Source organism: Fringilla coelebs (genome assembly GCF_963513975.1).
Source record: "Fringilla coelebs genome assembly, chromosome: 10".
Taxonomy (NCBI): domain Eukaryota; kingdom Metazoa; phylum Chordata; class Aves; order Passeriformes; family Fringillidae; genus Fringilla; species Fringilla coelebs.
The window spans coordinates 19,512,152-19,656,330 of NC_140036.1; the positions used below are offsets into that span (position 1 = coordinate 19,512,152).

At 41.1% G+C, this 144,179-nt stretch overlaps 1 protein-coding gene across 7 annotated transcripts; it reads left to right on the forward strand.

Annotated features, from left to right (window-relative positions):
* The first annotated feature begins 3,511 nt into the window (after positions 1-3,511).
* Positions 3,512-111,661, forward strand: TBL1XR1 (TBL1X/Y related 1). 7 transcript variants are annotated; one of them, XM_084212617.1, is made up of 17 exons: positions 3,512-3,855; positions 50,495-50,559; positions 73,195-73,262; positions 89,383-89,485; positions 91,688-91,833; positions 93,308-93,527; positions 95,507-95,639; positions 96,590-96,731; positions 97,005-97,068; positions 97,170-97,267; positions 99,008-99,068; positions 100,216-100,337; positions 100,801-100,875; positions 103,281-103,408; positions 103,592-103,757; positions 104,626-104,727; positions 106,417-111,661. In XM_084212617.1, the coding sequence occupies exons 4-17, from the start codon at positions 89,428-89,430 to the stop codon at positions 106,441-106,443; spliced, it is 1,542 nt and encodes a 513-aa protein (XP_084068743.1). In that variant the 5' UTR covers positions 3,512-3,855; positions 50,495-50,559; positions 73,195-73,262; positions 89,383-89,427; the 3' UTR covers positions 106,444-111,661. The 7 variants fall into 7 exon arrangements, with proteins under 7 accessions (XP_084068743.1, XP_084068747.1, XP_084068746.1 ...); XM_084212620.1 differs by lacking the exon at positions 3,512-3,855 and adding an exon at positions 4,798-4,885; XM_084212618.1 differs by lacking the exon at positions 3,512-3,855 and adding an exon at positions 12,749-12,904.
* Positions 111,662-144,179: the final 32,518 nt, after the last annotated feature.

Sequence of the window (144,179 nt, forward strand, 5' to 3'; positions counted from 1 at the left end):
AAAGTGTTTGCCTGCTGCTGTCCAGGCTCCTCCCTGCCCTCCGTGCTGAGTCACTGCCCTTCCTCGCCAGGAGCCTGCGCCCTCCTGGTGCTGAGTTTGTGCAGGATGGGGTCACACACCCGGGCTGGGGGAGCCCCTGCATCGACAAGAGCTAAAAATGAACAAAGAGCCTTCCTGGTTCGCTGCTATTTATTTACGCGCTGCCGTGCGTGGCGAGCTCCGCTCTGGCACCTGGGTTGTGTGTGGACTGGGTTTGAACTTTTCTGGAGCCAGCCATCTGCTTCCTGCTGATGTGCTGGTGCCTCGCTGTGCCTTCAGTCTCGCTCCAATCTGCACAAGATTTATGGATAGATATTATATAGATTTAACACAATAGCATGGGTTTTATTATTTGCTGGAAAATGTTAATAAACCCCGAGTATTACAGATGCATTTTAATCCCTGAAGTGATTTTTGAGTAGAATGCATGAATTATTAATTGTTGTTATTGTTATTATTGCAGTGCATACCTACCTCACAGGGCATTGTGAGGATTAATTAATTCTTGTAAAGATGTAAAAGGCCGTATAGGTGTCAAGGGTTATGACTAAAGTGCTTTGAAAATGGAAACCACTCTGCAAGTGCCAAGTATTATTATTTATGGAGTCCAGGCAGTGTGCTTGGTGCTGTGCAAACACTGGGCCAGTTATTGCAAATATTTGCTTATATGTGCTTGGTAGGCCGAGCACTCCCTGTTACAAGTCATTCCAACTATTTTAAGGATGTGTCTTAAAAATATGGGCATGAGAAGACTTTCCAGTCATTGGGATGATGGAGCCACTGGCAGCTGTCACTGAAGAACTTCAGAAGCGCGCTTTTATTCAAACACAGAGATGAACCAAGACCTCAGATCTGCCCCAGTTATACATCTGAAAGTTAGGGTTTTGTCCAATCTTTCTTGCTACTTTGGGAAGGGAAGTGTAACAAGAGTTATTGTTTAGAAGTGGCTCTCCCAGAAGGCAAAGCCAACTCCCTGAGCTCAGCTCGCTCCCCGAACGATCTGCTGTAAACCACAACCTGCTCAACTGCCCCGTGTTACCCAACATCCGTTCTTGGAAACCTCTGAAAGCGAGAGCCTCCTTCCCATACGCTCTGGAAGTGTCCCCTGTAGCTCTGAATCCAGCTGCACATTTGGACAAGAGAACTGCAAAGGCCAAAGCCCATCACGGAGAGTGAGAGGCCTTTGTGCAGTCCTGTGGGGTGTTCGCCTTCGTGAAAAAAGGGAAACCAGAACAAAACAGATGGGGCACGACTATTAAAGCACAAATCCACCAGAATTCACTTTGCAGATCCTGCAGAGCAGAGCTTCTCGGGAAATCGCCCAGTTGAGCACGTCATTGTGTGAAAAAAGAGAGCCTGGCACCCCAGAGCCGCGACGGAACATTTGGAGAACACCAGACCACGGGAACCTTCAGCCAGATGACTTCAGCTCAGCGCGTTGTCGCTGCTCGGCAGATGAATGGGAAGACAGTGTTTGTAGCTCCTGAGGGCCAAACAACGCACACTCCAGGGATTCTCCCTCCCCCATTCCTCACACAAGCTTTCTGAACGTCACACCTCTCATTCCCACTCCATGGACTTCTCACATGTCCTTCTTTAGGCCCCTGCTGTCCCCCAGAAGAGTTCCCTTTCCTCTTGCCTTAGGCTATGTGCATATTCCCATTCCCCTTCCTCCACACAGTGTTACTGCTTATCTTCTTTCACCTGGGAAATAAATCAGAATATCAAGAGGTCAAACTCCATTAGAAGCACGGACAGATCTAAGATTATAATGAGTGAACGTGTATATATATATATAAAAGTGCCTTGCCACTTTTTCTTCCCCTCTTAAATTTCTTGACTTTCAGTAAACTTTGGAGCTGGACTGGATATAGTGTTCAAAATTATTGCCTCTTTACATACCCAAAGCAGACAGCCTACACACCATTAGTGAGAAGAGAAAGTTGCCCACTTGGGCCACCAAAATCATTACACAAATAAATGTGGACACCAAGTGATTTACAATTACAAATATGCTTCCTGGCTCTTCTAGAGAGATTTAGGTTTCCTTACATAACTCCGGTTTATATTTAAATATATTTCTTCATAAAGGAAGAAAAAATGCATGGGTTTGACCCTGAAGAAAATGAGTACCATGAGAGGATCCTACACCCAGAGATCTACCCAAGGCTTTGTGAAGCTGATGGACCTCATCTGCTTGTGTGATGATGCTCAGGTAGGCAAAATCTGCCTATGGTATATCCCAGGTGTTAGACTGAAGGTAAAATCCAGAACTGCTGCATAATTCTCTGGCAATGCTCTATCCACAAAAAAAAAAAAAAAAAAAAAAAAAAAAAGGCAAAAAAAAAAAAAAGGCACTCCATTCATGACCATCTCTTTATCCACTGCCAGCTGCAGTGAAATCGAGTTCTGAAATTGAGTGTGGTGATGTGGATGCCCTATTTGAGCAGCACCAGAGCTGGGCTGGGATGTGTGGAGAGCCTTGGAATGAGCTGGGATAACCTCGGATGTTGCCATCGCATCCGTGCAGGGTTTGTGGTCATTGGGACTCTGCACGGGTGCCAATGTCCGGACATGAGAGTGCTGGACTATCGCCCAAGAGCGTGAAAGGCTCTTGCAAAACCATTTTAAGATGGAAAGGGCTGCCTGGTGACGAATGTGGTTTTGATTAACAAAGCTCACTTTCAAAAACAAACAATGCGGCCCTATAGATGACAAACAGCATTTCAATTGTAAAAATGAGCAGCACCCAGGTAGGACATTGCATTAGCGCCGCGGAGGATAATTTTCATTAAATAAAACGAGAGGACAGAGGCGGCAGCGGGGTGCCCACACGGGGCTGGATCCCGGTGCCAGGTGCCATCGCCAACCGCGACGGGCTGCGAGGAGAGAGGCGAAACCACCATGTTACATCCTGCATTTACATAAGCTCTGTTGGCAGCGCAGTTTAATGTCTTTCCTAGAAAAGCTCCGCGGCCTGGGGCCTGCCGTGCCCGGGCGGCCTCCCCTCCGCTCCCCTCCCTTTGCCCGCGGCCGCCTCCCCTCCCCTCCCCTCCCGCACTGCCGGGCGCGGCGGGGAAGGCGTCAGGGAGCGGGTCCCCCTCCCGACCCCCGCGCTGGGCTTGTGCGGCCGGGCCGGGCCGCTCCTCCTCGCCTGGCCTCGCCTCCCGGCTCCGCTGCTTCCCTTCCTCCTTCCTTCCCTCCCTTCCTTCCCTTCCCTTCCCTCCGCCGGCGCCCATTTCGGCGCGGCCGGGCACCCGGAGTGTCTGCGGGCCGCCGGCTGCTCCGCGCCGCTTGGCTCCTTCCCCCAGTAACAGCTCCCACATTCCGCCCCGATCCCTCCTCAATCTCAATCACACACACACATATTACTTTTTTTTTTTTTTCTTCCCCTCCTTCCTCGGGACTTAATCTCCAGTCCCCCCCCCCCCACCCGCCCTCCCCACCCTCCCCTCCCCCGGCCCCTGGCTCGGATATAATTGAATATCACAGCGCTACGCGCTGGGTATTTTTTTTCCTTCCTCCTCCTGTGTGTGTGTGGTGGTTTTGTTGGTTTTTTTTTTTCCTTGTGTTTTTTTTTTTCCTCCTCCTCCTCTCGGTGTGGACACCTTAAAAATACATATATATATATATGTGTGTATATACATATATATATAATCGATAGCTATACGCGTGTACACACACACACTCACACAGGCAGGGATGTGCGCGTGTATACACGCGGCGGTATAAAACACACGGGAGGAGGAGAGACAATCCAGGGTGAATTCCTCGTGCCTCCATTCCCTGGGAAAGGGGGGAGCAGCCGCTCGCAAGGTAAGAACCGGGGGGCTCCGAGCCCCGGGGGCGGGCAGGGGCCGGGGATGGGGGTGGGGGGCGGCCGCCCTGTTTGTGTCGGTGGAGGCGGGAGGGGGATGGGACCACAACGCCTCTGTGACCCCCCGTTTTTATTAATATGTGTGCATATATATATATATATATATATACACATACACAGAAATACACACATATATATATATACACACACATATTTATCCCCTCCCCCACCCCTCGCCGCTGGCTTCCCCTCCCCCACCCGCCTTCATTTTTTTAATTAAAAAAAAAAAACAGAAAAGATTTAATGGAGTGGGGGATGGGGGGGACCTCGGCAGCGAATGGCACACTGGAGCCATGGCGAGAAGGCCTATTTTTAGCCCGATTTGTGTGGAAGAGCGGCTTCCCCTCCCCCCCTTCCCGCATATTTACTTGGGGGGGGAGGGGAAGGGGGGCAGGGCCGGGTCGGGATGGGGGAGGGGAGGCCTTTCCCCTCCCCCACTCGCGGAGTTCTCCTCCATCCCGGCTCCCCGTCCCTGGGAAGGGGATACACCCCCACCCGGGGCCATTACCGATGTTCCCCCCCAGAGCCAAGTTATTGATCGGTTCGCCGGCGAAGTTCGGGTGGAACATGCAATGCCCCGCGGTGGCGGGGAGCGGGCCCGGTTCGGGGCATAAAATAAGCTTTTATGTCCCCATTTCCCAGCGTCTCTCCTTCCCAGGGCTTATCCCTGTCCGAAACCCTGGTGTAAATTGCGTGTTGCATCAATTAGAGGGGCTCGCACGGTTGATGCGGTGTGTACTGTTTTCTTGGTGGAGGGTTTACGTCCTGGAATATGTGTCTTGTTATTGTTGTACACTCGGAAGGGTTAAAATTTATCGTGTTGTTCCAGGTGAATTTAATCTTTCATCACCGAATTTCCTTTTAAGGCAGCTTGACAGAATAAAAGTCTCTCCCTCGCTTGTCTTTATCCCCAGAACAGCAAAACTTTGTCTGTGCTTTATGGCAGGGGCTGGTTGCTGCAGATGACACGTGAGTCTGGAGGAAAGTTTGGTTTGTAGGTCGCTGTGTAGGAAAGTGAAGTTTGCTGGTGAAGTTTTTACTACTCTCCAGTGTGCTCGACTTCCTCGTTTTCCTGTCTGTGTAAATCAAATTCCTAACTGATTTATGGGGGAGGGGATCACAAAACATATTCCTTCCTTATTGTTAAGGCATGGGAGGCATGATCAGGAGAAACAGGTCTTTGTTGCATAAAAAAAAGAGTTTCGTGGGCTTGTCTGACTCGCTTTGCTGTCCTTCCACGCTAAAAGAAATGTCTGAGCACGTTGTGTGCTTTAAAAAGGTTCTTTGCTGTTGATGGTCTCTGCCCTTTGGGTGTTGTGAGTTGTGCTCCTTGAGCAGCAAGGGCACCATATGCAAAGTTGGTATTTGGGGTTTGGCTGTACCTGGGCTTTGGGGCAGTTTTGTGCCCTCTTCTTGCTCTGAGTAACCTAAAGGCTTGTCCACGTGAGGCTCACGTTGGGTTTGGGGCCTTCCTCTGGACATGTGTGTTAGTGGGTTTTTCAGAATATATTCCAAATCAGGACTGGACTGCAAGCTCCTGTATGTGTCCTTAAATTTAAGTGAGTAGGTGTGTGTTTGTGGATGAGCTGTGAAGGGGTTTTGACCTTATCCATTGAAAAAAATGGGCTGCTGATGGTGCTTAGGGCACTGGTGGTGCCCTGTAATTGATCAAAACAAACTTTCTGTGGTTTTCTCTACTGTTTTTTTCCCCGCTTTGTTTTTGTTTAAGGTCTAATGGAATGGCAACATTTGTACTATTTACCTAAGGTCACCTGAGCCAGTATGCTGTCGCTATCCTAAGTTTTCTTGGGGGAAGTTGGATTTTTCGCCATGAGAACTGCGTTTTCTGGTACTCTGTCTTGGGAGCGTGGTGGCCTGCCTCCCAAACTGTTATTGGGAACACCTGGAGAACACTTAGCTCTCATTCCTTGAGGAAAGGAGAAGGAAACGTAATTTAAATGTATGAAACGAGTTGGGGTTTGGCTTTTGGGCTTTATAATTTATTTTTAAGACTTTTTAAGAGTGTATAGTTTTTGTTTGTTTGAACGTGCGCAGCCGTAACGCGTGTTTGTAACATAAAGAATACAATAATTACAGAAGATTCTGTTGCTTAAGCTTTTTCCCCCCCCTTCAAACAGGTAGTTAAGATTTTTTTTTCTTGTTTCTTTTTTAATATGAATTCTTCTTTCAGTTTTACTCTATGTATGGTAATTATTGATGTTTGTGTAATGCTTTGAAGTTGTAAGGCAGGGTATAAGCGCTAAGTACCCAACAGCAATACTTCATAGTCATTTTCCCATCATGAAAGAGTTTAGAGTTTTGATGCTAAAAAGTGCTACAGCCCTAAGCATAAAAGAGACTCTGGATGGATTAGGGGACATGGCCAAAATTGCTGATAATGTTGTTTTCAGATAATAGTTTTAAGTTAGGAAGAACAGATCTGAATAATGTAAAGCAAACTGAGTTATTTTACCTAACTTCATTTTGGTCTGGAATTTAATAGAACATGGACTTCACATTTGAGTCAGAACGTGTTTGCTGTTACCAAGTTTTGTTGTGGCAGTAAAGACCCACATCCTACAAGGATGTAATCGTGCAGAAGTCAGGAAGTCCTGTAAAACACACAGCTTTGTGAACATCAGTGGTCTCGTTCAGCTGAATGAGCTCTGCAGCTGTCTGTGAAGTTGCTCCCAGAAGCTGGGTGTGTTTTGTATTAGTAGTGGGCAGTAGGATGTGAATCTTTCATTACACTGATGCTGTTTTGGTACAACAGCACTGTAAAGTGTTTTGGGGAGGCTGAGGTAGTGGCGGGTGTGACATCTTTTCATCACTAATTCATTGCTCTGCTTGTTGGGAGTCCCAAGTGACAGTCACCCCTCCAGTTTTTGCTTGCTTTGCCTGTCTTTTCTGCCCCCCTGGTCCCACAGCTGCTGAGGATTGTGGTGCCTGTGTGAATTCTGACACCTTGCTGGCGAGGACACTGCTGGCAGGCGGAGGAGAGACAGACACGAGTCTCCTGCCAGCTCTTCCCCTCCCCAGCTGGGATGAGGTGGTGGTGGTAAAGTGGTCTGGTCTGTGCTTTGGAGAGGAGAGCAAGGACAGGGTGTGCTGCAGGTCAGTGTTGTGATTCTGAGATGTATTGTACCCAAGTGTGACTCATTGATAATCTAACTCACATTGTTCATATTGAGTGGTGTGATGCTGGTCTGTGTGCTGACCATCCTCACTGGGTGTGTGGTTTGCACATGCCTGCACACAGAGTTCAGGGTGTAATAATGACTGTATTTAGTGCCCTAAACATCAGCTCATGCAAGTAGCTGCAGGTTGGGGAGAAGTGAAAGTGTGTGTGTGTGCACACTCTGTAATTATGCATGTTTGGCTCCTGCAAAAAGTAACTGCTCTGAGAATATACTCATTGCATGCTCATTTTTAAATACAAATTTAAGTGTTTGTGTTAGGTGAAGGAGTGTCAGGAGCTTCCCATTAGGAGCTATGATTGACAGCTCTTCTCTCTTTTTGAGTTGCATTGCTGCATTAATGTAGTAGCTTCAAATTAACAGGTGATGAAGAAACTATTTCTGTTTCTGCTATTGATTTAGCTACCCCTGTCCCAAATGTGCTCAGTTTTTAAAGTTCTGAAGTATGAAGTTAGATGGTCTTAATTTCTATAAAGTCACTTAATGACGAGTGACTTTACTAGAAAAAGGTTCAAGTGATCCTGACCAGAGTGGATGGAGACGGCTTTATTCATTTCATAATTGGTTTCTTCTGAGATAAAGTGTGACAATGAAATGAGGAATAAGGAATATCTTTTGATATGAAATTGTAGGGGACTATATTGGCTTTCCTTTAATTTTGCAAAATTGAATTAGCTAACTGGAGGTAAGAAGCAGTGAAAATGAGGCAGCATAGCTGTCACTCTGGGAGAGTTGATAACTTGAGTGAAAAGGTTTGGAAGTCTGGTCTGGAAATTGCTGATTTGTATGAAAACTGGCAAACTTCTTAGGGTTCTGTCCTGTGATATCTAATCCAAGATGAGAAGGCCCTTCCCTCTCATAATGTAAACAAGGCTGAGCTTGCTTATACAAAATGCCCTAGAGTTATAGTGGCCTTGTTTGAGCTCAGGTTAAATGTGTCTTTGGTTCGGAAGAATCTACAGAGCCATCACTCAGTTTACACTCTGAAACCTTTGTCTTTAATGCCTGACCACTTACCTTTCTGTGACATCCTTTGGACTTAACTTTTTATATTGATAAGGAGCATTAAAAATAATTCTGCCTTGATAAGAAATAAGTGGTCATTCCAGGCTGGAAGTTGTGTAATTGTAGGGAAAATTCAGATGTTGGTTGGGTGTGTAGGATTTTGCTGTCTTGGCTAGCCTAGCCAAGGAGTAAAATTGCTGATGTTGCAGCTCACACCTGCTCGCTTGCTTCTTGGATGGGCTGATTGCAGGGAAGATTTTTGAGTGTATTTCCTTACCTGTAGAAATAGTAATCAGAAAGTCTGGTGAATTGGTGTCACTTTCTAAAGAACTTACTGAAAGAAGCTCCAAAGTGACAAGGGGGAGCATTATGGAATTGTCTTGGCCAATATATATAATTGTGTGTGGCCAAACTGAGTGCTAAGTGGAGATACTGAGATCCTCTGGAATATGTTAGCTGCAATGCCAGAAGCAACATCCCTAGGTATGCTGTTGGCCTAACACACCATTTTTTGAGGATGAGTAATGCAGGCAGATTGGGTGTCAGCCTGGCTGTGTGGTTCAGTGCCTGCCCATGGCCCTTGCTGGTCCTCTCTGTATCCTGCTTGCCTCCAGGAGCTGGAGGTGTGGTGGCAGTGGGCATCTGGTCCCTGAATTTGTGCTGCAGTTGTGCTTGGTGCAAGCTTGACTTCACTAAAGAAGAGTATAAGCTGGCATCTGCATCTCTAAAGTAAGATATTAATAGTCTTATTTTCAAAGATGCTGAGTCCCCGCAGTTGCATGTGAAGTTGGCAGTCTCTGTGTGTGCTTAGCATTTCTAAAAATCAACTCTTGTGTGTGGTTTGCAGCCTTTTGCAAACTCCCGTGAGGGTGTAGTTTCTGTTCCTGGGAGCAGTATTAGTAAAAGGCTATGTTGTGTGCTCTGACTTGTGTTTATTGTTGTAATTCTGAAGTCTCCATGTTGCAGAGGAGCAATCTTGCTTACTAGTAATGTCTAGCAGTAAAAAATCAGAATCATCCAGAGAAAACAGTTGTGTGGGATTTTTTGTTTTATGATCTGAGTCTCTGTTCAATCTCTGTTCAGTGTCAGTGTGTTACAGACACTCTCTACAACCGTGTGCCATATGCAGACTCGCTGGGTGTCATTTCGGATCACTGGAGGTGCATTGCTGGAAGTTTGAGCTGGTGGGGTGTGAGTAGCAGACCTTCCCTTCCTCTTCAGTGGGGCAATAGTTTTGCCAGCCTGGCAGGGCAGGCGAGCAGCTGTCCCTGCAGTAATGCTGCTGCTCCTTTTAACCCGTTGTGGGTTTGGGGAATGATTCAGTCGCTTCTCTGGCTGCACGCAGAGATCCCTCTCACCCCACTGACGTCAGGCTGATGGTAGATTTTTAGGAATTGGGACTGCGAAAGTAGAAACTTTGCTCTGTGCACAGCGACGTGCCTGTTGGTGGCAACCAGAGAGCTGCAGAAAAGATCTCTCTGCTGCCTGTTCCTGGAGCATTTTTCCAAGGTTATGAGTTAAGGGTCAAATATTTACTCTTTGTGAAAATGTAGTGCTAAATACTGTACCCAGTACCAAAACCACAGAAATTGTCAAGGGCTAGAGTCCTAAATAGAACCCATCCTGAAAGTTGCATCCATTTGATATTAACAATGTTAAAAGTTCAGGTTCTTCACATGGGTGACCTATTGCCTGCAAACTGAGTGGGGAATTATGGATGGCAAGCACATGTGAGGCAGGTTTGAGTCCCCTGATGGCTCCCTAAAAGTACCAGGCAAAGAGGAGACAGTTTGATTTCCTGCAATAAGTTGCCCAGGCTGGCCAAGAAGTGGAATAACAAGTTTCATAGCTCTTTAGTGGTTTTTGGACAGACTGATTCATGCTCGAGTGTCAGCATGACTTCTGAAAATACTATTTTGCTTTGTAAAAATAGTATTAAAAAGATGTCGTTATTTTTCATTTATTATTGATATTGGTCTAACTTACAGTCCTCTTGGACAAATGAGTGTTTTTACCATTAATTTCAGCAGTTGGGAGAGAAGCTTACCTTAAAATACCGATTGATCTTAAGAGAGATGAGTGAGTCTGACCCTCCCCCCTGCTTCCTGGTCTCTCTGGCTCACAGTAAGCATGAGAACTTTTCCTCTTTTAGGTTATGTCTAAATTTGTGGGGAAAAAATAGTTTTGATATTGCATAGACCTATGGGGGAAATAACAAGAGATCTGGGTCAAAAAAGTAGGACGTGCAAGATTTAGAAGCTGTTGAAGTGTATTTATTTGTCCTATATTAGGTTAAAGGAAGTATTGGTGCTCTCAGTTTGGCAACGTGTCCTTCAGTCTGCGGTGTGCTGTAAAGGGAAGACAACTGCTAAACAATGAATCACCACTAATTTCTGTATGGATGTTCACATTCTTCTCTAGTGCAGAAATTTCTGCTTGTGTATCAACACAAACACACTTTCCTAAATACATGGAGATAAATTTTAATTGGGAAGGGCTTTGTAAAAATGTGGATTTTTTGCCGTGATGATGTTTGTGATTCTCTAATGTATCAGGTTTTATACTTTTTAATGTACTTTTAAAGCAAATTTAGCACTAATGGGGATGGAGGAAAATGAGGAACGGTGTGGTCAAACCACCTATTAATGCTGACATCAAATAAATTGTGCTAGAAGCATATCTTGTGTAGCAATGGATTAGCTGTTTCCCATTGCTAGTGCAACAAATCTGGGGTTTATAGAAGTGGGGTCTGCACTTGCTGAACAATATGAATATTTTCTTGATGCTGACATGGTACCTGATTTTCCACTTTTATTTTGAAGGCACAACTAAATTTCACAATCTGGTATGTTGTTTAGACTGTAAGTGTCTACCACTGTGGGCATGAAAAAAGTCAGCAATATGAAACTTCAATATGTTGAGTTGTGACAAGACTTGAACACAAATACAATGAAACAACCTACTAAGCAGTTTTGGTGAGCTTGATCTGATAGCAGGAACGGATGTCTAAATGAAGCTGATTAATAGAAACCAACTTATTTTTCTTTTTTTTTTTTTTTTTAACAGCTTTTGCCTTTATAGTAAATATTTGTCACAGTGTTTGAGTTGTAAGAAAAATGCTTTGTATTTCTGTGAATGTCTTCCAGGGCAGATTGTGAATGGCCTTTGATTACGTTAGAAATATCAATGTTATCTTGCTGTTGGCAAAATCCACGTTAGTTGGTTTTTCTGCTGTCTGCATGTGCAAGGTTATTTTTTACTTATCCTAGTTCATCAAGGCCCTTTGTAAGATTGTTTTTTACAGTACATATAATAGGCATTAAATACACTAGCAATTAAGTTTTAAGAGTCTCTTCTATTAAAATAAAACAAAAAGCCCTTTACACCACTGGGTCATCCCGTTGAGGTGCCTGGGCACCACAGCCCTCCTATGTGTATTATTTTCTGGTAAGAAGGGCATTGCTTTTGTCTTAAAAAATGAACCCTCTCTTTGTGTGGTTCTGTGGGCTGGTTGTGAAAGCACCAAATTCAGTTTTCCCATCAGTCTGCTGTTGTCCCAGTGCCCGCAACACAGCTGAGGTCCCACCTTAGAGAGATACTCACTGCTTGCGTGCACTGGGGACTTCTGGAGATCCTGTGCCTATCGACAGAAATGGTGGGAAGAATTAAAAAAAAAATACACGAAAGATAAAGGGATGGAAACTTTCAGAGGTAGCCAGGGAAAACAGTGTGGATGTGTTTTGACTCGCTCTTTGACGCCACGGGTGACTTCATACGCGAGGCTCGGAGGGTATGTGAAATGCAGCGTCAGACTCCAGCTAGGAGAACGTCCCTTACGTAGGCTGAGGTCTGGCTGTTGTGCCAGCAGCAAGGCTTGTGTGTGTTGGACACTGCTGCAGAGCTCCAGAAAGCTCCATTGATGGTGTTAGAATATGTGAAATTTCATTATGTGCTTAATGTGCCTCCCACTTACCCAGCTGTGGTCTGGGCCTGTAACCCTGTAACTACCTGCTTGTGGAATGGAGTTTTTTCAAGGTGAATTGAAAGAAATGCTCAGGTTTTAAAAACACATTCAGAGATCAGGTTAGTCAGATTTCATTTGTGTTAATGTTCCTGTAAGTGGTGAAAGTTTGGAACTGCAATGTACTTCCGTGTGCCTGTTGCTGCCTAGTTGTACTTGTTAATCTGATGCTGCTGGGCCTACTGCTGTTCTGTGTAATTAAAATAACCCCCCAAGCCTCCCCCTGTGTGATAGAAAGACAAGTGGTGCAAGATTGTGCTGCTTTTTTCTTTCTGAATTAACCCTTTCCAAGTGTCAGGGTGGCTCTGCCTTCTCCACTTGGCTCTGCTCCTCATCCGTGCTCTAGTGGGAAAGTGGCAAATAAGTGTAATGAACTGTCATTTTGCTCCATTTTATTCTTCCCCCTTCCTAAAGCTTTATTCAATTTTTCTAATCATTCCCTACCTGTTTTTTTGTTTTCCTGGGCTTTCTCTGTCCTTTTTGTTATTTTGGACTTTTTCTTTTGCATTCTCCCCATCTGTTCTCTTGTCAGTCCTTTAAATCAAATTGGTGCCGTTTTGTTTCTGTTCTCTGGGTCTTCTCTGCTTTCTTCCTCTTTCTCAAAATGTTAAATTTATATGCAGGACTCAGTCCTAGGTAGCCCTCTTGAACTGGAGGGGTTGAATGGGTTTGGATGATGTAGCCTGAATCAGTGGTGGAGCAAAACCTGCTGGGCTGCTGGGGAAGTTTCATTTTCCTGTGTGTGCCCCTGGCAGCGAGCAGGAGGTGAGCGAGGGGCCTGCCTGCGGGCACACGGGTGGTTGGGATGGGCACACAGGGCAGGAAATGCAGAGGACAAATTTTGGCAGTGCTCTTATATGATAAAAATAATCTTGGCTCTAGGCATGTAGCATTGATCCAACTCTTGATGAAGTCAGAGGGAGGCTTTGGAGTTGGAGACACGAAAAGCTGAGGAAGTTGGAGTGAAAACCTCGGCGCAAGGTGGGGTTGGCTTTGGGCTTTTCAAAATAAGGGGTTTTATGCAAGAAGTTTTTATTGACATTGTGACTTAAAATTAGTGAAAACAAAGTCAGTCATCGTGAAATCAGTGGCAGCCTTATCTTATTGTTTTTATTGTGGGTAGTGTTGACAAGTCACATGCCCCATTGTTCTGGGTGAACAAACAGGGCTTTGAGGCTGCGAGCTGGGACGTGCGCACAGGCGCCTTTGTCCTATGTGGAGCTGTGACTTCGGAGCCGAGCCGTTTGTCTTTAAAAGAGTTCACATCCAGAAACTGCATGATAAAACACTCTCTTGCTTGATATCTAAACACCATTTTTGTTTCATGTCTTGTTGTCCAAAACATAAGAAAATAAACACAGGTGACTTAATAGGTCGTAAACTCTCTCCTACCTCATTTCCCAGCACAACCTATGGATAGCAGGCTGGTGTTCTGGCTCCAGAGTGGACGTGCTTGGGACTGAGAGAATGGAGAATGTGCTTTTGAGAAAGTCTGTGAAAGATATTTCCTTGAAAGTCTTCCAGGTGTAAGTCCTTTACCATAAGGCTGGTGACACTGGAGGCAGTAATAGTGAACCTCATCTGTACTGAAGTCACAGTTTTGTGGGTCACCTCTAAACTACTCATGCTGTTTATAAATCCCTGTAATCAGGATATGTGTAGTGTAACTAAGATGGATGCAGTAAAGACTGGCTGCAGGAGCAGACTTGGCATGTGTAGGCTGTGGATGTAGTCATCCAGCCGTATCTGGGGGAGAATTCCATTGAAATTGCTGTGAGTTTTGCTTAAGGAAGAGCAGAAAGATTAGTCTTCCCTGCCCACAATGATTTTTATTATGTTATTGTTTTTAGTACATCTTAACAAAGCCTGTGTAGCTCATTGTCTGGTCCAGTATTTTTGCTTTGTAGAATAAATGTGGTTGTGGTTTGGGGTTTTTTTTTTGCCTTTTTTTTTTTTTTTTTTTTTTTTTAAATCAGCATATAGTCTTGTTTTTTCCTCTTTGGAAGTGGTGCTTGCAGTGTGTTTTATACCTCTGCAGAACTGTTCACCAAAATGATCTTAAATTGTCAGAGCTCCACAGTAGGTATTACTATGTTGCTTTCATCTGTAATGGCAGGAAGGTGGTAGAAACTTTCAAGCTGGTAGAAATTCTCATAGCAATCTTGACTGTGTGTCGACAGTGTCAGCCGTGTGTCCATCTGCTCTCTGGTATTAGAAAACTTCCCCAGTTTGGGTGGCTTGCAGGCCGTCTGTAAAATACTGCTTTAATTTCGATGCAGGATGAATGGCAAACTTTTGGCACCCTAATGTGGGTGTAATACAGCAATGGAATATATTCTGTGGGTTACTGCTCAAGGTTTTCAGACTTTTTTTTTTTTTTGAGCCTGACTGCAGTTTGTTTACACAGTCCCTTCATAGGAACTGCTTGATAGAGGGAATTATGGAATTGTTTTCTGGTTATAAATTCTCTCCTTATATTTCCACAGGCCTGTCTAGCTCTGTGGTAGATCCCCAGAGACACACCTCCACTCCCCACACCCACAATTTTGCTTTTCTGAGTTGACCTAATATACGAGTATGTGACAGATAACTGTATTTACTTTATTTTTTGTTTACATCACTGAAGATTTTCTGTCCACATAATGATTAGGACAGAAAGCTGGTGTCAGGATTATCTGTTATTTCTGCCACTGTGTGACCTTCACAAATGGATTAACAAATTTACCCATGCACCAGTGATTTAATACTTAACAGGAGCTTTTTCAGACCAGTTCAGTGCCCCGAGATCTTCTGCTGAAAGGCTGTGTAGGTAACAGTGCAAAGTGGCTTTTGTTTAATTTTTCAGTCTCTGCTTACTTGGAGTTTTCAGTTTAAGCAAGTACTCCATTTTAATGTATGGGTTTTGTCTGTGTCTTTTAATTTTCTGTTGGACAGAATGTGGTCCTTCACATTGGAACTATTTCTACTAGTGCCAGGACATGTTGAAATTAGGCTACTTGGTTCTTACATTTAGGCATGTTGCTGTCCTTAGTAATGTGGAAATGCATCCTTATATGAAGTTTTAAGATGCCTGTGCTTTTTCTGGACTCTGGCAGAGTTTTGGGAGTGAGGAAAGGCAGAACTTTCTTGGAGCCATTTCAGGAATGGGTTTTGGAGAGCAGCTACACAAGCAGCCACTTATCCCAACACTGGGGGTGGGAAAGGAGGTGATGGAACCCCTTGAGCTGACCTTGTTCTTGATGGAGCAGAGGCACAAAAGAGTCTCTATCCTGTAATGTGGTATATCTGCCATGCTGAAGCAGATTTATGGGTCCTAAAAACATCGTCTCTGGAAGGATGTGTTAAATGCAACAGCTGTTTTGGTGGGGAGAGGGGATTAAAGTCCAGGTAGTTTTGCTGCACCAGTTTACAACCTGGCTCCACAAACATTGGTGTTGCTACTGTGGAGGCTGTGGCTGAGCCACTGGAGTGAGCTGGTTAGGTAAGGGTGGGCCATGAACTCCTTATCTCAACCGTGCTATCAGGCAGAATCTCCTCAGAGTGCAGTGGGCCAGCTGATAGCTCAGCCAGTCTGTACACACAGGCTTGTACTGACTGCTGGGGTTCACCCATACATAAAATACACATAAATCTTTGTCATGTGCATCTAATTTCATTTGGGTGAGTCTTCCTTTATAGCTTCCCAAATGATTCTTGTTTATAAGTTTAACTATAAACTAATTTACAAGCTTTTATGAAATTTTTTTATGCCCTTTATTGGGAGCCAGTGGTGTTTTCTTGGTCTGAGGAAATTGATTTCTGGTCAATGTTTTCCTTGTTGGTATAGGTGTCTCCTAAAGCACATCTTGGTCCTGGCTGTCACAGCTGTGCTTGTGACACTGATGAGCAGAAATTCACTGTTAAATTATCTTTTTTTCATATGTTGTTTGGACATTTTTAATCTGCTGAAAAAATGAAATTTTAGGGAGTGTTGTAATTCTGGGGAGTCTCTTCACTTTGGGAGTAGTACCTAAAGTTGTATACATTTGGGTTTTGCTATTATAAATTGTACTTCTGTATGGTGACTTTTCTTATTTTCACCATACTCTACCTTGAGAAGTATTTGTGGTTAATTTGAAAAGAAAGTCCTGCTAGCACTTAAATAAATACCTTGAACTTTGCAAAGATGTTATTTACACACATTGGCAGCATGGGTTGAAGTTAAAAGTGGGAATTTACAGTACGCTCACATTTTTTTTGGAATGACTCCAGGAAGAAAGTGTCTCATTCCTGTTTAGAGTAATATATATCTATATATCAGCTGATATAGCTGTTGGTGTAGTCAAGCCCTAATTGTTTAAAAAAATATCACTTAAGTGTGATTCTTTGGTATATTTAGAAGAGCTGAGTGAAGCCCTTTCTTGGTTGAACCATTTTCTTGTGATCTCAGGCAGTTTGCATGTTCTTCCTAAGAAATATATTATCGCTCCATTGAAGTCAATTCAGGTTCTCTGGAAGTAATCCAACCTTCAGGAAAGAAAAATATTAGTGTGCATGATGAGGGAAAGGGTTTCCCTTTATTTCGGAATTTGCTTGTCATGTGTAGCAAATAAGCCATTTTCAGACACATTAAGGCTCTGTGAAACTAATTTTCAGCGCTGACAGTTTTCTAGTCCTAGGTTAAGCAGAAAGATTTAAATGTAATGTTTCCAATTTTTTTTTGTTTTGTTTAAATAGGAAGGGATATGTATATTTGCTCAGTTATAATTTGAGTGCCCCAGGATAACAGAAAAATGAACCATTTGAAATGCTGAGGATGACGGGGGGTTTTTTGCCAGTCGTTTGTTTTAGCGTCTGAAATGTGTTGTTGCCAGTTTAAATGTTGGACTTTATGGAAGTAGCCTTTGCTTGCAAGCCTTAAATATTTGCAATGTGTTGTTTATTTGGTTTATGAAGTTTTGTGCCATTTGAAGGCTGGTTTTTGTTTTAGCAATGGGTTTTGGCAGAGCACATTCTAGCATATGTAGTCAGTCATAAACAAACTAGAGACCACTAACGCTTTCATCCTGTGGCTGTATCAAAGCATGTAAGGTTGAATTAAAACTGTCTGTCTGACTGTGCTTCTTGGACCTGTGCTCCACTGAGACCTTCAGGATGCTCACGATAAAATTCAAAATTCTTCAGGATGCTCACGATAAAATTCTGTGCCTTCTGTCATTAAAGCAGTGACTTTCTTTTGGTTTTAGTGACTTTAATTTTTTAATCAAGGAGGGGTCTTCAGGTTTCCAGGCATGGTTTGTGGCTGGAGACAAGTGCTGCACAAGCAGAGCTGTGTGAGTCGGGCATGGGTTTTTCAGAGCGCGTGGAGCCCCAGCGGTTTCTGCAGGATTTGATGTGCTTCCCGGGGGAGGGCAGGGATTTGGCAGAAGCCTGCCCTTCGGTAGCTGTGTGCTCTCGGAGGTTACGCAAGCGGGGTCATTGAACCGGATTGTGGAGTCTGCAGAGGGCTGCACAAGGGCGGAGGTGAGGTGCAGTGGAGAGGAGCCCCAGGATCGAGGGCCGGAGTGCCCGGGCCAGGCTGTCACCCCAAGGCAGGACACGGCGAGGACACTCAGACACTCTGGACAGGGTGGACAGGAGAAGAGCCTGGAGCCCTCCCCTCAACAGAGGGGTTGAGCAGGCTGTGCTGGAGCACAGCCCTTCTCCAGGAGGCTGCCACCCTCCCTGGCACCTGCCCTTCCTTCTCTCCTCAGGTTCAGCCTCCAACCCCATGGCATTCTTCCTACACCTGCTCAAAGCGCTTCTTCAGTGTTGCTTCTGAACCAAATGCTGTCTTTGCCTCCTTGTCATTGCAATCATAGAGCTACAGTTTAGAAATTATTATATTTTTTAATATTTGCACATATTTCAGTCTATTTTCTTAAATATTTTATTTAGACTTTTAACACCTCAATGACTCAAAGCCTCATCTGGTTTTGTTTGGAGCTATTTCTTCCTCAGGCAGAAATCAGACCTAAAATGTTTTTTTTTCTAAAGTTTGTAAAGAAAAAGCTCTCTGGTAGCATTTCTGAGTTGTTGAGATTAGCTCTGAATTTCCAGATAATGTAATTTTCTTTTTTAAAAGAGGTCCCCTCCCCCCTCCCCGGCAAGCCCTAAAGTATTCTTTGTGTGAATGTACTATATGATCTCTAATTATATGATCACATACCATTCCACAAATAGTGCAATACAATAGCATAGAATTATTTCTAGGATCTGGTAGAGGTCTATTCACTAGACTACCTTAAACCCTGAGCTTGCAAGTTGTTTTGTGTAAATTGACTCCTTCGCCTCCCAGAAGCCCTGTTTACTGTAGCTCTGCCTTAAGCCCGGGTTCAAAGCTTGTTATGGAATCGGGGTTTGGGATGTCAGCCTTGAAAGTTGCCATTTAACTGCTCTCATACAGCACATGCATATTAAGTAGGATAGCAGAATAACAGTGAAATTGCTCACCTAGGTCTGCAGATGAATTACCATAATTAACTGCTTCTTCCCATGAATTGCACCTAACGAAGGCTGTGCTGTTGGCTGAAAATAAATTGCATAATGCATTGCTGTTGACTAAATTATTTACATACCTCAGAGAGGAGATGGTATAAAAAGGCTGTAGAACAAATGCCGGACTATTATGAAAAAGAGATGGGGGAAGGGAATCACAGCTAGAATGTGGTGTAGCCTGCCTTCTCCTGGGTCACCCAGGAGCTCTGTGTCCTGTTTGCAACACAGTGTGTGCCTCCATGGTTACATATTTATCACATTGCATTGCATAATGTATGTGTGGAGAAAGCAGAGTTAGATCTGTGCACACAGCCTTGGGCCTGCTCTTAAAAAGTGTGGCTGTATAGTTAGAAATTGCTAAAAATTACTATTTTTTTAACTCCCCCAGTGTAACTGGTCCCAAAATATCCGAAGTCAAAAGCAGAATGTGGCTTAAAAAAATCAATTATAAACCAAACTGAACATTTTTAAAAATGCTTGCTGTTCTGTGTTTACTTCTGAAGTGTCCTTTGTGTGCCTGTTGTGAGGTGGTTGAGGATTAAGCTGTATCCGTTATGTGTTTTTTCTTAACTTCTTATTTAGCCAAGAACTGTTTTAAAAGAGCTGTATTTGGATCTGATATCCTTTTGTTGTCTTGTAGAATGCTGTGCAGCCCTATTTATTACAACTTACTAAAAAAGATGGCTCTACTGCATAGAAATTACTTACACTAATTTTCCAGAGGAGTCAGACAATAAATACATGTGTGAGCTGCTCTATGCACACACAGTGGTAACACCAAAATAACTGCGGCAACTGAACATGGGCTCCATCAGAGGTGGTGTTCTGTGTTACAGTTTTCCAAAATAAGGCTTGTCACAGCTTGTGTTTTCCATAGGCAAAAACCAATCCGGAATTGTAGATCTTGATTCCTAATTTTCGGGGGGTTTGCTTTGGTCTGCGGCTTTGTTTTGGGCCTAATCTTGACAAAACTTGGAAATGCTTATTTTTTTTTGCATAGGGTTGTCCACCTCCATCACAGAGGTGGTGGCTCAGGATGGACGAAGGAAGCTGCGAGTGGGGTCATGGCCCTCAGAGAAACTCAGTTGTTTATGTGATCACTTCTCCTTATGGTCCCAGTGGAAATGTGGCTGCAGTGGGGAAAAGCTTTGTAAAAACAACTCCGCTGAGGAAATTGGATCACAAATAATTTTTATAAGCAGGCCAAAACATTGCGTGATAAGGTTTGTATTGAGTGGGCTCCCTTTTCTTGCCAAATTAGCTGGAATAGGTCAGCTTTTGTGATAATAGAAATGAGAAAAAACTAGTCAGTTGTTTTTTGTTGTTGGCTTTTTTTTTTTTTACCTATTAAAAATTTTTCTTGAAAAGCTTTATTTCCTGTTTGAGAACATGTGCTTGAAGTTTGGCAAAGATATGATCTCTGTGTCGGCAGAGGATATTTTTGGCTTGGTTTTGTTTTGGATTTGTTATGTTGGTTTGGGGTTTTTTTTATTGTTGGTAGGGCTATTGTGTAAAACATAAATCTGACATAGGCAGCCTTAGTTTTTGCATTTCTAATAGACTGTTCAGGCTGGTGAACCACTTACTGTGGAGAGGGTGTGTTGCAGTATTAAAAAGCGATAAATGACAAAACCCCATTAATTGGTACACAGGCAAAAGTGTAAAAATAGCAGACCAGGCTTGGAAATAAGATACATAAATGCTACCTAACATTCATGACATTCCTAACAAATTATGACAAAACATTTTTAGCAAACACTTTTCTCCAAAATTTCAGAATGCTTTCAAACACTTCACACACGGTTCCTGCACTTTACACTTCCTAGTGATGAGTGATTAACACTGCTGCAAATACATCCTGTCCAAAAAAATGCCACAGAGGGAAATTTGTATTGTGTGGGTAGGTTTTGAGTTTTTTTAATATTGTATTTCCTATTTATATGTTTAGAGAATGATCCAAATTTAATTTATGGAAAAAAAATGGGAGATTTCTATAGATTTCCATAGGCAGGTTTTGAGATTTGCAGTGAACAGGAAGGAAATCTGCTACAGTCTTCTAGACACAGTGAATCTTGAAATTGCTGCTGAAAGATGGAGCCTTTTCTGCTGTTCTGTTGTTGTTAGTTGCTGAACTTCTGAGCTGTTATGTAGGGGAGAGGGATGATCAGAAAGGACACCAAAAACCTTAGAAACACCCTGCCAGAACCTGAAATCTGAACTGGGGTCTTGTAAAGTCATATTTCCTTTTAGAGGACTGAAAGAGAAGACCAGGTCCATAAGAGTGTAGAAGAAGGGGAGAAGTAGCATTAATTCTGTTTCTTGCTCTTCCCTTTGGAACACAGATTCCATGAATGCCTGAATTCAGTGCCCTGCTTTAATGTGGTGGGAACTTCACCAGCTTCCTTGTTCTGTCTGTTAACAATCAACTGATTTAGGGTCACGAGTGCTTTACAGGACACGGCCACCTGACGTGGGATGGGGACCTATCAGTGTTCTGGGGTTTGAGTGTGTCTTAGTGTGTGCAGGTAGAACTTCAGTGAAAAAATTGTACAGTCGGGAAGGGATAGAGAGAGAGGAAAGTGTGCATGGAATTACTGATTTTACGTTGTCTGGGAGGAGAAATGGTAATTTCAGAATGTGGCATAACTGTTTCCAAATTTGTTTGGCTTTTTGGTGGGTTGGATGAAGATTTTTGTGTGTTACAGAAAAATCTTAAGAGAAAGGTCACAAAGGGAATAAATGAAAGAATTTTGTGCAAAGCTCTGGGGCAGTGAGAGCATATTATGAAGCATGAGTAGAGGGGGCAAGATTTTACATTCGGTGTATAATTATAGGTATGGAACAATTGTAAATTTGCAGGTGAGAAAAATACTGTACTTTGCATCAGGCTTTCCAAGTCCCAGTTGAGCAAGGATGGTATTTGTCTTGGCTAACATCTGTTCCTTTCTGGAATAAGTGGCTTTAAAGGAAGGCATGAAACTTTAATATGATTTCTGGTTAGCTCAATCTGTCTCTTTCTCTGTATTTTCAAAACATACTTTATTTTATTAGATTGAAGAATACAGGTTACCTATACAAGCTGCTGGCTCCTTACATAAATAATCATATGATAAATGCAATTAGATTGGAGTCCAGCAATATTGAAACCATTTCCATAGGAAGCTGGCTGCCTGCCCAGACATCTGACGTCATCTAGGAACCACGCTCTTGGTCTTGGACAAATGTCTTTGGCACAGCCCTGTGAAAGTCACTGTGGTTGGGATTTGGGTGGAAATAAGCTCTGAAAGGCTGAGTGTTTATGCCTGATGCCTTCCCAGGCATCTCCCTCCCCTTAGACACCCTCCTGCACACCTCTGAGGAGCCCTGCTCTCCACAGGCGCAGGGAGGAGAGTGCCAATCCTTAACCATTAAGAATTCTTTCATGTATAGTAACAAGTTTCCACTCAGCCTTCCAAACCCCTGTTATGTGCTGGAATAATGTGGGAGAAGGACTTCGTTGTGGCCAACGTAATTCTTGGTAAACAGAGAGGAGGAATGATGTCTCATTAAAAAATGTAGTGTGGCAATAGGAAAGTCATGTTTATTACCAGTTCTAGAGTTGTATAAATAGAGATGTGAGACATCTGCTGAGCGTTGCTGTAGTAGAAGCACTGAAATCACGTTTTTTCAAGTTAATAAATCTCAGAGCTAAGAAGAAGAGTAGTGGAGTGAGGGCTTGGAGCAAGGCAAATGAAATGAGCAGGGGCAGTGGAATGATGGGAGACTTTTTCAAATGTATTTTCCCTAGGAGGTAACTGTATAACGATGTTCAGTGTTTTAGGATTTGTATCTCCTTGTGCTTAAAAGCAGGACAGACTAGACAGACCTAGGAAAAGCCTTGCATCAGGCCATTAATTACACTTTTATTTAGGTGGTGAGTGTGCATTGGGCTGGTGGAAGTCAGAGCTGCTTCTGCAGAGCAAGTGTCATCCCAGCAGTGGGGAGCTCCCTCTGTTGTTGGGACAGTTTTAGGGGGATTCTGAAATTCTAGAAGGTTTTTTTCTCCTTCTCACCTGCAGGATTTGGCCTTGAAAGATCACTAATGCTTATGATAAAGTGGGACTTGGGGTTTTCCTGGTGGCCTTCTTTTGTTCAATAGGTTATTTTTTTATTTAAAAACAGGTGAATGTGTCTCAATAAAAGTCTAAAAAAATGAAAAAAAACCCAACACTCTTTCTCTGCACTGGAGTTCTAAGCTGCTAAGGAGCAGAATCATAGTTTAGATTTAAATCCAAAAGTAAATGAGTAATTTATTGCCTGTTGAACATGAGCAAACAAAATCCCAGTATACTGAAGAATGTTTTGAATCTATTTCCACAGGAGATATAGACAAGAATCTCTCATAATTGGTCACCTGTGGCCTAAACCAGGCAATTGTGTCTGCTGTGTGACAGTTGTGTATTCTTGCAGTATCTCTGGCTTTACCTGCTAGAGCAAGAATAAAATAGAAGGTGCAAGTGCCACAAAATGTAGTTCCACAAATATATGCCAGTATTTCTCTTTATTACAACAAAGTTGGTTGAAATAAGGAGAAACTTAGAAATTGTATCAGGTATATTTCAGACTGGTTTAATGGAATTCTTATGTTTCATTTTGTTGTTTGGTTTTGGGGTTTTTTAATACTCTAAGGTAGACTGCTGGATGTTTTTCTGCTGTATTTATGTACTGAAATTTGCGAGTTATTCAGTTGGCCACCTTCTGTCTCTCATCTCATGAATATGTATTCAGGTTTTTTTGTTTGTTTGTTTAACAAAAAACCCTGTAAAATAGTGCTGTGCTGTTTTCCACTCAAACCCGTCCTTATTGCCTGAGTGAAATTGGTTTTGATGGTAGTAATGTTGCCTGTCCCCTCTCTCCAATGTTGGTTTTTCCTCAATAAAAACCCATTCTTCATCCAGTTCCAGGTTTGCAACCTGTTCCCCAAACCCATTCAACTTTATCCAAGTCTGATGCCAAACCAGATTCTCTATGGTGGGGTACATCCACCAATTGCTACATTCTGACCCTAGTGTTAATATGATGATTTTCTCTAAGGTTATTGTTAGAAATTTTACGGCAAAAATCAGCTGTGAACAGCTCAGGAGGACCAGGGCAAGATGTTTTTTTTTAAAACCCTGAATCATTCCAGCTTGAACTTTTTTTTTTTTTTAATACATTTGTACAAGGTGTGTTTTGAGGTGGAAAAATTGTAAGATTCTGACTATTGTCCAAACAGACCTGAGAACTGTCTGACTGCAGGCTGGATGTCTGCTCTCATGTTCTGTGGACATTTGTGTGTGTAAATGAAATGGTTGCTTTCTGTTTAATTTGAATAGTGAAAATTACTGTAGTAATTCCAGTATTATTTAGTGAACCAGTATGATTGCTGGAATGGGGTGGCATGGGAAGATTGAGGGACTTCATTATTTATGGGGCAATTTTTATTTTGTCGTTCATTATATTGGCTTGAAATTAATTCACTGTGAGCTTCCTGTAAAATTGCTTTTTGTGAAATAGTATTTATTTTACCTTTTAATAAAACACCCTGACTCCTATGAAAGGCATGAAAATAATTGAAATAAATTATATGCAAATAATTATTTAAATAGTGCGGAAATATAATGTGTGGTGCAATTAAAATTCCTGGACTCCCATCAGTCTTCCTAAGTGAAGTCCTCATAATGGTGTTTTTCAGAGGCAGTTTTGCCATGTGAAATTCAGCAGCAGCTTGGCTCAACCGAGCAACCCTTTGTGTTAAAAACATGACCAGGATTATCTTTCTAGGGATGCCACGGTGAGGATTTTAGGAACACCTAGACAGAGCTGTTCTCATTGCTGCCTGGATTTAAGGCCTCAGAGGGTTTAAATCTCTAACCCTGCTGGGGTCAGAAGAGCAAACTCTTACTGGGATTTTGATACACACAGGAGTAAGGAAAGCTCCTTAGGACCCTGGTTGTAGGGAAGAAATTAAGCTTTAACCAGATCTATCCCTTTGTTGGGTGTCTCCCCGTGTAGTTTCCTCACATTGCTGTGTTTTCTGAAGCTCAAAATAATGCCTTGTTCTCAAGCGATATTAATCATCTTGCATGCATTGAAGTGTGGATCTGACTGTGACGCAGAACAATTTAAAATCAGCCTTCATGACTTATGAAAATAAATGGCTCCCAGAGGAGAAAGGACTTCTGTTTTCATTTATTGCTCATGATGGTGAGCTGCGCCTCGGTTTGAGACGTCCCATCTTGCGCTGGCTTCCTCCGTGTCCCTGTTCATGCTGACAATGCCATTGGCTTTGATCCCAGCCTTTACTGGGAGAAAATCCTGTCATGGTTTGGGTAGCTTGTGGGCAGATCTGATAAGAGAGGGCTTCTGATGTTTCCTCAGCAGGTCAGGCAGGGATTGACAGAAACACCCCTGGAGTGTGCTTTAAGCATGGGGAAGGGAAGGTAACACTGAAGGGAAGGCAGCTCATGGGAAGAATGAATTGGCTTTGGGAGCAGCCCTGGATCAAGGAGCTACTGAAGTAAGGGGTGTGAAGATTAATCATTTGGGGGTTGTTGCCAGAGGGTATGTGAAACATTTTGCTATCATTAAGATAACTTGAATTTGTGTGGTTTCTAACTGGTACCTTATCTTTACACCACAATTGAAGGAAGTTACTTTTTGTCCTTTTGGATTGCATTGGGTGTGTCAGTTTCAGGGGTTTTTCGCCAGTTTCAGAGGGTTTTTTTTTTTACTTGGAATGAGTGGTCAAGGTTGGTTACTTAAGTAACAGGTTTCAAAGTGGGAAGGGAAAGTGAAATTTTCAGCACTGTGTTTGCTCGCAGTGAACTCAGTTGAGCAGAACGTTTAATGGTTTCATTGAAAACTGTTGAGAGCTACGGGAATACTTGCCTAAATTAATTCACTGCATTAATTTCTAGAAGACACTGGGTAGTGTGGGTATACAAACTACACCGTAGTTCCACCTTTGGGCATGGGCTAGTGGATTTTTTTTTTTTAAAGCATGATCTTCCCCATCAGAGGCAGCATGTATGATAGTTGCCCATTTGTCAGAATTTTACATAATCTAAGACAGAGTTGCTTTTGTAGACAAGTCTATTTTTGAAGTATGTTCTGGGAACAGTAAGTTGGGGTGGCAATTTTTATTTATGTTTTGGATGCTTTCTCATTGTCCTCATCCTTGTCGGGCTGGACAAAATGGTTACATTTTAAGGCAAAAAGTGTAATCTAGTTTGGGAGCTGATGCATTGCATTATTCAACAGCAGCCTCCACCCAGTTAAATGTAGTATTGACAGTTGCAGTACCACGCTTCAAAGTACTGAAGATTAAAATATGTGTGTGTATTTGCGGGAGAGCATTTCTGGTGCTTTTTATTTGATACATGTAGTCATCATAGCCCATTTGTCATTTATCTGCCTAGTGTCAGACATGTCACACCTGTGATCCTTCAGAGAACCTGTGATCAGTTGTACTTTACTGCAAAGGCAAGAGATTTTTGGCAAGCTTCCCTTAAAAAGTGGGAAACATGCTTGGACATTGGTGCAGGTTTGGTGCCTGCAGTGTAATTTTGTGTTATCCTATATAGCTGCCATGGAAGTTTGGCTTCCTGTTCATTAGATTATTTCTTTATTTTATTATTTCACTTCTGAAACTTGCTTTTTTATAACACTAGTGAAAGCAAAAATCTCAGGAGGCTGTGCTGAATGGCTGCAGTTATTTGAGAAAAAATCAGAATGAAATTTACCTTCTTTTCTCAGCAAGCAAGAACACAAGAATTAGTGCTGATTAAGACCTCCTATGTCATCATCTTGTTAATTATAATTTTTAGTTATGGCTTAGGGGGAGGGGATGTGTTAGTTTACCCAATGAATTAAGAAAAGAGTAGCAAGTGGGGAGAGACTGAATTTTTGAGCTGTTCAGTCTAGCAAAGTCATGTGTTTGTGTGGAGGGGAATGAATTAGTTCTCCTTGCTTGTAACATCTGGTTCATCTTGTGCAGCAGAGTGTGGCTGGACTTGGGGCAGGTGTTGGATTTGTGGTTGGATGTGTTCTTGATCTGTGATGACTTTCTGTTGTGTTTCATTGAGCTGTGTGTTCCTGGAAATGATAAGCTCTGTGTGGCAGTGGGAGATTCTGGTATTTTTTCATTGTCTTGAGCAACATCTGTACTCAACTACGGTTTCAGAGGGCAGGTATCTGAAATCCCCAGATCTCTACACAGTTCATGCTTCCAGCAGCAATTGCTTTGTAGGTGGCCAAATGGAAAATGAGAATCCTGTTTGCATTCTCTCTCCTGTTTTCAGTCTGATGGGGAGATTTAGATACTTTAGTTACCTAAACGACATAAAAACCCAAGCGATACTGGCCTTAGGCCAGAGCTCCATCTTTGTGCTAATGGGTGAGTGTGCTTTTTGCAACTGTGCTTATTACCAGGAAATCAGCAAGGGCGCAACTGATGCCCTGCCTTTGGAGGAGCAGCAGTGTTTGATCAAACCGGGTGTGTGCCAGATCACAGCTGCTCTTTTAGGGCTTTTTTGTGCAAATCCAATCTGGCAACATAATTTTGTACCAGCTCATCCTTTTGCCTTGCATGGTGGTTTGATGTGGTGTTTCGTGTTCAGCCCTTGACCTGGTTTAGCCAAAGTCCTTGGTGTGTTTGCAGAGGGAATGGGTAAAGGTTCACATCTGTAACAAAACCCCGAAACCTTGCAATAGAAGCAACAGTATTTGCCATTGTAAGAGTTTCAAATTATTGCAGTGCAGAGTGTGAGGGGAAATGGTCTCTGGTAGTCAGTCTCTGGAATAATATTTCTCCAGTATCCTTCTCTAGCTGTTCAGTCTTCAGACACTAAAGGAAAAAGCATGTTGAAGTTTAACCTGGCAGTTCTACTATGGTGGACCAATCTGCTGCTGTGAATTTGATGTGTTGTTCACAAGTGTGCAGGAGGAGGTGTATTTTACAGTCACAGCCATGTGCACTAGGGACAGTTCCTTCGTGTTCTAAGCTTGCTGGTAATCTGTGGTTCCAAGCTCCTGTGGATTTATCTGCTCTCCTCTAGAACCACAGCAGCTGAAACAATTTCCAGAAACTTGAGGATAAGTACAAGGGAGTTTGTTTCTTTGCTAATCAAACTCCATGATGGTTTCTGGATGTGAACTTCTAACATAGGAGTGTGCAGTTAAGGTAATTTTAAAGAAATGAAAGTTATTTTATGTGAGTGGCAGACTCTCACATCTCCATCTGATTTCCTCATTGGTTCCCCTGTTGGCAGTTCACAATCTGTCCTTCAGGCTTGCACTTAATGGGCGAGTGTTGCTGCGTTTTCTGCTCCTAACTACCACAGGTGCTTATTTGCTCCTCTCTGGCCTGTGGCACTTTCAGGTATGCCTCTGGAGTGAGGAAATGAGGAGTCATTAAACCAGAGGAAACTCAAAAATACCTTCCTTCAGGCAGCTTATTTCAATGTTGTTTAGTGCTATTTTTTTTTCTAAATAGCAGAACAAAGCCACAACAGTACAAATGTTTTATAGGCCTTTTCCTCACTGCTGTGACTTGTTTCTTTTTTCTTAATTCTTCCCCCACCCATGTCATGAAATTTTTGTGCTGTTACCTTACCATAGCTACATCTTTAGCAAAGATGCAAATAGTAACCTGAGTAATACCTTATGCCAGGGATGGCAGCAAGGCTTCTGCTGGAGCGGTGGATGAAGTTCTCACTCCAGGGTTTAGCTGTGGGATAGATTGGTGATACATTGACCTCTCCTCCACGTTTTGGCACTAAATCCAAGCTGGGCTTTCCCCCATGGGCCGGGGTGTTCAGTTGCTCTCGCAGGATGTGATGGGAGCAGTGGTGTTATCCCATGGCAGCTGCCAGGCTGAGCTCAAACCTGGCTGGGAAGCAAACTGTGGCCAGGTGAAAAGCAGGCAGAGCCAGGGGCCCTGTGCTTGGTGGGCAGCTGCATTCCCATATGGTGTTGGACCATGGAGGTGAGGAGCAATCGCTTCTAAGGGGGAACCCCACTGCTTGGGGCTGCCAGGGACACGAAGGTGGCACCCCTCAGGATAAAAAGCAGGGAGTTATCAGGGATTTGGGGTGGCAGGATTTGAGAACAAAGGAGGTGGCAGCAAAGGCTGCGAGGAAGAATGGCTGGAAAGTGTCAAGGCAGTAGACAGAGGTGGCAGAGGGTGAGTAGCTGGCAGAGGAGAAGCTTGTTTCAAAGTGACTGGGACCATTTGGTTTATGTTAACACATTCTACTTCACAGTTTGGGAGGAGTGCAAATAAACTAGGTCAGCTCATGCAAGCCTTGTTAAGAGAAACATGAAAAAATGGCTAAGTGTAGTGAGAGAAACTATGGGAAACGTCAAAGATAAAATTGTTTGAATGATTTTATAATTTTAAAAATGATTATTTTTATTGGATGTGCAGTGTTAACTTAGTGAGGCAGCATGGATTTTATTTTCCCTGCTGCTGTAGTTAATGATTATCTTGCTTCTTTTGGAGACTGAAAAATAACAGTGGTCTAGTGTGGCTGGGGCTCTGGAAATATCTGTGACTCAGTAGGCAGCAGTTCTGTAAACAGATGTGAGACAAGGATATAAAATTATTAAACCATAAAGCAGTGAAACCATAGAACCTTTCAGTGTGTTTACCAAAGTTCTTATAGGTTCATACTCAAAGGAAATAAAACCACTGGTAGAGAATCTCATTAATTTATGTCTCAGTCAGCTTCAAATCTGTACCAAAAATGCATTTCCTGACTTAAAAATATGAATTTATTAGGACACTACTGCTGTGCTGTGAGTATCATGTGGAAGTTGCTCATCTAGTAAATTAATGGAGGCATGTGCATTGAACCTCCTTACACAGCCATTCCCTTTTGCTACCCAAAGCAGGAACTGATGACTTTTTTCCTGCTGTTGCAGAATAAGGAATTGGACCAGAGGCAGATTAGGCTCTAACAGCAGTTGTGTTAGAGCTGCTGCCAAAGTGCACAGGAGCCAGGTCTGCAGCTTCCCTGCAGGTTTCTGGTTCGTCACAGCCACCTCGTCATCCTCAGTGAAGTTCAGCCCTTGAGAGAAAATCCAATTCATTTCTCACAGCAGTGAGACGAGGCATGGAGGTGGAATAACGCAGGGTGGGGGAGGATCTGACAGTCCTCAGTGTTCCTCGCTGTCTGTCCCCTCCTGCTGCCATCCTCTGGGTGACATGGAGCACCTCTCTTTTCCTGGCAGCAGAAGTTGGTAGTGCTGACAGCTCTCTGTGTACACTGGACTCAGCATCTAATGTTCTTGAGGCAGAACAATTCCAGAAGCCTGTCCTGCTGATGAGAAAAAAACCCAAAGTGATTTCTTTTCAAGTCTTTTCTAGAAACTTAGCGAGGTGTCTGCTTGGGTTACAAGGTGGGTCATCCCCACAGTCAGAACTGGCAGTGGAGGAGTTTCATTAAGCAGTTGAGAGTCTCCAGTTTGAGTGGCAGGAGCCCATTAACAGCTGAGGGAGAGGATGGGAGAGATTTGTAAATTGGGGAGCACTGTGGTGAAGGTAATTAGGGAGTGATTGCTGTTCCCCTAATGCAAAGACTAAAGGCATCAAATGAAACTAAAAAGTGATATCCAAAATAAACACAGGTATTTTTTTTTCCTAGAATATTCCTGCAGACTTTTTTGCCTCAGGACATGGTAATGCTAAAAGTTGATGTAAATTCAGAAAGCCATTATATATTCATGGAAGAAAAATTGACCTGGAGCTATTGAACACTCAGTTTTTGAGCTGACATGGAAAGGGAGACTTTTGAAAAGGGATTGAAAGGAGACTTGTGAATTTAGGAACAGCCTTCATAATGAGCACTGTGTGAGAAAGCATGCTGATGCTCATCAGAAAACACATCAAGTGCATCATTAGCCATTTGGAGGGAGCTGGAGTTGCTCTCTGGTACCAAATCAGTGATAAGCAAAGTGCAAAGGTCCTTCCTTGGCTAATAAAAGAGAAGCCTGGTAAGTGTGTTATGTTTGAGGCATTAGAAGGTGAAGCTGGTGCAGGACTACAAAGAGACATGGCAAGACAAAAGGCAGTCACCTTTTCAGAAGGATTTTAAGTGGCTCTGAGTGGGGTGAGACTGCCTTTGTCAGGGGCAGCAGAAGCTCAAGTGTGAGATGACAAAAAACTTCAGTTGAGTGGATGGATGGATGGAATAAGCCATGTTTTACTGGTGCTAAGCAGAAAGAATTGCTGAACTTAGATATAACCTAGTTAAATCTATAGTCTCTGTAAAGACAGAGGCATGTACAGCAGCAAAAAATGTGGGTTTTTAATGAGTGGCATTGTACATCTTGTGTATGTACTTGAGCATTTTGAAGATGTAGAGTCACAGTCTCTAAGGCTTTGGAAACACTTTCAAAATAAGAATACCTTTGGTTTTTATTGCCATTTGCTTAAAGTATAAGGAGCCCTGGATTGTACACTGGTGCTTCAAGAAGTAAAACAATCTTGCTTTTCTTCGTGGTTATTTAAAGAGTAAATGCTCTGATTGTGCAGGCTTAGTTAAGAGGATTCTTTGAAGAGCAGTGGAAATGGAATGGTGGTTTATGTCAGCCTTTCAGCTAATATGCCAGCTATATGCTTTAATTAATCTTTTTTTTTTTCTTCCAAAGTGATCATTACATGATATTGTGGTTACTCTAATGCAAAGACTAAAGGCATTAACTGAAAATAGAAGGTGATGTCCAAAATAAACACAAGTATTTTTTTCATAGAATATTTCTGGAATCTGCCAAGTATTGTCTAGATACATGTCATAAAGTCTTTCTTTTTTAACCTTGATTTGTGAATGTTTATGATATTTTTCTCATATTTTTATGTTAGGAGATTCAATTTCATTGTAGGAAGAAGTTCTGTAGTAAGCAGATACTTAGCTAAAGGGAAGAATTTTGCAGGTACTTCAAAATTCTAGGAGCACTGTAAGCATCACCCTGCCAAATTAAATTTTAACCTCAGGATGTGGTTTAAACCTTAATTTTAAAGAGAATTCCTTTTAACAACTCTGATTTTTTTTATTCTACATAAAGGTTTGATTAGAAACCTTGTGCTCACACCATTAGGATATGCCACCATAAAATTAAAATATGTCCCGTGTGTGGTGAATGTTACATATTTGAATATTGGCAAGGTGGGACGGGATGAAGGTAGGGCTGCTGTTCAAGCCTGGGAAGACAGTCATGTTAAAATTTCTTGCCTTTTTTTTCCCCCTTAGATGTTCACAGTTAAATCTCCAGCTTTCTGTGCAGCTGCTGTTCTTTTTCCTGGCAGAAGATAATTGGGGGTAGCATTGGTTACAGTGTGGGTGCACGTGTTTAGCTCCCCTGGTGTTTAGGGGAAATGAAGCTGGGCTCTTTATGTCCCCCACTATGCTTTGCTTTTCAGGTTTCAAAAATGTGCTTCTATATAAAATATTTAAGAGTGTTTGTGCCTATATACATATATATATATAATACAGTGTTTATATGAACATGCTTCTTGGATAGAGTTGCCTTGATTTAGGTTAGAAATAGCAATTATGTGCTAACAAATTGCCTATTACATATGCCCAGTATACAATTTTTCCAGTAAATTTGTAACAGTTTGCTCAGTTCCAAGCCCGTGTGAGTGTGCATTGCCTTTCCAACCTATTCTGGTTTTTGCATGTGGAAATAAATTAATTTGGTTTTGCATGTTAAGTACTGTATTAATGCAAACTCAAATAGTCACATATATTTATGGGACTTTGCAATTGCTTGACTTTTAAGATGCTTGATAACGAATTGGAATTAAATACAAACTCAAGGAGCTCCTTTGGCAAATAAGCATAGATGCTCATTGCACTCATCATGTGGCAGTTTTTCATTCACACAGTATTTATTTTAGCAGCATGAACTGTAGAATGTGCCCCTTAAAGTGCCAATTGTGGCTTAATTATAGACGCAGAAATCACAATTTTAAGTTGCTTTGCTGAAGGCTGTGCACTGTTTCTCTCTGAAGACAAAGTGCACATTTTGGGAACAAAAAATCCACAACCAGCAGTACCTGCTGGACATGGATGTGCTGCAATTGTTTTTTCTACCAGGATTTATTTTGTAAAAGAACTGCTGAAACCTAATAACTGCTGTTATTAAGGTTTCAAAGTCAAATATCCCAACAGCAGTGAATAGACAGAATAAAACATTGTAGGACCCAAGATGTCCAAGAGCACACAACACCACTGGCTGGTGCTTGGCCATGACCCACAGGTTCTTCTCAGCTGTGGGTCCAGCCTGGGTTGATGGAAGGGTTTTTCCCTCCCTGGAGCCACTCCCTGCATTGGTCCTTGCAGAATTCTCTCTGGATGCTTTCAGGCAGGTTTCAGTAGCTGCTGGTTGCCCCCAGACTGGTGTTACCTGCAAGCTTGATAAGAGTGCATTCCTGGGCTTTCTCTAAGTCACTGGTGGAGTCACTGGATAGGTCAGGTCCCAGGAGAGGTGGCTGCAGTATCCCAGGTGTTACTGGCCTCCTGGTCACCACAAAATGGTTTGTGTTGGAAGGGACATTAAAGACCATCTCGTTCTGACTCAAACTCTGCCTGGAACAATTCCAGGGATGGGGCACCCATATCTTCTCTGGGAAACATGTTCCAGAGTCCCCTCACAGTAAACAATTTCTTTCTCATATCCAATCTAAACCTGCCCTTAAAGCCATTCCCCCCTTTTCCTGTCACTATGTGCCCTTGTACAAAGTCCCTCTCTGTTTTTTGCTTTTGGAGGTCCCCTTTAGGTACTGGAAGGTGCTCTATGGTCTCTGTGAAGCTTTTTCTTCTCCAGCTCCCTCAGCATGGCTTCATAGCAGAGGTGCTCCAGTCTTCTAAACAACTTTGTGGCTTCCTCTCAGTTGCTGAAGGACCCATTAATTGCTGTGTTTGGAGACCAGCTGTGTTTCCACCCATCTGATGGTCATTCATCCCTCTGGCCACATCCCAGACAGGTATAAATCACATCCCAGGTATAAATTGGGGTAAAGCCCTCTGCTGCTCTCCCTTTTTATTTGAGGATGGTAGAAAACCTGCCTTTCTGTAGCCATGGAGGACCCCTCAGTGTCCACGAGCTTTCTGACACGACAGTGGTGGCCTTGCTGTGACCTTGCTTCTCTGCACCCTTGGACACAGCCCATCTGGTCCCATGGGCCAAGATCAAATAATCCCTGAGAGGAACCTCAGCCTTATCTCCCATCTCCTGCCACTAAATCATCCACCTCCTTCAGCAACAGCCCCACTTTTTCCTTGCTTAGCCTTTTACTATTATTTGCAGCATTAAACGTCAAACTATTTTCTAAGCATTTCCATGAAACGTTGATTTGAAAAGTTATGGTTTATCAGTGAAATGTAATGCAGCGTGTGTTACACCCCAATTATATGTGCATTAAGCGTTCCCATAAGAAGTCTAAACTGAATTTTGCAAATTTTTATTTAATTATAGACTTACATTTCAGGATGTATTAGGCCACCCACTGAGTGTGAGGGCGTTCTAGATTGCTTCCAAAGAGCTACCGGTTGCTTTGGGAAAACTTAGTTCTTGTCAACCTGATGAAGTTTATGGGAAATCTTCCTGCAAAAATGACAGCAGCTCTCCTCTGACTTCTCTGTCATACCCAATAATTTAATTTTAAAAACATAAAATCCAGTATTTGAAATAACTTCTTGTTAGTGACAAGTATAAATATTTTTCACTTTTATTCAATATTTGAAACAAGTGCCGTGACTGTTTGTGTATGAATGTGTGCATTTGTACACTGCATAGAAAAATACTCAGCGTTTATGTGTGCTTCATTCATTTTACTGTTATGAAAAAACCCCTTGTATGTCTAGCCAGAACAGAATTTTACTGTAAACCTAATGCAGTGTGCTCATTTGTATGGGTCGCTGCAACTGAAATTTTTCAAATGCATAATGTGGTGGTCATGATAATGTGTTTACAGAGTGTAAAATTTGAGCTTGAATTATGATTACTGAAATAATTGATCGTCAGCATTTGTGCTTTGCATAAGAAGAGTTCAGGAAAGCTGAATATTAAATAAACAGCATGTTGGATGAGCAGCATTTCTCTTTCAAGTCATCAAATGAACAAAAACTAAAAGAAGAGCATATATTCTTATTGCCAATTACTGTCCAAGGAGGATAATGATACAATCTTTATGACCTGCTAGAACTGTATTCTTAAAATAAATTTCCCATTACATTCCTCTCAGTGTTAAAATACAGTTTTTCTACCAGCAGATAAGTTGTGCCAAAAATAAAACCAGAAAGGTCTCTCATACATAGTTTCTGGTTATTAAATAATATGCACTCTCCCTATCCATTCCCAGCAGGATCTTCTGGTTTCTCCAAAGGCTTAAGGAGCTCCTGCAGGAACTCAAGGAGCTGGTAGATGCAGGGGGTGAATGAGCAAAATTAAACTTCTCTCCTTAGAACTTCTCATTTGTTTTCATCATCTTGCAAATGAGTAGAAATGTATAGAATTTCTGTTTGTTAGAAAACAATATTTACACTGTCTCTGATACCTACAGAAGAACATTCAGGCATGAAAAAGGACCTTCCTTTTGTGGGAATTGTAAGTTCTGTAAGAAAATTATTAGAGAAATCATTAGGCTTTAGAGGTACATAATTAATATGTGGGAGTCAAATGCATTGTGCATTCAGTGTGTTTATCAGCCCATATTCTGGGAGTGCAATCTCTGAGAATCCCGAACATCTGAGAATCCCTGAAGTGCTCTGTAGTGTGTGTGGGCCAAGGGTGAGGGATGGAGAAACATCTCTGATCCGAGCAGAAAAGCACAGAGAGCCTCCTGCTTTGTGTGGATGGGGAGTGTTTGCTGCTCTGAGGGAATAAATAACAGCAATAACAGCAATGACGCTGTCTCAGGGCCGAGGCCATGGCCAGAGCAGGCAGGGAAATCTTTGAGGAGATGGTGCTGTAGTGTCTCCGAGGTGCTCACTCCCCCAGGCCCGTGTTTTCCTGGAGCTCTGTGCTCTGGCAGTGTGGGAGCAGTGCAGAGCCAACAGGTTGCAGGGGTTTGGATGCAGTGGAAAAGAGGGGAATGTGTCTGGCATGGCGTAGGCAAGAGGAATACAGGAATATATCCCCCCCACCTTTCTGGGGTTTGTTCCCTTTGGCAGTCTCTGCCATCCCTAGTACATCTCTGTTTGTATGCTAAAATGATCAAATCAGTAATGATCGCTTTCTTGGGGTTTTTATGCTTTTTCTTGTTTCTTTTCTGCTAGGAGTCCTTCAGGGCTTCTGAAGATCTCATTTCTATTCTTGTGATAGCAGGTGCCTTTGATAATCTGTTTTTCTCCAGTCTTGATTATTCTTTTTCTGTGTTGTTTGTTTCTTCCTTTTGGCAATTACATCCTCAATTTTGGATTATTTTAGATTTCTATTGCTAAAATCAAAACATAGTCACTAACCGTCTTTCTGCATTTGCTGATTTATTTTTTTGGGCAGCGAGGCCCCTGCTCCTTTGGCATCCTAGCTGTCTGCATATGGTAATTTATATTGTCTCTTAGCTGCAAGATATTTTTTCTTCAGCAAATTATTCGTGTTTGTTTGCAGTTGATCATTTTTGTTTAATAGCATTTTCTATTCCATGGCACAGCAGTGTCCTGGGAGAAAAGGATTTTCTCCTGGTGCTCTAATGAGTTGTTTTCTTAGCTCTCCCAAATGGTGTCCCATTCTTAGAAACAGTCCAGCAAGTGTCCTTGTGGTGTGGATGTACAGCAGGGCTTGGCAGATTCCTTCTGCCTTGTTTGGGAATTTCTCAGGCACTGAAGTGGATCAAAGTGAATCAGGCAGGATGCTGATGGAGCCAGGGTGACAATTAAATGCCAGCCCAGGCTCCCAGACCCTTGAGTGCCCTCCCTGCTTGGGGACTCCAGCCTGAGCTCAGCTCCTGAGCAATGACTCGGCAGAACACCAACCCCCGATGGCTCCAAACCAGCAGTGATCTGAAATCAGAGTTTTGGTGCTATGATCAAAAGAATTTTTTGTACTTTCCATGAGTAAAATCCCTCCAAAACTAGCAAAAGAGTTGTGTCTGCTGATCAAAGGGTCCTTTGGCATCCCCAGCCAGTGAGATTCAGTGCAAAGGGAATTTTCAGAAAGCTCATTAAAAATTAACAATATTGTGGGGGAGAAAACCCAGCGATAAATCCTTAGAGATCATGTTACTTTAATAGAAGTTTTTACTTGAAATGAGAAATACCTGAATGCCCACTAGAAAACAAGTTCTGTAATAAATTTTTTTGCACCACATTCCCTATTTGAGGATATGGGAAGTTTATAAATTCTGGATTTATAACCTGTTTTCTTTCTTCTATGGAGATCTCTTTGATTTATCTCAGTGTTTGCTACTGTACAATTTACCATATTAAAAAAAAAATCAAATTATGGATTTCTGCACCTTAGATTCTTATGGGTTGTATTGATCTTTCAGGGCCTTTCATGTTTTTGAAGTGTGTAAGACAGTGAAATCTAAAATCAGAAGGTGTTTCTGAGGTTTATTCTTTTATAATGTATGTATTTTATGTTATTGATTCCTTATTTGCTACTGTACAAATGGGAACATCTTTATTATTCTTCTGACATGGCTTGTAGTTAAAATCAGCCCTCTTGGTCCAGTCTTTGGTGTTTCTCACTGATGTTCCAGAAGGGGTACAGAGGAGGCACTGTAAAGAAACTTCTGGATGAGATGTACAAGTTAATTATCAATGAGCTGAGATTTTATGATACCCACAGCGAACTTGTGGGGAATGCTCCCCTGCAGAAGCAAGAGCAAGTGTGGCACTGCTGGAGTGAATTACAGAAGTGAAGTGTAAAAAAAGCTTAGTTTTGAATGCATACTGAATACAAAAATAATTGCAGGCACAGTTAATATAGGTGACTTCCTGTGGCAACTGCCCTCTTACTCTTTCTTTCTCAGTGTAATTACCTGAAGATTACTGTAGTCTGGATACAACTTTGTGGTTTATTTCAATATATTGGCTGGGCTTTGAATTCAGTGGTGAAGCTAAGCTTAAAAAACCAAAAACCATCCCACCCAGGACTGAATGATTAAATTTCCTTTATTTGTTTGTTTGGTGCTCACTGTTCTACCTCCAAAGGAGCACCAAGCACCTCAGGATGTGGGTTGGGTCCTGCAAGGGTTTTCCTTGGTTCTATTTTCACTTACTTCCATCCAGAGACAAAGGGACTACCCAGTGCTGCCCTGTTCTAAGTCTTTTTATTCTGAAAGTAGTGAACATCAAGGTTGATTATAGATGTTGTTTTAAGGAGGTCTTTTAGTCTTTAATTTACACCTTTGACTATTTAATACCAGAAGAAATGTCTGCTAAGCCCAGGGTGGATCGAAGGGAAAGCAATTTAATCAACAGGTAGAAGCCCTTGTTTGAAGTAATTGATTGTAATTTTGCTTTGGATTTAAAGAAATCAAACTTTGTCGAGAAAATAACTGTGCTGCAATCTATTAAAATGTTTGATTTGCTACTAAGATTGAATTGTTGTAGTAGAAGTGGTATTTATTTTGCTAATCAGGCTGATTTACTGCTTTGCTCTGCTTTTGTTAAAGCACATAACCTTTATTTATACAAATTATTTGAGGTTTTATGACTTTTTGGGAAGCTGCATGTTGATGAATAGCGTGTTTCTAATTTATTGGGTCAAACTGCATTTAGCAGAAGGCGTGTATCTAATGCACAAAATCTTCACTTGGTTTACTGTTGCAGTGTACTGGATAAAAGAGGGAGAGTTCTGCATTTCAAATTAGGGAAAAGTGCTTTTTTGACAGTAGTGAAATGAACTGATTCTCTTGTTCAGTATTTTGGCATTAGTGGGGGTTTGTAGTCTCATAACTGACAGATAAATTTCTTATCCTTGTGTGTCTGGAGCATATGCAAAGCACTGAAGCCGCTTGAATGCAAAATAGTTGTGGTATTAAAAATAATTTCTGTGCCACTGTAAAAACTGGCCACTTAACACTTTTAGTTCGTGAACACTCTGCCTGTGATTTCCAGCAGTTCCACTGATTGCTTAGTTGTCTTCAAACTGTAAATATTGCTTGATTATTTCATTTATCTGATATTTTTTGTAGTGGCTTCAATCAGGTTGTGGTACAGGTTGCCAAAATTTTAAATTGGATTTGAAAGTAAGATCTAAACTCAGTTTTGACATGATATTTCTATATTATCTGTATCCGCAGTGGGTTCTGTTGTCAAAACACTGAAGAATTTCAGTTAAAGAATTGCAAAAGGATTTTTTACTCATCTTTTTTTAAAAATATAAATTCTTTGCAAATATGAAAAGAACTGCCTGTTTTTGAATGGAATAAACAGAAATGCTTCTGTAGCATTCTCTCTTCTGCTTCCCTGGTGCTGTGAGGCAGCAGCACAGGGCAGGAGACACAGCCCTGCTCTGGGGAGCCAGTGGAGACACTGCCCTCCAGTTCTCTTTAGGCACCACCATTCGGGTGGGTTTTGTTCTAGCTGGTTAAAATAGTAAGCAGCAGGGTTTAAAATTTACTGTGTGGTATCTGTAGGGGTTTCTATTTTAATCTTCCTTAATTCTAAACATATTTAATAATAATGTCATGGAAGTGTCTATCTTTACCAGAATTTTTAAGTTCACCCTACCTCAGTTCTGGCTTTTTGGGTCTCTCTGGCCATGAGCAGCTAAGCTGCTCATCTTGGGCAGTGCCCACAGCTTTTCTTTGCAAGAGATTTGGTTAATTTAAAAGAGAAAAATAAAAGCCTCAGGAGGATTTGGGTGGAGTGCCTGAGATAGGACTGCTGAAATGACCTCAGCAGGTCAAGTCTGGTGGTGACTAAGGGCGAGCAGGGGTGTCTTTCTGGTTTGTTAGTCAAGAGAAACGCAGATGTTGGCTTTAATGCTTTTGCAAGTACACCTCTCGTCTTAAAATGTGTCGCATGAGAGATGTGACATGTTTGTACATGGAGAGTTACATGTGAAATCAGATTGCCCCTGCAGCATGAAGTCCTACCAGAAAGGAGAAGCTGCTGCAGTGTTCCATTGCACCACGTTGCTGGAATCCAGAGTTATTTCCTTATCTTACTCTCTATGGCTCTGCAGCTTGTGCTGGGACAGAGGAATTCCATGCAGTGATGGGAGGCTTTGTAGATCACTTCCATACATGTGTTACTGACACTTCACACTGGTGCTGCTTCTCTGGCATGAATTATTTGCACTTCCCTGTGGCTGCCTCCCTTCATCCACACTCAGCTTTGCCCTTTGAGCCCATGGATGGATCTCTGGCTCGTCCATGCAGCCACTCTTCAAAATTTGTTAAGAATGTTTGGCAAGCGTTGTTTTGAGGACTGGCAATTGTTCAAGTCCGTTAAGAATTTTTCAGTAAAGTCGTTACACAATGAAGTTATAAAAATTAACTCTTCGTATGCAGGCTAAAGTAAATGCGTGTAGTTTGATTTCTACTGCTTTAGGGGAAGATATTAGGAACAGAAAGATGAAACTAGTAAAGTTTTCTGAATCACTGAATTAACCAATTAGCTAAAAATGCCCCAAGGAAATTGTCTTAACTTGACCAAAGAATAAATAGCGCTAATTTCTCTAAAACTGAGCTTGTTTTTGTTTTTGTGGGAAAGAGAGCGCCAGCGTGTAGGTGGCGAGCACACCCGGCTTGTGACAAGGAGGGTCAGCGAGACTTCTCTGAAAAGTTGTCAAAATCAGTCCAGTAGTAGTATTCCTGGGAGAATATGGCAAGTGGATTTATTTCTGGGTAAAGTTGGTGTAAAAAAAGAAGGGGATATGTTAAATAGGTCAGAAGTGCTAGTGTTTGAGATGCTTTTATAATTCCAAGGTTTTGCTTGTTCCTTAGGCAGTGATGAGAAAGATAAGACACAAGAAAAAGTCTGATAAATGATTGCAGCTGTACTGTGTCATACAACAAAAAATATATGTATTGAACCTCGTTTTTATCTGATACAGTAAACAGTCTCTTCTGAAGTGCAGCAGCTTGTAAACCTGGGTTTTTATTACTTCTTGGTGCATCATTATTGGGCTGCCAAGTCCTGTGCATTTATTATTCTGTGCTGTATAGGGCCTGTGTATTTATTAGTGCTAAATACCTCATATTGTTCCATTTCAGCATTCTGCCACTGACTTGGAAAAAGTATGGTATAAAAGTATCCTCAAAAAAACAGGGAAGAAAAGCCCTTGACTAGGTGTGACTGAAATAATATCTACAGTGTTCTGTTTGGAGATGAACCAGACCCCAATATTTGGTGCTTGACACTGAGGGGAAATACTTCTGCTAGGTGGAGTATTTTTGACAAGTGTGTTCAATACTCCTCCTCTGAGAATTTGTCACTTGCTTCCTTGGTTAACTGGTGTATGTTAGCATGATCACAAAAGAAAGCAGCAAAATTTACAGGCCTTCTGTCCATCAGTAAAAACAACTAAATATCTTTAGGTTCCAATGGAAAATAGAGGCATAGCTTGCTTTTTGTTTTTTGTTTTTTTTTTTTGTTTTTTTTTTTTTGTTTTGTTTGTTTTTTGTTTTTTGTTTTTGTTTTTTGTGGGGTTTTTTGGGGTTTTTTTGTGGTTTTTTTTGGGTTTTTTTTTAATGGTTCATAAACATTCATCACTTTTTTTAAAAATGAAAACTGGGCTGGTCTGTGGCTGCTTTAGTGAATCTGTATCAGAGCAGCAAAAACCACATCAGGAGCAAATCTTTTCAGTGATGGTACCTACCTGGCATATTTGAATATTAACATGTGGGTAAATTTTCCATTTTTAACAAGGCAAAAGATTAAGGAAGTTTTATTTCCCAAAGACCAAGAAGGTATTGTTTGTTACTTTCTCTGACCAGTCTAGTAGATCACATTGATAAATGTGAGTTGACTTAAAAAATGGAAGAAAAGTCCCAAACCCACCGGTTTCATGCAGCCCTGACAGCAGTTACAGAGAATGAGAATTCTGTAGGTGACTGCAGAGGCAGAGTTCTGTAAATGAAATTCCCAAATGGTGAAATCCTATCCCCAGCCTATTCCAGTTTGAACGAGATTTGCAGGATGCACAGCTCAGCCAGTTTCAGATTCCTGGTGTGAAACAATCAAGATAAGAATCAAAAAGTAAAGAGAGGGAAAAGCCCTGTTAGATCAAACACTAAACACTAATCTTTCTCCTTAGGCAGAATTACTCCTTCCAAAGTCCTTACTGCTCTTGTTTAAAATAACAGAAGCCCCATGGCACCCAGAGTTTCTCTTAACTTGTCTTCAGCTGCATGATTTTGTTTATGGGGAAGTTTTTCCTGGCTATTTAAAATGTATTTTTAGCTACCCAATCATTACCAGACAAACCTAAGTCTTCTCTTGCCCTTAACATTTGCTCCTGTGAAATTGCTGCTTTTTTCTCCTGTCACTGATGTTACGTAGCTGTACTTGAGACTGATCCCTTAACTAACATCAGCGTTCTTTTTTCTGCTTTTTAAATTGTTTGTAAAGTGGTGTAATAGGTTATCTAATCCCACTTTCACTTGTTTGTAGGATAAACACCTGCTGTGTGTTGCTCTGTATGTGTATCACGTAAGTTCAAAGGGATATAAATTGAGCTGTACAGCTGCAATGACCGTAGGAAATCCAACAGAAAATATTTCCAGTGAAACAAAAATATTGACTTCACTCACTTTGGCAACAAAATAAGTTTGCTTAGGGTTTTTTTACACTCATTTTTAATAGGGAAAAACCTTTTCCTACAAGCAGGAAAACCAACATAATTGAAATGTTAACAAAACAGTATTTTTAGGAGATTTTTTTTTTTTTTTTAAATTTCAGGATATATCACCTAGGTCTGTCCTGGAGGTACATGGTTTATTAGTTCAAGTGTATACATACGGCTAAACCCTCTTTACTGCTTAGGAGAGGCTTGAATAAGGGCACTGTTAGGTTGTTACCAATTAATCATGGCCTAGTTGATGATCTTTGTAAAACCTCTCTGCTGTGGTTTTGTTTCCTGAAGTCTCAGTTCTTTTGAATACGTTGTCTTTGATGAATCAAATGCATGTTTTCCTTGGTCATGCTTAAGTCCTGTTGTTAAGAAAAAAAAAACAACAAAGAACAAGTGGCATGATTATATTAGTTTAATATGCTGCTGTTGATTAATGACTTTAGTCCATTTATTTAATAGATGCTGTTCTCCTTGACCATAGTGCTAAAGTAAATATTTTGCTATGTTTCTCTGTACTGTAAGCTCCTTATTCTCTGGAGCAGGTTTTGATGTCTCTTACTCCATGTACAAGTCTAATATTGATGCAACTATTTTGCTATTCAGTTAGTGTGACAGACAAACAGCTCTGGTATCCAAATGGTTTGAAAAGACAACAGAAGAACAGATACCTATTTTACACAGTTAGTGTCGGTGCTGTTTGTGGTACAGCTCGTACCAAGTACATCATTCCAGGCTTTTTGTGCTGGGCTCCCTTTCTCTGCCCAAGGCACCAGGCATCCTTTGGAAACATGTATTTTGATGATGGAGCTATAAGGCAGTGCTGCTCCTGCATTTCTCCCTTTTCAGGGCTGTGCTCCCTCTTCCTGTCTTGAGCCAGTTCTGTCCTCCTCTGACCCTGCAGTGGGACGCTTCAAGAGCTGAGTGGAAGAAAACTTCATTTTGTTTTGAGAGGAAAGGAAGTGTTGAGAACACCCAGCTGGGAGAGGGTAGATGAGGGCAAACTGAGGTCTCCCCATGCAATAGCAGTGAGATCTTGGCTAGGATGGGACTTGAGCTTAAAACTAAACCAAAGCCTTCAGGTGAGCCACACCTCTGAGCTCTTAGGGACTAGAGACAACTCCTTTGGGAATGAGTGAGCTGTCCCTCTGCCTTCTGTGACTTAGCCCCTGCTGCAGGGAAGGCTTCCCTTCTCAGGGGCAGGAAAGCTTACCATGCTAATGAGAAGCACAGGCTTTTCTCCTATTCCCTGCTCTGCAATTTGTCACAGCTCAGTAGCTGCTGTGTAAGAATAAGTTGTCCTTTTAGCAGGGATGGCTGGATAAGCAGTGCATGAACAAGGGCAGCCTTCTCCAGGTAGGTGTTAACTCTTTGTGAATCAGAGCCCTCATGGGAGGTTGCAGAATAGAGAAGTGATGGAGACATGGAAAGAGCGGAGGCCAAAGGTTGTAGGAAAGATGGTGTTGTCTACTGGTGGCATGGTGCAAAGATCTGGAAAAAGGAAAAAATAATCTTTGCGTTGCTTGGTCTTGGGCAACGTCTGCTACTTAGTCACAGGGTTTACCTGTACAGGAGGAACTTCATCTCTAGGTTATTTGTAGGAAAATATGACCCAGACACATTAGTAGTTTGGAAAGGTGGTACAACTGCCTGAGTACATTGTGCTTCAGGTGTCACTCAGTTTTGAAAGTTCCTGGGGAAATGAGAGGGCACCGAAGCAGAAGTGCAGCAGTTTTTGTTGACCAGTATTTTTGAAAAATAAAATGAAAATAAAGAAGTTATTCCTTGATGCATTTAATTGATGATTTCAGGGTATTCAGTGTTACCTTTTTTTGGCAGTTTGAGAGGCTTATGTTTTTCTCTGGCTTTGCACAAAATAATCACAGTAATAATAATTTTAGGAAGAATCTGGAACACATTATTATAAACGCCTTATTTCAGTGGAGCTGTATCCCAGGAACACCTGGAGTGTATGAGCCCTAGGGCCACCGCAAAATTTGCTTTTGGCCTCTGGTGCGATTTAAAGTTTTCAGAAAAATGTTTTCATACCTGTGGATTTTTAAGTGCTTTTGAGTTTTAAAAGTAACTGATAATTTTGAGGGCTGTTTTAAGGGAATTCTTGGATCCTAACTCTTCAGCCTCTATGCTACTCCAGTAACACACCCAATATCACGAGCAAGGTAGATTTTAAAGAACATTTTGGAATACCTTTGTTTTTAACCCTGTCCCTTTGCTGCAAGGGCAGGTAGCCTGGGAATTATTCCTGCAGTGGGCAGAGAGAAGGCAACCAGCCTTCCTCCTGTCCTCAGACAGGGAGAGTCACTGCAGCAGCCCTGGGTGTGCACAGCGTTCAGGGTCAGCGGCCGCAGCGGGGACAGCTCGAGCCGGTTGACGTCAGGCTGTCTGCAAACACCTCTGGCAGCAGAAACCAAGCCCCTCTGCATTGTCTGGATGTCCTCAGCAGCTCCTTAGCTTGGCTTGGCAAAACATGGACATCTGAGCTGGTACTTCGAAAGAATGCCCTCCTTGGGTGCCCCAAGGAGCTAACGGTGGTAGTGGTACCAACAGTGAGGGAAACCCAGCCTGGGCTCCCATGGTGGTTACACTCACTGAGGTTGAAAATAATAATGATGTTGTCAAGTCCTTTTGTTATTTTGGGGGATTTCCTTACGTAAACATTTGGAGTCTAGTTCCAAATGTGATGTCTGCATAAAGCATGTGTCCCACCTCACCGTGACATGGCATATATGAGACAGAATTTTAATTAATTCAGTAAATTAAGCTTGCCATAATCTAGATAAGCTCTTCTGTGTGGCTACTGTGAATCCCAAAGCAGAAGAATATATTGTTCTGAAGACACAGTATCTGTCTAAAAACACAGATGAGGTAGGCACTGTTAGCAGAAGGTGATTTTTCCAGGAAAGCAGTTTGAGCTTTGTTCCATACCATCCTGCATTGGGGATCCATTTAAAGTCCTTCTAACCTTGCAACTATCAGTTCCCTGCAAGCACATTTCCATGTTGACAAAAGCAGCTGTGGCCTTCCTTCAGCTCTGAAGGCTCATCTGAGTTAACTGGGTCTGAGTTCTGAGTGCAGAATGGAAGGGTTCTCACTCACCAGTGCAGCTGAGTTCATTTAGTGAGCTGCAGAAGGCTGAATCAGTATATGGGAAATGTCTGTTTTTACTCTGAGGAAAGGGAATGGGAAAAAAATTTCCGATTTTTAAAACTGTTTTGTTTCATGTTTTTGGGCTTTTTTGTGTCTCGGTTCAGTATTTTAGGGATATATTTGAAATCTGTAATAACAGAGTGGCCCTAAATGTTACTCATATTTTTATTCTTTTTTTTTTTTGAAAGAAGGAAAAATGTTTTTCTCTTTCCTATTTGAAGTGAGTCTGCTGAGAGCACCCAGTTTGACATGTTGTTTTAGCTGATTATTATTCCAGTGATGAATTTAAATTTAAAACTCAGTTCTGGACTAAAAACACAGAAAAACTATTTGTCAGTATGCTGCTGTTTTGATCAATATGTCAGTAGTCATCATGCCCACTATTTTTGGAAAAAAAAACTCCACAAATTGGAAACCACCTTGAATTTTCACAGGTGGGCCCCTGTCCTGCAGGTAGCAGGTGGGATTTTGTGAGTGCTCTAAGGTCCTCTGGCATAAGAGTGCTTTGGATAATAACTCTTTATACTCTTTCCCAGTCTAGACTGGGTTTAACTTCATTCTCTAGGACCTTCTAACTTCCAGTGTATGTGAATTTGATTACTTGCTAATGAATTTCATTTAAATGCTTGCAAGTGAAATGGTGCTGCAGTGCTGCTTGCCTTCCTATACCAGCTGATGGGTATTGACAGGATTACTGGGGTGCATTATGGGTTTTTAATGGAGCTGGCTGAGTTGGTTTCTTCTCCAGCAACTGAGCTTCCTTCCCTTTCAGTGGGCTATGAGCTATTTTCTGTGATTGCCTGACTGTTACAGAAATTGGTGGTTAAATTTCTGCAGTATTCTTTTGCTCCTGACTTGTCCTGTGTTTCTCATTGCACAGTGAATCCTGTTTCTGTGAGTTTGCAATGTGGGTTTCTGTATCTGGATGAATTTTTCTCCAGACCAGTGCTGTCTGCTTGCCCAGTTCTTATTCTTCATCCCCTCAGATACCCTATGTTTTAGCAGTTGATTCACATATGTCCATGGACATACAGGTGCTTGTTCTATCTAAGACTATTCCTGTAGTGTGACAAGTTGTGCAGATTTAATGTGATATGAATGTACAAGTTGAGCATTTCTTCTTTGAATCATCTGGAAGGTCAGCTTACATCAGGTTTTTCTGTCTTTCTGATGGAATAAATGTAGAAGAACAAAGATCAGGAAATAAAAATTTCTCAATTGACAGAGAAGAGCTGTTTCAGGTAGAGTTTAGGAATTTGTGTGGATATGTCTCTGGGAAGGTGTTACATACTTTCAGTGCTTTCCCTGATGAGGATTCCTGTAAAACATCCTTGATGCCCTGCTCCCAGAGTGAAGTACAGGAGCAGTCTGTGCATGATTTTGTCACTAGGAACCCTATTGCTACCTACCACTTCCAAGTAATGGCACTTCTTAACGACATCTTGTGTGTGGTGCTGATTTCCCCCCACACACACACTTGTGTGTATTTGTTTCTCCTGAATTTTCTGAGTTGGTATTTGTCTCAGTTTAGCCTCTCTGTCAGATCTGAAAAGCAGATGTTGTTGTAGACGTGCTGAATTGCTTAAAAAAAAATTATTGCCATACATCACTGTGGAACTGTGATTAAAAGAAATAACTTTGGTTTTCTCTGTTTATGTTCCAAGCGCAGCAGTGGTAGAATCACCATTAGCTTTGTATGTGCCTATTAACCAAATGAAAGGAAGGATTCAATGGAGTGATTAGTTTTCAATTTAGGCTTTTAAAGTTATTGTCTCATGGTTTTTGCAGCCTAGTTACTGAGGGGAATATCCAGGATTTAGTTATTTTTAATTCTGTTTTGATTGGGACACTTTTTCCAGATACTGAATTCAGATAAAAGCAGGATACTCAAGGATAATTTAGAAGAAAAGATACCGCGTCCTTAGAAGGCTTCTGTGATTCGGAAAGCACAACATCTAATGGCTAGATTTGTTGTTAGAACTCAAATAGCACTAAAATCTCAGAAAGTAGTTTAAACAGTGTGATCCTAAGAGGATTAGAAAGAAGCACAAGTTCACATGGAGAACAGGAGCATTTCAAAGCTCACGCAAAAACCACTGGTTTAGCCATAACACATACCCAGGGTAATGTCTGGGAAGGAGAAAGTAGCACCAATAGCAGCATTTCTGGAAGGAAATGGTTAAACATTTCTGCAAGTAGCTCTTCAAGAGCTCCTTGCTTTGAACTGATTGTGTTTGGAAGCAGGTCAGGACTAACATCAGTGCACATCTGGTCTGTGTGTTTGTAAGCAGACCTGTCACTGTGTTGGTGCCAGGGATGTTTTTATCTGTGGTTTCCTTCGTACCACACGATTATTGCTTGGTTGATAGCAGCAGCCCAGTCTGTGCAGGCAGCCTGGATGGGTATTTGCTGCTTTGATGAAGGTGGTTTGACTGCTGGTTTTAGCCCTGCAGCTGAGAACTGCCTGATTCATGCAGGCTGGGTTTAAGGCCTGGGGCATGGCTGGTCTCTGTACACCACAGGATGCTCTTCACAGGGAGATGATGTTGGGTGTTGTACCCAAATCTCCAAGGGACACGGGCATCAGTTATGTCATTTTGTGCAGAAAAAACTGCTGTGGGCAAGGCTGGTAAGCACTGGCTCTGAGCACACATCGTGTTCATCAAAATAATCTTTCTTTTCAAGTTGAGTTGAGCAGTTCTCAATTGATGTTGAACATGTTAGTCACCAGGCCGTGGTGAGCTGTTACCAGCCCCTCCAAGATGAAGGATATAAACTCACAAGCTGCGGTGCATTCTCCAGTGTGCCTTATAAACTTAAAAACAATCCACCAGATGCCCTTTAAGTGTCATGTAGAATAACTGTACTGCATCTGGGCACCTGTTTAAATCACCGTAACGTGTTGGAATATAAAGGTGAGAGATGGTCTGAAATCAATAAATTATAACTGTCACCTGCATTGTTTCAAGGTACATGCCAAAATCCAATAAGATAAATTTGGAAAAGAAAAAAGCTGCTGATGAGGCGTTTGTCCTCAGCAATTGATTCTGAAGAAGGACATTGCAGAGTTTTCTAAATGTTTACACGTCGCTTCAAGCGCCCTTATTTAAAACTGGAGCCTACAACCAATTAACATTGAAGGAGGAATGAAGTGAAGTCAGTGAACCCTTTCTTTTCTAATTCTCTGCTCTCTTGAGTCTTTGCTTCCAGCTTCTTTCCGTGTCACTGCCCTGTTTAGATGTAAAGCAAAGGACAAGAAGCCTCTTCCACGGATCAGGCAGAAAGGTTTCCCTCTCTGGCTTCGATGATAAGTACTGCACTCGAGATTGCACAAGGGCAAAGAGGTGTTGGAAGGAGACAGTTTGGGCAGTGTGTACTGAAGAAAGCCTTTTTTCCTTGAAGAAAATGGTTTATGTCTGTGCAATCATGCCTTTATTTATGTTTGCAGTGTTCCTTCCCAAATGGAATAACCCAAACCAAGTGTCACGCTCAGAAGCAGGGTCCTCCTCTGCCTTTTTCTGCACACAGCTTTTATCATGATTTAGATTGTTCTCAAAAGAATCTTGGTTGGTTGCTGTTTTGTTCTGCTTTAAGGAAAACTCTTGTTATAAGCAGATAATGTTTTTATGGGGTCTTCAGAGCAGGTGTTAAAGCTTTCTCTTCTCACCTGGTCAGCAGCTCTGGCTGTGGAAAAAAAAAGCTTTCTGAGCAGCCTTGCATAGGATATTGTACCTCTTGAGGAGTGGAGTTTCACTCAGCCTATTTACATATTTTCTGCAGCACAAGTACAACTAAGCAAGGAAATAAGAGCATGTTTGCAAATTCTTTCAATTCCCAGCATTCCTGCATTCCTCAGCATCCTCTGCAATGCCTCTTGTTTGCACTGTGAAGGTGATGTTACTGCCTGCCTTGTAGGATCTTCTAAGAATAAAATAAGCTCAAATGGTGCAACTCTTTTTTTTTTTTTTTTTTTTTTTTTTTTTTTTTTTTTTTTTTGGGTGGGGGTCGGGGCTGGATCCAAAAATGGCTCCATAATGAATGATTTCCTGGTGGTTGAACTTGAAAATTGCACGTGAGAACCTTGTGTTAATCATGAGTCCCACAAACTATAGTTACTCTTTACTCATAGTAAAAGTTTTTTGACCACAGGTTGCAGATGCTTGGTAAAGAATTTAATCTAAAAATAGTCTGGTAATACTTCATTAGTCACCCATGTCCATCTGTCACCCTTCCTGCTCTTTGAGTGGGTGATTAGATTATGTCCTAAAGAAAAGTCGTCTGGCAAGTATTTGTGTGGAGGGCAACCACTCAGGAATATTAGTGTGGATAAAAATCGTTTGTCACTGCTGAATAAAAATGAATGTTGTAGTGGATGGAGTTACCTCATATTTGGATGTCAAAAGCTGTGTGCTTACACTTAGCTATTTTATTGTAGGGTGCGTAAAATTACTATTGACGTGTAAAAAAACTTACTAAAATGTAGGAGAGTGTGGATTTGTTTGGATTATGTTTTTGTTTGGGTTTTAAAGGTGGAAATGAGTTCTCTTGAATTTTGCACTAGGAAGATTTTTGTTATTTACATGTTGTCAAGCGTTGCTAGCAATTAGTGTGAGCTAGTGGTTTTTTTTTTTAATTACTGAGGTCACTGCTGGAGTTGGTAACTTCTTGGGCTCATGGGCACACCTGTGTACATAAATTGAGTTATTTAGTGCAAGTTGTGTCAAGAAAACAGATTTTTCTTTTACTGCTTCACAGTGGATGTCATACCATTTTGGGAGTCATACCATTGGAATGTTGATTTTTGTTTGGGGCTTTTCAAATTGTTTAGATGTCAATAGCTGTGGTTTCAAGATAATAAATATTAACATTTCCTATTTTGTCTCCTTATTTCCCTGTCAGCATCACCCTTCTGTGGCAAGAGGCACCCGAAAGGAAAACTTCTGCATATCAATGCACTGCCAATGGTAAGTACCTTTTTAACTGACTAAAGGTGGCAGGTGGCATGGTTTCTCTCTGCACACATGCCATTAGCAGGCTTACACTGCAAATAGTGTTTTTAGAATAACTACTTTTTAGTATTCAAGTGGATTATTTTATTTTTTTAAGGAACATCTAGACCATTATGCTGTTTGACAGAAATATTACAACTGCACCTGGTTTTATCCTGTGGAAAGTAGGGCAGCATGTTAATTTTGAAGTGAGAAGTGTGACTTGACAGTAACATAGCTCATCCTGTTGGTAACTGGTGTTGCTTCCTCTTTTGGCCAAGAGCCTGTTTGGGGTGAGCTCTAGCCAAGCTGGATGTTCTGTTGCCCCCACTTGGGTGCTCTCTGCAGTTTGTTTCAATACTAACAGCTTTTGCCAGAAAAAACCAAAGCCAGCTCTGCATTGGCAGGTGTATTTTACTTCAGCCCCTTTGCTAGTGTAGGACCAGTGAAGTTGAAATCTTTGTTTCTGTAGAAAGGGGCAATCTTATTCCATCTCTGAACATTAGTGTTACACACTGCTGCAAATTCATGTTTTCAGGCTATCCTTATGGTTTGCTGGTGCTTCCTGATAGCTGTGCAGATGGAAAGCAGAGCTGAGGCCTGAAGGGAAGGACTGGAACTTACTGCTTCAGCTTTGATCAAACAACCTCTTTTTTAGCAGTTTTGGTATCTTATCACAGTTGAGGTGTACAAGAGTGGTACCTTCAGCATTAGCCTTAAGAATTAAATGCATAACGTGCCAGGTGAATTCTATATTTAAAGCATCTCTCTCTTCTTGTGCTCAGTGCAGAAGTTAAAGGGGTAATGTTTTGAACCACTTGCTTTGAAAACTCAATTTTGCATCTGAGAGCTGAGCTGATTTCTGTTGGTTTGCATGTGGAAATGGATCTAAAGAATATGTAAATCAATTACTGCCTCACTTATTTATACCTTTGCAACTCCACTGTATTTGCCCTGTGAGGAAAATGACGCTCAAAGTGAGTTTGCTTGGATGTAATTCCTTCACTTTGAGGTGGTGAGCAATTCTGTTAACTCCCAAAGACATGATGGAGTGAAATGTAATATATTTGTCACAAAGTAAAGCAAATATACCTCTGAAATCAGAAGATCTGCACCAAGGTTGTATGTTGTTTAATAGTCTGGTTTTTAGGCTCAGAGTTTATATGAGTAGAGTTTATATTAATTTGAGATGAACTTCAGGTGGTGGGAATGGATTTGTTGAGTGAGAAAGAATAGTGTTTACCTGGTCACTCAGACTGGTATTTTAATTTTTAGGTCCTGAAATGAGCAGTGGTCTCAGCCTTTTCTATTATTGTTAAATCTTCATTGTTGTTGTTGACCTTTTTCCAGCAAAAAGCTGCTCTATTTTCTTTTTATTTTGTAGTGGTTGAGTGTTATTTTAGTTATGATTTAAGATACTGATCTGTATTACTGCCTCTCTTAAAAACATGACTCATTTCATATTAACCTAGTCCTTATACTTCATAAAATTTTAAAATACTGTGAGACTGTACTTGAAATGTTACTGCATTTTGTCCTAATTTTCCCCCTACAAATTATATTAGAAATTCAGAATTGCACGGTCTCAAGGGCATGGTAGTTGTTACAGTGATCATAAAACATGCTCAACTGTTACTTGCAGTGAAGTGAAGTACTCCCCACTCTTGTCTTTGAGGGCTGTTTTTGTGCTCTAAGTTGTTATACTTTATTATTCAAGAGATTTCTAAGCCATTACTCACCTCTGATTAACTTTGAGATAGTTTAAATGTAGATTTAAGAGACAAGCTAGACACATTTTTTACCATCCCCAAAGTAATTGGAACTAAACCTGTACAGTAAAAAAAACTTCTAGAGGTTTTTATAATGTTTTTCTCTTTGCTGTGTGTAAACAAAATATGGGCCAGAGGTCACTGAAGAAAGCAGGTTTTGTACTTCCCCCAGGAAGGCCTTGCTTTAACCATGGTTGCCCATGTTCAACAGATATATTTGAATAAGAAATTAATTTCTGATTCTCTGGAGAAATGGTTGTAGCATTTTTGGTCATGGTTAAATCCTGATTGTCAGTTCCATTTCTTAGTAGTAAAAACACCCAAAATAACAATTTACACATACTCCATCCTCTTCTTTTGTTTTCTTAGATTTTCAATTTTCAAGGTAATTTAAAGAAGCTTATTTTTTGTATAATATTATGTTATGATATTTATGCATATGTTATGTCTATGTTAACTGACAAACAAAATAGGGTAAAATACTAGTTACTCTTCAAAAATTATTGTAGCTGTTGGCAACTCTTTAGAAAATTAAATATTGATATTATGATATAGCATGGCTGTGTTCAGTGGGTGTGAGTTCTCCTTCCCATTCTTCCAGCCAAATTTAGTGTTCCTCACAATGTCAAAGGAAAGATGCAAAGGCTAAATGAAAAAGGCCTGGTAATTGCAGGAAAGTGAGTGTCTAATGCTACTTTTCTAGGATTCTGAAGGTTCATTTAGAGGCTGATAACTTGTACTTAATCTGTGGTCACAAGAATTAATGAATATGTCGGAAATAAAAATTTGATGTCTTGGATCTTTGGTCTAAGCAAAAGATGACATCAGGATTTCAACAAGGGCTTTAGCAAATACATTTTCTTATTATGTGATGGAACTTGTAGCTTACCCAAGAAAGATTTTCCATTGTGTCTTGCCTTTTTGTGAGTTTTGGAAGCTAACCAGTTTGCCTTTCTGCTTTTGCAAGTCATTGAAGCATGTTTGTGTGTGTTCACATGAATAATGTGGGAATATAGGAGGGTGCTTATCTGTGCATGTATTTATGCACACATATAGGTGTATATCTAAATTTAGAAATACAGAATGGACTGTGTAAAACCCAGGAGCTTACAGAAAGGTGTGAGCTACCAGTTTGTGACTGTCCTATGACAGCTTGCTGTCATAGGGCTTGGAAGGACTCAAGCTGGGCCATGTGCTGTCCTTCTTAGAGGCATCCTGGAAAACACTGTGTCCAGGTTCTGAGCCTTTACATGGATGGTTTGACAAAGATCAGCACCCTGATCAGTTAAAAAGGTCTAATGCAGAAGAGAATAGAGAATGTTGTTGTTTGTTACTAGCTGGCACAGGTAAAGTCTGAGGATAGGCAGTGAACACAAAATTACCTAGTCCCCAGGCAAGCAGTCATCAACATCTAAGACATGTCCTCACAGTCTTGGGGGGAATACCAAGTAGGTGATTTAAATCCATTGTTTTCAGTGCTGCCTGTTTCTAGGTGAACACATTATACTGTGTTTCGAGGGTGTAGCACACCTATTGTGTGTTATGTCAACTGTTCCTACTCCTGAGAGGTGGGATAGAGCAGCTCTGCAGGCACTGGGTCTCTTGGGCCAGCAAATCCATGGGTGCAACATTTCAGTGTAATTACCTACAGGGGATTTAGCTCACAAACAGCAGGAGGGCTTGGAGGAGCTGGGGAGAATGAGTGAGTCACTCCAAAGTGAAAGGACTGTCTGCAACATTTTCCCCAAGACTGCAGCAAGTTGTTTTTAATTTGAATGTCTTTGTGGTGCCTTCAGGTAGTCCTGTGTCCTTCACACTCCTTAGAAGACAGGTAAATGAATAAATGGATTTAACTATTAGCCCATGCTTCCCCAGCAGCTAAACCCATCCAAATACTGCTCTGCCAGGCCACTGTGTTGAAATGCTTCCATGCAAAGGAAGACAACCAAGGGAGGAAATATGAGCTGGAGAGTTGGGTTTGATGTGGAAGCCTTGTCTCTGCTGGCACCTGCCAAGGACAGCTGGAGGTCTGTGCCTCTAGCTCCAAGGTTTTTGCACTGGAATTGCAAAACTGGCTTTGTTTCAAGAGGAGCTGAATGGTATCTCTCAGCTAGAGGTGTATAAAATGAGTATCTGCAGATGAGCAGCTCTTTGTAAGGCGGTGCAGCTGAAGGTTGGTTGTCATACTGAGAGCAGGGACCCCTGCTTTACAGAGTTTATGAAACTTGACAGGACTAAAGATGTTGCCCTCAAGCATCTAGAATAATTGATTCAAAATAAATAACCCTGCAAGACTTAAGGCCCTTATTGTATGAAATACAAATGCATGTGCCTACATGTAACTTTTAGTGTAGGAGTAGTTCTTTTGCAATATAAATAAAGAGTTCTTGCATGCATAAAGCTAACCAAGCTTGAAAGCACATTGAACAGTAGGGCCTAAAAGTGCTTGTGAAATTTATTGTTGGTTGTACAATTTATGGAGTGCAGCCTTAAAAGGAAAAAAAAAAAACTTCTAGCAGGTTCTGAAATAGTCTCAAATAATTGACAACATGAAATTTTGGACTGTTTTGCTCCTTCTGAAATCAGTGGATGCTATTATGAATGAAGGAAGGAGAAGTGCAATGTATTTTGTGTGATGGTTGGTTGTGGCTAAACAGTTATGTTCCAAAATGTTCATACATCAGTTCTATTCATTGTTAGCTAATCTGATGGTTTATGTGTGGAAGAGGAAATGCTACTAATAATGTGATATGAAAGAAAAGTTCCATCATGTGGTAGGATGCAAACTGTGGTAAGCATTAAAAATTGTACATACACTATTCTGAATAATTTTTGGAAGGGCTTTTGAATTTTCTGTTTCTTTATAGAGAGCAAGTTAAACACACTAGCAAGATCCCTTTCTGACTGAGAGGGAAAACACCCCTTTTCTCCCATTTCTGCCATTAAAGTTCACCACTGAATGAATCAACTGAAACGGAAATGAACGTCCTTTAAAAAAATGGAAGTGTTGGCTCTGTTTTGAAGTAGCATTTGTCAGAGAACTTTCTCTGCTGTTTCTCTAAGCATTTTACAGTTCAAAAATAAGCTTTGACTAAGAATTCTCGGCAAAATCATAAATATGTAATTATCTAAGCAGCTCGGATATTTAGCCCCTGGCAGGTGCCCAGTGCAGTGCAAGAGCAAAGGGAACTGGGCCAGTATCTCGAGCTAGAGGAACATCTTCTAAAACAGGGTGAGGGCCATTACTATTCCTTATCTACTGCCATTTCTAGGTTTTAAATCTTAACTATATCTGAAAAGAGGCCATTTCTGCTGCTATGTGTTGTCTTCTCTTACAGCTGGCTTAGTCTGGTTTTTTCATTGTTGTCTTCCTCTGCTTTACCTCCCCTGCCTTAGGTTTTTTCTGTCTTCACTGCTTTAAACTGGTGTTGGTTCAATAGATAATAGTAGTGCAGTTAGCATTAGATTATATCTTACTTGTTCAGCATGCCATCTGCTTTAGAGGAGAGGGAGATTTTGTGTTTGTGCTCTGGGTTCACTGCCATATGCCCATGGTGAAGTTGTATAACCTGGAATTACCCTTTTCCTGCTCTATTATATGAAAGAATTAGAAATATAGTGTAAAGTCTTCTCAACATTGGCAAAGTTTGTTGCACAGTTAAAAAATTAAACTGGTTTTTGAGTGTACATGAAGAAATGTGACAGAGAAAACCCCAGGACAGGCTCTTTTGTGTCCCAGCACGTGAGTGCTGCCATCTGCAGAAGAGCAAAGCTGATTTCACAGGAGACCATGTCAATGTGTCACTTGTATCATCAGACCTTGATCCTGGTTTCTTTCTTGTTGATGTTAGTTCAAGTTAACAAAAGTAAAAGCTGCCCTTAGTTGCAGCAGAGCTGATGCTGGGAGATAGTGAATATTGCTGCAGAACAATAGGAAGTCTGCAGGCTGTTTGGAATGACACTGCTGATGCTGACTTTTATTTACTCAGGAGAAACGGAGACCTGCTGGCCTTCAAAAACCAGGGCCCTGTGTGGCCATCAGCATGGATGGCATGGCTAGAAGCCTGTATTTGCTTTCCAAGACTTTAGTTCACCCAGTGATGAGAAGCAAAAATTGTAGTCAGTGTGTTAGTGCACCCATATTTGTAAATAAAGGTCGTGTGTGGCGTTCTTATTGTAATTTAGTGAACAATTATTAGAAACTATTCAAGACAAGGGATTTGAATCCCATACTGAGCGTATGTACGTAGGATTGGCATCCATGAATTTAATATTCACACAAATGGAGGGTATTGATGTCAAATGTGAGCCATAATTAGAATCTTTGACCTCATTAATGATATTCATGAAATCTTCCCCTTTCACTTAATTTCTTTGGGCTGTAGATGGACCATATTTTATTGCAATCTACATGTGTTTTAAAAATGTTTTATCCTGTGTTCAGGTGTTTAACAACTGTTTAAAAAAAAAGCTAAGTCCAGTGGCATAAGTTAAATTCAAGTCCATCGTAACAATGTGAAAAGGAGAGGATTTGAATAAAGTAATAAACTGGGCATGTGTGTGACTTGGGAATGGTTCTGTGCAGGGCAAGGAGTTGGACTCCATGACTGATGAGAATGCAGAATAAAGTCACTGGTGGTTAAAATGAACAGAGGGCAGATCAACCATCAGAGCAGAGTCTTTTTCCATGAATAAAAGAAACAATTTTAAAACTATCAGGTACATAACACACAAATTAAGGGGAAAATAGATGGTCAAAGGTTAAAGAGGGAATGAAAACACAAGTTTTATGGTCACAAGATCAAATGAGGCATTAGTTAATTTTCCTTTTTTTGGTGCAGTTCAGCAGAAGTTCAAGTAATTCAACCGAGTGATTGAACTGGAACAGGAAAGAGTGCCAGAAAAACTGGTTGCTAATAACATAAACAGAAAAAATAATCAAACAAAGTTACAATTTGATGTCAGCATTTCACATTAAAATGAATTTGAAAAGGCTGGAATTCCATCCTAGTTCATGGAGCCTTATTTACATAGAAAACAAATTTGTAACAAATATTCTTTTAACAGCTGATAAATTATTCTCCGAATAAGCCATCAGAATAGATTTAACCAAGAAGTGGCTGAGGCTCAGATGGTGTTTTCTGGAGACTGACCATCTGGGAAATTGGAGGTAACCTGAGTAGTAAGTAAGGGTATCTGAACTGTGAGGAGGTGACTTAATTACGTAAATAGCAAATGGAAACCACATTAGGGATGCTGGGGTTTTGCTCTAAATAGAAGATAAAATACAACTTAATATTTCCCACCATTGATACCCCAAGGTGATGTGCTGCTCTTTAGGCAGGATCGTTGCTGCCTTTTCTTGTACACATTTCATACTACTTATGATAAGCAAGTAACTGCTACGTGTTTGAATTTGTGACTGGAAATGTAGCTTAGAATAGATTGTTGGCATACCTTTCCACTGGCCTAATTCCTGGCTTCTTTTATGTTTAACTTTTTCTAAAAACAAAATCCTTTTTTTGCTGAACCGTTCAGTTTTGGTTATTAGGATTTTTCCTCTGCTGCTGCAGTTTATGAGGTTCCTGTTTTAAAGTCCTCCCCAGTTGTTGAGCAGACTCTTGCACGTCCCAGTTCTGGACTCAGACTGGGAGCTGTTGTAAATAGGCTGTTGTGGAGCAAAGTTGCTTCCATTGACCCATCCAGTTTTGTTTTAACATCCCTTTTGCTGAAGCTGACAGAAATTTCTCAGCAGATTGGCCTCCTCATTGCCCTCAGGAGCAACTGTTGCCATTTTGTTTTGGTTTTTTTTTTGGTTTGGTGGCTTGTGGTTTTTTCTTCACAGTGTCTCCATGGTGGTCCGTGTATTTCAGTTGAATTTCCTTTTCATCACAACGCAAACTACATAAATTACTGATTTTTTTTTTTTTTCGTACAAAAAGCCAGTGTCAAAGCAGTCGCAGGGTTTACCCTGTTGAGATTGACTTGCACTTGGACTGTCTCTGTTAAAGCTTCCCATTTTCATCAGGCTGCTTTTCAGTCTGTCCACAGCAGGATGTGGATTGTGGCATATTTGGAAGAGGAAGGAATGTTACATGAGATCCTCTGAAATATCTTAGTCCTGATGTCCCAGTGTCTGGAGTTCATGGGGGTTGGGATGTGGGGCAGAAAGTGTAGCCTGAGAGAAAACAGTGTAATGATCAGAAACATTATACTTCAGCAGATTCAGAAGCACATAAGCAAGTCCTGGACTCATTTTTTGTCTGATTTGGAAGACAATTTAATCCATTTCATAAATCTTTAAATTTATGCTTTGAAGAAGGAGTGTTATGTGCGCAAATTCTAAAATCATTCTGAAAAGAACTCGTGGCATCTATACATAGCAAACCTCTGGGGAAAAAATAGTCATTTTTACGGTTCCTGAGGTTCTGTTGTTACCCCAAGATAGATGTGGGACATTTTCCAAGCGCAGGAATGGAGAAACATCAGGAAAGGCGAATCTTGAGTAGAGTGTTACTAGAAGTGCCAAGTTACAGCTGTGATGGGTGACATCAACTGAAAAAGATGTCAGCTATGCACGACTCATAAGTTAGGAACCTCTGGGCTTGCTTTTGAAGAAAAAAGCATTGCAGCTTAAGTGAAGTCAATTGTTCCACATATTTTTGTGACTCGTAACTCATCTGGTGAAAAATCAAGAGTGATTTGTAGGTTTGGAGTGCTCTGAGTAGGGAAAGGAGCTTGGGCATCCCAGGAGGAGGTCTGGGTCACAGAGTAACACATTTCCTTATTCTCTAGCCCTGGCAGCATGGCATTTGTGGATTTGCAGTGCTATATCCACAGGAAAATTAATTCATGCCAGAGAACTCATTTATTTAAAATAAATCCAGCTTTGCCTCACGCATCTCTCTGGCTGCACCCATGAAAATTGCCAAGAGGTCAACTGAAAAATTGCCTGGAGGTCAGGTGAAAAAGGACCTGTTTGGGAAGTGGGTGAATTCACAGCCCTCCCTTGGACAGTTTATGGGAGCTGAGTAGCACTTAGGACAATTGGGAAGATGATGATGTGACTCAATTCCACAAGCAGCTGACTGCACACTGTGTCAGGGTTGAGAAATGCCAGCGCAGCCTTGCCATGTGCCTGTTTTTGGGGGTTTGAAGAGCAGTTTTGTGGCTACCTCAGCTTTAAATTCAGTGTGATACACAGCGCCTCTGCCAGCACATACTGAAATCCTGTAAGAGTGCTATAATTAGGAAGCTTAGTTGAAGAATTGGGTGAGGGAAACACTTGCATTCCTTAAGCACAGAGGATTTGTCAAAAAGCAAAGTGTTCCCTGACTTGCTATGTATTCCTAGGAGGATTTCATGACAGACATCTTGCGTTAAATGAAAAGGAATATACTGAAAAGGGGCAGGGGGACAATTGTTTCTGTTGTAATGTGTGGATGCCATAAAATCCTCCAAAATGCAACATTTTGAAGTAGGGGTTTTGCTTCTTTTTACTTCTCTCATTTCATCTTAGTACAGGAGGATTGGAAGATCTGTAAAGCATGGTCTTCACTGTAGGAAATGCATCTATTTATCTTTGAGTCAAATCTAAGCGAACTGTATGGATTGTTTCAGTAACACCTAGGAAAAGAACAATTTGTTTTGGAAACCTTAAACCTACTAAATGTTTGCTGAGTGAAGAAAGAATCATAGCCAGGCAGAAGTGCCTGTGTAACATTTTGCCTCATAATGGCTGCAAATTTCTAGAGCTTCAGAATGCTGTTTAATAAGGCAATCCCTAACTCAGCCCAACAGCCAGAGCCAAGAACAGAAAAAAGTGCCTTTTCCTGTGATGCTTTTACCTTCCCTCTCTCAGCCTGTTCCTGCAAATCACTTCCCTGCTGGCTCAGCTCTGGTGTTTCTGCTGGGCTCGCTGGGGCTGAGCAAGGACCTGTCTGTAGGAGTCTGATTAGGAATATGGTTAGAAAACAAGAGAATCCCATTCCCTCACTGCTAGCTCTATATAGTTGGTTTTTTCCAGACACAGTTAGACTTGTTACATAGCTCTTTATCTAGCTCTTTTTCTAAAATAAACCAAGGGCTAGCATTTAATCTTCATTCTTGCTAAAAATACTTCATTCCACTGGCCAGAGAAGTTACTGAATTTAGATAAATATGACAATATTCAACATTGTATTTATCTTAAGGCAGTAGTAACTGGCACTTTCAGGAATTTCTAGAAAAGCTGTGTTACATCTCAGCACTTCGATTATCATTGAAAACTTCAGTGTATTTTGTCTCCCACAGAAGAGGAATTTTTTTTTTAATGGGTATGCTAGAAAGACAGAGCTGGCAGCAGCAGTGGTACTGGCTCTCTGGAGGACCTTGGTCATAAGAGAGAGTAGCAGATGGTCTAATATATGTTAAAACAAAACAACAAAAGTCCTGGACAGGAGACTTTGTTGTTGACCTTTGGTGTTGTTTATTGACCTTGTCTGGGGAGATTATGATCTCTTCAGCACAGGAACGAAGTCCTACCTGTTTTTGCAACCTTAGCATAATGGGGGCCCCATCTTAAAAAGAGATCTTTTGGATGATGTGGTTATCCAAATAAATGGGGGCAGTAATAATGTTCATTATGTCTGGTTTGAGTGTTGTGAACATTCCTTGAGCAAAGAGAGACGTACATGAAGTAGAACAGCAACATTTTAAGTGAAATGAGTGGAGTCCCTTGCATCATGTGTTGCTTTTTAATTGCCTGTGTGTTTTGTAGATGTTTTTGTACCACTCCATTTTGTCCAAGTGTCTATAAAACCACATCAGAGATTTTACAAGGGTTCTATCAGTGCATTTTGTGATTTATGCTCAGTAGTAAAGATGATGACTGCCAGAGGTTTTTTGGTTTTATATAATCCTGGATTTGCAGCCTTGTAATTCACTTGCTGTCTGTTTTAGAGTGCAGAACAGTGATAAAAACTTTGCACATAGACTTGTTTGACTTTTCCTTCTCTACAAGTCATGGAATCACAGCTGAGGGGGTGGCCACCCCTCCTCTGCACGGTACCTGTTCCTTTTCCTCCCAGGCACTGAATTCTGGTGCCCTTTTGTTTTATTTTGTTTTTTTTTCTCAAATTTCAGAATTACAAGTGGAATTGAGGGACAGAGTAAATAGAGATGAATTTGGTTACATATGGCTGTGCTGTGAAAAATGCAGCTAGTTTGTGTCTAGAAAATGGGTCAGGTTTTAATTGCATTGTCAAGGTTAGTTAATGCTTAAACAGTTTGCTTCTTAATATAAAAGGGAACAATGGATCTGCTATTAACTTTTCAAAGCATTTCTAAAATGATAGTGTATATATGTATAAACTTAAAGTATGACAGGCCTAGAAAGCCCTACAAACCTTAACTGCTTAGACATGCTCTTAGTTTTCTTCATGAGCTATTTTTGTTTTTCAATACTGTATCTTGTGGCATATCTACAGTGAGCCTCTTCTCATACCAGTGTTGCTATGCTGAACAGACAGACCAGTTTGCATGACCTGAGGCAGAAAATAAGATTTTTAGTATATTTTGAGTAGTTTTTCTAGCAGATTAAGGAGCTGAAGTTCAAGTCCATGATCAGTTGACAGTGCTGGCTCATCCTTGTGCCTCTGCCTGCCTTCCATACCCTGTACCCCACGTGTTATCCAGAGGTTGTGTTCAGGAATAACCCTGGCTGCTTTTCCTGCCATGGTGCACAGGGTCATTGGATTTTGCTCTTTTCTCAGCTGCAATTCAGGTGCAGAGCACGATGGCAAAGGATTTATTGTTCCTGTGGTTATATAACGGGATAGTCAGTGACAATAATTTCAATTAATTCGGTTAAATTCAGCGGAAAGGCAGCTTCTGTGGCATCTTGGAGGGAGAATCCTCTTACCAGGAGATCCACCTTAGGCTGACTGAGGAATCTGTGGTTTGTCTGGTGGAAATTCATTCCCTCAGCAGTGTCACAGAACCTGTGAGCTATATAATAGCATGAAAATGTACTATTTACAAAAGGATGTTACTCTGTCAGCAAAAGGGCTAAAGTGTCCATTGTTTGCTTGCTTGACTTTCTTTTTTCTTTTTTCCCCCCCTGTGATTAAAAGAAAATTTTGGTGTGGATTTTTTGAGTGATCTGTATGAGGCAGGACTTACTAGAAAACCACTTGTCTTCATCTCCACAGCATGCCTAAACATCTAAATTCTATCCCTATTTCTAGTAAAGATTAAATGAAACCATAAAAAATGATGACACATGTCCTTCCCTCTGTAAAGCCAGTTTTGCCTAGGGTAAATCTACCAAAAAAAAAAAAAAACCCAAAAACCAAAAACCAGAAAATAATGTTTTCCTATTGCTGATAGCATTTACAAGTTTTAATATGACTGTTGCAAGTAAAATGATTTGGAATAGGAGAAAAACCAGAAGATATGAAGTAGGTCTTGACTTGGTGCTGGTTTTATATAAAGCAGGGCTGGTGTGAGGGCAGTTCTGGTGTTACAGCTGCAGAGGCAAAACTGCTTATTGATTGCTGGGCTCCAGTTTTTATTCATAACTCTAAGACACATGGATTCCTACAGCTGCTGCTGGAGTGAAATTTGCTGATAATAGAGACTTAGTTGGTCAAGCCCACTCTAATCCTGAACATTTTTAAATTATCTCCTTAAGGTTTAAATATTTTTAGTATCTATAAAGAAAAAACCTATCGGGATGAATGAAACCACATTCATGTCTTCTTTCTTAGCTTCTTTTTGAGTACCTTGCAGCTTTTTTGCTTACAGTGTGGCAGTTACTAGAAAACATAAAATATATAATGGATATAAAAATAGCCCACATGATGAAAGTGGCTTTGGATCCAAGCTAGCTTTGTATTTATTTCTTACAGATTTTGTTTCCTTTTCCTGATTTTTTTTCTTCTAATTTTTAACAGTTACAGTGTAAGAGTGAATTTTAGGATAAAAAATAAAAATTATGAAATTGAAAACCACAGACAATCCTGTTTCCAGACAGCAAATGATGATCTTAATAACTTATCTTAATAACAGGATTCTCTTCACTCTCCTTGGAGTTCAAGGTGAATTGGCAACGTGCAATATTAGTTACAGCTCCAATTGATTTCTTTGTACAAGTACTTTGGTATGCATAAATACAGGAGAAATTAAACAGCTGGCAGAGGCCTCCTGGTTTTGTGTAAATCGTAAGGCTAGGAGGAGGAATTTTTAATTTTTTTTTTTTCAAGATGCAAAGAGTTAGCTATAGAAGAAAGTTCTGTAAATGGCATTATTAGGAGTGTGCTCCTGCAAGCTAATAGGAAGTGATGTGATTTTATACCAAGAAAAGAGCTGAGCAGCAGTGACTTCTGTGTTTGTCTTCAAGTCTGTGTTTCCAACATTTCTGAGTATTCCAAAGTATTCTGCTGTACAACTGTAAAAATGGATTATTATCCACTGAGGCATGAATACAGGTCCTCTCTTGTTGATGGGATGGGGTTCCTTAGTCTTAAGTTTGAGAGCTGTTTCTATGTAATTGTCTCCATTTCTGCTTTCTCTCTGTGGCAGGCGTACCTGAAACAATGAGTCCTGCTTCTCTCTCAGCAGAAGGCTTGAGGCAATTCAGTGTGTGTTAGCAGGGTTTCTCCTGCCAGCTTTCCATCTCCACTGAGCATCCTCTGCAGGATGCTCTTTTTTCTGCTCTTCTGCAGATAGTGTTAGGCATCTGGAGAGATAAAGGGAGGAGAACTGTTTGCAGGGGAAATCACAAAACCTAAACTTAGAAGAAAACTCAGTGAAATAGGTGATATTTTTTTGAAATGTAACTCTCCTCTTCCAAAGTCCCTAATTCAGTCAAGTTTTGCCAGAGGAGTTTTTCCACTTTGTTGGTGACTCTTCCATTTAAATCCAGTCTAAAGATGGAGCAGTATGTTGTATTGCACCTCACAGTGCACTGCAGGTGGGACCAGCAATCAAAGCTGGTCTTTCTCTGGGAAATAACAAAATCAGATCCAGGAATTTCTTATGACCATCTCCTGGACACTCACTCCTCCTAGCATCACTGTGTACAGTGTCCCACTCAGCTTCACTCCAGCGTGTTATTTAACTCTGCTTCTTTTTATTTTCTTTTGCATACAGTTCCAGATGGAAAAATGTTTGCCCCAGCTTATGTGATGTAATAAAGGCTATTAAAATCCAACATGGCTTTTGTACATATAGTTGCCTGTAATGAAAGTGAGGTATTAATTTGGGAAGGCACACAAAAAGGGTATTGTAATTGAGCAGTGGCTGACATGTCGCTCAAAACTCAAAGTAGGTTGTACTATAAATATAGTCTCTTGTTTTGCAATTGACATTTTGCTAGTGGGTGGCTAATTTGAAAGGAAATAGACCAGTGATCTAATATTAATAACTAATTAATAGTTATGTGGATATTTTAAGTCTATTTTTCTGCTTATTTATAGGCATCTATTATTCATCTGTGCTGTGTATCCTTTGCATGTATGTTTAATTCTGAAACTTTTGCTTCAGTAACATTCAGCCTTTGCAATCAAAAGCTTGATAGCAAAGTTAGTATGTTCTTCAAACCCACTTTTTGAGCATGGCAATTTCAAAGTAAGAACACTTCAACCACTGAGGGAAGTCTCCCTCTTGAAGCAAGGCCTCAGAGGAAAGCCAGGGATGCATTGTCTACATCTCACCTGTGTTTGTGAGTCCTAATCAGCATCACTTCTGTACATATCCTCTGTTTAAAGTAGAATACAGAGCAGTTTTTTGGCTTTCACTGAAAGTATGTAGCTCATAGACAAAATGAAGAGGAATGAAATAAGAAGGAGCATCTCACAGGCAGCTTGATCCTTTGGGATCAGAATAAAACATGCATTCAAGTGCTCATTGCTTCTCACAGCATGTGTGTTACTATACCAAAGAGACGTGATGTTTTTGTTTGCTCTGATGGGACAAACTTCAACATAGGGTTTTGTCTCTTCTACCTGTTCCCCCTGTGTCCTGCCTTCTCTCTCACACTCACATTCATCTGTAAATTAATAAGCATATGTGATACTTGTTCTTTTAATGAATTCTTAATTGAATTGATAATAAGACAGGAAGACTATGTGAGAGATTCATTGTACTTCGTATATGCCTGATATTTTTAGATCTGTTTTGTCACATAGCCACACATTTGTAAGTGTATTCCACCAAACTCCATAGAGCAGTGCTGTGATATCTGGGCCTTGACTGTTAGCTGTGGAATTTGTGTGTGTTGTCTTTGCCTCTCATCCCTCTTGTGTGAACAACTTTGCTGTGAGTGCTCAATTCACAGGGAGCAAAAATTGTTTCTCTCTATCTCTAGAGTTTGCATTGCTCATTTAGCTGCTGTCCTAGGAAGTTTAAGCTGTGTCCTAGAAAGTGTTTCCTGTTGTTGGATTAAAACCCTGCTGCAGTTACCTGTGGGACTCACCTGTTGGTGGAAGCACCCACACTCCCTTCAACCACACACTGCAGCTGCTGCATTCAGGTTTTCCCAGCATTTGTTGCAGGTGTGAAGAAAAGCCCATATTAGCAGCAGGTGTGTGACAACAAGATACAGCATTCTGCCTTTTAATACCCTGCCCTGCAGAGGCTGGGTGGGGGTTGCAGCTGTTTGCTTGTTGCAGGGCATGGCATTGATGATACAGGAAACACAGCTTTTAGCTTCTGTGCCTTTCCAAAGGTACTGAGCTGTTTTGTATTTGGTCTCCCCAAAGCTGTGTCTCTATGTTCCAGCATAGTTCAGTGTCATTGCTGTGAATCAAACAGCTGTGGATAGACAGATCCCTTGGAGCAAGCATCCTTCTATGTTCTTACAGATATCCAGAGATTGAAATCTCGAAGTGCTTTTGTTTTTGTTTGGTTTTGTTTCGTTGGTTTTTTTGAGGAGGTGAAGGTGGTTTCTTTTTCCTGGCTCTTATGTACTTTGCTATGCAGAAGGCAGCTCTGGGCAGAGAACCAATCCTGAAAATCTTGAGTCCCAGATGCAGGGATCTTAGCTGGGGAGGTTGGTGTTCCAGGCATCACTTGGGATCCAGGCCATTTCAAGACGTGCTTGAGGTTGTTGTCCATTGATAAAATCCGTTGATAAAATCCATTGAGCTGGCAGTGTTTGTCCAGCTCCAAGGACAGAGCTGACACCAGTAATCCTCTCGTGGTGCTGAGGGTTGTGTGTAGGACCAAATGAGGCACACCTTTAAACTCTACAGGATACATCAGGTTTGAGTTCTCTGATTTCTCTGATTTCAGAGTCAGTTTGAAGCATGTTGGAAGTGACTGTCAGGGGGTTGTTTTGAAGTTTTTGTCCCTGTATGTTTTTCTGACTCTCTTTTCGTGACAGTTCATGTTTTTATTGTCAATTCCTTGTGACTCAGGGAATCTTTTATCTATGTGTATGCTTATTGCAGACAGTATTTAATACAGTCCTGTTGATTCTTATGTAATAATGAGAACCCATCAAAAGGTGCAGTCTTAATCCAACAAGATTTACAGACATTCTGTTGTTCTCAAGCAATTAAAAAAAACCTCTTAATACTTAAAAAATTTGCAAAAATTCTCTTGCATTTCATGTGTTGACATGGTGCTATGTTGTAGGTTGGATTTGATGATCTCAGAGGTCTTTTCCAACCTAAATGATTCTGTGGCAACTTCAGTGTTTTCTCCTCTGTAAAAAGCATATCTGCACCTGGGCAATCCTGCTTGCCCTTGTAATATTTACTTGCTAACCTTTTGTATTAAAAATTGTAAAGCATGTTTGTCAAATAATATAGCAGGTCACAACACTTCAGGCATCTTAAAAATTACCTGTCAGTCCTAGTAGTGCGCTGGAAGTGTCTGTCAGACACTGAGAATGTGAAGCAATGGTTCCTGTGCAAGGTTCTTGTGTCTTGAGCTGCTTCTGATCTACCAATAAATTCAAGGAACTTCACATCTGGCTGTGAGCAGGAGCAATAGACAGTTCATGTGTTGGAAATAACCAGGTGAAGTTCATGAGTGACTCTCACACATACATGAGTTTTGAAGTATGGACTATTTTAACGTCTGGGATCCTTGTTTGGTTTGAAAGTATAGACTTGGAATACAGTCTTCCATCTGAATGGATTTTTTTGCTGGTTTTTTTTCCATTTCTCTTATGTTCCCTAAGTATCTTGCTAGCGCTGCTTTGGTGTTTATAGGTTTTGAGATGGTGTTTTCCTACACGAACACACAATTTTCTGAGTAGCACCACGAATGATTGTCCTTTTGCAAACATTTTTTTCCCTCCTCTCATATTATTAAAGGCCCATTGAGTCTGAAAATTAAGTAATGTAGCTTCCCACAAACATGCATATTTTTCAGCGTAATTGGAAGATGTTTTGGATTACTGTCTTCAGGCCTGTGGAGCCAAGAACCCAATTATAGGCATGGTTAGAAGGCGATCGTGTGCGTTAGTCAGATTATAACAAGATTCCAATAATGTAAAATTGCTGCACGACAAATTAGTTTGTATAGTTTTGACAGTTGTTGCCTTTAATAAACTAAATTATAAAGCAATACACAGCTGCAACGCTTGCGAAATTGAAGAAAAATTGACTCTTATTTCCTTGTCAAAATCTTTTCCGCAGAGCAGGACTGTGGGCATGCGTAGGTCTGGTTTGAGTTGTTCAATGGGCTTTTTGAGTCCATCTGTCCCGAGATGGTTTTCTCTGTGAGGAGATGAGAGACAGGTTACAAGAGCTACATTTAAGACATGGTCAGGCACCTTCTTTTTGCTGTTAGTGCTGACAGATGCAGTCACAATCCTTTGGGCTGACACTTTTAAGCTAAGATTTGGGAGGGTTAATTGTAATTTATGTATAAACGGTGACTAGGTTAATGCTGCCTGCTTATTTTCACTACAAACCTGAGCTCAAGTCTCCTGTCAGAGTGCAGGAGCCATCGATGTGATAACTCCATGTACCAATTGAATTGGATCTCTGAAATCCAAGAACCTGTTGTTCCCTGGAGTAAGATGTTACTATACTATAAAACAAAGCAAAATCTTCTATATTCTAGTAATCAGGCTATTCAATCAGTAGCTTTTTAACACTTTTCTGTCCAGAGCTATGTTCCAGCTGCAGGTTTGAGAACCACTATGGCTGCCAAGTGACATTTGTATCTATGGTGGCAAATCTCTATTTTAGTGATATGGACTTAAATTAGATATGACATAATTATGATACAACCTGCTTTTGGTCCCATTTAGGACCAAGTCCCACTATTTTTACATGCATTTCCAAGCAAATTAAAATCCAGTTTGAGGTATGTGCTCCATCCCAGCTGCTGGGTATCTGTTCAGAAGGAAGGGAGACTCCAGCAGTACACGGTCACTGCCCTGCAGTTTGGAGCTTTCCTTTTCACAGTCCAAGAGCAGCAAGGGCAGACCTGATTTCTGAGTGTCCTTGCCTGCTGTCGCTTGCGGGGTTTCAGCTCTTGCACTTTTCTCCTGGGAGAAGATGATGGCACTGACTTAATGGGGGTAAATGGGAAGATGAAGGCTGCTCGTTTTCTCTGCGTGGTGAGGGTGAATCTCTGGTCATGAATTCAGAGGCAGGCACGAAGTACAGAGCAGCCTTCTGCTCTCAGAGCGCTGACAGTGATATTGGCTGATGGCATTAAATAAAGCTGCTAGAGATTGTGTAGAGTGGCAAGGGAGAAAAGGAAAAAAAAAAAAAAAAGAAAAACTTATTTATTTACCAAATTTGAAAATGGCAAAATGGAGGATTTTCAGGAATGAGAATGATCACCAGCTTTACAGTGCTTTTGAGTGGTTGAGTGGCTTACATTTTGAAGGGTGTTTGTTTTTTTTTTTTTTTTTGAAAAAGAGTTGCAAGCTCCAGACATCATTTTTAATGAGTATGTAAAATAGTGGCTGTTGTATTTGCAACACCAGTCATGAAACAGTACTATTGGAGACAGTCTTTCAAAATTAAATACTTCTGCCTTCCAGTTCTTAAAAAATTATTCCCGTGTTTGATTTTTTCAAGAAGCATATCCTTATAAAACTTAAATGCTTTAAACCAAATAGCATGCATTATGGTCAGGCCAAATAATTGGAATATCTGTCAAATAGAAAGAATGAGAATCTTAGCATCTTGTTTCCAAAATAGTTGTACACACTTCTTGCTTCCTTCATGTGCCCTTGGCAGTCAATCAGCTGTAAGACTTTTTGAACACCATTGATGGGCTCTGAAAACATCCTCTGCACTTTGTAAATTGTTAAGAGTATGAATTATGGAAATGACAGTGGATAAGGAAGAGCAGCAAAGATGCACATTCACTTGGGACATTGCCTTGAGGCTGGTGTCATTTGTTGGTTGGATGGTCTTTGAAATAGAGGCATTAGAGGGAATAAGTTGTAGCAAGCAGATGAAATATCTCATTTATAGTCATACTCATTGCACAGAAAGAAAACAACATCAAATATTATTAACAGGTGGTCCAGTGGGAAGGCAGCAGTAAACAATACTTCCTAAAAGTGGGTAATTCCTCTCTCCCTGATGGGGGAGAGTTTATAAAATGCACATCAGTATTTTTTATGACCACATAGTTTACTTTTTTGTCTTGTTTTCCCTAACTACATATGGTTTAAAATCAAAACAAGCAAAACCCTAGTCAGTCATTAAAAAAAAGAAAGTAATTTAAAAAAATAAAAGTTACTTGTTTGTTTGTTGAAAAAAACCTTTTGATTATTTTTACTTTGTTTTTTTTTTTAATTTAAAAATTAAGTCCCAGTCTAACAGCAGTAGGGATTTAGTTTAAAAGAAATGCAAGAGAAGAAAAATCAAAAAAAGTTGTGGAAAAAACCCCACCAATGGAGTGGGTGAATGGGCTCTGTGCTGATCAGGGAGCATGCTCTAGTGGCAGCTTAATCCAGCATGGCCTTCTCTGGTGCCCATCCTCCACCTTCACTGATATTAATCATCTTCTTCAAGAAAGTGACATTTTCACAGAATCTTATTAAATTTACCATTTCTGTTGCTCTCCAGTGCCAAAGCAAGTGCAATGTGTTTACATGTGGCATCATCACATGTATTGGTGGTAGTGAGATGAAATTCCTGCTCTCTAATTAATTTTGCAGTGGGGAAGTTATGTCTATTTTTGCAGATGGTTTTTAAATGCACAGATATTTTAAGCTGCAGAGGGGAAGATTTCATGCTCACGATGCACAAATTCTTATGGAGTGTGAGCATTTTAGTAACAGACACAGTTGTTAAGCTTGCCTGTTAGCATCACGTAAAATGTTGGGTTCTCAAGCCCTGCACATTTTTGCAGTGTTTTCTGTTCTAGTCCTCTCCCTGAGGCTGGAAAATTTCTTTACTCCTTCCTCTCTTGATCAGCTTTTTTTTTTCTTTAATGAGACTGTAGGTTTACAGTTTGATTCTCTTCAGGTTTCTGAAGATGTAGATAGGCATCTTGTAAGAAAGAAAAAATAAAATGCTAAGTAACTGAAGCAATTCACAGCTGAAGAGGAGGTATAGTAATGGAAATTATGCCCTGGATTATAGGTGAGCACCCTGAGATGGGCTTCATTTCATCATATCACTTGGTAGAAATATAACTAAATGTGAAGTTTTTGTCCCACATCCTTCCCTGTATGTGAAGGCTTTTTTACCACAAATTCTATTCACATCACTAACATTATATATATATATATATGTGTATATATATATATAGTCTTTAAGTAATGTGTCTCTGCAGCACATGCTAAAATTTTTATTCTTATTTATTAATTTGAAACGCATAAAATAAAATTGGATTCTCGGATGGTCGTGTTAGGAGTTGCAAGTACCTGTGGAAGTAGCTGACTATCAGGATCCATCTGAAAAATTACTTTTGTGGCTTAGCCATTCCTAAAAGCCCTGTTAAATTAGGCCATGCATTTAATTGTTGCTGTTCCCTCAACCCTCTCCATGCCATGGCTGAGGGAACTGGACAGGTTTCTGCTGTTGTAGGGAGGTTCATGCAATGGTGAATTTCTGTGTTTTGTGTTTTCTGTGTGCACTCTCTGGGGAGCTGTGGAGAGGAAAGGAATTCCTCTTAAAGCAGCTCCTGTTGAGGGTGTTGTGCTTCTCTGCTCTCCTGTACAGACTCCAGGTTCTTTCTGTTGTTTGGCATGATTTTGGGGGTAATTCCAGTTATTTACTTGAGCAGAGTTTGTTCCAAATGAATGAAAAATCCTTAATGTAAACATAAAGTGCACAAGGTTCAAAGCATAAAAGTTGAAACTCACTGCTCTGTCTTGTTTGTTCAACCAGCAGGATCAACATCCCCTTTTAATGACCTTTTGCACTTGGAGTTAAAATTTTATAAGCTTTTTAAACTTTGCTTCTGATTGTTTTTTCCAAATCAAATTTTAGCAATGCAGTTGGCATATACAGTTAGGTTTGTAGAAATGATCAAAGCAGTACATAATAGCCTAGCAGGGAATTAAAATTACATTAATGGAGGGTCAGGACCTTTTCACTTAGTTCTTGTGAACTACTGTCAGTGTTAAAGGAGGACCAGGACACTTTTCCAGTTCAGGGTGGTGGTATCGAGCTTTTGGAGATTATTGTGCATTTGGCTGTTGGAGGCTTTTCAGGAGGGAAAGAGGAGAAGTTTACTTGATTCTCTTGGGAACTGACACATGGAAAATGATTGCTGACCAAAATACCCTGTGGCTCCCCAATCAAAAGAGGAAAAAAAAAATTTCAAGTCTTATTGAGCTTAGCAACAGACTAAATAGCAGAGGGTTTCTTAGAGGTCACCGGTTGCTTTTAGGATGATGGAAAGTCTGAAATGCTAAGTCCTGTTTAAGGCATGTGTTGCCTTCCTTGGTTTTAATCCTAGTATTAAGGAGGTGCTTTGGAAGTTTTAGTGTTATTTGTAATGTATTTTGTGAGCCTTTGTAGCTGGAGTTTAGTACTTAGAAACTTGTTTGTTCCTGTCCAGTTCCTCTTCCAGAGGGCAGGGTTAGCTGTTTCACTATTGAGTGCATCCTGCTTCAAACAGCATTTTTTTGACATGTGGATTCTTTTGTTGTGATGCCCAGACAGTGTTCCTGTGCTTCTGCCTTCAAATCTTCTCCTTAATCCCTTAGTTTACATAAGATCACTTTCTAATGATTTAATCTGTAATGAATATTGGTGGTAGGAATCAGCATGTTACACAAATAACAAGATCAGTAATTATTCTGATCACAGGTGTGTAATGTTTTAATTTTGAAGCCACCTGTAGAAATTAACTTCATGAGGGTAATTTAAGGATTGTTCATATAACTGGCTCTTTATAATTTGTTGGTGTGAAATTCAGCTTCTGAATGGTCACTTTTGAAAACACTGGATGGTTTGGTCATGACCTTGTGTTTCTTAGTTTTTATCTTCCTATTGAATCATTTTATTTGTATTGGTTAACACTGCAGTATCTGTTGCATCAATACTGAACCCTTTGTAAACTTTTTCTGGAGTCTCAATGAGTTCCCCTTTGTCAATGTGGACAGACAAAAAGAACAGAAATTCCTTTGAAGCTGATGTGCTGTCCTGTGGTGGGGATTTGCTTTCAACTAAAAGAGTGAGAAGAGGATAGAGTTGAAACTGTGACTGTAACTTGTTTTTTAAATAAATTCCATGTAAATAATTAAGGTCTCTAATTTTTGTTTGTTTATTTTCTTAACTAAGCATATATTGTTATCAGTAGGAAACTGAATGTTGCTTTAATTCTTTCAGTAAAAAGACTGGTAGAAAAATAGCTTTTATCCTTTTTTCATCCTTTAAAATAAATATTGATAGAAACTATCATAATATGGTTTGTGTTACAGGTGGTGTAATACCAAGGGCTGTACTGCTGCCACATCACAATTTTGTGGGGTTTCAGAGAGTAGTTCTGGTAAGGACACTCAATGATTTATCTATTTATTTGTCATAAAAGTGGACTGTAGTTTGGTACAATTCAGTATTACGTGCATTTACAGTGTTTGTTAGGTATCAGTTTCTGCAGTTCACTGAATCCTTACATTAAGTGTTCTTTTATTCAGTGGTCTTTAACAGCTCCTTTTGGAGCTGTTAGTGTCTCATGTGTAAATCCATATTCATTTTGTTGAGAGCTGTGATATAACACATCAATTCACAGTATGGAAATAATAATAAATAGACCTTTTGTCAAAACACATTGTAAAAACTGTATTGTCTCCTTGAAGTGTGGAGTCACTATTGCCTCGGTGTGTATCAGTTCTTAAAAAGGGGTGGAAAATTACTGTATTTTAATTATAGTATGTTTTTTTCAAGTGCTAAAGTCTTGTCTTCCTAAAGGAAAATACAAGTGTGTGGTTCAGAGGGCAAATATCCAGACTGTGGGCTTTTATTAGTGTCTTCTTCAATGTGATGTACAGTCATGATTTTGCAGTTATTTTCTGTAAATGTATGTAACTGCAATCCCTGTATCATTTCTTTTGGTTTTGGAAACTTTCCTTAGATATATTTTCTTATCTCTTCTCCATGGCTGGAGTTACAAGGGAGATGAGATTACCTTTACTTATTCTTAGAAAGGGAAAATTCCTTGTGCACCAGGCCATCAGCAGCCATGCTCAAATATTGTGCAAGAGCACAATTGAGCATTTGTTCCTTCAGCGGGACATTACTGAGACCACATTTGTATCTGTAGAATTTTTAATATATACCATAATTTAACAAATGTCTTGTGGGTGTAGCAGATGTCTTTTCTTTCCCCCTGCACCCCCTTCCTTTCTTTTTTTTTTCTTTTTAATTTGCAATCCCTTAAAATTTTTGGTAAACTCTCTATTTGTGCTGTCCTGGGTCGTTAGAGGGCACTCAGAGACAGAGGGAATTTATTTTAACAAACCTTACCTTGCAAGTGGACCTCACAAAGGAGAGAAGGATATTGCTGATGTTCTCTGTGGCCTTGCAGGGTAGTGTGATACTGGCTCTGCTCCAACACATCACTTAAGCAGCTGAAGGCAGTTGGGCTGGAGTATGTTTAAATATTCTTCTGGATTGATCTGTATCCATGTGTACCTTCTAAAGGCAAGGTGGGGTCCACAAGAACTTCTCAATTGGATTTTCTGGTCAAGATCAGAAACAAATAAGGTGTTTTAGATATTGAGGAGAGAGGGGGGTGTCCTTGCTTGAGAAGTCTCTGGACTGATAAATGAAGGAAGCAAAAGGTGTTGGAAGTTGTGAGTGAATAAACACTGAAGCCATTTTCTCTTCTGCCATGGCATTAGGTTGGTTTATCTAAAATAATTGGGCATGGCACTGATTTCCAGTCCTGTAAGTCCATAATGCCTCAAGCTTGCACCACTCATGCATGTAGGCTTACTTTAGAGTTTCTGAGTCTTGGAGTGGCAGAAAATGGGCTTTCAGATTTACAGGAGAGAAATGGCTTTGGGAAGCTTTGAGTAGCATCACTCAAGAATGTTAAATGGCAATTCTGCAAAGTAAAAACATCATAGCTTTATAAATATTGTAAGAAAAGAAAGATCATGGGAGCTCTTTGGAGTCTGAGAAATACTGAAAATTTTTCAAAATGTTGTAAGCAATTTGTGCAGTACTTATTAAAGTATAATGTCATCTGGAGAAGTCATGGACTTCATCTCTATCATCTCTTTATTTTCAAATAATGCTCCCGTTACTGGAAATGGGCGAGCAGAATTTTATGTGCATAGAATCTGTTTGAGGCGAGGTAAAGGTAACCAAAGACAGTGAGTTTCTTTTTGTGAGAAGCCATCCTATTTAATTTGTTTGACGCTGAACCAGCAGAGGTAGTGACTGTGATTGGTTAATTCTGCAGAAAGCAGAGCAGAGGTCACTTGTGGGACAAGCTGCAGACCATTTCAGTGCAGCTGCCTGTGTAATAGTGGCCTGCAGTTACAAGACAGGGTGTATTTCCATCTCTGCTAATGTTTTAGCTTGACTCAGCAAAACTGGCTTTTCTACACAAAGCTGTGGTTGTGTTTCCAACTGCATCAGTGGAGGAGCATTTTAATTCAAAATAGCACCTTCTGCTGGAGGGGGGTCCTTATCAGACAGATGAGGTATTGTCAGGTTTTGAATAGTTTGCTTCAAAGGGGATTAATTAAAAAATTAGTGAGAACAGATGTCTGATGTTGGCCTGAACAGTCAGAAAGAAGAGGAAATGTCCTGGGTTTGAACTTTTTATCTTAATTGGATCCCTTGTGACTCTCAGCCCATTTGATAAGGGTTTATTCAGTAGACTCTCCTGCTTCTACTGTACAAAGCCAACAGCTTTAAATTTTAAGGTTTTTATGTATGGGTTAGGCAGTCAGGCAGATTTTTGCATACAGCTTGGGAGGATGACTCCTTCACAAAACAGAAACTTTATATACCACAGGCTCCTTTATTATAGCTTTTTTATATCCTGTGTGCTATACAGAAAAGCGAAATAGTGTTCTTTTAAACTACTTCTAAATGTATTTTTGAATGTCATTATATATTCTGGTACAGGTGTGTTCAGGCTCCTTTTACCAGTTAGACCTTCTGTAGAGTGCCAAATTAGCAAGAGGAACATTTGGTATGCTGCTTTAATCTTCTAAGATCAACAATGCAATTACTTCGAGAGATGCAGGTGACTTTGCAATGTGTAGGAGCCGTCTGGGGCTGTGTTATGGCAGGCACAATCATCCAATCTCTGGGAATTTTTCCTTTACAGTAGTATAAATATGCCTTTAGACTTAAGCACTGATGAAGTATCAGAACTTGGCATTTATTCAAAGTTGTCCTTTGTGTGGGATAATTTGAGTTAGGCAAAATATTCCAATTTCTACAGGCAAGGAAAGAAGCTTGTTTTTATTTTTCAGGGCTTTCTGTGAAAGAAAAGACTTGTCTTGATGATTCAGATATTGGAACAGTTCCCAGTAAAAAAAAAAATATTGCAGGGTATGGAAAATCTGGTCAAGGAGGCTGATGGCACTGACAGTGTCATGTGCCTCTTCCATGTATTATAGGCATATCACCTCAGCATACATGCTATTCTTAATATTCTGTCAAAAGATCCTTGGTACAGCTTCATTTTGAGGGGAAAAAAAAGCAGATGCTGAAGGCAGAAGTGGGATCAGCTTAATGTCTAGGCAACTTTTGGAGGCATGAGTGAGTTTTTCATCAAATATATATATGCTTGAAGGGAAAAATCAATACAGCTTCTTATTGAACTTTGGGTATAGCTAATATAGATGGAGATGTCTCTGCCAAAATACACAGCACTAATACCTAGATAGTCTAGGTTTTGCTTATGAAAACCTCCAGTCAGATTTGAGGTATGGTACAGAGTAGGACGTAGGGGTGCAGAGATGGAATGTCTGCATTGAGGGTGGTTCCTGTGCCAGAAACTGAAAATGGTATAAATTAAGGGAAGAGATACTTGTAGGCTTGGAAAACAATCTGTCCCTTGTTGCAGAGTTGCTGGGGCTGAGGTGTGTTTGTCAGAGCTGCCTGTGTGCCCACCAGGGTCTCATGCTGTGCAGCTGAGTGTTCAGTCCCACAGTGACACTGGACCGAGGGTCACCTCACTGCCCCTCTTGTCCCTTGGTTGTCATCTCACTGCCTCCTGGGCTCTGAAGGGACCATGATGACAGAATGGTGACTCAGGAATAAGGCCCAGTCTTTAATTTTGTAAAAGTAAAGCAGCATTCTGCCCTAATGACTGACCCCTGTGTCCCCTGCCCCACCTCTGGCCACCTTTTCCAGGCTGTCTCAGAACACACTCCTCCTTCCCTCCTGCCTCAGCAGCTCTGAGATGTTGCTGTTGCTTTATTCCTCTTTTACTTCATGATAAATCACACCACTCTTGCAGAATGACATACAGAACAGTGAAAAAAGAAATGGGAATTTCTACACTGCTCTCACATTGCTGATATTTTCAGTTGCAGATGGAAAATAGGATGAACACAGTGACGATGCTGTGTCACTGCCTAGGACAGTGAATCAGGGCTGTCTGCAGCTGCAGTCCCTCGTGTTCTCAGTGGCCATGCCCAGTGTCTGTAGCAGGGCTGAGATCAGGGGTATTCCTTCCCTAATATTTAGGTTTAGCAAATTAGAAGAGCCTTGCCTCTTAGAATACCAAAAATAATGTTTGTCAGACACTGTTTGGTGCTTAAATTCTTTCATGGCTTTTGAGAGATGGGTCTTGAGAGGAAGTAGCCACAAAAGGCAAGAACTTCACATCCTCTTCTTCTTTAGAAATAATTCTGATATGGCATCTAACTGATCTAGGTGCTTCTGGAAAATTTAGTGGCCTAACTTCAAAGTTCACCTGACATTAAATCTTGAGGTGCCAAAGTGAGTACGGTTGGTTTCTGATCCACTTCATAGGCCCTTTTTCTGAAATAAATTTGTAAGTGTTAAATTTGTTTTAATTAGTACCTCTTTTTTTAAATGAGGAACATCTGATTTTTTTTTTCCCCTGCTAATTGGTCTTTAATTATTGAAAAACTGTAGGTGAAGATGGTTTCATACTGCCCTTTTGAACCTGATGTTGTTTACACTGGTAACTGATTTCTGTCAATTGTCCTCAGACGCTGCAGTTTGATTATTCCTGAACAAAAATGTGCTGTAGTTCTGAGATGGCTTCTTAAAGACTCGGAGCTGTGCTTTGCACTTTTTCATACTGGTGTTGCTTTTGGTTTTATTTAAGAATAAGATGCTGTAGTGGTATGAGGAAAAGAGGCTTTTTTTGCAGATCAGCAGCCAGTAGGGCAGGGATAGTGCAGGAGTGTGGGAGTAGACATGGCTCTTGGAGGTTCACACGTATTCTGGTTTTGCATTCATGTGACCAGTTGCAGAAACATCTTATCTGGGACTTTTGGTTTGGCAAAAAAGTGGGGGGAGTTTCCACTTTTTTTCAAGATCCTGCACACATAATGGTTTTTTACCTGCAGATTCCCACAGGCTCATCTCAGCCTGCTTTAGTGAGCAGAGGTGGATGTGAAACTGCTTGGGCAAAGCAAAGAGTTGAGTTTTTAATCTGAGGGTAAACTTTCTTAAGCTTTCTTTAGAACTCCATTCATGCATAATGCTGCAGTCAGTTGTGAGTTACACGTCTTTAAATCTCTTGAGGTGAACATATTGGGGCTAGAAAAACTTGTCATTTTGCATTTAATTTTTTCCAGCCTTTAGGATCTGTTTCATGGCTGTGGAAAAGTTTGAATACTAAATATGATGAATGTTAGCCTATATTTTTGATACCAAATTCTGCTGGCCAATTGCATTAGATTTTTAGCATGTTTAATATCTGGGTAAATGCAGAAAAGCTTTTTTGAAGTGTCGTGTATTTCTGCTATTAATGTTCACAAGTACCAATCTACCTGTTTGCCATTAATCCACAATTTATGAGTAATACTGACCTTGTCCTAAGAAGTCAGAGGTATTCAAGGTTTTTTTCTTAAAAAAATCCACAACAAACCCCAGCATTATTATTAGTAAAACTGATTAATTGTTTTCCCTGTCCAAAGGGCACCCTATTCTTTTTCTTCATCCCAAATTTAAAAATATATTAAGAAATCTGGCCTCCTCTTCAGTAAGTAGCAGGTTATGATGTAGTTGGTCTTGAGCTGATTTTGTGATTAATGGCCACTAAAGCTGGAAATTATCTTTCCTTGTTAACAGTTCATATTTTCTTGACTTGAAATTTCAATAAATTGTAACTAAAGGATCTTCTCTATGTCCTGTGGGGTTGTTAGGTTGGATTTTTTCCTTTTCCACCCCATTATGGTATTCCCTCACAGGGGTTTTGTGTTTCATCCTTAATTTTTCAGAAACCCGGGACTCAGAGCAGTTACTGTTCAACAAGACATCTGCCTCAGGAAAAGAATTGGCAGCTTTTATGCATCACAAAGGAATTTCAGAAAAATTATTTATTCCCAAATTAGATTCTGCCAGAGTACATAATTCCAAAACTTCTTTTCTCATGGGAAAGGCATAAAAGCCTGGGCTTAACTATGGGGAAATAAGCTGGGTTTATTTGCGTTTAGAATGGATCAAAGCCTCTTCAAGACCTGTTCTGTGCACTGAGCACCTCTTTACTGCCTCTGTCTTTTTCATATGTTTATATCCTCAACAGTGCTGAAGCTGTACTGTGCCTGATAATCCCTGATGTGTTCTAAAATGATGTAGGGGTCAGGAAAGATGCTCACACACACACAGAGCAGCATCCTTCCATTCCAAGAAATGCTTCTCCTGCTCCATTTACATGGTCAGTATTATTTATGGAGTAGTTCTGTCAACTTTTTACACTGAAAATAATGCCTGCACTTGTAAATAACTTTGTAGGTGCTTAAAAAGCTGAGATGAGAGTGTTCAGGCTCAGACCTGAGGGGCAGGGTCAGTGAGGGAGTGGATCCTTTGTTGGGAAAGGTCGTGTTCATCAGTCTGTGCCCAGACTGATGCATGTTTGGCTTTCAGTTTTAATTTGGCTGTTCACTAGGGAAAGAGGAACCAGTCCCCAAAGACCTGCAGAAATTTAATGTAGTTACCCAAGCAACGATACCAACCTTAATAAAACCCCAAAATACAATGTTTTGAAAAAAAATTCTATTCCAGCACTATCAGGCAGAAATGGCCACCAATGAGTGTTTCCAAACAGAATTCACTGCTCTGTTTCCAGCAGAATTCACTGCTCTCAGAACTGCTGGGCAAGGGCTGCTTGGATCCCTGCAGGCTCAGCCTTGCAAGTCCCCAGTCACACCACAGAGCACAATTTGGTGTCTTTTTATTTTGCTGTTGGTTGTGCAGAAATTCTAGATGTGCAGTCTGAAATTGGCTTGAGCAGGAGGTGCCCAGCCAACACGTTGTGCTGAGCTGCAGGCGGCAGCTCGGGGCAGAGAGGAGGTGCTGGTTGGCTCTGCAGACCTGCTCTGGTCTCGGTTTCTGCGCCTGTTCAGGTGGTGAGAACTCAGAGCAGCGCTTGGTTACTCTGTGCAGGTGTCACTCTGAATCACCTCGAATTCTTGTTGTTATGGCAACATTAAAAAAAAACTTCTTTATCAGGAGCGAGGGAACCCATGCTGGTAAATACACTGAAGTGCGTCAGACAAAGGCCTTTCTCCTGCAGGCTGGTCAGGACATGACTCAGGGCACCAGGCTAAACAAACAAGGATAAATAAAATGAACAGGGTTTACTTGGACTAGAAAACACTGTTGTTGATTATGAATTGAATTTTTTCTTTCCAACCAGCAGAATTTATTTGTGCAAAACGTTAGCAACTTGTGTCGTAATGGAATAGTAACGGAAGAAGGACATAGAAGAAGGAGTGACTGAAGGAGGCACAGATGAATGCTCTGGAGAGATGGGCTTAGGAGTGCAGAGTATGTGTAGGCAGTGCATGGAGGAGGTGAAAACCAGGGCAAATGTGTGGCCACAGGCTTGAGATCAGATGTCAGATCAAGAGATGAAAGCTGGAAGATGGATCACCAGCTTGGGAAAGATAGCAAGGGCAGTGGGCAGAGGCTGCAAAAGGGTGACACTGCATGAAAAGGGAAGAGGAGCCCATACAGCCATATGGAAAAACCCCAGTCAAGATAGGGCTGCTGTTGTAGGAGTGCAGAAATACCTTCTGCAGAAATCCCAGCTGCTTCTGGGAGCTACATCTGCTGTTTTATTACCAGCAGGTAGCAATGTAAATATTTTAATCATAACAAATAGAATCCATGCCAGACTATACAATCACTAATCACCATTCCACACTAAGATTTACAGAACACACAAAACTCCCCTAAAAAACCCACAGACAGCTGAGAACTGACTAATTACAAAAGTCTGCCCAAACTGCAGCAGTTTTCGATGGAGAAATAAGTGGCATTAGTTGGAGAACGAGTCTTGTTTTGTAAGCCATCAGCATCCAGCAGCAGCCTAGTGAAAAACTGTGTCACTGTTAGTGCACCAGTATCCATCAGCTCAAGCAATTGATGTAGATGTAATCACTGTCTCTAATAGAAATAAAGTCAGGGTAATGGAACATTGTCACAGGATCAATGTCTCCTGTTTTGAAAATAAACCCCCTCAGCTTTGCTTTTGCATTTATGTACCAGCAGGCGACCAAATCATTCAATTCAATTGACACAGTCCCTTAGAGCCCTGAATGATCTATTGTGGGAACATCAGGAAGAACATATTGGAAAAAATGGAATGTTCCTGATCAGTCTTACAGGCCACGTTATTTAGTAGGTTTTCTAGCAGTGAAAATGAGAATAAATCAAGTGAGAGCAGAAACTTCGCACGGTATGGAGATTTTTAACCCCGTTTAGCTGTTAATTTCTACAGGTTCTTGATCAAAAAGATTGAACCACAGGAGTTGTGTTTATTTTCAGTGGCGGTGTTCACAAATAGAAAATCACTTTTGGTCCTTGCCCCTCCCCTCCTTAGTCTCAGCAGAAGCCCTTGATGGGGCTCATTTTGACTGACTCAAGGGCTCTTCTCAGTCTGTTATTTTCTCAGAATTTTTTACACAGTTTGATCCAAGTGAGGTTTAATGGGTGTGCTCCCACATTCATGCATAATTAATTTCTTGCAAAGGCTTTAATGCGGCACAGGAGATCAGCAGCCGTATAGTTGCATGCTTAAAACCAGGTGCATGCCAAAAAGGCATATAGAGGATTTTAAACAACGTTGCAGAAAAGGCTTTTTCCAGTTTTCACCTTTCTTGGACTCGATTCCAGCAGCTGTTCTGTGTCTAGATCCAGGCAGCATTAGCAGGCAGCTATTTTAGCACTTAGTAAAGCCATTGAACAATTTCACAAAGCCTCCTTGAGACAGGGTCTAAAAGTTTGATTGCAGAAGTCTGTCTTTATTGGAATTAGGTATTCCTGAAGGACTGTAACTGCTTAAAGGGACATCCTTCTCATGGCCTAAGAATGGAAGCTGCAGGGCTTGTTTGATGTTGCCACTCTTCCTGAGATGCCCCTCTAATAAGGTGATTTTCCCTTTTTGAGGGACAGATGGACAGATGTCTCTCCCTGGAGGAATGCCAAGCATTTGTCTGGTGCTTCCCTCTCCATTACAGAGATATATTTAGCACACAGAGCCTGGAATTTGGACCTTGCAGGTCATCTTGAAGTAACCCGTGCTGGCCAAACCTACACTAGTGCTCCCTCAGGTGCTTCTGCTAATTCTGGTCATTCATCAATCAGGACCGATCGCTTTCTAATCAGTTCTACAAATGCCACATTTCCAGTTTTGCTGCCATAATCATCTCTCCAACTTGTGTGTGGGTAGGACATTCTGACCCTGAAGGTCATCCCATCAAGCCACAGGTTCTTCCTTTCTAAAAATGCCTTTGGTCTGGATTAGACAATTGATCCAGGAGCATTTCATAATGTTTAGCTGTATTTCCTGGTGTGTTCTGATAATTATTCAAGTATTGAAAGAGGGTGGTGGTTTAATCTTTGAATGACTATGTCTGGACAGTTTTCACTTAATCCCAGTTTGTCTCCATCAGGGAGCCTGAGCTCTGTGATTAAAAATCCTTCACTAAACAAGATGTTTGGGCTTAGGATCTTGTGGGGAGTCAGGGAGGGATGGCTTTCATGGAGTAATTAAAAATGAGGCAGGACTTACTGCTGGAAGTTTTACTGCATGTTCTGAGCAGTTAAGTTTGGCTTTTAAGTTATAAAGGAACATACTTGCATCTGCTGAAGGATTTATCAGGACTAGCTCAATTTCAGCAAGCTTGTAATTGTCATGCAAGAGAGCTGTGCCTGTAAAGAGATGTCATAGAATCACAGAATGATTGGCATTGGAAGGCACCTCTGGAGATCCTTTAGCCCATCTGTGCCTACTTTCATTGTTACCCAGAGAGTTGAAAAGTCTTTAAAATACTAATAAACAATATGTCTTTATTATTCTGATACATGAAATAAGGAGAATCTTCCCCAAACATAATTTCTTCTGGTGTTGCATTGTAATAATGAGACAAAAATGGTTTTAAGAACGTAAAGTGTTGAATAAAGTGTCAATACCAGAAATACCCCTGTATCTTTGGTCAGCCTAGGGATTTACAAAATGTGGCTGCCAAGAATCACTGCAAAATGCCCTATAGCTGTTCAGGAAGGCGTATTTTCAACACAGAAAGCACAGAAGTTTGCAGCTCTGTAGCCATAGCTGTGGAAACACAATACTGGATATGCTGTTGCTTGTGTCTGTGCTGTCACATCCGGAATTCCAGCCTCCTGGGTCACACAGCATGGGACTTTGGGGAGGAGATTTGGAGTTCAGTAATTAAATACTACTTTGCTCTAGGCAAAATCAACAAATGGGCTTCATCTGCAGCATATTTTTGTAACTGTACTCAGGACTGGGCTGCATTTTTCAGATAAATAGACAGTAACTTACTTTAGCCAAGGTTCTGAGTGATTTTGTGTTTTGTTGTGGGTTTTGTTTAGTTTTTATTTTTTTCCTTCTCTTCCCTTTCAGGGTTGTAATTCTTTTTCTTCAGAAGATTTCAGACTGGCTTTGTCATCTTGTATTCTTCATACTCTCAAATTGGCATGGAAAGGCAGAGCCTGTTGCCATAAATTAGGTCACTAAAGCTGAAGTACAGAATACAAATATTTATCGCCTGAGCTAAGGAAGGCAATTCAGATGAGGAAAGGAAAAGTTATTTTTTTTAGTGTTCCGAAATTAAGCTATATTCCTGAGGTTAAAAGCAAAGCAATAGAGTTAAATAATGAACATGAGAAGCATCTCTTGGTTTATATTACTAGAAGGAAAGCTAGCAAAGCCTGATATGAGAAATCAGTAAGAAGGTTGATAAGATAGAATTACACATAATTTTTGTGCAAGTGCACATCTGGCATATTATTAAACCTTAAACAAAAGGGCATTTAGCTAATAGCAATTTAGAGGCACAGGTAAAAATGCAGAAAATGAGAGCACTATTTTGAGATATTACAGAAAACACTTGGGCATTTAACTGTAAAAAATGTTTTTCTTTTCATTCAGAATGTTAGAATTCCTAACTGCAGCTCATCAGATAGTAGGAAAACTTTACTAAGGGTTCAGTTGCACTGTCCCCAATACAATATTGGCTGGCATCACTCAAGTAAAGATGTAAAAGAGCAAATAGGAGTGTTTAGAGCAAGTAGTTGGTACACTTGGAAGAAAAGTCAACCTTTTTTTTTATTTTTACAGTGTGACAAAATGTTCATTTTGACTGAAATTGGTATCTAATAAATTCTTATGCAGAAGGATGTACAATGCAGTCGTAGACTGCATGCTTGATATAAAGGAACCACTAATTAATTTTATGAGTTTTCCTTTATAAAGCATTTCTGAAGGGCTATGCAGAACTCTTCTTTGGATGGAAACTTAGGAATTTCCTCAGCCACTGGGAATGGACCCACCATGTCTCTACTAAAGCTTTCTCTTTGGAGACAGCTTTAGTAGAGCAGCAGCCACAAGGAATAGTGTTCTGTGGTTTAAATCTCCAGTCCTGTAACCTGTGGTGGCTTTGGTATCTGAATAAAATCCTGCTGAAACCTCACACATCCAGGAATTTGGTCTGAGTGGCTGGATTTAAACAGCACCCTTTGCTCTTTTTATTTTAATCATCATGGCCATTAAAAGCAAGAAATACTCTTAAGCAACAATTGATAAAATGTCTATGTGCACATATGCTAGCAAAATACTTGTCTGGATTTCTTGCAAAAGAGGAAATAATAAAAGCTCTAATGGCAGTATTTCTGTTGTAGGGGTTTTAGTGTTTCTGTAGCCAGACTTCTGTTTTCCATGGATAAATGTAGCAGTCTGTTTATGTCTGAACATTAAGCATTCTTCAGAGCTACCCAGAGCATTAGCTGCTCCCTTTAACATATCATGTCTGGTGTCAAAATAATGATTGGTATGGTTTTGGGGAATTATTATTCACAGCAGCCAGTCAGGTTTTCCTGTTATCCTACCTATTGGGAATGTGTTGGAGCCCAGCTACAACTGCAGAAATATCACTTTCTTAGGCTGTTATTTGATGATACAATAGCTGTAATTGTAGTGTAACCCCAGTATACATTATCAAATGGTGATTAAGAGATACCCAGTAATAATCTGATGTATAAACTTTCTCTGCTAGTTCAGGTTTGTCTGAAAAAAACCCCTAATCAACCAAAAAATCTATTAGGCCAGGAGCCATATCGGGTGGCATCTGTTCTCCAGCATTTGGCATGAACCTGGACAAGGAGTACAAAGCTAGCACAAACATGTGGAGTGGAAAAATGATTTGTCAGAAGCACAGCCAGGTTTGCACCATCGGGCTCTGATTAGACCTGGTGTTGTTGAGAGTGGAATTCAATCTCCTTTTTAATGGATTTTAGTTGTAAATTTTGCCCCAGGTATGAAGTGTGTGAATGGTCCTCAGGGGACAGAGGTGGGACCTGCCCCGTCTGCCTTGGGCCAGGCGCAGAAACACAGACACTCCTCTGCCAGCTGGGAGCAAAGCCAGAGCTGGTGTTGTCTCTGGGATAAGAAACCTCGTTTCCTTTGAACAAAGTAGCTTCTAAATGAGTTTTTGTGTGATTCCTGGCATGGAATGAGTGGGTCAGTTTGTCTAAAGCACAGGTGTGTGTCTTGTCTGCTCCTGACCTGTTACTGAGTAAATCTCGAGGCTAGCATCTCTATAGACTTTGGCTTTTATGGTTGATGTGTGTTATGCCTGATAAATTTTGGGACTTTAGGGACTTTCTGTAGCAGTCTTAAAAATTACCTGAGATATCTGGATGTTGTGCTGATTCTAACTGAGCAGTGGCGTTACAAACTACAGGCCCATCCTCTGGGAAGGGAAATAAAACCTGGGAAGATGCCTGCTGAAATGGACTTTCTTTTGAGCAGGGAATATTGATCCTGGTGTGGTCCCCTGAGCAATTTGAGCATCGTTCATAAGCTCTCATGCCCATCCCTTTTTTACTTGTCATGGGGTATTTTATTTTTTTATTTAATCCCGGTTTTAGCAGTGAGAAATCCGCTTCACATGCGCTGTGCCTGCTCCAGGGTGCAAAACAAAAAGAGAGGCAAGTGGGAGAGAGATTTCCTTTAAAAGCATAATTGGATCAAAAACAGCAGTGTGGGTGCATCATACTTTACCATGTAATTCCACAGAATGTTTTGAGGAAGACCTGAAATGTCTCTAAGGGCAAGGGAAAAAAAGGGCCTTAAGGATCTCATCACTTTTTTAGAACGGGTTTGGGACATAAAGCTGCAAATATTTTAAGATATTATAATTGTCCCCTATGCAAATTAGGCTACAAATCTAAGTCTGCTAGGAATTATATGTTAACTTCTTACTTTTGTCTCATTTTTATGTGTCTCTTCAGTGATTTAATTTCTGCATATAAAATGAAGAGCAATATTAATATCTATTAAAGTGTCCAAAATGGGTAGTTGATTGCTTGTGGAAATAGTGAATCTGGGGGGAATTAGCCAGCATTGCTGAATTAATTTTTTTTAGGATGTGGGATACATGTGTACAGGCATGAGTCCATTGTCACAAACAATTTGAGAGCCGGCAGTGTAAGCCTGATGTTAATTCAGAGTGTGTCAAAGGGAAATAATTATTGTATCCTCTTCTACTGTATTTTCTCTAACATGACATTTTGCTTTGGGTTGGAAGGAAGGTGGTTTGCTGCTGCTCCTTCTTCTGACATTTCTTGTGTCACTTGGCTGTGGGACACTGTCCCCAGGCCCATGGGGAAAACACAGAAAAACCCTTCCAGAAAGCGTAAGTGAGCGCTGAAAACATGCACAAAGCAGTATTTTGGTAAGATACAGGAACCTTTTGCACCCTTTCCAGTTTCAAGCCCCTCATCAGGCAGACAGTGTGTTTGTGGGGCTGTGTCTGTGTTTTGCTGGGGGCACAGCTGGTGCTGCAGTGCCACCTCCCGATGGCCAGGCAGGACCAGAGCTGCTCGTGCAGAACACTCGGAACCAGCCTGGAAAAATGAGCCTCCTTCGCTTCGGGTGGGTGCAGAACGCTTTTGACAGACAAGCCAAACGTTGGGTTGCTTTTTTATTTTTCCTTCAGCCACCCACTACATAACAGGTGAATTGATGTGGCACCTGCACAGTTCTGCTTTGAGGGGGGAGCCCTCTTTATATAAATAATTCAGGACCTCTCTGTGTGACAAATAGCACTTTCATTAGATTTCTGTGGTTTGAAAAAACCTTCTTTATGAGGCTCTTTAAAGTTAATTACCTTCTCCTCTGAAGGAAAATATTGTTCCTCTTCCTACATCATTTTTCTGTAAAAAACAGTCTCAAAGAAGGACAATTTGCTCCATGTATGGCAACAGAAGTTAGCGAAATAAAATCAGTGTTTGATCCTGCATGTGGTGGAATTGGTTGCTAATGCATGAAATGGCTAAAAAAGCCATTCATTTTACATTCTGCTCAGTAAACAAGTCCTCAGAGTATTTAGTGGAGTTTGGCAGGGATGTCTTGTGACCCAGGTGTGGCTGGGGCTGTGGAGAGGTGTGCTAGGGTTGGTATCAATGTACATTCCTGTACCAGTCATGTTCCACTTACTAAAGTCATTGTCTTGGGGCAGCTTTTTCCTTTAGAAATGAAAAGGATTTAAATAGAACTGCAATTTTTTTTTTTTCCTTAAGAAACTAAAGCCATCTCCCCCACAGCATGGCTGTGAGCTGGGTGACCACATGCCTGAGGCAGGTTTGGGGATGTCCATGTGTGGTTTGAGGCAGATAAATTCATTTTCATACCCAAGTTCATCCTTTAGCCTCTGCTCTTCTTGAGGGGATTAATTTAGTCTTGTATTCAACACTTCCCCAGTGGAGAGGCAGTGGCAAGTGGCCTGTCCATGAGCCATGTGGCAGGAGCCCTGTTGCAGGAAAAGTCATTCTCTTGTACTTTTTTACATCAGATCCCAGGTAAAACTTTGTCAAATAGCAGTAGGAAAGTAACTTTGTCTTCTCAGACTCCAGTTCTGTAGGAGAAGCAATGGTGGGGGTCAGCTGGGTAAAAAGGAAGGTTTCCTGTTGGAAAGTGCTGGACAGATAATTGGAACAGGAGGTGGACGTTATTTCATAACATGTTCTGAAAGCTGATGTTTTCACTTGTTTACTTGGAAAGGTCAGAGTTTTCAAACATTCAGACATCATGAGAATGTTCTCAAAAATGATACTTTGAGTTAGAAAAAATACTGTATTCTGTCTCTTCATGTCTTAAAGACTGCTGTTGCCTTGTATTTTCCAAGTTTATAATCAAAAGTATATATAGTCTGATACATTATTTGTCTTTCTAAATATTTGCCATTAGTAAAATCAAGAAAAAAAATTGTGGTTTTGTGTGTGTGTAAATATATATATCCCATCAATCTTTTTGAAGCACTGATTGAAACCCTAGGGAAATGTTACTAAAAATGGACTGTTTAAAGTTTGTTTCTAATATCAAGAATTCCTTTTGCAAAGCCAAAAAGTGTGGCTGAGATGTTTTCTAATCTTTAGTGGGATTAACTGGGCTTGTTTGAACAGACAGAGTTGTAGCTCATACTGTTCTGTACCTTTTCATTAGAGCAGGAGTACCTGAAAATTGGAGTAGGTAAGAATGTAAAAGTGAGAACCTGCTTGGGTGCCAATGTGAAACCAAGTTTTTGGTCTTGTTCACCAGGCAGAGAGAGACCGATGTTATAAAAAATGTGTTCCATAGCAGTAATGTAGATTAGATGAAACTTGATTATTTTTTAAAACCTGTGATAGGAGGTCTTTTTTAGTACTGGTGTTACACAGAAGAATTCCCCACTCCATACCAACTTGCATCATTTGAGAATCCGTCTCGTTAATATTTAATTTACTGACCTTTATTTTGTGGTGAGACAAATGACTTTTTAATGACTCCAGTAGACTTATTTGCATTATAAAATAAAGCCATTGTCTATGCTGCCAGGGAGCTACTTACTTTATAAATATAGCATTTGTTGGGAAATACCTATTAGGTACTAAAAATATTTAATTGACCTACTTTTTTTTTTTATTATTTGCAGGGTTGTGTCCTTTGTTGTGACCTCATGGTTTAACTGGGAATAAAGATGAGTATAAGCAGTGATGAGGTTAACTTCCTGGTATATAGATACTTGCAAGAGTCAGGTGAGTTTTTACAATTCTGGTTATTAAACAATGCATAATTTATTTGATCTTCATCTGCAACTGGCTTTAGCAAACAGAGGCTCATTTAATTATTTTGCCAGTAGGCATGGATTCTGTCTGAACTGTTTCTTGGTGTTTCTTCTCAACAAGAGAGTGAATTCCTGCCAAGTTACCTTCTGTAACTTAATCAGATTTAGTCATTTGGAGTCTTCAGATGGCAGTCAAGCAGCCAAGGACTCACTCGATTGCTAAAATGCATTTTCCTGGAGATCACTTCTCCACAGGGTGATGATGGCACTTTGCACTATTTTCTTCAGGGCTGCTTGAAGAAGAAAATAGGAAGATCAGCAAAATGCTGATTTTTCCTGTTGTTTTGGAGTGATGGTGCTCCTACCAGCTGGTCTTGTGTAGCTGAATTCCTTGCCTGAACATGACCATGGGAGGGCAGATGTGGCTGAGATTCAAAGGAAGAAGTGACAACTGTGACTATGACTTGTATCACTTGACTCTAAATAAAGATGAACAGATTTTTTACAGGAATAACCCTTCAGGTTCCCAAAAGCCTTCATCCCCTCCAGGACCTTTTTTTTTTTTTTTTTTTTTTTGAGGATCTTGTCCTTCTGAGTAGCCAGAATCTCCTGCTTCTTAGGAGAAAGAGCAAATGACACTTGAATATTGTCAGACTTGAAAAGAAACCCTTTTCCTATCACATCCCCCCACACTGGCTGTGTCTGCACAACACAAGAATGCAGCAGTGCTCCCTTATTTTTTATTTTTAAAGCTTCCCCAGCCCAGTCAGATCAGCAGTTTGAGTTTGTGTTGCATGTTTGGGTTTCTAGATGCAGCCATATGGCTTCAGGGAGTTTTGTGGTGGTGGTTATTCGTGAAGCTCTGTAAGAGACAACATCATCTTTTACTCACAACTGTGATATTGATTGCTTAACACAGCCTACATTTAGAATGGGAAGATCTGACTGGAAGTCAGGGCATGCCCCAGTAAATGAACAAGTGATGATTGTCAGCTGGCAGGAGAGAATATGATCTCAGCAGTATATAAAAGAAGTCTGCATATTAAGGCAAAAATACACTTTTATCTTAAGACTGGAGTTTGAGAGATCAGCTTTAATGTATATACATATAGATATATAAGAAAATATACATGTATATTTAATATTTTATCTTGCTGTTTCAATCTTTATTGATTCATAGTTTTTGTTTCGTGATTGCTGGTGGGTGGCTTCAGGCTTGTTGGAAATGCACTTGACTCATGCAGCATATGTCCACTGCTCATGGACTTCCCAAATTGAGGAGAGAAGCGCCAGAAGCAATGGTGGATGGCAGACTTTTACAGTTTCTGCTTGTCAAAAGACAGCAAAACCTCATTTTTCTGCCTGAATTTACTGAAAGCTACTACACGCTCTTGTTCCAGTTGAAGATTGTTTTTGTCATAGAAGCCAAACTTTAAAAATTGCTTCATCTTCATTTGAAAGTTTGCAGGCAGCTTCTTGCTTACCTGACAGGGAAAAAGGAAAAAACAAAATAAAGTGGTTAAAGAAAAAATGCCATGACAATAGTTAACTTGCTGAAACAACTATTTTTCTCTAGCTTAAATTCACTTTTTCAAGGTGATCAAATAAATAGCAAGCAGCTACCATTGCTGCACCATAACATGTTTGCCACTTCTTAATCAGTGCACAATGCTGATGTAGCTCTAAATGGCAGAGTGTATACAATTATGGCAGCACTGTACATGAGCTGAATTGTGTTCACATACAGATCCATTTAACTTTCATGGGTATCAAATCAGTGAGTGAAAATAGCAAGGGAGTCTGGTATCTTGGATATATATTTTTTAAATTAAATACTGCATATGATACAATACTTGCATGTTGTTTGTGAATATATAAGCACATTTAAATGCTACAGTGAATAGTATATTTTATATTGATTCATGCACAAATGTTTTGCCATTGATACTGTAATTAATAATTGTGTTTATATACGAACTTTGCATTTCTCCTTTTATACACTTAAACTATGAGGGAATTGAGGTATTTTGACAAGTTTTTGGTAGTTAGAAGCATGTTGTAGCATTTTACTTTGTATAATTTGCACAGGTGTTAAACAGAAGGTCCTAGCATGGTAGAGCAAGTAGCATTGTTTGTCTGTAAATCAATTCTGATATCTTTGCCTTGTCTTTAGGGTTTTCCCATTCAGCATTTACCTTTGGTATAGAGAGCCATATCAGCCAGTCTAATATAAATGGTGCTCTGGTGCCACCAGCTGCTTTGATTTCCATCATCCAGAAAGGTCTGCAGTATGTAGAGGCAGAAGTCAGTATTAATGAGGTAAGGAGGCTTTGCCTGCAGGAGCATTGGTGTCCTTGCTTGCAGTAAGTTTGAATGCTAGTATTTCTGCTTAACTTCCTTGTTTCCTATCTACTTACTGTCACTTCAGATTCCTTCCCACTGGTGTTCACCGTGACTCAGGTGGTGGAACCAGAGTGGAGTGACATAACTGGGTGGGGGTTCTGCCCAGTGCAGCCACACAACACCAGGCATGGTGTTCTGGCTCATTGCTTAAAGGTCCGCTGTCTGCAGAGTTTTTACCCTCCTCTGATGTTGTAGTGCATCCAGTGCAATAGGATGATAAAGGAGACCAGCAGTCCCTTCATTTTTTGGTTTCTTAGACTGGCACTAGGGAGGTGGGAGAGGACTGTGCAGCTCTTGTTTGGGCTCTTGTGTCATCACAGTGAAGTAATGTGAGCCCAAAGGCAAGATTTTCAAGGAGAGGGTTTGAATTTGTGGCAGGAAGGCTGAAGTTATATGCCAGTTTGCCTTTTGCCTCTGCTGGCTAATTCATCTTGAGCAGGATCTGTTAAATTTGATGTTTAAATGGTTATTCCAGCACTACAGAAAGCTATGTATCTTCCTGCCTGATGCTGCAGACACTCTCCCTCAATTTCCATTCTCATTTGTGCCTGGAAGGTGAGAAGCCTTTCTGTGTGTCAGTCAGATTACTGAAGGAACCTTTTTTTTTCCCCATTAATTCTGCTCACTTTCCAGTCTCCCTTATGTCTGCTGTTTGTGTGGTTTTCACAGTCCTAGTGAAACAAATCCTTTCCCTTAGGAAGCCTCAGAAAAATAAAGCAAGTGATAGGAATAGAAGAAGACCCTATATTTATTGCAAGGAATCCTTCTAGTCTCTAAAAATAGATCCTTACAAAGCCCTAGCATATGTATAAGGGTATTTTTAACTGGGTCTTGTCCATTTCAGGATAAAATTCTTCCTTGTTGTTTGAAAGCATGCCAGCACAGTTTAAAAAAAGGAAGAAAACTAGTCAACTCCCCAGATAATATGTTTATGGAAAGTATTAGTCTAATAAGACTATAACTTCACAAGTCAGTGACCCGAGTTGCAATGTTTGCAGCTCTCTCTTCAAACAAGCCATTAGATTTTGCTGCAGCCACTCATGTTTGAAATCATATTCATAGATAGCTTACAGAATTTTTTGCTTTAGCAGATAATTCAGCAAACTCGAAACAAGTAACTTTTGATTCCACAGGCTTTCCCAGAGGCCTGCAGTGGCTTTTTTTTTTTTTTTTTTTTGCATATTTATGGTGGCCACTTAACTTTAGACTCAAATTCCCATTCTGACCACAACAATTATGAGATATCACTTCCAGCAGCATATGTAAACCACTTTATTTTATTAAATCAAAACATTTGCTTTAGTTTTGCTTGGAATCTTTGCCCGTAATGTTAATTTCCACTTGGTGTTATCTTTTTTTTTTTTTCTTTTCTCCCTGTGCTGTAATTTAGGATGGTACCTTGTTTGATGGTAGGCCGATAGAGTCTCTCTCACTGATAGATGCAGTGATGCCTGATGTGGTACAGACAAGACAACAGGCCTACAGAGACAAACTTGCACAACAGCAGGCAGCAGCTGCTGCAGCTGCAGCTGCCACCAACCAACAGGGATCAGCGAAAAATGGAGAAAATACTGCAAATGGAGAGGAGAATGGAGCACACACTATAGCAAGTAAGTTGAGACAGAAATTGCTTTAAGCTGGGTTAGCATTTCCTAGTTGTTTATCATTGTATGAGCTTGTAGACAATGAGGTAAAAATGTGGAGTAACCCTTCAGCTTGCAGAGAATTCCTTCATCACGGGTCATACTTGAACAGATCATGTCTCACCTTGGGCTGTCCCCAGTTTTGATATCTGGGGTTGCAGGAGTCAAAGTTTGGAATTTTAATTCACAATATTCTCTTGACCAGTCTCACCTCCAGTACTGCTTCTTTTCCATCACCTGAAGGTTTTTCACAGTGCCCTTGCATAAAAATGAAAAAAAATTGAGTCATTCCTCTACAAGGAATGAGGAGAGGAGTCTGCCAGTCCATGGCTGGTTAAAACTGAGTATTGCTTGTGAAGCTCTGCAGACTCTTTCCAGCAAGTTCTGTAAAACCCATGGATCCAAGAGCTGTACCTGGCTCTTCTAGTGGAGCTGAGGTCAGGCTTGCTGGGACAAGCCCTGTGTCCCTTGTGTCTTTTACCAATATCAGTTTTCACTATTTGCTATTCAAAATTGCTCGATGCAACTGCTCTCAGGTGGGCTTTATTCATGAATTCCATTTTAGTTGTGATTGGTGAAATAAATGAGTTCTGTTTGTCATCACTGGTCAAAGGAACTATCTTACAATGAGGCTTAGTATGGAAAAGCTGGGATCAGGCATTAAACTCTGATTTGAAAATGCTCTTCTGGAAGTCTGAATTGCGTGTTTAAGCGTGGGAGTTACACTTCTTTCTGTAAAACACCTGAAAAAATGCCAGTTTTGAGAGAATATTAATATTGAGCCGTGTACAAGTTTTACAGCCTGATTTTACTAGATTTTTTTGTTAGTATATATGATAAAAAGCTAGAAATACGTTCTTTGGCTGAAACGAATGAGGTCTCTACTTTGATGCTTTAATTTAAGAATCTCAAAGGAATATTGATAACTGTGAGCTGGATAGAGGAAGGGTAGACCTCGGATCTCAGCCCTGTTAAATGTGATCTACCAGCAACCCCTGCTGGCTGTACAGCACTTCAGACTGGCATCGATCCTCTGACTGAAGCAATGCTTTATGTTTTGCTCTTTCTGAAAAAATATTCATGTTTTAATAGCCTTTTCTATTTTCTCACATGCACAAGCAATGACAGAAACCCTTAATGCTAAATTAAGCAATAGCTGTGAAATGATTTCTTTAACCGCAGTGAATAAATCTGGAGCAGGTGAACTGTGCAGCATTCCTTGCATTCTGCATTTGCACTCATCGTGAATTTATTTTTAATAATAGAAAATGATTGATGGTAGATGCCAAGAAAACTGTTTTGTCAGTTGAATTACCCCCAGTATGTTCTACAGAACAATATGGTTTCAATCTCACTTCCAAGCAGAAAGTTACACTGCCATAATTCCATGGTAATTGCTGATGAAGTTTGAGAAGCTTGGTTATGTTAACTCTATCAACAAATGTGATTATATTCATTAAAGGCATTTTGTAAATGGAGTGTTGGAGATGTAGGTTTAAAACCTGTTTGACTGCAATTGGTGAAAAGAAATTTTTGAAAATGAATGTGTTATAAACGTATTCCTACAGCACAAGCTAGACTAGCAACATATTGTACTATGCAGTATTGGGCCTGAAAAACAGAGTACTTGTAACAGCATTTATTTTTTAGCATAGCAAAAAATTAACTTTTGGCCCTGGTTCTGAAGCTCCAAATTTAAATCCATTTGGATGTGAAGGATTACAGGGGCGAAGAGCTTTCTCACATTTTCGAAACTCCCCATCTGTTTATAGTGCTTCATTAATTAGAACTGAAAAAATAAAGAGCGTGACAGCTCTGTCAAATTTTTGAATCACATAAATTGTGAATTCTTGCACTCATGGCAGAAGAATCTGAACGTTACAGGAGTCACCATGTCCCAAAATACCAAAATCCACCTCCCTGTACTGTTGTTTCCCACGATGCAGATAATCACACGGATATGATGGAAGTAGATGGAGATGTGGAAATCCCTCCCAACAAGGCAGTGGTGCTGCGTGGCCACGAGTCTGAAGTGTTCATCTGTGCCTGGAATCCCGTCAGTGACCTTCTGGCCTCAGGGTATGTCCACTGACTGTGTGTGTGTGGAGTGGCTGTGCTGGGGCACCCTGGAGATGATGATAATGATTATTACTGATTGCTATTATTAATTATTAGTATTATTAATTAATATTAGTTATTATTATTTGTTATTATGCACAGGAAGGGCAGAAGGTCAGGGAACACCTGCCCCAAACATCAAATGCTACAGCATTTGTTCTTCAGAGAATAGTGCATTAAAATGGAATTTCTTATTATTTGTTAATTAATATATAGTTAATATATAATAAATTAATGTACCATAACACGCAGTTATAATATATAAATATAGAAGTTAATTATTGTCATATATAATCAATACATATTATCATATACATCACATAGCATATATATTGTGTAGCACATAGCATATATACCATTGTATTCTATATTATATATTCTATATTGCATACTTAGTATGTATATATGTGTATGTATATATAGTATATATATATTATATATGTAGTTTATATTATAAAGTATTTTAATATATATTACATTTAATAGATATTACATTTATATACCTATATATATTGCATTTATATAGGGATATAAATGTAATATCTATTAAATGCATGTATAATATAGATAAAGTGGAAATATATATGTGTATATGTAATATATATAAAAAATATAGTGCCTTATATGACTATATATGATATATATTATCTGTTATATTACATAACATGTATTATATGTAAAATAATAGATACTATATATTATATTGTTGCATATATTATAAAGTTGCATTTATAGCATATATTACCTATGTTGCCTCTTATTAGCATACTGTACATTACTGGTACGTGGTATATTGCATGTTGTATAACACTGCAGACTGTCGTTTTGCTGGCACATGTGAATATACCCATGAAATGAGGGGGATGGCCCTGTGTGACCAGCAGATTTCTGTCCCCCGGGGCGTTGTGCAGGTCGGGCGATTCGACGGCGCGGATCTGGAACCTGAGCGAGAACAGCACGAGCGGCTCCACGCAGCTGGTGCTGCGGCACTGCATCCGGGAAGGGGGGCAGGATGTGCCCAGCAACAAGGACGTCACCTCGCTGGACTGGAACGTGAGTGCTCCCAGCAAAGCCCTGCTCGCTGCGCCCCGTGGTCGCGCTTTACCCGGCGGCGGGCTGGCCTCCGTGGCAGCACCTGAAATATTTCTGTTTTGATCACCTTGTATCTCCTGTTATACGTCAGGAACTCCTTTCTAATAACTCGCAGGCAGTAAAATACCCTAAATCCTATGCAGATCTATTCTACCTCAAATTTGCTTTGTGCTTTTAGCTTTGCGTTAAGCAGAAATAAATAAATAAATAAATAAATAACCTTTTTGCTGGCAGAGTGAAGGTACACTTCTAGCAACTGGGTCTTATGATGGCTTTGCAAGGATATGGACTAAAGATGGTAAGCAAAATACTTTTTCATTTACGATATATTTTCCTATATTGTGGCTCACGGCATAGTTTTTTATTTTTTAATGTATTCATATCAATATAAATTTTCAGGTAATCTTGCCAGCACCTTAGGGCAACATAAAGGTCCTATATTTGCGTTAAAATGGAACAAGAAAGGAAACTTCATTTTAAGTGCAGGAGTGGACAAGGTGAGATAATCTTTGGTAAAATTAAAATTCTTTCCTTCACCGTTATAATCTAACTGTAAGCAAAATAGCAAAACTATGCAAAGTAAGTAAATGAGACTAAAGGCATGGGATGTAAATATGTGCTTACAAAGATCTTGTTATGCTTAGCTATGTTTCCTTGGGTTTTATAGTAGTTGATTGAGATATTTTAATTTCCTAGATTTCAGTGTCTGTGGATTTCTTTCCATTTTGGTTAGTCTGAGTTAGAAAGTAATTGTATTGAAACCAGAAACATTAAACCTTTGTAAAACCAAACCATCTAAATTCAATGAAGCACTTCATGCAAAGCCTTAGGAAAAAAAAATTGTACTAGAGGGGTAGGTCGAGGCTGAGTTGGATATCAGTCAAACCTGAGAATGATTATAAAGATTGGAGCTGGAACATAAGGGAAGTTGATATATGTGGCTGGGGAGGTGCCAGTTGTTTAATGCCACAGAGCTCATTGTTTGACTGTATTTCATTTCACATCTCTAAACAAATTCAGGTTTACAAGGTCTTCCAGTTCAGAGCTGCTGTTAGTGTGAGAGATTTTATGTATGAATGGTAGGAAAGGCACAGAGTGATGGGAAATGTACTTAAAGTGAGTTCAGAGAATCAAATAGACTATAGCAAGAGTAAGGAGAGTTGATTTTTTGCTCTGTAACTGATTCAAGGTGCAGAAGTCAGCACAGGTTCTCTCTTAGAGTGACAAACTGCAACCTCAGTACAACCACTTAAAACTGGCAGTGTCACTGTAAAGTAGGACTTTTTCTCCTTTATTTGTTTTGGGTTTTTTTCCTTTTCCTGCATGCATTTACTTGGTTTGCTTTATTAGCCAGCTTTATAAATGCTTGTGCTGGCACAAAGGAAGGAAAATTTAATGTCTCAAAGCATGGAAAGGATGTGTTTACACTTTTGGCGTCTGTGAAGGTTATACCAATTTTTAAATATTTGTGGAAGTACAGCTTTCATTTGCAGGGAAATAATTATGAAGAAATAGAAACCTCAATCAGTCAATAAAACTTCTTAGACAAACTGAGATTATGCTTTGAAACAGATTCTGCTTTAGCAGAGGGAATGACCCAACCTTAGGCTCCTTTTCCATTATTATTTTGTGTGGTCAGTTCATGCTTTCATTGAATTTGGTGTTAAAATTTTCATTGGTCTTTGAGGTAGGGAAGGGATATTGGCATATAATATACTGATGATAAGATACTGATTTTGTCAAGTAAGGTTTCTTCAACCAGAAGGTTATGAAAGTATTGCCAGAGACCAACATAGAATGAAATTACACCCTAAAATTTTCAGTGTGTGACTAACCATTAATAACATCTCCTTAGGAACGAGTGAGTAGCTGATACTACAATTTGAATATACGAGTATTTGAAATTAAAATAGGAGTGTGGAATGGATTAGGAGAATATATAAATAGGACTAAGGGGATGAAACTGTTTAAAAGCCCACAAATTCCTTTTTCTCTCTAGACCCCAAAATGTTGTGACTAAACATCTTTCTAATGCAATCCTAAATTTTCTGCTGTTTTCTGTACATCTACTACTATTTCTTTTAGTACTGGATCAAACTCTAGAAATGTATAATCAAGAGCAGGTTTGGGTGATGGTGAGCAGGGTAGGTATTCTCATACTTGTGAGTGGTGGTAGTTGTGGGGAAATTAGCAATTTGTGCAAGTTTGTTTATTGTTTATTTATCTGTTTAACACAGACCACAATTATTTGGGATGCCCACACTGGCGAAGCCAAGCAGCAGTTTCCTTTTCATTCTGGTGAGTCTTGATTTCATCATTCAGATTTGTCATCTGAAAAGACAAAAATGTTACTTTTAAAAATAAGTTTTAAAATCTGATGTTTGTGGTGCTTATTTGCATAATTTAAAAATCTTACAGGTAGTCCTTGGTTACTTATAGTCCCATACTAGAATATTGAGAATGTAAACAAAGTTGGATTTGTTCTGATTTTATAACTCACACTTTTATTGCAGTTCCAACAAAGTCATAGGAGATAAATAATCCAACTACTCCTGACTTTCTGTAATATGGTGGCAGACAAATCATGTGGGCAGGCCACGAGGGATTAATGTTTATCACCTAAGGACTGCATTTGTCATCCTCCTGCTGCAGAGATCCCACCCCTATCCCATTGTTCCGCTGTCCCCAAATTGTTGGGCCACAAACCAGCTGAAAGCTGTTCACTGGCCAGCTGGGGTGGCAGTGCAGGTCAGACAAATTGCTTTGTGGGCTGCATGCTGAGCAATCCTGCCAGAATCAGCTGGAAGACAGAAAGGAGAGGATGGCAGTCATGTCATTGAAGGGACTCGTTCCCACTCCTTATTCCACTCGTGCCACATTTCCAGAGCCATGACAGCAGTCAGAAACATCAACTCAGCATTTACTCCAAGCAGTTTTCCCTGTGCTACCTGCCATACGTAGCTGGCTTGATCAAATGGAACATGTTGCCTATGATTAAACTTCAAGTTACCACATCTTACAGTGCTGGAATTAAGAAAGGAAATAAATCCTCACCCATCCGTGAGCACGAGCAGGAGCTGGTGGTGGAGATGAGCTCATGCATGATGATGTGTGAAGTTGTGGGAACCTGTTCCTTGTGCTGACTCCTGAGATTTGTTTATAGATGACTTAACTACAGCTTGATGTCCTGCTGCACTGTCTTCTGTATAACTTAGATTTCACATATGTTCCATATTATGATGACTTATATTAAATTTGTTCCATTTTGTGTAAGACTTGTTTTAGCTGCACTTCTTATTGTTCATAGTGTTTATCTTCAGAACTGCTGTAAAATTAATGATTGCTTCCAGTTGGCTTTTGTTCCAAGGTGATGCATGCTAAATTTGTACATCAAATTCCTGCAGAGTGTGTACTATAGCTTTAAATATCTTTCTTTTTCTTTTAGCACCAGCATTAGATGTTGATTGGCAGAGTAACAACACATTTGCCTCTTGCAGTACAGACATGTGTATTCACGTTTGTAAACTAGGACAAGATAGGCCCATCAAAACCTTCCAGGGTCACACAGTAAGTACTGCAAAATGGGGGTGATACTTTTATTAGAGAGAGATTGGGGACTCAGTAAATTTACCAATACCCAGCACTTGTGTAATTGGCTACAGGCAGTAGATGCACGCATAAGTAGTTGTGGTTAAGGTTTTATGGTAATCACAATCTCTGTGATTATCAGAACAATTCTCACCCCCATGCAGCCTGTTTTACCAGTGTCAGGGTACAAGAGTGAGCTTTAGGAGAAGCATGGTAACTTCAAAACTTTACCAGGTGGTGTACAAGAATGCATGGGAAATGTGATAAATGGATAGCAAAAAGCTGTTAGTTGTTATTGAAGGCAAAGTTATGAATAAAATTAAGTGTTAAAATCCTGGCAATTATGCAAATACTCATAACTGCTGTCCAGCTTTATCTTTTGTAAGCTATCATTTTGTAATGGAAGGGAAGACTCCAACTTACTCTCATTGTTCACTTTCAGAATGAAGTAAATGCAATCAAATGGGATCCAACTGGTAATCTGCTGGCATCCTGCTCTGATGACATGACTCTAAAGGTAATGGGAGTTCTGGTGCTGGCCTTTGTCTTTGTAGGACTCTGGAATGCACTTGATTAGCCTGGCCATTCCAGCAGTATCACTGTACTTGCTGTGTTGTCTTATATTCGTTCTTTTTTAATATAACAAGGTTAGGCAATCCTAGAAATCCTTGTTAATCAGGGCCAAGCTTTGGTACAGAGGACTTGTTACAGGCTGCCAGCCTGAGACTTGGAGGATGATTTATTAGGTGCTTTTAGCTGTTCACAGAATCAGGTCATTAATCATTAAGCTGTCACACTTGATGGTTGCTTTTGGTTAAAAGAAAAAAGTTGGAATGCATGTCAGGTAGCACATTTAAGAATGGGTGACTTGCTCCTTTCCTGGTTTTCTTTTGCTTTCCCCTTCTTTCTAGTTAAAATCTTAGCCATGTTGTTTCTTCTGAGGCTGTGTGCACTCCTGGATTTTTCCAGTTCTTCAGGAGTCATTCTGCAGTTTTCAATCATACCTACACTTGTCCTCCAAGTGATTCACAGCTGTGTGCTTTCTTGTAGAACAGGGGCAAACTTGTGAGTGCAGAGGGCACTGCAGCTTACACATGTGACTTCAGGGCACTCCAGACATCCTTACAAACCTGCCACCCGCAAAAATGAGGTTGTTCATGCCTGACAGCCTGTGCTGCTTCCATGGTACAGATGCTTTACATTCACTGGGAACTTCAGCACTGTGCTTGGTAGAGTTTCAGGATACATTTTTTGCATTGACAGCGCTGTCCTGCTAGTAGCCCCTGGGACAGTTAATTCCATCCAGCTCACTGTTATTTAATCAGGGAATGGCTGAATGAGTAGCCACATATCCCTCCTGCTGGCACATGGTCAGGCTCTGGCAAGGGAAATCACCTTATCTAAATACAAACACTTAAGCATTAAGCCTCCAGTCTAAAGCTGGATGTCTAGACATCTCCAGCACTGTCTAGCACTGCTGAAGAGCAAGTTATCCTTTCCTGAGTTAAGTGTCTTAAGTGAAGTGTGCTGAGGAAACCCCTGAGAGCATCAGTTGTTCTCCACTGGCAGTGCATGGAGTCAAAACTGCCAGCTTAAGCCAGGTATTTAATACTTAGACAGCTGAAACTCCAGGGTGATGAATTCCAGTCTGGAGCTTGAGCTGCTGTTGCTGCTGCCTCTCCATGAGCAGAGGTGACAACTGGGAATGTGTCAGCGTTTGTGGGATTCAAGCAATTAACTTCTTGGTGACCGTTTCAAATGGAGCCCAGGCTGGAAAGAATGTTATTGTTTTGTTCAGGATTAGCTCAAAAGCCAAGTGCTGGAGGCTAAGGCTACACATCACTAATCACTTGTGGATCACTTATTTTCAATGGCAGAAGGAATAAATACCAGGTTTGGAAGCACATGGAAGGTGCCTAGTGATTTATTTACTTGGTCAGTTCCTATCCACAGCTTAATGTTCTCTAAGGCAGTTGATACAGACTCTTTCATCTATGCTAGTTTTGGGAAGAGAAGCTAGATTTTGATCCCATCAATTAAACTGGAAATACAATTTCAATTCTGTCTGCACATTGAAAATCAATTTCCTCTTCAGCAAAGCAGCAGTTCTGAAAAGCACCATTTGTTTGCACATTCACCTCAATTGCAGCTTAAATGTTGTGTGAGGTTGTGTTGGCCTTAAACATGCTCCTGGTAGCTTTTTCCAAGAAAAAGTGAACTAAAAGCATTACTGAGACAGATATTATTAAAAATAGCATTCAGGTGGTTATCCACCATCTCAAATTTCTGCCATATAAAAGCCTTCCCAAATCCCTTCTATAGAAGCCATGTAAACTCTTAATAGAATAAAGTTATTTTGTTTGTTGAGTATGCTCATAGAGGAGTTGGAGTCCTCTAATGACCTCCCTGAAGTACTGAACACTGAAATCTGGCAATGCAAACACTGATACGTCAGGAAAATGCCATAGTGGTATTTGTGTCTCTGGATTTGTATGAAAACACAAAATTTTTCTACTATCCCTTTATTTCACTCAGTCTGTGCAGCAAGAAGTTCATTTAAAAATAGGACCGTGGTATTTTATCAACTCAGACATGAACATTTACGTACTGCTCTTCTCATTTCAGCATCTGCTCTCATCCCTGCACTTTTCAAGGGGTTTGCAGTTCACTCAGGCAGTTTGGTTTCTACAGGCAGCACCTTTTTTAGTAATTAACTTCACTGGGGACTTAGAATGCAAAGAATGAAAGGTCCTGGAATAGAACTTGGCATAATTACTCTAGAAATCTAGCAATCATAGCAAATGTTCTGAGTGGCCTAAAAGATAACAGTCAGCCTGCAAATGATACAGAAGAAACATCTAAAATGATTTTTAGTACAATATTGTGCTAACTTATTTGTGTTTTCCTCCCTTTTTGTCATAGATCTGGAGTATGAAACAAGACAGTTGTGTCCATGATTTACAAGCACACAACAAAGAAATTTATACTATCAAATGGAGTCCTACAGGACCAGGAACAAATAATCCAAATGCCAATCTTATGTTAGCAAGGTACTATTTAATCCTGGTTTTAAATGCTTGTTAAACATTATTTTTTACCTCACTTTCTGTAAATGTAAGTTCACAGAATGTTTTGAGGCATGTGAGATACTTTATCATTTTTCTGTTTGTATTAGCAACAAAAATATGTTGAATTGAGATGTAATTAATCTGTTTTTTATTTTTCCTTGATAGTGCATCCTTTGATTCTACTGTTAGGTTATGGGATGTAGACAGAGGAATTTGTATTCATACTCTGACAAAACATCAAGAACCTGTGTACAGTGTAGCTTTCAGTCCTGATGGCAGGTACCTGGCCAGTGGCTCCTTTGATAAATGTGTACACATCTGGAATACACAGGTATTGCTCTTGTCTGTGTTGAGAAGTTTGTGTTTTGGTCTTTTCCATCCTTCCAAACTTTGTGTATCCATCATACTTCAGCCACCAAGAGCTTTGTCATTCCTAACACACTGGTTATCTCTTTGTTCTGAGATTATTTCTTTTAATGGTTGTACATTTAATTTCTCTCTTTGAATGGTTGCATGTGGTGAAGTAATACTTGTCTTTACATTATCTTAGCACAAAAACCAAAAAGACAAAAAAACAAGCCAAAAAGACCCAGACCAAAAACTCTGACACCAACAAAACCCCGCATTGAACAAAGTTTATCCAAAATATATTTCATCCAAAAATACTCTTTGTTAACTCTGAACTTTAAATTCCTGATAAAATGGTGACTGGATGTGGACCCACTAATCTGATTGGCTGTTTCATTGAATTTCACTGACAAACAAGAGAATGCAAAGTGAGGGAAGATAATGATGGCAAAGTATTTCTATGAAACTTTCTCAAAAAGGACACTATTACTTTTTTTGTATTTCTGGTAGAAAAAAAGGGTTTGTTATGTTTAAAGTCTAAAGACCTTGTTGTCAGGCATGATGCAATCTCTGGCTGCTGGACATTGGGTATTAATTTCTGAAAGGCTCATTTTAGTAATTGGAAGTAGTTGTGACCATCCCCAGTTTTGCCCATCAAACACAGGAGCTCAAGATGCAATGGTTGTGCCACATTCTTTAACAAGGTGCTGAGACTGTCCACAAATCTCTTCTGGACCACTTTCCTCTGAGAATTTTAGCTTTTCAAAGCAGTGGGGAAATGTTGCATGTACAAGTTGTGCTTGTTCACTTTGATTTTGTTGTATTAATTACTTGCCTTGTCCCTTTTTTAGACAGGTGCCCTAGTTCACAGTTATCGGGGAACAGGAGGGATTTTTGAGGTTTGCTGGAATGCAGCAGGAGACAAAGTTGGAGCAAGTGCTTCAGATGGTTCAGTAAGTGTTGCTTGACTTGGTTGATGTTCCAATAACAAACATCATCTGGAAATCTTTTCACCAACAATGGGGACAAAATTTCCTTCTCTAGCTGAAGGTTGAATAAAGCCAGCTCACCTGTAGGTTTTCAGCTGTAATCCTGCTGTGGTATTTCAAGGAGAATATCTTTATTCCAGTCCAAAAACCTCAGAAGGTGGAGACATCTTCAGTTTATATTTTCTGTTCTTTCTGGGGCTTACTGTGTCAGCCTGTTCAGTGTGGCTGGTTTGGAAACAAATTTGTTTTTCTTTGCCCTTTTTGAGGGAAGATGCTCAGTGTAGGTGATATTATTATAATGCATGACAGGAATGAAATACCTTATGCATTGCACTCAGCAGCAAAACAAAGTGCAGATTTTCAAATGCTTGTAATTAAAAAGTTCTTAAAAATGTCAGCAGCTATATATAAATATCAGCCTGCTTACTTTGCTTAGGAAAAGCAGGGAATAAAATCATGTTTAACTAATCATGGATGCTCCCACTGTCATTTCACTGCAGGGTGTTGGAGCATCTCCCTCTGGCTGCTCTGACACTGCCCTGCAGAGAGCTGCAGTGGGGTGGGAATGTCCAGGGTCTCCATAAGGAGCACAGTCCTGGAGCTTTTGCTTGCCTCTGTCTCACCATGGCTGGCAAAGAAAAAGGAAAGCCTAAGGAAAGGCAAAACTAAAATAAAATAAGGCTGATAAGGGGATTGTGTTTTGAAGTGCTGTAGCTTCCTTTAACTAACGTCAGCAAAAAGCCATCCTGGCAGCTCAGCAGTGCAGAGTCTCAGGTGGCATCTTAACACAGGTGCCAAAGCAATTCCCTCCTGAATGCTCCTTGCTGGTAAGTAAGGTTGTTTTGTTAGAGTTCAAATCACAAAATAGGAAGTTCTGGATTTTAAGAGGCCTGCATTCTAGAGAATTAATTTTGATTGGTCTTTATATCATCTTAGTCTTTTAAGTATAGGCAATATAAAAGGACAAAAGCTCAAGGCATATCCTGAGTAGAAATTGATTATCACTCCTTTTTTATACATGCTGTGTAACCTTTCCAGTCCTCCAATTAATTTGACCCAAGAGGCTGATTGTACTTGGAATAGATTTGTTTTCATTTGGTTTCTGATATTTTAAAAAATGTTGGACTTAATTTGTTCTATATTGTTCTGTAGCAAAAGCCCTTCTCCTCCACTCTATTTTAAATGTGCTTGCACCTGGTGTTATCTTGTGTGTGGTTATTTTTTACTAATAGATTTCTATATCTGACAGACCCAGCAGCACTACTTAGTGGAGATTTTGGGAAGACTAAAACTGGAATTTGTACACTGTTAACTGTTTTTTTCTGATCTATTTTAGTACTTGTCCATGTACTTGAATCTAGTTTGTAAAAATATAAAATTAAATTAGAGTCAGTTCTCAGCCTCAAAGTATTAAATAACAGGCAAACAGCTTACATAAGATGTTGTTGCTGCTCTGATTGTAATTCTGGAGGCAGCAGTGCCCTTAGTTCATAAAGGGCTCACCTGGTCATTTTGATATCATTTAATTATTATTAATGGATTCAAGGTTAAGCTGACAGAACCCACGTGGCAGGTTTTGCTGTGATGCTTCACCCAGAGCTGTGCAGCCCGTGGTGCTGTGCAGCTGCTGCATGTGTGTCTCTCTCTTTGCAGGTTTGTGTACTAGACCTCCGGAAATAGCGCTCTTAGTTGGAAGCCATGGACCGACTATGAATGTGTACATAGCCAAAATGACTGTCCCTGACCCATGTACTGCTCTAGTCCCAATCGAACCATGGCCAGTCCACTACAGCCAAATGTAAAAGAAATATATACATATACTGTATATAAAAAAAAAAGGAGAAAAAAAAAAAAAAAGAGGAGAAAGAAAAAAAAAAAAAATAATTACACCCTGAAGAGGATGACAGAGTTTTGTCACAGCTTGTGAATCCTGTTCACCAAGTGCTGGAATCTGCTGTGCCCCAAAATAACATTTAAAGGTTTTTGGATATGGAAAACAGAAGAGAGCGAGAGAGAGAGAAATATACCATATACAAGAGCAGACCCATATACATACCAAAATCAGAAGATACTAATGGCAGCCTTCATTACCCCTTCCCCCACGAGATCCATTCTCACGTGGATTTGTGGGGTAGTTTTGTTTTCCTTCTCAGTAGTTGAGCAGTTTGTGTGTACAGAGAAAATGGACTTACAGAAATCTGCAGCAGTAGGTTTTTTTTCTTTGCTTTTAAACATTGGATTTTCTGTTTTGTTTTGGTTAAGTTTACGGATGCATGAAGTAAGAGAGTGATTTAGTTTCTTGTTTATATTTTTTCACCTTGGAAAAGAAAAAAAAAAAAGGCGTTTCTTTGAAACATGTTCGGATGCATTCTTTGAAGAGGTAGTTTGAACCTGATAATCTTTGGTACATTTTGTGGCTCCCAGAGCACAATTTTGTGAGCAGAGGGAGGGTGGAAAAGGGATTAGGGAGAGAGAAGAAAAAAAAAATCCTTCTTTGCAGCGTGATATTCCACGTCCTTCTCATCTACAAAGCAGGATGGAAATGGGTATAATGCTATGTTTGATTTTCTGGTGACATGGCTGAAATGCAGTAATTTCTTATTTGGGACATAATTCTGCCAAACGTAAGAACAGAAGGGCACAAAAACACAGGAAAAAGAAAATAAACAGGGATGCAAAAAAAAAAAAAAAAAAAGGAGAAAAACATAAAGAGGAAAAATGCATCTTCTGTTGCTTTAAGACCATAGCTACAATATGGTTAAATTGTGCACTATTGTGAAAAGGAGCAAAGTATAGCTGGGGGATTTTGTTTAAGAGGTTAAGATCTTTCTGGACAAGGGTTCATGCCACAGCTTCTTTGAGAGTTGCCCATCATTATTTGTAGGAGCTTAGATGTATAATTGTAACCAAACTCCAGTATTAAAAGTATTTCATGTAATTTTTCTTTATTAAAATAAAATCTTTGGCATATATTTGATAACACTGCCATTAAGAGGCAAAATGTTTACTACCTTAGATTTTAAAAAAAAGATCTTAAACAGAGGACTTGCTTCAAGTTTATTTTAATAGCAGTGATTCAGCTTATTTAAAAGATGAATACTTGCACTAATTCCCCTGCTGCTCCAGTCCTGCAGTTTATTGTATCTTGTGACTACATTTTTTTCCAAATATAGGGTAGATGTAAGCTGCTATTTTTTTAATAATCACTACTATATAGTGTCTTTTACTCTGTTTACAATATCAAGTATTTTTCTTACAATGACAGATGTATATGGCAAACCTTTTTCTGCTCATGTGATTAAAAGTATACTAATAGTGATTTTATTTGTAAATGATAGCATGAGGCTGTGTTTATGCGTATGTGTAGTCGAAAAGGTTGCATCATGTCTTGCATAAGATTCCAAGAGTGTAAATTTATAAAAAGAGAGGTTGTCAAATTTATGTCACAGACGTTTTACTTAAGGAATGGTTTATATTACAGAGCTTTGCAAAGTTATCGGTTTTATAACACTATTTCAATCACAATTAATTTTGTGACTTATGATTGTTAGTCTCTAACCTATTTTTTTATTCATTTGGGGTTCTTTTTCCCCCCCTCCAAGTTAAGTATAAATTCATTTAATTGAGATAATGCAGCTTTGACATTTAACCATTGTTCTTTAGGCATCGATTTCTGCTATTTCCATGAAATAAACATGACTTGAAGCAAGTCTGAGTTTGGCTAAGGTAGGGTAGCAATTTGCCAGTGGTTAAGACAAGTCAACAATAATACATGGTTTATATACACCCCAGGATTATACTGCTATCATACACAGCATTTAAAACCAACACCAAGTCATATCCATAAAGACAGTTATCTGTGGTGGTTCTGTGCCAGCTATTTTTAGGGTTTGGAACATATTGCAAATGTTTTGAGCAATTACCCTGTGAGTTACAATATGTAGGAAACCTAATATATTGAGTGTCTGGCACTTGAAATATTGCTTTTATTGCTGGAGGTCCATGACTGTGGCTGACCTCTGTCATTTAATGAAAAAAAAAATAAAAATAAAAAAAAATTCTGTGCAATAATTTTAAACTGTGCTCCCAGGAATAGACACAAATGTTTTGAGTATGTTTAAGCTGCATTTTTCGTTTAGCAATGCATTTGTCAATTGCACTGAATTTAAATCTGAAAGTCAGAAGTGATTCTTGATAGTACTTTTGTATTTTAATATGGACAGTTTATTCATTTTCATAAAAGTTATTGGATGATTCTTTCAGCCAATCTAAACCGAATTGTGGTGGAATTCTGTGACATAGCTGCAAAATCACACAGCCATGTTTTAGGGTATTGCCATTTTCCTCTTTCTCAATCATCAGCCGTTTTGGTTGCAATTCTAGTTGCTTCAGCATAGCATCACTCACTCAGAAATAGAGAACACCGGAGCTCCAGGCTGTGCAGGCCAGGGCTGCCAGGAGCGTCGGCTCCGTGGGCTCGGGCGCTGCGCGGGCAGTGCCCGCTGCCCTGGGGCCAGCCCGGCGTCCCCGAGCCGAGGTGTCCCACTGCTACGGGGCCAGGCCGGTGTCCCCAGGCCCGGCAGTGTCCCCAGGCAGTGTCCCCAAGCCCAGCTCCGGCCGTAGCTGTCCAGCTGTCCTGCCTCGCATGCCACAGTGCTGCTCCTGCTCCCGCGCGCCCGGAGCGCCGCACGCCGCCTTCTGCCACCCCGTCAACCAAAAACCAGACAGAGCCACCGCAGAACCGCGACGTTCATTGCTGGCTTTTATAGCACAAAGGCCTCGTGTTCCAGGGTGGGGTAGACTGTCCAAATTGCTCCTTTCAAAGGGGAAGCCAAATGGCAGCAAGGCCCTGACTTTGTCTAGCGTGTACGTGCATGCTCAGTCTTACGGATGGAGTCGTTCCTATTTTTATCAGTTCAATGCGATAACAGGCAAATATCCAAACAGAGGATGAAAGGAAGGGGAAAAGCTGGGCTCAGAATTAATGATGGGGTAAGAAATAACTGCTCTTGAGTTCGCTGTCTTTCTGTGCATCCATCTCAGAATCCCGTTTGTCATTTTTGCATGAACAGATCCGGGTTTCTGTAGAGTTCGTCTTTTTCTATTTTTACTTCACCTTTTTCTGCATTTTTAAATTGATGTAAAGATTCCCAACCAGTGGACTTTTTAGTGTAGTTAAGAGAATATCTAGGTCTTCATAAAAGCTTTTTTAGACTCTTTGTAATGTTGATAAACTGAGTTTATTCTGGGACTACCATTGTGCAGGGTTATTTAGCATGTCTACTAGATGATTGGAAATCTTATATGAAACACTAAAAGTGCCTCTTTTTCTGGGTTGGGTGGAGGGGAGGTAGTAGTTAGCAGAGTCAGAACGACATGGCATTTCGAAGCATGTTTCTTGATTTCGTGACACTTTAATGCATCTTGAGAGAAAGGCCAAAGATTTCTACCAATTTTAATTGATTTTAATTTTAAAAAGCACTCCTTTTTCCTTACACTGCTTACCTCATGCTGGGGCGTCTGATGGGGGATGTCCTTTGTGTTTAGGGCGAGCAGTGGGCGGCCGTGCCGGTTTGCCAGCAGAGTGACCTCAGCAGCTGACACCTTTAATTCATGTAAGGAGCTTCATTGCCACTGCAAACTGGGGGGTTCAGCCTGTAAATACGAGGTTGTCTGTTCAGCGAAGAGGGGAGCCTTGGGATCTGCTTTTTCCAATCTTTACTTCATCAGGAATCCCACTCTCTGTCACTTCACCCTTGCCAGGGCGAGCGCTGGCTGTGCTGAACCCCAGTGTGGATAAAATCAGCCTCATCCCCCTTGAGCTGAGGGTCCCGGTGTCCGTGGGGTTTTGCCAGAGCAGGGCCTGCTGGATTTAGCCCAGTTCCTTTTTGACTCCCTTCCCAAAGCCCTGTAGAGCCATTCCCCGGTGGGATCACTTCCACCCTCTCCAGACGCCTGAAGAAAGCAGAAGCAACATTGTGGCATGTTAGCAGCAAATGCAGCTTCGGGAGACAGCAGTAAATCTCCATCGAGATCCCTGACATTTTCCGTAGGGAGAGAGACATGGAGCAGTCCTCACTTCTCCCTGTAGAGAAAGCTCTGAAATACCACGAGCTGTGAAAGTGTGACTGTCTTCACTGTCAGTCTGGTGGGAGGCAGACGAACCAGGAAAATCTGCCATTTCGAGTGGATTGCAGATTTAGTGTTAATAGTGCTTCAGATCAGTAGTTTTGAGTACATAATTCGCTTTCTCTGCCTTTAAGTTTGAAGCTTGACAATAACTTGAGGCATGTTTTTGTTTTGTTTTGGTTTTTTTTTATTTTTAAATAATCATTCGTTTTTACTTCATAATGTTTTTTGACATTTGTGGGTAAATACAAGAAAACAGTCTGCATGTTGTTGCTAGTCCAGTGTACTTTGCAATCTTGTCCTCAACAGACTGCAGTGTGCAGAACAGTAATTCTAGAATACAGAAGTAATTTTCTCTCTCTCCTGACATTGACATTGTAGTTGTAATGGTTTCATTTGGAGTTACAAATCCTTTGGGTCTAATTCTGTGAGCCTACCTATAGCACTGGATTAAAATGTCTGCATCATTTCTTCAGTTATCCAGTTAAACTACAACTGTTGTAAAAGTGTAAACCAGCCCATGACAGTTTTTTGTACTTGTTTAAAGGACTTTTATTGTTCAGTTTTCATGATTATTGTCTAAAGAAGACTGATATAGATGTTCTATACTGTCCTGGACCATGTTAATTACACTTTATGATGTATTTTGGTTCTACATCACAATGATTTGTCCCCAAGGCCCTTATATCCCTTCTAGGCACATTTTCTGTTGCAGTTTCCCTTTGCATTGTATTGCTTTGACAACTGTAATTTGAATCAGATCTGAAAGAGGTCCAGAATAAAATATATTTTGATATTACCTTGGCTGAATGTTATATACCAATAATTTTAGACGCTTGGGATGGAAGATTTGCATATCATTAGGCTGGGGAAGTGACAGACTGAAACACTATTTTTAATATTTGGTTTGGCACATTTTCACATAAGACAAGGTGCAAACAGCAGCAGGAGCTAATGCAGTGTGTGGCTGCAGGATCTTTGTGAGCACACTGTAGATCCTGTGATGGTGACACCCTCCCCTGCCACCCTGTCCTGCTGTTCCATTTAGGGGAACTGATTTATTTTGTGTTTTACATGCTCCATCTTCCCCTCACCCCTACACCTGTGGAACAGAAGCAGAGTCCCGTGGTGCTTGCAGCTGTGTGGAAGATTCTGGAGGCATGGGAGCAGCTCCTCCCTGGTGGTGGAATCTCAGGGGGAGATCTGGTGGTACAGAGCAACTCAGTTTGGCTGTGCAGAGCAACGTTGTTTGTGTTACTGTACTGCAGATAAATGTGTGAAACCATTCAGATTCCCATGTGAAATAGCATACATCCATCACACACACAATGATTTAATTCTTTTGGAATTGTGGGTCATGTCATTATCCAAGTGAGGGAACCTGGGCAGTTTCTTTTCAGTGTGTCAATGTTTCTTTTCAATGTGTCACCAATTTATGGTAAAATTGCTGCTTTTTCTTGTAGATTGCTGATTTGCTCTATATCCAAAAGTAGTAGCTTTCTCAGTAATGCTATCAAAATTGATTCTAATATTTTGAAACTTGCTGTTGAAAAGTGCCTGTAATGAATTGAAAACAGAGGAAGGGACTCTGTTTTACGAGTGTAAAACCAGTCTTGCCTTCCCTTCACCTGGAGTCCGAGTGCCTTGCAGGGTTTCTGCATCACCTGGATTTTGAGGCAGCAGTGTTGGAGCAGTTCCATGGTCTGAGACAGACTGTGAGCTGACATTTCATTAGTGCAAACACAGCAACCACAGAGCAGTGTTGTGTTATGTCCATGTTGCTCTCACATGGCAGTGATGGCCAGATCCATCCTGTGAAGAGGAGACAGCATTCCAGGTAGGTGCCTTATTCCACTGCTTCCCAAATCTTCCCTTTGGTCTTTAGTTACAGCCTGATTCTCACAGCTCTGTAGGAGCTTGTGGTCTCAGTTATTCATAAAATCCATGTTCCCTACCTCACAGGGAAATGATTTAATGGAAGTCAAAGCAATATCTTTGGTTTGCTGATGTCAGCACAGGGCAGCTGCAATGGAATAATAATTTGGGAGGAATTTATTGGTGATTCTGTAGAGAATGATGATGCCCCAGTTAGTATTTTGTCCTTAAGGAAAGCTGACCCAGGAGTTCTGCAGTGCAGGGGCTTTTGAGGTTATCTGACTAACTGAAAATTGGTGCCATAAAGGCTTGGTTGAAGGATTAATAAAGACAGGTTTTCCTAACAGATGTCATATGAAAAGGTTCTGCTTCCAGATTAATTCTTCAGTTACTAAGTCAAGATTTTGGCTTCAAAAATATGTCAAGACATCTTGATAGAGGTTGAGTTCTTTCAGCAGACTATTTTCTTTTTTTCCACCGAGTTTTTCTGACTTGTTCTAGATGCTGAGTGCCCTGATTTTAATCTTGAGAACACTGCATTTTGAGCTTTCTGAGTTACATGTTCTTGAACATTTTCAAGACTTCACTGGACTGGTGACAGCTCAGACTGAGTGTTCTGCCTTCCCAGTTAGAGAATCAAAGGGCCCAGCTCACAGTGATGCTGTTGGGAAATTCCCAATTACTTCAGTTCAAGCAGACCTAGAGCATCCCTTCTGAAATGAGATGTTGGTGGATGAAGGCCTTTTTATTCTGACATATCAAAAATCCATCCATTAAAGATCAAGTTTCCTGTGCTGAGGTGCTCATGCCACAAGCCTGAGACACCTTTTGCTCCTTGTGTGTTGGCTCAGCCCTGGTGGGAACCATGGCACCTGCAGGCTCCATTTAGTTAAATTTGGACCTTTGTCCTTGCTTCAAATGCTTTCTGCTGACAAGAATATCTGAAGGTTTGGGTCCTGCCTTTACAAAATGCCAGGCAGAGGGGCACAGGTGGGGGTTGTGTCATGTGGACGTGGCTGGGGGCTCTCCAAAGCTGCACTGGGTCCTCACAGTCTCTTTCTGGCTCAGGGAGTTGTGCTGCTGCATCATTTGCAGTTCCAGAAGCCACTTGGAGCACGTTGTCTGCTGGCTGTTGCACTTGGGCTGCACTGGAAAAATATGAAATATGGAAAAAAACCTTTTTATTTATGACATGCAATATATACAATAACCATGTATTCATATTGTTTGGGAACCACAATAATTTTAACATATATCCCTTAATTTCTCATAAGTGATTAGTTTTTAAAGTAGCAAATTCCCACCACAGGACAATAGTGAAGAATTGCACTTAGTTTACTTCTTAAATGGTTACTTGAAAGTTTTGCAGTTCTTTCCCTTTCTTTGGCTACAGCCCATCTGTCTTCAGTTTGCTTGAACACTGCAGAAAAGTCAGGTGCTGATTAGGTGGATGGGAACAAACTGCTTTCTAGCAGTGAGTAATTTGAAGCCAGGAGCCAATTCCCAAGACACAGAGTTTGTGTAGTTGCAATTCTGTTGTTTACCATCTCATGCTCAGATTGGTAAAACTTGCTGTGTGTGCTGAATTAAATATTCTATTATTTTATCCTATTTATTTCTATCCAGTTCCTGCAGCTAATTCTATGGGAAAATCATTCAATATAGTTTTCATAGGGAACAAATTATAACTTTGCCCTGTGTGTTGTTCAAGCAGGAAATTCTCCAATAATTCTTGGAATGTCAGGTGTATAGAGATGTAGTTTGGTGCTGCTGTCTGGGCAGTGACTGATCTCCAATTTGGGGCTTTAGGTATATGATTTCTTACCTTGAGCATTCAAGAGCAAAATACTTGTTGACCCATTTATTTATTTATCTCCTGGCTTATTACTGTTTGCTTGGCTGGGTGGATAAATTGACTCAGTGTTTCCATCAAATGCTTTTCTAGTTGCAGGTAAATTGTGCCTCTGAATTGGACAGTAAGAAACAATAAGGATGAGAACTCTGTGCCCATAGTGCTCTGTTAGTCTGAAATCAGCACATTGTGACTTTGATTTGGATCACTTTTTACATGGATATAGGAATTCCAAGAGTTCTGTCCAGCTCTTCTGCCATTTTATTCCACTTTCTCTGTGAGGACTTGTAAATGAGCAGAATAAAGGGGAATACTTTTGCTTTTGGAGAAAGGTGGGGAGACATGTCTGAGGTTGTAGGTGAGGAGGGACCCTTGGCAGTCAGGGAGCTGCATGTGCCTGGTCCTGCCAGGCTGCTCTCCAAGGCTTTTCCTACCGAAATACTGCAATAACCTTAATGGTGAAACACTTTCCTCTCTAACCTGAATCTTCTGTGCAATTAAAAATTTTTGTCCATCCTGAATGCGGGGTGGGAGGGGGGGAAGAAAGCTGTTTATTGTTCACAGTCTTTGAAATCTGTTGTGTCTTTTCTTCTTTAAGCTGAACCGTCCTCAGAGTGTCTTAATCAATTCATCAACACCAGCTGCTCTCCTTGACAGACAATCTAATGAATACTGAAATAAGAATCTTGTTTATAAGAAATATGGTCTCTGAAACAAGGCAGGGAGAAACTGAAAACAAAATAAGATTTCTGGTTTTGCAGTTCTGCTATAATAACTCAGAGAAGTAGCTCAGTAATTTATAGCAATTTATAATTTTTGCTTGGCTGATATCCCAGCAATGACCCCCTGGTTTTTGGAAGTTTTACATAAACACCTTTTTTCCCTTCTGCAACCTTTGTGTTATTCCCCCTTTGTGTTTTTCACTAGTGTCAGGTTTTTGTCCAAGGCTGCCCAGCAGGTCTATGGCAAAGCTAGGAATTAAACTCAAAATTTCCCCCAAAATAGGACAGAGGACCACGCTGAGGTTGTTTCTTCCACCTGGGACCCTGCTCCCAAACCAGCACTGAGACAGAAACGTTCCAGAAACAGTGAGAGTGGAGAAGGGCCCCTGGGAAGCAGGGCCTGAAACAAAACAGAAAAGTAAATTCAGGAAATGCTCCAGTGATACATTAAGACATTGGTAATAGTTACAAAGAAGAGAGAAAAATTTTTAACTGCTCTGTATTAAACATGCTTTCAGGCAGTAAATGCTTTTTAATATGATAAAAATGTATTTCAGACAGGGCTGCTTCTGTCTCATGGAGACCCACATATTCCTGGTTTCTGACCACTGTCTTAAGAAGGACTTCTTTTAAATAGACCACAGTCGTGAGGATTCAACAACATCCAAATCTATTGTGAATAAAAAGCTTTAAACACACATGTTTTAGAACTGGGAAACCCCAAACACCTGCAGACTAAGTAGAGACCATTGCTCAGCTGAGACTGCTGCTGTCATGGGGAGTGTGGAGAAAATGCACCTCCTTTTTCAGCCCTCTTTGAGAGAGTTTCAAGGATCCAGCAGTCCCAGTGGTGACAGAGTGGGCAGGTGTATGCTGTATTTCCAGCTGCTTCCATATCCCCCAGGAGAAGTGGTACATGCACATGCTCATTAACATTAAGAAACTCCCACTGCTGCTGAGCAGGAAGGATGTGCTATTTTCTCATTTCTGCCTCTCTTTTCCAACACTTGCAATTCCAGCTGGGGTGGCTGCAGCAGTGCTTGGTTCACGGTAAGCTGTGAGATTTTGGGTTGGTTTCCTTCTCCCAGTGTTAGGGCAGGAGCTGTAAGTGCTTTGTACAGGTTCCTAGGCAGTCACAGTCTGTTGTGAGCAGGAGCACCCAGCCGAGGAGCTGCTGCTGTCCCAGCAGGACCCACCACGAATTGAGGGCTATTTCCAGAAACACAAAAACCAGCTGGATCTGGACTAATAGGGCTGGATTTTAAGTGCCAGGGTGTGGGTGAGCGACTCATTAAAGTATCCTGGCAGCTCTTCTGACCTCGAGTGATGCTGCTTGTACAGAGCTATCCCGTGTGGGTGAGTGTGGGGACAGACAAAGGGCAATGTGACCTGAACTGAGCTGCAAATGGCTAACACAGAAGTGTCTTGCAGTGGGAGCAAGGGTAGTCAGGCAGTTTCAGAGCTTAAGTGGTGTTATTATTTCCCATTTCCTGCAAGCCAATTTGCTGCACTTCCAGCCTGCCTTCCCCTCTTTACAAAGCAGCAGAGGAGTCATTAAAACAAAGCTCGGATCCCAAGACTGCCTGCAATTCAGATCCTTCAGTGATGGAAAAATGTGTAGTTTCAAGAGAAAGCATGTGCAAGTACCAAACCTCCCCCAACTGCAGAGATGTGTGTCTGTTCAAACCAACCCCTCTGTGCTTTAGAGGAAACAATTTACTACTTAAGTAAATAAACACAGCTGTTAAGAAGTTCAGATTAGACTGTCAGATTCATCGTCCGCTGGGTAAATGATGGTGTGCAGGCCCTCCCTGTCTGCAGAAGGGAAGATGGAGCACATCTCAAGGGTGGAAAAAAGGAGATGAAAAACCAGATAAAAGAGCTGATGCATTGGGACCATGATCCTTCCAGCTGAAGGGTGGATGGAGTGCTCTTCCAAAGGGAATTACACTAGGTGCAGGTGTCTGTGTGGGTGTGTGGGGGATGCAGGGGAAGGTTAGGATTTCAGGGAAAGTACCAGGCTGTCAGCTTTGCAGAACAACAGGGGAACTTCCACAGGCACAGTTGGATGCTGGAGCTGGCTGCTGTGCGCTTCTAGGCCTTCCTGTTGTTTCCTTGCATCAGCTTGTCCTGCAGGAGTGCTGGCTCTTCCCTGTGCTGGCTCCCTGGGGCACAGTCTGTGGCCATCAGCATCAGTGCAGGATTTAATGGCATTAACAGCAGAGCAGTCTCCTAACAGCAGCAGGGAGGGGGATATGAGCCATGCTATGCTTTGCCTTTCTCACCCATAAATGTCATATCCCAGGAGGGTGGAAGGCTTTTTCTTTCTTGGAATTACAGATATTTCTAGGGTGGCTGACTTTAAGTTCAGCAGCCAAATCTCTGGGAAATTCTGTACAAAAAAACCCAACCCCCATCTCTGTGACTTTGGCCTTAAACATTGATTACATTTGGTGTAACCTCAGACAGGGGTTGCAGTTCTGCATGAAAATCCACTGCTTTTCTGTCATTTTTGGTGCTGTCCTGTTAAACTGCACTACACCTTTTCCTAATGCCAATGCCATGGTTGAAGTGCATGTTTTAGGTTTTGTTTCATTTATTTTTTATCAGCCCAAGAGACTTTGCAGGTGGCAGGAGCTGCCTGGGAGCCTGGTCCTTTCCTTCTCACTCCCTGCTCTGTTGATTTTCCTGTTAGTTGCCTATCCCTGAACCCTTCACCAGCCCTATTCTTCCCTGGCCTGTTTCTATTCCTGCATCTTCTGCTGGTTTCACTCAGCTGCTGAGTCAGTCATTCATTTTCCCAGGTGCCTTAGGAGGTGACATTTCAGTGCAGGTCATCTCTAACAGCCATCCCATGGCTCCCTGGCAGCTGAATGGATCAGGGGTTCTGGTTTTGGAAGCAGCAGTGGTTCAGCCCAGCCAACAGGTCTTTCTTCACAGTCATTTCATGACTTTTTCCCTTGAAGGAATATGTGGTGAGGGTGTTGAGGTTTTGATGTTACCTATTAAATCATGCCTAGTTGCTAATTTTTTAAAAATATATATCTGTATAGGAGTGCGCAGGATGAGCATCCGTGGTTAATGACAATTTAAAAACCACAGTCCTCAGGTGATTTATCGAAGTGATGCACATTAGATGTTTTTAAGATGCAAGTTGACTGAGAAAATGAAGTTTTTCTGTTTCACTAGAAAATGCAGTAGTTACTTATTTGGCTTAATTATTCCATATGTTAATGCCTTGCTGCTCTTGCAGCTGCTGGCAGAGAAAGGCTCCTTTCAAGCAGTGCTGTGCATACTAATGAATCCCAAGGTTTGTCTTCCTGGTTTTGCACTTGTGATGCCCCTCCATCCAGCTGTGGGTGGCCCTGGATAACTACAGCAGAGAACCCTGTACTTACTGGAAACAAAATCTATTGATGACAAACAAGTTTCCTGTTATGGTAAGGACTGATGGGAATTCAGTGTGTGCTGGGAAGACAACCATGGGACTTGTTGGAGAAATCAAATGTGCCTTTGAAAATCATGGGAGAAATGCTTGAGGGAGTTGATTTCATTTTTTAGTTGTTGTAATTCAAAATGTCTCCAGGAGGTTCAGCTCTTTTTCTTCTGCCACCCAGGAGCCTTACAGCTCCAGGGGTCTTGGACATGGGTTACCCCTGTAGGACTCATGAATCCACAGCACTTTTAACCCATGTCTCTGTTACGGACACAAGCCTTGAGTGCAACACTTGGCTCTGTTTCTGTTACATTTATAGCCCCATCCTTGTGCCTAATATCTGCCAAAGAGGATATTTCTGCTTCATGTCCATTTGTGGTGTTATTTAGAGTGGAGCTGCCAGTGCATTCATTGCCCAAAATACCAGCAGAGTTTCACAGGTGTTGCTTTGCCAGCTGGTGCAGAATCCTTGGAATCTGTGGCTCTCTGCTCATCCACCAGGAGCCCAGGGCTGTGTCTGCCCTGGCACACACAGACCAGCTCCTCTCCTCTGGCTGGGCTGCTTGGGCCTCATTTTGGGGCTGTTGGCCTTTAAAAGCAAAGTACAACATAAATAAATTTGAAAAAAGGAAAGACGGGAAGGGAAGAGAGAGAGGAAACAAGGCAGGCTCTGCTCCTGCTTCTTCCCAAGCCATATTCAGCCCTCACACATCCTGCACAGCTCTTCAGGGCTGTGTAATTTTCTGGCAGGGCCGTGTACTGTGCTCTCCCTTCCCTGTGCTGAGAGAAAGCTGCTGAGCCCATGTTCTTTTTGAAAATAACAGTAATAAAGGAGACTTTAAAGGAAAAGATGCTGTCCCCTGCAGAGTGGGCTAGTTTGGGGCAGTTTGATGTCCTATTTTTATTATAAATATAATTGAATTTCCAATAGTTACACACAAACAACTGTCGTTTGGGAATAACAAGAAGAGACGTATGCTAATCGAAAGCTCCCATAATTACACAATCTTCAAATTAATTAACGAGCCAAAGGCAGCCAAACATTAGCATTTAGAAAGTGCTTTGCTGCATTAGCCACTAATGAGTTCATTTAAATCCATCATGCAACCCATTTTGGAAAGCATGAGCCATATTTAATCATATTCAATCAGATTTAATAATGGAATTCCTAACACGAGGCATTGTTGATTGTGAAATTACCACAGAATTTTATTTGTTAAATACAGGGTGAACTGTTGGGTGAATTGTACCTTGAGGGAAATGTGAGGAAAAAAGATACACATGTCCAGGTAAGTATATTCTTAATGTGAGAAGTGGCAAAAGATTCTATTTGGACGTTTTGTTTTTTTTGGGTTTGTTGGGGGGGAAGGAGGGGTGGTCAGCAATGAGTTATTTTTAAATTATTATTATTAATTGGTTTTATTATAATGAAATGAAAGGAAATTAAGTAACTTTTGAGAAATTAATCAGTAGTTTCCCAAAAATACTTGGGAATTCCATGATAAAATATTTTTGCTTGAACTACTTGCTGGTTTCAGCCTAGGCAATTATGGCACAGCTCTGCTCCCCATTCTGTTCCTTTAGAGCTGAGATAACACAAAACGAGCCACAAGAGCTTCTCTGCATTTAAATCAGAGCAACTGAGGTGAAACCTCCATTACTGCCTTTTCACAGACAGTCTAATTTCTGGTCCCATTGAAGGCACCAGGGCTTTGTCACTGGACTTAATAGAGCAGATAAATCACCATCAGCTCAGAGAGGAGACTTCTTCCACCAAAGTCAGGGCAGTTACAAAACTCAAGACACTCCTTTGAATAAAATATATTTCTCTGCAAAGTCTTTTGTCGAACATTTCAGCCAGATAGAGCTGTTTCAATGGGAAATTTCAACCCAACAGATCCTTGAATTCTAGGCTACACAAGCAAAAGCCAAAGGTTGGGCTGCCCACCGGCACGTGGCAGTCCAGAGAGGGCACCACTAGAGAGCTATCCTAGGATAGAGACTGTCCTGGCATGGGATTCTTCCCTTTTTTTCATGAGAGGCCTTGACAGGGCGCAGTTTTGTTCCCATATCTTGAATTTTCCTGAGTATTTGGTCCCCAAGGCAAGGGAAGGCCCTGGAGATCAGCAGTGGCCCCCCAGGTCTGCAGTGGCCCAGCACCATCCTGGTGTGGCACCACTGGTGATGAAGTTCTCACAAGAGAAACAAGCAAGGCTAAAAGACCCTGGACTCTCCAGGGAATTGTTCATATCCTTGTCACTGGGGACAAGTTTATTAGAAATAGAGGAAGAACCAGAGGCTGAGATTAGAGCAATCCCTGGCTGGAGTTACCTGACTCTCTGCAGGTGTGGGAGAAGAACCTGGGTGCTCCCTCTAAGCTTCCCTTGGAATCTCTGCAACACCTGGAGCTGTGTCTCTCTGCCCCCTCTGCTGCCTGCTGTTCTCCAAGGGCTCCTACTGCCCTGCCTGCTCACCACGTGCTGGGAGTGAAGGATCTAGCAGCATGAAGGTCAGATGTTCTTATTTTTTATTGAACAAACAAATCTCTAAAATTGTATTAGAAATTGAGAAGCTTTCAGTCTTTGGGTCTTGGAGCAGTAGTGGTTTCATTTTCTTTCTGAAAAGTTGGAAAGTCCAGAAAAAAATTAATCCTCTCCCCAAATGAAAAGGACTTGCTTGAAAACACCTTTAGTAACACGTCAATTGCTCTTTGATTTCCTTATAAGCTTCTCTGTTCTAACTCTTATCCAGTGTTGTTGCTTCAAATTCAGCTTTTCAGCTTTGTGACCCAGGTCAGAGAGAAAGGGATTAACTCATTAACCACCCATAAACACCAATAAAACTGCTCTGAGGATCTCTAAGAACCTTAGCAGCAGTAGTGAGCATGCAGGTGAAGGGATTAAATGCCAAAGAAAGTCACCCTTTTATCAAATATGTTCACAGTAATTCCTTACAAACATTACTGTGCCTTCAGTGGATAAAGGAGTAGCACATTATGTCTGTCCCACAGTTCAGCAGAAACCCAGGAATGCCAATTCCCAATCTCTTGGTGCAATTACAAAACTTTCCTTAGTGAAATGTTAGTTGTAGGAGTTGCTTCTTTGCATCCTAATGCATAAATATCCACCATTAATAGCACATAATGGAATAAATTTGCCAGGTCTCATGAAAATACACTGACTGAAACATTTGATTAGAACAAGTTTAAGACTTCAGAGGATGCCTTCAACTGATTGTAAAGGTAAAAGCAATCATAAAAACTAAGTGACTCAGTTAGAAGCTGTATTCTTAAGCTTTTAAATGCACATTCCCTCTAATTACCAAGTACTTCTCCATGCAATGCACTTTACAAATAACAGGACAAAGTTTCAGAGCATTTTTGTTTTTGCAAGTTGAAAGCTATTAACATTTTAGAACTTAGTAACAAAGGGAAAATTGCACTGGGAGAAGGAGTGATTTTCTGTGAGTGTACTTAAACCTATGCCAGCCAATCTGTGGGTGTTCATTTTTCATTTAAGAACTGTTTATTTTCCCTTAAATCAATCAAAAATGCATTCGGGTTGAGTTAAATGCAGTCCCTTGAATCCAAAGTGCCTAAATCCTGTGGCTGTTGTGCTGCCTTAACTTTAGGGTTTCTAGGGCTGAGGCAAACCAGGCTGATGCAGCCAAATGCAGATAAAGCCTTTCTCAAAAACACCACATTGCCTCTGTCTACCCCAATATCAGTGCCTTTTTTGGCTGATCTTGTAACAGGTTGCTTAAAACATCCCTGACAAGAATTCCAAGGAATGCTCTCATGCTTCCAAAAGGGATTATTTTGAGGGATATGTTAGACAACCTCACAAGATGCTTTTATAGCAGGCAGTGCATGTCACACTGTGCTCAGGAAATATCCTCCTCACTTGAGTAAAATACTGGATTAGGCAGGCCACTAAACACTCATTCCTTTTTCAAGGTTTCTCTCTCACAAGTTCCTCTGAAGGAATTAAGGGGAAATTATTCAGCCTCCCAGGCCTGGTAAATTGAAGTGGGAAGAGCTTAATTTCTAAATCAAGACACAGGAAAGTTTCACTTCTGACATTTCCAGATCTCCACATTTCTGCTCTCCCTTGGTTGAGTGGTGTCCTTCAGTAAAGTGTCCAGCTTGGTGGTGAGGGTGATTCCTTAGGGTAGGATCCCTAGTGCATCCCATTATTCCCATCTGAGATGCCCTCAACACTCAGGCTCACAAACTGAGCCCAGGGTGATCTGTGCTCATGCACCCACGGGCTGTGAAGCCAGCCTGGGCAAGTGTGGTCAGATCTGGCAGTAAAGGCACAAAACCCAGCACAGCCCTGCTGGGAGAGCTGGGGCACTGGGGACAGGGCAGCACTTTGGGGCTGTCACCTTGCAGTAAGTGAGGGCTGACTCCTGAACCCTCATACCTGTGAAATAGGGGAGCTGGAGCCTCTTGCTCTGAAGTGAAAACCTGTGTGTCTTCAAATTCCAGGATTTCAGAGGTGTTTGAAATCCAAATCCGGAGTTTAGTAGCTTAAGCCCTGTCCTTAATTGACATAAATGAGAGTGCCTATATTCTTTACTAGTGTTGGTGTCATAAATATCTCCACTAAGTAGCAATTAAGCTGCTGGGATTTGGACTGTATGCCATTATAAGAGGTAATTATAAAAGAATTGGATTAATTGGTTCCTGAATTATTTATGTAGACATAAATATTGCACATGAGATCAGTGTTAAAGAGGACAGTGGCATGAAGAGAGGAAGGGGATGATGTATTGATTTATGCTATTTCTTTAGTTCTTCATCCCAAAAATATTAGAAAGGTAGAATTTTGTTTAAGACTATTCCACATTAATGTGCATACATCACCTTATCAGCTTTTAGAAAAATGCACTCCCCAGATAAAGCCATTCTGTGTGCTTTTGTAATCTCTCCAAGTCCCCACCAATAGTAAGTGTTGAGAGTTCTCTCTTGTCAATACAATGAAGTCAATCTTCTGTCTGTTGCAGTATAATTTAGAGCTGGGGGAAATGACTGATTTCACAGATATTAACTTTATCGAATATACAAACAACAGATGTATTATAGGGGAAAGAAGGAATTTTGTGTGAGCAGCACAAAGAACTCCAGCAATCAGCAAATTCAATCTGCTTTTGACACTGCAGCATTCTCACAGTCTAACGGTGCTTGTCAGCTGTAAAAATAATATAATACAAAGAGGCGGTAAAGTGAAAACAAGACAGGCTATTTAGTATGCAAACAACCAAGAAACTTAGAGAGGATACATTTATAAAAACAGAGATTATGGTTTGAATTAAAACTGTCATATCTAAACTGATCTATTGTTGTGTTTCAGGACACTACTTGATAAGGTCAAGAAGAAATAGCCTGAAAAGTAAAACAAAGTGTTGAAGTTGGAAAAAGCCACTCTGAAAGGGCAGACTGGGAAAAATGTATCTGAACCTTTGTGGTCCTTCCCTAGGGAGGCCAGACTGGCTGATGGGAGGGGTTACCTGGCATAAATGTATTAAGTGAATGTTTTATGGATCTTTTGCCATCCCTTTTGAAGACAGATGGAGAAACCATTTAATGCCCCAGCAGTGGCTCAGACAGGGGATGTGGTGCATGCAAGGGCTGACACCCTGGGGAACCCTGGCAGCCAGGGGAGGTGGAAAACAAAATGTCAGAGAGAGAATCTTTCCCTTGTCAAAATAGTCCACAGTGGCACTCATGTGATGTGTGCAGGGGGAGCCTGGCTGCCTGCAGACTGGGTTTGTGACAATTAAAATTTTCTCTCATTTTTTTGAGCCTGCATTGCATTGCAGCTGGTTGGCCTTGCCACTTGTGGGAGCTGTAACCAGGATTTGAAGCTTTGTGCATTTCTTAAAAGCACAAACTGGGGCGGATGGGGAGAGGCTTTTTGTGTTCTTTTTGTGCTCGCAGGAGGAAAAGACACAGGGGGAATATTTTGGGCCATGCCTTGCAGCATCAAAAACAGATCTCAGCCCTTTCATAGGAGCTGAAATACTTGAAAATTACATGTGAATGAAAGGTGAAGCCTGGAACAGCACAGTCTGAAGCTTCTTAGGTAGCAGCAACCATAGAGAGACTTTGAAAATGCTGACAGACAGACCCTAACAGGATGAGTTGTTCAGCCTGGTTTAAAAGAGATGTCAATACAAGAAATCACCCACTCCTAATTACAAATTAGCACAGACTGAGTGGTTTGGTACAACTTCAGAAGTCGAGAGTGAAGTGCCCAGTCTCAAGCCATGCGCGCTTTGGGTGATTCCACAGAGGCGACAACGATTCTTTTCCAGGTTCTTGCTTCTGATGGTCACAATTTCCCTTTGAGCTCTCATCTGGGTGCTGGTTTCTTCAGTTTTACCTGCTCAGGCCCAGGGAAAGTCACAGGACCTGCAGAAAAGAAGGCAAAGGCAGCCCCAAGGGTTTAGCATGGGCGTTGTGCGCACGCCTTAACTGTGCTCAGCTGCTTACCCCAGGCCTCCAGGAGAGTGGGGTGTGGGCCAGGTAACAACCAAAAATGGATATTGCTGGGGCTGAAAGTCAGTCTGGCTGTTTTGTGAAGAGCTGGTCTAAAACAATCTGGAAGAGTTACCTTGTATTGTTAGTGTTGAAATCTCACGTTTCTGGTAATTTGACAATTTTCAAAGGAGGATGTCAAAACAAATAATTTTTACTTGCTTGTGTAAAATAATTTCATTTTGCCTTATTTAAATGCTTAATCTGTTTACTATTTTGCATAAGACAATATTTTGGGATGTTTTGACATTATCAAAATAAAATGGCTCAATATCATGGAAACAACATTTCTGTGACTGTCTCCCAGGAAAGCTTGTTTTTCTCTGAATAGTGAAAAAGAATACATTTTGAGATGTCAGTATTTTCCCTGAAATTCATAAATTCAGCTTTCTGGAAAGCTTTTATTTTATATCACTCAGCCTTGGTGAGATTTAAACTTTTAAGTTGCCTCTCCTGGTGGAAAACAGACAGAAAATAAAGACAGGTTTACAGCCTGGGAATTCCTGGGTGTGACTGCTGATGTGGAGTTTGCTGATGGGACACATGGAGTCCTTTTGTCACCTTCTCACCCACCCGTGGAAGGGAACATCACTGGTTATTCAGATCATCCTCAGGAGGCACTGGGAGAGGGCTAGTGCTCCCCAAAAAGCAATTCTGAGGGAAGACACAGTTTGAGAGTACAACTTGACCTTAGTGTTGAGTCCTGTTGTCTTTGCACCCCTGTAGTCCCTGGTGATGCTGAATACCCCAGACCCTCCTGCTTGGGATCCTCCTTGGGGCTGTGAGCTTGGAGCATTCATGGCACCTCCCAGTGGGGTCTGGGTTCACCCTCTTCCCTCCCAGCTGGCTACAGCAGAAAAGCTGAAGCAGACAGATAAAACCAAATGGTGTCTGCAGAGAAATGTAAATGTTTGTACAAGGCATCTGCAAAAGCAGGCTGATGGCTTCCCAACAGCTCCAGCTCGTGCCAATACAGGGAGCAGGCAGCCTCTGGGCAAATCCTGTATCATCCTGCTCTCTCAGGCTGGCAGCAGGGCACTGTGGTGACATTTCTGTTCCCTCAGATGGGAGAGAGAGCTGGAAGGGAAAGGTTTGTGGCCAGCTTAACTCAGATACCAGAGTTTCACACAAGCCCCTGCAGCAGTCACCTGTCATTCCACTGATGGAAACTGAACTAGAGGTCCAAAATCACAAATACTGCACTGCTGTGGAGCAACTCGTGTTTGTCCAGGCTGTGGTGCTGGGGAGGGCCTCAGATCAGCCACGGAAGCCTTGGGGAATGGCTGAGAATTAAATATGAGCTTCCAGTTTGCATTTCAGCTCTTCTCGCCCTGAAAGCTAACAATGCTGCATTATCAAGTCCATCAGTTGAGGATCTGACCCTTAGCCTGTGGAACCAGACAATTCCAATTACTCATCATCACTGGTGAGGAGCTTGAACCAGTATCTTTCACACTATCTTTACTGAAGTGCTTTAAGCACTGATGCAGCCAGGTGTGTCTCAGATGGTGTGTTGTGATTGTTCAAGCAATGTAGAATGGTTTGTTCTTTTGTCTGGCTTTAGTTTTGGTCAGGTTTTATTTATTAATTGGAAAAGTGGAGGGGATGGCAGCCGGCAGCATCTCCAGTGGGAAGGTGATATCAGTGACTGCTGCTCACACGTGTCTGCAGTGCTGAGGATATTGCTGGCTGTCTTTAATGGATGGAAGAGCTAAGTTCCTGCAGAGCAGCAACCCAGCATCAGATGAGCAGCTCTGCCACCGGGAAAAGTGTCTTATAAATGCAGCGCAGGTGGCACTGGCTCTTCCAGGTGTCGGCCTCAGGAGCCAAACCCTGCTTGCTGACGGTGACCATCCTTGTGTCGCCACGCTGTCCCCAGCCTGCACAGGTGTGAAAGGCAAGAAGGAGCATCAAAGAGTTCGATAACTTAGCCGCTAGAATTGTAAACAATACAGTTATACAGGGTAGTGAACAGGTGGCTGCCAGGAAGTTGCCAACTGCTCAGCGGCCGTGTGTGCGGCCTGCGGCCATACACACACCAGTACGGGGGCGTTTTTCCAGGTGAGGGAAGGCCCGGGCGTGTCCCGGCCCTTCCCAGGGGTGGGAATGCCGCGTGAGCACCGGCAATGCCCTGTGTCGGGAATGCCGTGTAACGCCGGGAATGCCGTGTAACGCCGGGAATGCCGAACGCCGGGAATGCCCGCGCTGCAATGGCCGCTCGGCGCCGCCAGGTGGCGCCCGCCCGCCGCTCCCGGCTCTGAGACCGCGCCGGGCGCTTCAGGGACGGGCGGACGGATGGATGGATTGATCGATGGACAGACGGATTGATGGGTGGACGGACTGATGTATTGATGCCCCTTGTCGCTGCTGAGGCTGTCGGAAGGTGCAGGCTCACCCTCATTTCTCACTCGTGAGGCCCTTGCCGGTGCGCGCCTCAGAGCGGGAGCCGCCTCGGCCTTCCCTCAGCGCTGCTGCTGCTGCTTGGTGGGCAACAGAGCAGAAAAGAGCCTGGGAACCTTTCCGTTGGATGGATTATTTACAAATACTTGTTCACAAATACTTATTTGCGAATAAATATTCACTAAGGGAGGCTGGCGTTGGGGTTTTCTTTCCAAATATTCAGTGAATATCTGCTCGAGAGCCCCAAAGACTGGGCATGAAAGCAGTTGTTTGGATAAGCTGGATCTAACTCAGGGAGAGGGGTACAAGTTCCCCAACAGGAGCTGGGCCCTTGCCAGACAGTGGCTTTGCCTCCGAAGGGTTATCCCAACCTAAGCAGCAATGCATCCTGCTGAATACCCCCTGTGCATGTGTTGGAAACCACGAGCTGGGCTGGTGGTGCACATTTTCATCTTCAGGACTCGCTTTTGGCTCTGGATTTTCACATCTCCTCCCCTGCACTGGGGGGATCCTAGGGGAGCCAGCAGAGATTGTAGAGTTGAGTAAAACTCACATTTTTTGGTGATGGGCACAGTCAGGAGGTGCTGATGGCCAAAAACCAGCATTGCCTTAGTCAGCAAAGATGATGCAAATCTGGGAAGACAAAGTGGAAAGGGGAAGCTTTTTCCTTTAGAAGAAGGGATTGCTCTGCCAAGGTGTGGGATATCTTTTTGTTTCTTTGTCCCAAATCCAGCACTTTCTGGTGTCACCCATTCTGTGCAGATCGTCTGCTGGGTGATCTCCAGGGGACAGAGCCAGAACGAGGTAACACAGGGGATACAGGCAAGAGATGGTGTGGTGTCACCCCTGAATGCCCTTCCCAGGAAAAAACCACCTCATCCAAACTACCAGGGGCCAGGGTGATGTCTCCCTGAGCAGCCTGTGGTGCCAGGGATGTGGGAGGCACCTCGTGCTCCAGCTGCAGCTGGGCAGAGCCTGGGCAATCTGGATGAGCTGGCACCTCCAGCCCTGCAGCTGTCACTTGTCCAAGTGCAGCAGGGGAAAGGGAGAACAAAACCATAGAACGCACAACAGGTCAGTGCAAGAGCCAAGTGTAAATCTCAGGAGCTCAAACTCTCAATGCCAGCCTGACTTTTAGGAAACCTTTCCAAATGCTGCTTCACAATGAAAGACTTTCTTGCAGTAGTTTTAGCTTGACTGGAAGAAGCAGATTTTACCCAGAAATTTTCTGGAAGAGTGGGGAAAAGAATCCCTAATCTGTCTGTGAGATATTCCTGAGCCCATCTCTAACACTCCTCAGGAGGCAGGGTTAAACAGAGAAAATGTTGTGTATTAAAATTGCAGCTGAAATCTCCTATCACTCATTGTAACCACATTTTTTTGTACTGCCATGAAGGACTAGGGCGAAAGTGCACAGAAAATTGTAGAACAGCCATCTAAACATTTAATGGTGCACCTGTGGCAAAAATTGACTGTAAACCCCTACTCTCACCCCTTTCTAGTGGCTGTGATTGATCACTGCCAGCACCTAACTCAGTGTCCCTGTGCCTGACCTGCCATCCAGTGGGAACATGAGGCTGCATGCCCAGCCAACAGCATGCCTTCATTTCTGTCTCAGCATGCTGCTCTGTGGAGATGAACACTGTCTGGTACTTCAAAAAGAAAAAAAAAAAAGTAAAAAAAAAATAGCTAGATCATGTAAAAGTGGAAACCCAGCTCTGTTTTCCAAAGGGCCTGGAGAAAAGGCATGCCTTGCTGCCTCTAAATTAGATCACAAATTTTTCTGGCTGTTGGCAGCATCTCGGTGTTCACCCTGAAGGCAAAGATCTGAACAAATTACATTTTGCTATCACAGGCCCCTGAACCTGTGCTGTGTTCCCACTAAAGCACGGGGAATGTCCCTGTGTGAGATGTGGGGGCTTTGGGAACCTGCAGGGATTGCTGTTCCTGGGAAGGCACTGGGGCAATGGTGAGGAAACCACTGCTCCCTTTGGGTGGTTGACAGTTTGTGGCACTTAACACTTGTCACCAGTTTGGTGAAATAAAACACTCTGGGGGGAGAAAAGGCAGGTCATGGGGTGTGTGCTGCAGACTGGAATCACTCAAGGAGTGTTTTGCCAGATCTTTTATTCAATGAAATTCTACATTACCATGGTGAGGGCTGATGCTGACATATGTGCTACAAACCTACAGGTGTGCTCCTGCATCTCTCCTCGCATCAAGAGCATTTTCAGCTGCCTGGGCTGTGCTCTGGCAGTGTTGAGTGATTTCCTCACAGAGTCTGTCCTTGCCATGTTCATGCAGCTCTCACCAAGGCTTTTGCATCAAAAGCAGGATCAGACCCTCAGGAAGCACAAGGTGACACTGGTGACACAAGAGAAAAAAAATGCTGATGCGTTTGTGGTCCTGGCTCTGAACTCTTCATTTGTTCCTCTAATTGATTGTTTGCTGCCCGTGTTTTCTGTAGCAAGGATGTTTCCTGAGCAGGAGGCAGTGACACTCGTGACCTTGGCCAGCCTCAGCTCAATCAACTGCTTGAGTTCTGCAACTAGTGTCAGAGTGGGACCAGGACTCCCACAGACCCAGGTGGGGACATTGCCTCTAGCTCCTGATGCTGCTGAGCTCTGTAGGATTCAGGTAGCTTTGATTTTATTGGCTTCTGATGCTGCTGATGGAGAATGCTACAAATTAAGGAGTTGGATGAACCCAAACTGGGCAAAAATGCTTCTGTTGTTCTGAATTTAAGCCCTCACTGGACAATAGCAAATGTAATTAAATGTATCACACTCTTGGAAAATAATTTCTCCTGCTCCAACACCCACTCCTGAAAAGCAGAATCCTCAAAAGGCCTTTTCTGTAGAGTTCTGCCCCAGCCTGTTGCTTATCTCATGTGGCGCATGATACCTTGTCCCACCAGCACAAACATGTTGGAGAAGTGACATGAGAGGAGACCCCTGCGGAGGGATAGGGCAGTGCAGGGTTTTCAGGAGAACCTGGAGATAGCTGAGAAGCTCTGTTCCCTCTCAAACATGAGTTAGGCCACACAAATAGAATGAAAACCTTAGTCTAGACTTAAGCTCTTGCCTGTTTTGCTGACCTGATTAAATAGTAATTTTTTTTCCCCTATTGAACACATACCCCAGAACTTCCCTTCGCCTTTTCATTCCTCCCCCATGCAGCTATGACAGGTCTGTGTCCCCAGGGTTCTCAGCAGATCCCTGGAGCAGCTCTGCTCTCGCAGACCTCTGTAGGACAGGTCCTGCTGTGCCTCCTAGTCCTGTCCTGGATCTGCTGGGAGCCACCTCTGCTCTCCAGAGTAATTTCCAGGTACAGGAAAATGATTGTGTCTGTGACATGTTACGCAAGCTGGTAGACAAATGGGTCAAGGTTATCTTTAAAACAGGGAGGGTGTGGAGTAACTTTGCCCCTCTGCCCTGCCCCTGGGCAGGTATGTGCAGGGGAAAGGGATGCTTTGGTTTTTTAGAGGAAATCATTTTTTGCAGTGCTTTGAGAGAGGCAAGGTAATACCTACTCAAACATCCCTGAGTAATCCCAAATAGTGCTGCTCTCTGAGTTTTTCCATTTGTTTTACATGGATGGGCTAGGGATTTTCACAACTAAACTTCAAAGGTTAAATGCAGTGAAGTCAGCAGGAAAATATGTGTATTTAACCTTTGGCTGTGGCTAGGTAAACCACTTAATTTCACAAAGTTTGCACTGGAAAAGCCTGTATTTTATGATTGTCAGATGGACATAAATTGAGTGTGGGCAGGAAGAGGAAAACAGGTCAGGAAAATGCTCTTCAGAGTTTGCTCTTGAGTGCACTTCCCTGGTGTGAATATTTTCATGGTGATGATCACACAGATAACCTGACCTTCTCCAGGATTGTGCTGCCCAGCATCCTCAAAAAGCTGGGCAGAACACTGCACTAACACTGAAATGCATTTTGCACTGCTGTCCTGCTGTGTCCCCATGGGACACAAACTCACCCTGCACAGGGTGTGGGGACAGCAGAAGGGGGACCTGACTCCAACCATGGTACCTCTGGTCACCTCAGAGCAATGAGGCAGCAACGAGGTTGTTTTTGGCTGTGCCACAGCAATAATAAACTGGGCAGGTGGCATCCAAGTGGCTCTGCTGCAGTCGTGTCACCTGGTCTGCCAGCTCAAAATACCCCCATAATCAAAACTAGTCCGGTTGCTATAGTCACAATATTTTAGGCAAATCTCAGCTTTCATTAAAAAGGAAAGGGAAGGAAAGGTTAGGCTCTCATCTTCCTGAGCCAGAGAAAAGTTTAAAACATTAAGCAAACATGACCCCGCATTTCAAAGATCAGGAGTTAGGTCCTACCCAGAAAAGCACCATTCATCCGCAAATTGTTATTAAATGCCGTCATTATTTATTGAATGGGGTTTTTAAAATTATTTTAAAGGCTGCACCATGATGGTGGGCAACTGCTGCCAAGATTTTAATCATTGAAAATTGGCAGAGCTTTGTAAACTGTTACACAATCAATGAAGGTGCTTCACAGCAGTTGGGAAGATCAAGATAGATATTGGATTAAACTTGCTAATTAGTGCTAAATACAAAATGCATGTGCACTGACTGCCTTGCTAGGTTTCCATATCAGGATCAAGACAAACTGAACTGTTATTCCTGCTTTTTTTTTTCCTACTTGCTGCCTGTGTGCTACTGGATTTTCCAAAATATCCACTGAGTTTGCATTGATTATAGAGTTTCTTGTGTTTATTTGTTACAAAATTTATTATATTTTCTTACACTCGCTGACTGAACTCACATGGAAACAAAAGTCCTTTTGTGCCTCTACAAACTTTAATTTTGGGAAAAGTCTCTTCTGGGGATGTGAGCAAGAACGTGATGATGTTGTTATGTCTGGAACCATACTTAAGTGTCAGAATTTATAATGTTTAATGCCTACCTGGAGATTACTTATTACGTAACACATTTTATTATATTTATTGAGTAGCAAATGGATGAAATATGATGTGATCCCTTGTTCTGCACAGTCTGCTGCCCCGTGGCAGTGAGCAGTCTGTAAAGGCTGAGTTTCTGGTTATGCAAAGACAGCTGACCCCAGAAATGTGCCTGTGAGGGAAAATCCTGAGAAGACCTCACTCACATTCATTCTATGCAATATTGCCATCATCTTCCAGTTTGTCTGTAAAAGAGTAGTGTCAGGATTGGATCAGGAGTGGCTGTGCAGGAGCTGAATGGTGCCTCAGGGAGGTTGGGGTGCTGAGTATCTGCTGAAGGCAAGTGCCCCACCGAGGATGTCAGCAGAGATGAGATGTGTTTGGTGTAGCTGCAGGAGCTGAGAGGGAGGCATGACTCAGACGTGCCATTGTTTTTGATGTGCCTGCATCTGGTGACTGCAGCAGTGCCCTGCCAAGCTGTGCTGGTTTGGAAGTTGATCCTGTCAGTGGGATGCCCCAGCCTTCTGCAGGAAAGTGAAGATAGATTGTCCGTGGGATTCCTGCGTGTGAGTCTTATTTAAAGGACAAATTTCCACCATTTTTATGTGGGAGCAGCAGGAACCACAGAGATCTCTCCTGGACTTGAGCTAACCCCTCTGGACTAGCTGTAATACTTATATAATTTAATGTACAAAGCTTCAGGTTGTCGTCATTATGTCCCCTCATGTAAAGCACTTTAGGAACAATTTGGCCAAGGCAGCAGGGATATTTCTGTGTAAATATGTCATGAGATCTAGCCTTTTAATGTTAATAAAAAAGCAGGATGTCAATTTAAGCTCTCGTCTATCCAATGCATCTGAGGTCTGCTGATTTATGGAGTACTGTAAATTGCAATCATATAAGCCTGTAACACTCTGGCAGCTATTTAAATAGCAAAACTTTCTTCCAAAAACATGATATATGGAAGGTATAAAAGTTTTAAAGCAAGAGCCTGCTTTAATAGGGAAAGAGTATTAGCTTTCATTTACTGACAAGAGCTGATTTTCCTTACAAGAAATGCTCCTTCCATAACCACCCCATGCTTCGTATTAATCAAGTCATTGCTTTTCTGCTGCCAAGATTCTGGGCAAGATTTGCTTGTGGGGGAGTTGGGAAAGGTTAATATTCTCTGAATACTTGGTGACAGAGCTGAGCAGTCAGGGCATGGATTGAATTCCTGGTCCCCAGTAAAATCAAAGGCCAAACACTCATTTGCTGGTGAAACCAAACGAGGTTTCGTGACCAGGAGGGAAATGGAAGAATGACAAAATAAATCAAGCTGAAGTGTCAGTCTGCAGAGGGAAGGTCCAAGGGCCAAATGTCACTCTCAGCACTCTGCCATTCACCGTGGATGCTCTCACGAATCCTGCCTTCCACCAGCCATTTCCCCTGGCTCCCGTGGGAGGGGGATGCCAGCAGGCAGGAGTGCAAGTGCCTGCCAGTTTTAGGTGCATTAGATTGGCACTTCTGAGATGATAAAAGACGCGGGAGTCTCGTGAGGAGGGAATAAGGGATTTGAGCAGTCTGGCAAACTCACTTGTGGTGGCGCAGAAACCTTTGTTTGTAAGTGAGCTGAAGTCTTCAGCATTTAAAACAGCTCTTACCTTGCAGGCCACAAGGAAATGACTGCTTGTAGACATCCGTGTTCCAGGAGCAAGGAGGAACAGCAGAGCGCAGGGCAGGAAGGTGCACTGATGTGATTTTACTGTCAGAAACTAGTTGCATATCAGAATAAGATACTGATTTGCTATGTAACAAATATTACATATAATAGCAATATTTACCCAGAGATAACTACAAACTGGTTTTTGCTCTTTAACATGTCACAGTAATTGACCCTATTAAAGAGGCTGTTAGAAATAAGACTATTCTGTCAAGCTGGGATCTCTACTGGTTCTCTAGATCAGCTTATATTTTTTTTAAATAAAATCTCTTTATCTTAGGAATATAAATATCTCATATAAAAGGGTATTACTTTTCTTATTTTACAGATGTCCTACATATGCTCTTCCTCACAAGTGACTGGCCTGAAACTGCACAGACTTCTGTGACAAAAAGAGCATTGGAAACATGAAATGGAGATGAGAATGGGTAGCACTCTGTTCTAAATTAGGCCAGTTTGGTAATGAGAGTAACTAATTCTTGGTTGTGATACCCCAGGGCGGGTGCTGGTGTTTGGCTTTTGTAAACTTCCTGGTGGGAAGGAGCATGGAGTGGCACCTCTTCTCCTGAGGAAGGTCATGGGGCTTCTTGCTTTCAGAATTGACAACAGGCTGGAAGGGAGAGATGAAAATCCTGCTTTTAGATATAGCACTGGACATCTAAATGAACTGTGTTGATCCCAACTCTGTTAGGAACAAATGAGGCTGCTGGAACCTTTAAAATAGTTGCTCACTAACAATGCTAAGAGCATTGCTCATCTTAGCAAAAAAGCCCTGTCCTTTCTGCACATAAAGGACTAATGTTTCATTTCCTTCATGGCACAGTACCTATTGTACAGCATTGTCCTTCAGGTGTAACAGGATAACTGCTGTGCTGATATTAAGACTTGAGAAGACCACTGAGAGGCCTCTGGGAATGGTGCAGTGGAGGAGAAGGAGGTGTCTGAAGCAGGAAGGGTCTGCACAGACACAAGCCCAGCATTTTGCATAGAAAGGTGTCATTAAATTCATTGAGCTTCCCTCGCCCTTCTCCTAGTGCTGCAGGAGGGAAGGGCTGTTCCAGCTGACAAGTGTGCTTTATTTAGCTCTGGCTCAGTCTGGTTTTTTGTAAGAAGCCAAACTGGAGGGAAGACCTGTCTGTTTAATCCTTCCTGGGGCCAATGAAGATGCCTGTTTAACCTGCTGGTTCTTAGGTATAGGTACTGCTGTTCCACTTGTGCCTCCCCTAATTCTGATTTCAGTACAGAGTTTAAGGTTATGAAAAGGAGATTTAAAAATATTTGACTCCACATATGGTGCTTTTTCAGAGGCTGATCATATGCCTATCTCCAGGCCAGATTCTCAGAGAATATTAATACCAGTCCTAAATTTAGGGGTATATGAATTTGACTCATATGCTTGAATTTCTGTACCAAACCAGGAATTTTGTCGTAGTGCTAATGGTCAGTTTTATTGAATTGAAAGAGTTGAAGAGTGAATTTTAAATTGATTTTACCCCACTAGTATGGTGCAGAGTGTAGCAGGCATTGCCATGGGAGGTGTAGCCAATTTTTATCTCAGTCATAGCAGGGCAGGCACTTTTCTGTGCTTTGGAGGGGGCCTGGTGGGGAGCCCATCTCCTGTGTGAGCATCACTATCTCACAAGTGGCCCAGATTCTGCTGATGCTCTGCCATTTCTCTTCTGCCCAGAGAAGATATTGGTGGGTTTATCTTACTCCAAAAATCTGGTTTTACTGACTTCTTTACTATGAGAGGCTGCCAAAAGCATGTCAGGCATTGTATTTGATGCTTTATTGTAACTTCTCTGACATATTTTAAATATTTCTTCTTGTCTGTGTCTTGTTTGCACAGATATGACCCCTTCCAACAGAACTGGGACAATTAATTAGAGCTGATAATATCCCCTCTATGATAATGTCTGACCACATCTCTCAGAGTCTGCTGAAGGAATATTTTCAGTGGCTATTTTCTTTCAGGTTTATATTGGAGTCTGCACCTTATAACATCCTCTTGAATCCAGACCACTGCCACAGAGCCAGTCCTGAAGGACTAGATGGATAACTTTAATAAAATAATGACATTTCCCTTAAACCTGTTAGGAAGAAGGATATCATTTTGGGGCAATGATTTTTTTTCTTAAGCTTTAGGGCAACTTTCAGTGTTGCTTACAGTCCTGTGTTTCTTCCCACAGGATTTCTCTTTTGAACACTTTCAAATATGTGTGAAGGCCTTCCCACAAATGTGAATAAGCTAAATGTGGATTCATTTCCAGTTCACCACCTCCTGAAGTGTGGCATTTTCTGCCTTTTGAGCTGCTCTTCCAGCTGGCCACAGAAAGCATCACAATTGAGTATTAACTTTATTATCTTGAGAAATCATTTCTCTTGCACACTTCCAGTATTTTAAAAGCTCTTTCTCACAGCTAAATTCCCAAACTGATGAGTCATATGGAAAAAAGAAGAAAAAAAATATTTCTTAATCGGGGGCTACATGCAGTCATTGTTTTTAAATACCTTTTATTTTGTGATGTGGTGTTCATGTACAAGAATGTATAGATTAGATCATAAAGGAAAATAGGAATGCTTGTGCTTGGTTAGAATACGCTGCTTTGCCTGGCAAATCATAAATATCCTGTAATCTTGCTGCAGTTGGTCATTTTGTTTGCTCCCTGACGTCTGGAGTTTTGCTGTGGCAGCAGCTGAACCTTTGTGCTTCATATCCTTGAGCTTCTGACAGTAAATCAAGAAGAACCTCTGAAGCAGCAATGGTTTGTGATACACAGATGAGCCTGGTGGCACAGCTTCACAGAGACAGGAGTCTGGGAAAAATAAAGTCCTTAATGCCAGGCAGTGTCAAGCTAGGACATACACACAGGGCTGCTTCACTCAGCTAGATTGTTGTGTATTACTGTCTCAACAGATGGGCATTGAAGTTTTAAGTTTCCTGTGGCTGTGAGCAATAGGTGGGAATGGCAGCCTGGGGAAGGGGCCTCAGCTAGCAGAGCAGAACTCAGATGTGTGCTGGTGCTGGAGCACTCACTCACATGAAAACCAGGATTTGAGACAGGTGTGGTGGACCTGCTGCTACGAAAATGTGTCTAGATATTTTTCACTCCTTGTAAGAGACAGATACAAAGCCTTAACTGGAACTTGGGTGTAAGAAATGTGGAGGTGCAATTAGAACTTGAACAGAGTGAGAGAGAATGGTTTGATGCCAAATCAGCGCTGCCTTAATGGTCTACTTATATTACAAAAAACCCCCAAAACCTACAAAACTACAAACCAAATTTCTACCTCAAGGACTTTGTGTTTCTTTAGGATTTTTGCAGTCTTTCAGATAAGACTAACACAGAGCAGGGGAAGGTGATGCTTGAAACTATCCTCCCCTTAAACCCTCCCAACAGGCTACTATTGCACAGCCAACCTTCCCCTGGTAGTCCACTACCCTCAGACTCTTTTAATTTTATTTGTTTAAAGGATTCCTGAACTTCAGCAGTGGATTATCCTATCTAAGGTAAGCAGCAATGTGCTTGTCATGGCTGAATACCAGAGCTATTTTCTCCTATTTCTTAAAAGCATTTTGAATTCTGGATGTGTCATTCATTATGACCACAGTGCTTCCAGACTTCCCCTCACCTGAATTTAATACTCCCCATTCCATCACCTTGATAATTAATGAAAATTTTGATAACACTGTGAGATTTGGGACAGGCCCAGCAGCATCCACAAGTCGATCCTTATGTATTGTGATTGTTCCATGGGGGAACAGTCTTTGGATACAGCCACCCTGTCACCCTCTGCTTTACCTATAACAGAAAAAAAATTTAGCAAGAGATTTTCCTTGGTTTGTTTCTGAGACTGGTGAGTGGAACAGCATTGAAGGTCTTGCTTTGAGATCGATGACAGCTACTGTTTTTACCTCCAGAAGGTTTGTTACCTGCTGTAGAAATAAAACACACTTTTTTGCCATGCTTTCCTCTTAACAAATCTACTGCTGGCTGCATCTCATCTCCTTGTTATCTTCCTGATTCTGACAAATGGTTTGATTTGTTTCTGCAGGAACTGGAGTTAATCTGATTGATTTATAAATCTCCCAGCTACTCCTTTTTTCTCTCTTTAAAGAACTGCACTATGCTGATCTTTTTTTCAGTCTTTCAGTAGCTTATCCCTCCTCTGTAGCATCACAAAGATGAATGCTAATAGTTCTTTGATAGCTTCCACCAGCTCTTTTGGCAGCCTCGATAGTGTTTGTCAGGCTCTGTCTGTCTGAAAGTTTGTTCATTTCATTACCAACCATTTACTTGCAAAGTAATATTTTAAATAAAGGCTCATTCAGAAAGGCCACTGATCTTGCAGGGCTCTCCTCTGTAGATCCTTCTCCCGTGTAAATTGTTGACATTTTCTTTTTCTTTCTCTTCTCTTCCTGATGTTACTTGAGAGTGATTCCTTATTCTTCACATCTTTTACAGCTGCGTGCCTTGATCTCTCAGATTTTGTCCACACACTTTTTTAGTGAATAAACATATCTTTCTCATTCTTTATAAATTCTCTGTAACATTAACAACTTAAAATAATTCATCTAAGGGAAAAAAGAAAGCACCCTCTCTCCACACACTTCTCTGTCAAGCCTTTCTTACACTTTCCTGAGTTGTCCTCATCCCACATTTATTTATGTGAAGCTGCTATTTTTTCTGCCACACCATAGATATTTTCTGATCATGATCCATGCTCTGTCTTCTCCATTCTCCTCCTTCTCTCCAGCCAAGAGTCATGGGCAACTGCTTCCTGCTGGCTGCCAGACTGGGTGACTTTAGTGCCCAAAAAAATGACAAAAGTTAGTGCTTGGGCTTTTCTAAAAATGTCTCCTTGCTCTCACTTTGGCAGAATCTGTTCCCTAAACTGAAATTGAATTTATGAGAATTTTGATGCCTCTAAAACCACACTCTCTAATGGTTTTAGTGCTTTTTGAAAAAAATTCACCCAGATCTAATTGCATTATTGGAAATGATTGGAGCACTATAATATATGGGAGAGAGTTTCTGTGGTCTCTGAGAAATCTTTTATTCAGAAACAGCCAAAAAGACCATCTAATGCTTACAGGAAAGATACTTTGAAGAGCTTTTTTCAATTAAAGGCAGTGGGAAAGAGTCATGAGAAGACCTAACTCTGGGGTTTGGGCTAGAGATTTGGGCTACAGGGATGGAAAAACTGCTTGTTGCAAGGCAGAAAAGTATATTTAAAGGTCAGGAAACAATTTGTAGTTCAAGAGCAAAAGCTTCTGAAAGCTCTTAATTCCTGATGTAATTACCCTCTGTGAAGCAGGGCATTAGCACTCCATGTTGCCCTAATTAGTTTACCAGACCACATATTCCAGGTAAATCGTGCTTGCAGTTGGCCTGGTGCTTGTTTGTGATTAACAAGCATTCAGATGAAAAATTGAATGTCATGTGAGCACTACTCCAAGCTCAGTAAATGTCAGGCAGTCGGGATAGTCTGGAGGCAGCAGCAGCAAAACACCAGGATAAAAAGCATGAGCTGTGCATAAGAGGTGCCTTCTAGAATTCCAGGCCTAAAATGAGAGGATGTGGAAGCAGAGACAGTCTAGTGAGGAGGTGTAACTTAAAATATTAATACTGACAAAGAACAGAAGAACAACTCCACTTACTTTATCTCAAGCCATTAGCTTTGATTTAGTGCAGCCAGGGAAGCCTTTCAGTACTTTCCATGCTATCTTCACACTCCAGCTTAATAGCATTTGTTTAAATGAGGAGTGGTCCCTCAAGCCATATTTCTCTTTAAGAGGCAAGTCCCAGCACAGAGTAATAAGTAGGCTGGGAACAATATATTTTAAAAGAAGAAATAGATTCTGCCAGCTCAATTTAAGGAAATATTTATTACACATAATTTCTCAACTGTTTTCTGAGTAAGCAATATAAAATGATCCTTATGAACAGCAAAATGGAAGGAAGAAAAGTGTGCATCTTTATATGGGGGGTTTAATCTTCTATGTGTCTGCCTGTTGTTCTGGATGAAGTCTTGACTTACATGAACTAATGGCATCTACCTTGGGCATCTCAGTAATTGTATTCCCCAGATGACTTTGTTTTTAACACTACCATGCACCTACATCCACCTTTTCATGTTTTGCTTTCTAAGAAATGACAAGAATCTTGGTGACTTTAAGGGAAGGAAAGGGTTGCAAGTCTAATCTTGTCTTGTCCATGACCAAATATTTTCCATGCCATTGAGCTGCAGGTGTGATGACACTTGGCAGAGTGGGAATGGAGATGCTCTGTTTTGTGCTTGCATGGCTGCTTTGGTCCCAAGTGAGAGTGTCTGTTTGCTGTAACTTATTAAAACCCACATCTCCAGCTCCTTGCAGTTCATAGGTTCCTGAGAGTTTTCTGCTGTTTGCCTCCTCTGAGAAGCAAATAGGCCAAGTGTGAAACATAGCCTTAAAACATGTGCATCATGTAAAAGTAGCATGGTTCAACAGCCTCAGAATAACTGCTTTTTTCTTTTCTTTATATAAACATATTAAATTGGTATTGGGCTTCCAGAGCATCATTTTAGCTGTAGCTAAAAATACAATCAGCGCACCACATTTTGGCAGATTTAACTCAGCAAATTGTTTATATGCGAAATGTTTCCTGCTGAGTGTCACAAATAATAATTTAGTTTAGAATGTGGCACCCCACAGATTCAAAAAGCACTGCTGTGGAAGGAAGATGTTGCTCCCTCCCTGTTTCAAGTGTTCTGGTATCTTGCTTTCCTGCCACTGCAAGCCTGGTAATCCCTTTGCAGACCCAGACACAGATATTTTACAACAGCATTATTAAATTGGTTAAGTACTTCCTTTCTTTTACCTTCAGGGAATTATGACAGAGTGCTCTACCTCTTGTTCCATTTTGTATTATTTTTATTAGTCACAGGAATGTCGTTGAACTGATTGACACAGTTTGTTAGAAATCTATGCAATTTTTTAAAACCCAGTTACATGTGGTTTAAATTCTATTCTTTTTGTTAATATAATCAGACATCATGTTTGCTTTGCTTATTGGAGAGTGGTTGCTCATCTCAGAGCTGATGGCTCCAAGTTGTTACAATTGTGATTTTTTATTTCCTGTGACTTGCTCATATTTTTTATTTCTCTTTTATGAGAAGACTTTCCAGTCAGTTTATCTTCCTTAGCTTAGTTCTTCATCTAAGAACTTGTGCAAATTGGACAAGGATGGGCAGAAACTGGTCCTACACTGGGAATATACTGGAGAGTGTTGTGAGAAGGTAATACCTGAACCTAGAAAGCTCCAGTTCCCCTTGATGTGCAATGGGACACAGTCTCTGTGGCTGGGAGGACAATGGGAAGGTCATTGGTGACTTTTCACTGTTGGCAGGGATGAAGCAGGTAGGAAAGGGTGGATGGTTCTTTCAGTGTCCTTGTAAATCACAAATAGATTTGGACACTGGCCCTGCTCCTCAAGGCATTGTTGATTTGGTTCTTACTGATCAATCTGGTACCTCCAAAGGGTGCCAGCAGTAAAGCTGCAGGATGCAGCTCCAGGGAGGGGCTGCTGGAAAGAAGGATTTGTTCACATCACTGCTCCCCATCTGGGGTCCTGACTGCCTGCAGGGGCTCTGCTCCTGGGGAGGGGCTGAGTGGAGAAAGGACAATAAGTGATCTGCAAGTGACAGGAATTGGTCACACATGGTGATGACAGCAGCCTCATGTTACTTCATTTTCTTCTTAGGGCAAGTAATATATTTGTCAGAGAGACTGGGATGAGCATGTTAACAAACACTTGCTAAAAGAGTATGGAATTCCTCTGGAAAGGGGGAATTCTATTCTATTCTATTCTTCTATTTCTACATAGAAGAGCACTGATCTATTTAAATAAGGAAATAGGAATTGTGCAAATAAGGGGGTATTATTTTGGGGGTTATTTGAAGCATTTTATATCTAACAAGCATCAAACAAAAAATGAAAAGAAAACTCAAAAATGTTCACATGGATGGCCCCTGGTGCTGCAGAGAAACTGCAGTCATTGTGTTGGTCATGCTACAAATACAAAACAGAAAACACCCTGTGAATTTCATATCCTTTACAGGGCTAGGTTGGTTGGGACTTCATAACTACCTGCTTCTCTTTTGGTCAAAATAATAAAAACTGAGAAATAAAAACTTGGGACTGAATAGTGCAGTTTTCAGCCAGGAGTTTCAGCTCCTGGTCAGGATCTGAGAAGAGCTACTTGCAAGGGCCCTGGTGGTGCTTTGGGATTTCAGTCTGAATCCCTGTAGACCAAGATTCATCACTGTCTTTTCCTGCTGAACAATCCTGTGAGTTTACATCTGAGAGTCTGTGACCATGGTGCAAGAAAGAAAATTAAATCTAGCTCAGAGAAGGGGAGGTGGGCACTGGAGGCTTATTTCTGTATGCAAATTTTTTGGCTGTGACCCAGAAATATTGCAATGGAAAATGATTGTCAGCTTTTCAATCATGTTCCTTTTTATTGTGAAGGATACACCAAGTGTACCATGTACAATGTTTTCTGTGATAAAAGATGTCATTTAAAAAGTCAGACTTAATTAATTGTGAGGACTTCAGGATGGATCAGATATTTATATACCTTGCAAATGAGAACAAGTTAATAGGAGTGCAATTATTGCAGAAGACCCTTGGTATTAGACACTGTTTGGATGTCTCCCCATCCTGTTGTTTAGAAGAATGTATTCCAAAAACATTTTGGCAATGGAAAGGAGTGCAGTTCAGTGAAAAAGTGAGACAGATGAGAAAGGAAACGGTTTCTGAGCATAGTGAATTTAAATAGTATACCATAATGTGCCAGTAGCAGTCAGATTTCAACACTGAATATAATAGCAATATGGCTCTGCTCTGTCAGAGCCATTTTTATATTAAGAGCCTTCAGGTTTTTGGAGAGGTACAGATCACAATTAAAGTGTTCAATTCCCATTTGAGTCCCCCTGAGCTTTGTTTCTTATCACACACAATAGTGGGAATGAATTAGATGTCATCCCTCCTCGTGCCTGTGTGGGCCCACAGAGCTCTGTGGAAAAAGCTGCTTAAATTTGTTTGGTGCTACTGTCCCATGGAACATGATAATTGAAATTTGGGTATGGGAGGTGTGACACAGAAAATCTGATACTGTCACATCAAGGCTCCTCTTAAAATAGTTGTCAGAGCAGGGGATGCAAGGGACATTCAGCTGAAGTAAAGTGCTGCAGATCACTTTGTGTGCTTTCTGGAGAAGGAGAAATGGGACTTCATATTTACGGGCCAACTGCCTTGACCAGGCTCTTCATTTACTGTGGTCTGTTTCCAGTCTTGAACTTCTTCAAATTCCTGGTGCAAATTATTCCATGACGTAAAGAAAATAATCCTCCAGAACGGCTTAATTTTTTTCCACATGAAATAAAATCCCAACACTCTGGAACTTTGACCAAAGCTCAGCACAAATTTTAGAGTGAAAAAATGTTTACTAGAAAAAACCTAATTGATAGAATCAGTAACTTAGGAACAAGACAGTTTTGAACGAGAATGTAATAGGATCAGAGGGGAGAAATTAATGTCTTGTGGTTTGAACATCAGGCATCCTTGATCATTGGAAGAATGAATGGATGCAGGGGATGATATCCTAAAATCTATTGCATGAGAAGTGTCTGGAAGCATCTATTGCCCTACCTCAATAATAGAAAAAAATGGATTCTTGGGCCCCAGGATAAGAACAGGAATTGATTTAGAAGAAAAGACGACACAGACCTGCTGTGTTGTCTTTGCCAAAGAGATTTGATCAAAAGAGTGATGGTCAATAG

Excerpts from the sequence above, each read along its gene's own strand:
- TBL1XR1 (XM_084212617.1), top strand. The coding sequence starts at position 89,428 with ATGAGTATAAGCAGTGATGAGGTTAACTTCCTGGTATATAGATACTTG. Across the intron at positions 91,834-93,307 it reads CAGAAGTCAGTATTAATGAG|GATGGTACCTTGTTTGATGG; the intron begins GTAAGGAGGCTT and ends GCTGTAATTTAG. Across the intron at positions 95,640-96,589 it reads AGTGACCTTCTGGCCTCAGG|GTCGGGCGATTCGACGGCGC; the intron begins GTATGTCCACTG and ends GGCGTTGTGCAG.